This window comes from Zingiber officinale, chromosome 7B, assembly GCF_018446385.1.
Source record: "Zingiber officinale cultivar Zhangliang chromosome 7B, Zo_v1.1, whole genome shotgun sequence".
Lineage (NCBI taxonomy): Eukaryota > Viridiplantae > Streptophyta > Magnoliopsida > Zingiberales > Zingiberaceae > Zingiber > Zingiber officinale.
This window is the reverse complement of record NC_055999.1, coordinates 1626652-1759195: the sequence shown is the minus strand read 5'-3', so window position 1 is coordinate 1759195 and position 132544 is coordinate 1626652. Positions and strand designations below refer to the sequence as shown.

At 40.3% G+C, this 132544-nt stretch overlaps 8 protein-coding genes and 1 pseudogene across 13 annotated transcripts; 3 read left to right on the top strand and 6 right to left on the bottom strand.

Annotated features, from left to right (window-relative positions):
• Nucleotides 1-31427: 31427 nt before the first annotated feature.
• On the bottom strand, nt 31428-35177 carry LOC122004984 (serine/threonine-protein kinase BSK5-like). The gene is made up of 10 exons (XM_042559869.1): nt 34565-35177; nt 34270-34487; nt 34047-34182; nt 33831-33964; nt 33629-33734; nt 33461-33546; nt 33136-33324; nt 32887-33051; nt 31994-32107; nt 31428-31905 (listed from the first exon to the last, which is right to left on the bottom strand). Exons 1-10 carry the CDS (start codon nt 34644-34646, stop codon nt 31660-31662), a joined length of 1476 nt encoding a protein of 491 aa, XP_042415803.1. The 5' UTR covers nt 34647-35177; the 3' UTR covers nt 31428-31659.
• Nucleotides 35178-35773: 596 nt separating this feature from the next.
• On the bottom strand, nt 35774-37108 carry LOC122003467. 2 transcript variants are annotated; one of them, XM_042558573.1, is made up of 5 exons: nt 36972-37108; nt 36725-36904; nt 36560-36638; nt 36404-36464; nt 35774-36031 (listed from the first exon to the last, which is right to left on the bottom strand). In XM_042558573.1, exons 1-4 carry the CDS (start codon nt 37092-37094, stop codon nt 36448-36450), a joined length of 399 nt encoding a protein of 132 aa, XP_042414507.1. In that variant the 5' UTR covers nt 37095-37108; the 3' UTR covers nt 35774-36031; nt 36404-36447. The 2 variants fall into 2 exon arrangements, with proteins under 2 accessions (XP_042414507.1, XP_042414508.1); XM_042558574.1 differs by having other exon boundaries at nt 36560-36629.
• A 3000-nt stretch (nt 37109-40108) lies between these two features.
• Nucleotides 40109-43576, bottom strand: LOC122003465 (26S proteasome non-ATPase regulatory subunit 14 homolog). Its single transcript, XM_042558572.1, has 5 exons — nt 43102-43576; nt 41087-41168; nt 40691-40867; nt 40439-40606; nt 40109-40306 (listed from the first exon to the last, which is right to left on the bottom strand). Exons 1-5 carry the CDS (start codon nt 43260-43262, stop codon nt 40109-40111), a joined length of 786 nt encoding a protein of 261 aa, XP_042414506.1. The 5' UTR covers nt 43263-43576.
• A 213-nt stretch (nt 43577-43789) lies between these two features.
• Nucleotides 43790-47575, top strand: LOC122004982 (PRA1 family protein A3-like). 4 transcript variants are annotated; one of them, XR_006118298.1, is made up of 8 exons: nt 43790-44108; nt 44324-44364; nt 44469-44547; nt 46409-46495; nt 46576-46664; nt 46746-46817; nt 46889-47075; nt 47291-47575. XR_006118298.1 is itself a non-coding variant. In XM_042559868.1 (8 exons), exons 1-7 carry the CDS (start codon nt 43951-43953, stop codon nt 46990-46992), a joined length of 630 nt encoding a protein of 209 aa, XP_042415802.1. In that variant the 5' UTR covers nt 43790-43950; the 3' UTR covers nt 46993-47000; nt 47291-47575. The 4 variants fall into 4 exon arrangements, 2 of the variants coding, with proteins under 2 accessions (XP_042415802.1, XP_042415801.1); XR_006118297.1 differs by having other exon boundaries at nt 46889-47079; XM_042559868.1 differs by having other exon boundaries at nt 46889-47000.
• A 258-nt stretch (nt 47576-47833) lies between these two features.
• LOC122004981 (probable mannose-1-phosphate guanylyltransferase 3) lies at nt 47834-50799 on the bottom strand. Of its 2 annotated transcripts, none has more exons than XM_042559866.1 (5): nt 50675-50799; nt 49595-49724; nt 49146-49208; nt 48811-49050; nt 47834-48745 (listed from the first exon to the last, which is right to left on the bottom strand). In XM_042559866.1, the coding sequence occupies exons 2-5, from the start codon at nt 49703-49705 to the stop codon at nt 48074-48076; spliced, it is 1086 nt and encodes a 361-aa protein (XP_042415800.1). In that variant the 5' UTR covers nt 49706-49724; nt 50675-50799; the 3' UTR covers nt 47834-48073. The 2 variants fall into 2 exon arrangements, with proteins under 2 accessions (XP_042415800.1, XP_042415799.1); XM_042559865.1 differs by having other exon boundaries at nt 50686-50791.
• A 15615-nt stretch (nt 50800-66414) lies between these two features.
• LOC122004979 (probable protein phosphatase 2C 4) lies at nt 66415-68771 on the top strand. The gene is made up of 4 exons (XM_042559863.1): nt 66415-67841; nt 67922-68035; nt 68113-68377; nt 68472-68771. Exons 1-4 carry the CDS (start codon nt 66534-66536, stop codon nt 68585-68587), a joined length of 1803 nt encoding a protein of 600 aa, XP_042415797.1. The 5' UTR covers nt 66415-66533; the 3' UTR covers nt 68588-68771.
• Nucleotides 68772-68929: 158 nt separating this feature from the next.
• Nucleotides 68930-69473, top strand: LOC122004980 (cyclin-dependent protein kinase inhibitor SMR3-like). Its single transcript, XM_042559864.1, has one exon. It carries the CDS (start codon nt 69077-69079, stop codon nt 69446-69448), a length of 372 nt encoding a protein of 123 aa, XP_042415798.1. The 5' UTR covers nt 68930-69076; the 3' UTR covers nt 69449-69473.
• Nucleotides 69474-74161: 4688 nt separating this feature from the next.
• Nucleotides 74162-75884, bottom strand: LOC122004978 (dof zinc finger protein DOF2.4-like). The gene is made up of 2 exons (XM_042559862.1): nt 75573-75884; nt 74162-75414 (listed from the first exon to the last, which is right to left on the bottom strand). The coding sequence occupies exons 1-2, from the start codon at nt 75621-75623 to the stop codon at nt 74365-74367; spliced, it is 1101 nt and encodes a 366-aa protein (XP_042415796.1). The 5' UTR covers nt 75624-75884; the 3' UTR covers nt 74162-74364.
• A 45429-nt stretch (nt 75885-121313) lies between these two features.
• LOC122007390 lies at nt 121314-123029 on the bottom strand (annotated as a pseudogene).
• Nucleotides 123030-132544: the final 9515 nt, after the last annotated feature.

The following is a 132544-nucleotide window of genomic DNA, read 5'->3' as shown; positions in this document are numbered from 1 at the left end:
ATTTTAAGTTTAAAATTTGAAAATAATTTTAAGTTTAAAATTTTGAAAATAATTTTTAAGTTTAAAATTTTGAAAATAATTTTTAAGTTTAAAATTTTGAAAATAATTTTTAAGTTTAAAATTAAAATTTTGAAGATAATTTTTAAGTTTAAAATTAAAATTTTGAAGATAATTTTTAAGTTTAACATTCACCCGATCTATATTATCAATCAGGGAATCCTATGATTTTGCGAGATGAAATTGGTTTGATTACAGACTTTTGGTTTAACTTGTGTTAGATTCAGATTTAGTTTTGGTTTCCACAAATAGGCATTCTTCGGATAAACTTCTAAGCTTGGTGAGTCACAGGGACATCATTAGAAGTAACCAACCCTTCGAAGTTTTCCGAATAGTCCTATCCACGGAGCTTAGTACCAAACCTTGGTCTACCTAGTTAGGATCCGTAAGGGGTAGCTTCGGTCAGTTCCACTTGGCCAAATGCACCAGATCGAAGCCATATCTTTCTAGACATGCGATGCCCAAGCTTCCCTAACGTACTATCATCCAAAATTTCACCAGTACTACGAGTCGAGTTAACCTCGGTCTCTTTTTAACTAATCCTGATTACCCTGTCGGGTTAGTTTGTTTTGGGTTACCCTGTCGGGTATGTTAGTTTTGGAGGTGCCAGCTATTCTGGAGCCTCCCCCTGAATTATTGGCCATTAATTTAGATTTTGGGTTTGTGTCGATTCTTTTTATAGTTATAATCAACTTGGTGATAGTCTAAATTTTGTTGAGTTTTGAATTTTGATTTTAAGTTAAATTTATTTTTAGTTTTTGATCTGATTTATTCAAGTTTATATAATGTATTTTATCTTTAGGTATATAGAATTGATTAAGTCCTACTTGCGTGGTTAAGCACGCTTTCGGAACCCAAGCTTGTTTAGTTGCTTTGTGTTGGGTTAATAATGATTTAAAGGTTTTGTTTGATTTTGACTTATATCCAAGTCCGGTTTTATTATAGCATGCCTTTTGGTTATTTAGAATTAAATCTAAATTTTTAGATCTTGTTGTGAATTTTTCCAACAATTCTTTTAACTTATTAATTTCACTTTTTAATGATATATTCTCCTCCTCAAGTGTTCGGTCTTGAGTTGGATTCGAATTTTTTAATTGTTCCTTGAGGTTTTGGTTTTCCTCAAGAAGCGATTTATTTTCATTTTCCAATTTAACTAATTTTTTATTTAAACACGAGATAATTCTAAAGAATTTATGATTTAAGTTTCGGTATACCTCTTCGGAACCTTCGGAAACGAGTGCGGACTCGTGGCTCGATTCGGGTTCGGACCCGTCTTCCGATTCTCTCCGTTTCAGCTTCGCGAGCCATCAGCGCGAGGTGACTTTGGTGTTTTTGCCTTTCTCCCTCCGATTCGTCTGAGGAGGAATCGTCCCATGTTGCTTTGAGGGCTTTCTTCTTTGTTGACTTTGGTTTGTCAAGTTTCAATCTTGGGCATTCGTTCTTGTAGTGCCCCTTTTTGTTACACCCGAAACATGTGACATTTCTTGAGTCGGCTGGCGAACTGATCTTCTGAAGATCCTGTTTGTTGAAGCTTCTCTTTTTCCTGGTGAACATCTTCCTTACCAGGTTCACCAGGTGTTCTTCGTCCTCAGAGTCTTGATCGGAATCTTCTTCAGATTCGGGCTTGTTCTTCTTTTCTTTAGAGGAACCTGCGAATAAAGCTACACCTTTCTCGACCCCGGTGTTAGTTTGCTCATGAAGTTCTAATTCACAAAAGAGTTCATCCAATTTTAATTTAGATAGATTTTTTGAAATTTTGTAAGCATCTACAATTGATGCCCACAAATTATTTCGCGGAAAAGCATTTAACGCGTACCTTATTAAGTCTCGGTTCTCCATTTGGTGTCCTATCGCGTGGAGACCGTTGAGGATATCTTTGATTCTCGCGTGGAGCTGACTTGCCGTTTCTCCTTCCTGCATTTTTATATTAAAAATTTTATTTAACAGCAAATCTCTTTTTGTTACCTTCGCGTCGCTTGTTCCTTCGTGCAGCTCGATCAGTTTATCCCAGAGCTCCTTAGCGTTTTCATGCGGTCCGACCCGGTTCAGTTCTTCTCGTGTTAGTCCGCAGTGTAGAGTGTTGATGGCTTTGTTCTCCATTGATGCCTTTTTCTTTAAATCATTTGTCCATTCTTCAGGGTCTATTATTTTCCCGGAGTTGTCTACTGGAATTTTATAAGCCTTTGTGACGCTCATCCATTGGTCGTAGTCTGTCTTCATGTAGACCTCCATTCTTCTCTTCCAAGACGAAAAATCATCCCCGTTGAATAGGGGAGGACGAACTGTGCTCAACCTCGAAATTAAAGGAAAATTCAAATTTCGTCAAAGCTTAATTGCGAGGGATTGAAATAGAACTCAAAAGTGAAATCTTCAAAGATACGAAAGATAAGTAATGATAATTTCAATTGATCATATTTCACCTCTCGGTTGGTGTTCTAGACTCAAACCTAGCACGATACTACTGTAAGACCGATAGGTTCGATAGAGGGGGGGGGGGTGAATATCGATTCGAAAATATAGAGTATTAGCGCAGCAGAAAAGTAAAGTAGACACAGCGTTTTTTACTTCGTTCGGAGCCTGTGACGACTCCTACTCGAAGGCCCGTGGTCCTTGACCACTTTCGTTGGGCAATCACTAGCAATTCGAATATAATTACAAAATAATTAATACAAGAATGCTAATAGAGTGGAAGATTAACCAAAAGCTAAGAAGCACTGAAAGTAAAAGCTCCTCTTCCATAAATGGAGTTTCTGCTTTGATATGGTATGCAATGACAGGGGCTTCTTTACTACTTCATTCCAGAGCTGAAACTGTCCGGCAGAATGTGATTGACACATCAACTTTACATGGTTGAAAAATCTGCCAAAGGCATGTTCTTGATATTCTCGGCGCCCGGACCCCTCTTCTCCAGAAAGTCCTTCTCCCGCAAGAAAAGGTTAGTCCGAGGCAAATGTACCCTGCAAGAAAAGAATGTTAGCACAGCTTTATAGATGAGCAAAGTATGACTTAGATTCCGTCTTTCCGAGACCGGAATCTAGTCACGATCTCGACTTAGATATCCGAAATGGATCTAAGTCGGATCGACGCCTAATGTTCCCTACCCGGGAACGCGTCCTCGCAGTCACTCCCCTCCAGTGACTTACCTCACTTACCTGCCAGACGTCCGGTCAGCCCGTCGACCCGTCTGGACTTCTCGCCAGCTATCCGGTCAGCCCGTCGACCTAGCTGGACTTCTCGCCAAGCGTCCGGTCAGCCCGTCGACCCGCTTGGACTTCTCGCCAGCTATCCGGTCAGCCCGTCGACCTAGCTGGACTTTTCCTGCACACTTGATAAAAGTGTCAGACGACAACAAACCTAACTTAACCTGATTTGTCATTCATCAAAACCTGAGTTAGACCGTTAGTGCTAACCGCACCAACAAATACAACTCGAGTCACGTCAACTCGAGTCGGGTCAACCAGGTCAACCTTGACCTAAGGTTGCACCAACAACTAAGACTTCTAAGAAGTCTAAGAAAGTCACAAACAAGGTCACAAGGGAAGCAATCCCTAAGATTGACCTAGAAAAAGTGACCAAGGCTTCTAAGAAGCCAAACAAGGTCACTAGGAAGGTATCTAGGGAAGCTATCCCTAGTGAATACCTAGAGCATCCAAGGAGCACCAATAGGTGTTGGGTTCCTAGGAGCATTTTCTCTACCCCATAGATGGGTTAGAGAGTGTCAACTTTAACCCAACTTTGAAGAAATTGACACTCAAGGAGCATTTTCAAGGTTATTATCAACCTTTGAAAATGAAATAGATTTATCATTCACTCTTTAGAAGAGTAAAGTGTGTCAAAATTGAAAATGATGATTTTAAATTTTATTTGGCACAATTTGGGAAATCATGAGAACTACCAAGTTGGGATTTTGGTATGTTCTTAGGAAATTAAAGGCAAATCTAAGCATTAATTTAAAGTGCTACTCTTGTGGAAAAATGAAATATGCCAACACTTGAGGAATATGCTTAATTTCAATTGGCATAAATTAATCAAGAGAATTAGAAATGTCAATTTAGGTTTTGGCACTTTCTTGAAGCACTTTGGGCAATCTAGGGTTTAAGTTTTAGGATTAGCCAGGATTAAGGATACTTAGATAGATAATCTAGGTATATTTTATTTATGCTAAACCTTGCCATGATTGTTTGCCCATTATATGCCATGACATCATGATTATTGTTGCACTCATGTCTTATTATGAAAACACAAAAATACCATGTCATGACATACATACATCATGTAGTTATAGGAATTTTTTTAAAAACTATTTCATTTTGATGTATGCCATAACATTATCATGCATTATTTTTAATTCCTTAAAATTAAGGACAAATGACATTTATCAACAAGTACCAACAAGTGGTAACAAGTGGTACAAGTGTATCAACAAGTGGCATCCTAGGTGGATGTCCAATATTTACAAAATGCCTAGATAAATATGTATGATCCCTAGATTAGGGCAAAACCAAACTTTACATCTCACAAAGACCTATAAGATGACTTGTATGTGTTTTGTGCACTTTAGATACAAGTGAGATGTTAGGATGATGAACAAAACTCAAGATGTTGATTTAGTGCATTGTTTTGAATTTTGAGTTCATCAAAACACATAGTTATGTGTTTTCCCATCATTGGGAAAGCTAATGTACAAGTCATGTGCATTAAGCCCAAGGAACATGATGGGATATTGGTTTTGAAAAGGTTTTTAAAAATGATTTTGGAAAACCTTGGTGAAGGCTATCTTTTGATAGTAATCGTCATTGAATAGTTAGACACAAACTTGAAGAAAACACTAAAGTTTATGCAAGTTTTCAAGTTTGTGTCAATCTTTGAAAATATGATGTATTTTCATAGAAAACTATTTTTCCATGATAAAGTATACCCTAAATAATGTCTACACAAATTTTCATGATTTTTGGAATTTTGTAGAATTTTCTAGGGGTTTCTGAAATTGGCTGAAATTGAATTTCAGCAATTTCAGGCCTTCAATCGATCAGTGGATCGATTGGAGTGCCTCAATCGATCAGCCGATCGATTGAGAAGGCATTTCTGGCGAGCAGAAGCTCGCTGGATCGATCAGCCGATCGATCCAGGAAGTTTGAATCGATCAGTGGATCGATTCAGCAGGGTTCAATCGATTGGGACCCAACTCCAATCGATCCAAGTTGTTGATTTTAGCTGGGAAGGCCTGATTTCAGCATCTTTGAACATATTTTAGTCTAGGTAACCATTCCAAACCCCTGAAAATACATTTGTATACATAAAAAGGATATTTTCATGTGGAAAACAAGGATGGATTGGTTAAGGAAGGCTAAGTTGAAGTTTAGGTTGAGGTTTGTTTCAAATTTTGAATATTTGAACCTCAAACTTCTAAAATTGGGTTTCCTAAAGTTTTAGGGATTCCAAGTCATTGTTGGTGCAATGACAGAAGTTACCACCATGTCTTTAGGGGGAGGGACTCTTTAAAGACATGAAAATTATTTTTCATGAACCTTGGAAGGTGGTTAACCTTCCGTTAAGAACATGCTCAAGGTTGAGCGTTTGAACTTTAATGGGGAGTGGATATCCTCATTATTCAAGTAGTTTCAAGTGGAAAATGCTCAAGGATGGGCATTTGGCTATATTGGGGGAGAATGTAGGGTTAAGGATAATGAAGGGTATGAGACTTTCATTATCGTGTTGATCACAACGAATGAAGTTGTGAACAACGATGCGCAACTCTTCAGGGGGAGAGTTATCAACAAGTGATTTTTTTTGTGTACCCAAACATGGGGCATGGGTTAATGTGTGCCCAAAGATGGGGTTGATGTGTGCCAATAGGGGGAGAATGAAAGGGAGTAAGTTAGGCTTTCAGTACCTAGAGGGAGTTTGCCCTCTTAGGGGGAGAATGAAGGGCTTAACTTATGTATTCATTACCTAGTGGCATGAAGAAGGTTTAGGCTATGGGATTAGCCTAACTTACATGTGGTATTGTAAGTGATAGTGCTGGTATTGTCAAACATCAAAAAGGGGGAGATTGTTGGTGCAACATCCCTCAGGTCAAGGTTGACCTGGTTGACCAAGCTTGAGTCTTGGTGTGAGTTTCGATGTTTGAAAATACAAGGTTGATTGAAGAAGAGTCAAGTAGGTCAAGGATGACCGGATACTTGACTGGGAAGTCCTAACTGAGATATTAGGCAGAAGGAAAGACCTAGTGAGTGAAGCTAGGCAATGAGGAAAATCCTAGTAAGTGAAGCTAGGTGAAAGTCCTGGTGAGTGAAGCCAGGCAGAAGAAAATCCTGGTGAGTGAAGCCAGGTGAAAGACCTGGTGAGTGAAGCCAGGCAGAAGAGAAGTCCTAGTGAGTGAAGCTAGGCAGATTGAAAGTCCTGGTGAGTGAAGCCAGGCACGGGGAAAATCCAGATGGGTCAAGGTTGGCCAGACATCTGGTGAAAGTTCAAGTAGGTCAAGGGAGTGATCGGATACTTGGCAAAATGAAGAAAAGTCCAAGTGGGTCAAAGGGAGTGACCGGATACTTGGTAAGGGAGTCCTAGCAGGTCAAGGGTGACCGGATGCTAGGCATGATGAACTAACAGGTCAAGGTTGACCGGATGTTGGTTTGGGAGGCTTGGGACTTAGTTTTGGGCAAAAACCAAAAGCCGAATCGATTGGCTGGAGCCCAATCGATCGGTCGATCGATTGGGGTGTCCCTGCGAAAAGCCTTCGTCCCAATCGATCAGTGGATCGATTGGGAGGAAGTCGCGAGCGCACAGAATGCCTCTGAATCGATCAGCCGATCGATCCAGAGGTCCCAATCGATCAGTGGATCGATTGGGAAGGTGATGTATGTCGCGATAAGCCCTGGATCGATCAGCCGATCGATCCAGGCGAATTTCCAGAGCACAGAGGCACTCTGGATCGATCCGTGGATCGATCCAAAGCCTCCCCGATCGATTGGGATCCGACCATTGGCGCAGATAAAGGCCGTTGGCGTGCGTCTTCTTCGGAGAACTTCACCGATTCATCTGAGATCACTTCAGCGCTTCCACAGCTTCTCCACAAAGATCAGATCGCCAGTTCTTGAAGGTTCTTGGAGGCTTTCCAAGTCAAGAGGCGGATCTACAACTGAAGAAGAAAGCTAGGGTTAGGGTTTCTATACTCATTGTAAGCTTTTGCTTGTATTTGTGTATCTTTTCCCTTTCTTCTTGTAGTGTGAACTTGTAGGGCTTCTCCGCCTTCGGTAGTTACCGAAAAGGAGTGTTTATTAGTGGAGGTGTGTGTGTGTGTGCGTGGATCCTTGGACTAGTCACCTCTTGTGAGGTGGATACCAAGTAAAATCCTAAGTGTTAGCGTTGTATGTTTTTGTTTCTTGTATTTCCGCTGCACATCTTCGAAGAAACAAGCAATGCCAACCACGAAGCACGCGACGAGTTATTCACCCCCCCTCTAGCTACTTTTCGGTCCTAACAACTTCATCTTGTACTGTTGGTACTGAAGTAGACGTGCCCTCTCTAAGTTCTTCTAGAACAATTTTACTACTGGGCTTGTGATCCATTATATAGTCTTCTTCTAAACACTGGGCATTGGTGCTAACAATGACCTTCTGGTCTTTAGGACTATAAAATAAACCGTCTTTCGTTCCTCTGGGATACCCCACAAACATACGAACTTCTGTACGAGATTCTAACTTATCAGCATCTTGTTTCAGCACATGTGCTGGACTACCCCAAATCCGAATATGTCTTAGACTGGGCTTCCGCCCATTCCATAATTCTGTGGGAGTAGAAGATACTGATTTAAAAGGTACTAAGTTCAGAATGTGCGCTGCTGTTTCCAGAGCGTATCCCCAAAACGAATTTGGTAATTCTGAATAACTCATCATCGATCTAACCATCTCCATAAGAGTCATATTCCTTCGTTCTGCCACATCATTCTGTTGGGGTGTACCATGTGCGGACAATTGGGATTGAATCCAGGCTTCTGATAAGTAATTCCTAAACTCTCCTAAGAGGTATTCGCCACCACGATCAGACTGTAGTGTCTTGATACTTTTACCTAGACGTTTCTCCACATCAGCCTTGTACTCTTTGAACTTATCAAAGCACTCAGACTTGCGACGCATTAGGTAAATATATCCATATCTTGAATAATCGTCTATAAAAGAGACAAAATATTCAGAGCCACCTCTAGCCTGGATAGACATAGGACCATACAAATCAGAATGAACCAATTCTAACGCTTCTTTGGCTCTATACCCCTTGGCCTTAAAAGGTCTCTTGGTCATCTTACCTTCCAAGCAGGATTCACACGTTGGAAAGTTTTCCAACTCTAATGGACCCAAGAGTCCATCGGCTACAAGCCTTTGAATCCTATTTAAGTTAATATGACCAAGCCTTAGATGTCAAAGATGTGTTTGGTTTATTTCCGAAGGTTCTTTTCTCTTATTAGAGTTAGAAGATGTGTTATTAATTTCCATATTTTACTTTGTGGGAGAAATTGGATTTAAAGTATATAAATTGCCAACCAATGCACCAGAACAGATAATCACTTTATTTCTCTTTATAACCACATTGTTACTAAAGGAAATTGAATATCCATCCAAATACAGTTTAGAAACTAAAATTAAATTCTTTCTAAAATTGGGTACATAAAGACAATTCCTTAAAACCAATTTCCTATTCCTATCAAATGATAAGTAGACGTCTCCTACTGCAACAGCCACCACCTTAGTAGCATTGCCCATGTAAACAGTTATCTCTCTATCAAATAGTCGTCGGGTTTCCTGGAACCCCTGCAAAGAATTGCAGACATGATCAGTGGCTCCCGTATCTACACACCAGGTGCTGGTAGATAACACCGCTAAACATGTTTTAACTACTAAAGTATGAGATATACCTTTATTGTTCTGTTTCCTACGAGGACATTCCGCCTTCCAATGTCCAGTCTGCTTGTAAATAAAGCACTTGCCCTTCGGCTTCTTTATTCCAGCTTTTTGTCCTGCCCCTTGAGGTTTATTCACCTTCTTTGCTGAGTCATTTTGTTTCTTCTTCTTCTTGCCTTTCGGCTTAGAAGTAGAACCATATTCAGCATAGTGAATTTGAGAATGTTGACGAAACAACCCTTCTGCTGCTGCCTGAAGTTCCGCCAATGAATACATCCTTTTATTCATATTATAGTTCGGCGAAATGCTCAAAACTTCAAGGGCGTTTGGAGGATGATGTCGACCTGGGTTTCCCATCAATTTTTCCTCCAAGAACTTGTATTTCGCTTAAGTAAGCCATCATCTTGAGAATATGATCCTCACGGCATGGTGGTGTCATCGCTTTCTCATTGCCTCTTGCCTAGCAGCCCGATTCTGATGTCCGAAGAGTTCCTTGAGATTGTTCATTATATCATAGGTTGTTGGTAAGTCCTGATGCTGATGTTGCAATACATTTGACATCGAAGCCAAGATGTAACACCGCGCCATCTCATCAGCTTTTACCCATTTACTATGATACTGAATCTCCTCTGGGGTAGAATCATTGCTAGGTGTTTCTGGGCATTCCTCTGACAGTACAAACTTATAGCCCTCAGCAGTTAAAACAATGTCCAGGTTTCTTTTCCAATCTATATAGTTGGGACCAGTAAGTCTGTTTTCTTTTAGAATAATGGCCAGTGTGTTGAAAGTCATCCTAAGAATCACAAAATAAATTTTGATCAGAACTCTAAATTTGGAATAATATTGATTCCTCAAACAATACTATTTTAAATTAACCAACACCTTAAAACACCGTGAATTTTGTATGCCACGATAGTGTGGACGTATACAAATTCAACATTTGTAAAAGGAGGGTATATTCCATTAATTTTATTATCTTGTCAACCTAACTTTTTGACAAATAAAATTAATAGTTGGTTTCCTTCGGTCACACAAATAATAGCAGTGACTCCGATGGGGAGGATACTATTAGACGTGTCTAAGTGTATACCATTACTTGACACTAAGTCCATTAATAAGATTGTGCCCCTTCCGATGGGGAAGATCACATGTTCTTAATTAATTTCCTATAGTCATCCGAAATGGAAGTTTAGTCTAGTGATCCGCAAACAAACTCATTCTATATGGAGGAAGGCACTCAGAGCCAATGCGCAAGTTTGTTTGCATCACTTACAAACCAGTAATGGAGACCGTGGAATTCACTAAAACAAATCTCTCTCCCACTTAGTTATTTAAAGTGATGAATTTTGATGATGCTAGCCTACTAAACATGTACACTAACATTCACACACAGCACAATATAAAAGCAATAAATAGAAAAACTAATTTTCAACTATTATGGCTTTTATCTATTGTTGTCCTCCGTGTGTCGTCATCCCTAGCTGCTGCCATCTTTGGCCACTGCCACCGGGTCTAGTTGTTGCATCCATTTTGCTCCTTGTTCCGCTGCGTCTCTGGTCCTTAAAAGGTTCCACGCCTTGCAAGATTCGATCCGCGACATAAATAAAATTTTATATTTTTCGATCCTATATTCCTCGAAGGAATGTACATGTGAACTAGATTGAACATAAAATAAAGATTTACATCCATCGATCCTATATTCCATAAACGGAATGTACATGTAACTAGATCAAAAAATAAAATCCTAATAAAACTAAATACAGCTCTTGCTGTATTTTATAATACAATCATGCACACATAATAAATGCCCTTGACATGTCCAAGGGTCCAATCACACACATAATAACACTACAACAAAATCGCTCATAGACATCGGTTTTCCACCGGTGTCTATTTGATTTTCGACCGATGTCTATGAAGCCGATGTTAAAAGTCTGTCATTTTAGACATCGGGTTAAAACCGGTGTAGTATCACTTAACGACACCGGTTTTCGAATCGGTTATTAACCGGTGTAGTATCACTTAACGACACCGTTTCATACACGGTGTAAAACCGATGTAATATTGTATGTTAATAACACCAGTTTTGGCAGCGGTAAATGACCGATGTAATATTACTTTATAACACTGGTTTTACATCGGTGGAAAACCGATGTAATATGTATTTTTTCTAACAACACAGATTTGATTTTAAAACCGACAATAACAAAAAAAAATACACAAATATTCACAAATTGTACAAATATTCTTCATTCAATAATATCCATAAAATACACAAATATTCACAAATTATATAAATAATCTTCTTACAACAATATCCATAAAATACCCAAACATTCTTTTTACATCAAAAGCTAGCTAATAGATATCAAAATCAAGGTAGAACATTCTTTTAACACATCAAGGTAGAACCGCACTTCAAATGTAATCTAGCATGCATTCAGCCCACTCGAACCGCACTTCGTCAATTTCAACTCTAGAGTACTTGAGATTTGTAAACTGTAAAAACACATAAATCAACCATATGTCAAATAACTAAAACAAATGTGTACATGTATCAAATAAAATAGAATACTGAGTTTTTAAAGGCTGCTGTGGAAGATAACGAATATAACATAGAATCTAAAACTTTCATATATGACACTTAGTATATGCTACTTAGAATATAACATAGATAATTTGCTCCTTCTAATTCAAGTGTACAGATTGATAAGAACCGACAGCATCATACAACAAATTACTAGGCATGATAATGGTTGAACAAAGAAATATGACTACACAACAAATCCAGTGAAGGAAGCATAGAAGAACAAAGCTACCTCTGATGAAGAGATCTACTATTTATTGTACTACCTCTGATGTCATCTTGGTATCCTGAATATCCTGCACTAAGCCCCCTATTTTCTGTGATTTCTGCTACCAACTAGAAGAACTTCATTGTGATTTCTGTGATTTATTGTACTGTGATTTATTGTACTATTTATTGTACTACCTCTGATGCCATCTTGTTCCCTCTATTGACAAGACCATCAGTAGCAGTCTGCGAAGAACTTCATTATAGCAGGCTATCGCTTCTGCATAATTTCCCCGGTGTAATACAAGAGAACTATCAATTTCCAACTAGGGGCAAAGACAACAAAGAAGATGATAGACAAATTATATGACTTTCTTCCATTAAATGAGGCAATATGCAGTAACTCTCAAACTAGCAATTAAAAAGGCAGATATAGTACTCTACCTGTTGCTTGTATATAATAGCCAAGTTGTTGAAGGGCGTAGATATCCCTGTTGTAACTGCTAAAGTTGCCTTATAGAATGACGCAGCAACACTCATCATGTTGCTGCATGAAGAGAAGTTTTATTAAGAAACAAAAATAAAGTATACGTACAGTTGTCATCAAACATTTCTAAAGCTTACCAATCCATGTATATGTTGCCAAGGCTTGACAATGCTTGTGGATGGTTAGGTTGTAAAGCAAAGGATGACTTGGGAAAAATTATTAAAATGAAGTTATTCAACAAGGAAAAAAAACTTAAGAGAATAAAAATATCCAAATTAAAAAGTCACCCTATAGAAGTTGATAGCCTCTTCCACATGTCCAGCGTCTTTGAGAGCATTCCCCTTTTAATGTGCAAGAAAGTCGATCATTAACTAACCTGGCTCACCATCAAGAAGGATACCACATTTTGACATATTAGACCATTATCAACTTACCAGATTATTGTAAGCTTCAATAAAGGTAGAATTACAGTTGATAGCTTGCTTGTAATGCAGAATTGCCATGTCAAGTTGACTTTGTTCATAATAGATGCCAACAAGGTTTCCTGCGTCCAGATATCCCCAATGCATAGTTGACATAATAAGCTCTCTTCAGAGCATATTTTGCAGCAAAATTATCCACAAAATCAAAAAGAGATTAACAGTCCAGTGAAAAAATTAGGGCTTATTGGATCACGTAGCATATTTCAATTAACCTCTATAATTCCACCAGGGGAAGGCATTTATAGAAAGGCTTCATTTGCACAAAAGATAACTGTGACAGCAAAATTGTTGTATGGTCCAGGCAGGCTCAAATTGACAAATGATGAAGTTATGCTAGCTTATAAATTTAACTGCCACTTGGCCATGTTCTAGTTTATAAATTTAACTAGCACCTGGCAGATTAACATTGCCAAGTGCCAATAAGTAAAAGACTCGACACTGTCGAGATCATTTTATTTTTCTGTGCTGCAGTGCTATCGACACTTTTCCTAGAGTACCATGCCAGCACATGTAGTAACTTCTAATTGTTCAGGAACACCTAAGCATTGAGAAACATCCAAGAACACGGAAATGAAGAGTCATAGGAAAAAGGACAACGACAGTACAGAATGGAGGACGAGTGAGGATGGGAAAAGGTCCTCAACCAGAATGTATCAAATAAGGGGGAAGTCATTAATAGCAAACATATCCAGAAGGTATTCTGTGTGACGACCCCTTTCAAAACAACAATCAAGAATATTCTCATGCAGTGTTGGGATAAATGTTTATCGGATAATATTATTACCTTGATAACCACCATGACCTCAACATGAACCACTAAGGCCAGCTTTATCTGGGAAATTAGAAGTGAACTGAACTAGAGATAAAAAATGGTTTAAGTTCTCAGCATAATCACAAACATAACTTTTCCTCCTTGCAAGTGCCTTCACTTATCTAATAGATTAAACATTTTTCCCTCAACCAAAATTCAGTTAAAGAAAATAAGAATGACAGATTGGTAAAAAAATTCTCCAGCATAGGAGAGGGCTTTTACTTTGTCCTTCATAACAAGCAACTGAGATTTGTTTATGATGCCCCTGCCAAAAATACATAAGAAACCAATCTACTTATCCTGTCTGGTCTCCAAGAAACAGTCTATAAATTTTCCACTGCAAATAAACATTCCATAAGCAAATTAAGAATAGCTAGGGAAAGAAATTATCTTATTTCATGTAACTAGAATAGTTTGGACTAACCATATGCCATCGCGTAAGTTGGGCGTGCCTGTATAGCATGCTGATAGCACAAAATAGCATCTTGAGGCATTCTCAATGACTGGAAAAGTAAATAAAAAGACCGTTAATGGCTATCTCCAACACCAGAATATAAGATTGTTTGATCAACTCCCAAGGACTTACCTTGTAAACTTAATCTTCTCATTCCAGACACTTAGAGATCAAAATATTCAAATTAGACATGAAAACAATCTCAATAAGTGCATTGCCAATAGTTCTTAAAATATTACCAAGGAGGAGAAAATAAGAAAAACATTCTTACGAAGTGTTCTTTTGTTTTAGCAAACTAACTTAGCGAAATGCAAGGAACAAAATGTTAAGTAAACAATGAATTGTGAGATAAATTCTTTCCTTAGAACAACATTAACGGCAATACACGAACTATTTTAGAAGACAACACTAGCATAGATAGTTCCACGGCTGCACCACATTGTTAGTAACACAAAATAATCAGATAAAGACAGTATCAGTGGAAGAAATGTTATGTTAATTATCTATTCTGAACCTAATCACAGGATTAAATCAATGTGCCCACATCCGTACCTACACAGAAACTTCAACTGGTCCAAGCTTTTCTAATTAGAAAGAAGACACTTCATCAAAGGGGGAAAAAATCAGCAAGCAGTAGAAGATGAGGATGATTTGGACCTGCGAAGTTCAAAGTGGCGAGGGTCTTCTGGTAGGACTTCGCGCAGTACAAGCAACCATACACCATGGGACCTAAAGCGATAGATGATGATCGTTCTTTGTCAATGAAATACGCAGCGAAATCAAGTGATCATAGTGGGAAAGAAGGGAGGAAATGGGGGATGAAGGAGAAAATAAGTGTACCCAAAATGGCGCCTCTTCCGGCTTCATCAATGTCTATTATGCAGGGCTTCGCAGTCCATCTCAGAAGGGAGGAGCAGGAGAAGACATCCTCCCTTCTCCGCCCAAGTTGTTGCCAATTCCAACACAAGGAACTGAGGAAGGAACTCACGGATCATGAAGACATCCTCAACAATGGTCTTCATGACCACAGCTGCCGCGCGCTCTGAGTAGTGGCCCCTCGCCACAATGCAGTCAAAGAGCTCCTCGCCCTCGCACAGCTCCATGACCAAATGCACGACTCCGTCGTCCTCGCACGGTGACGTTATTAGTAACAAGAAGAATACAGGCAATCAACTATGGTTTCCAAGACACATTCACTCAGTTCCACATCCACAGCTTAATTCCTAATGAACTTTCTGAACTTATTCTGCATGTAGAATTTTACAGGTGACGTTAGTTGCTAAATACAAATCTCCTAAACATATTCAAAAATGGCAATGGTGTAAGGAAGGAAGGACATCAAGTATAATCCCCAGCTGCATCAAGTCACAAGGCTTGCCAAGAGAGTAGTTTGGGACAAACCAGTCCCTTGTAAGAAGCTAATAGTGCTAGACACCGGTGAAAGAAAGCAAAATATCAATATCAAAAGCCATGTAGTGAACTGGGCATCAATAAGCGAGGACAATTCTAACTTTGCACATTCTCATTTTTATCTCATCACTTACCAATAATGTTGGCAAGTCAAGGCTCCAACTAATGAACAGAATATTTAAAGAAAGGCCCCAACTAATGAAGGATATTAAAAACAAGTTGATAGATACAACTAATTGTGTACAGAATTGGAGAGAGATTTTCAAGAAAAAGGTATAAGCTCCCTGAAAGTTAGGCATCACAATTCCAATTGAAGAGCTCATTTTCTTGTAGTTGAAGTTCTCCAAATATCTGATTATTTCATTCAGTTCCTATCGCGCAAATTTATCCTGGTTAAGAAAAACATTTTATTTGTTTCGTCAAAGAAGCATTAGCTTGCACCATATATAGTTGCTGAGCAATTTCCAATTGAATCTGGGATAAGAAACCAAACATGTAAATAGATTACTCTAACCATGTCTTGTCCATGTTGCATCACAGATTCAGGATAATTACATTCTAACTTGCAGGGATTTCCAATTCAATAATAACCCAGATATATAAATAAATTACTCGTCATATTGCCATGTTGCGTATTGCTGAGTGACAAATCAAACATATTGATACTATATTTTCCATATATTGGTTTCACTTCTACTTAAATTTAATAGGGCAATTGATCAATAAGAACATCTAATTAATTATTATAGTTAGTTAGAAAAATGAACCCATTTGGTAAATGAGTAAAATAAAGCAAGCCAAATGATCACTCACCACCTATATCTCACGCAGTATCCATGTAGCGGTGCGGACTCAGACACATCATCATTCGAGATGGAACCATCGGGCCGGCGCAAGAGAACATAAGGCGTGATCTCGCATCCAACGACGGGGATCTCCGACGTAAGATGAACGCGGAGGACAGTCAGCATACTTCCCCACGATCCAATTCCTCCCTCCCAATATCAAACCCTAACAGCAACGCTTCGACAACAATCTCCGAAGTCGATCTTACCGAAGCGGCGCTGTTTCCAGACAGGAACAGGCGCGAACCCGCCATCACCTGATCTTAGCTTCCGCCAGCGTTGACCTCCTGAAACCCAATACCTAGAGATCAGTAGCAGCTGGAGTGCTCCAAATCCAACCAAAAAGAGAGACCGTTCCTTGGACGAAACGTGGAACAAAACGATTTCATACAAATCCCTGTCGTATCAGAAAAAACTACCATACCTTCGAATCGATCGATCCGTCGGTCGTTCGTTGTCGATCGGAAATCCTTCAAAACGGGTGAGGGAGCAGAGGACAGGGAGAGTGGGGCGCAGGTGAGCTCGCGGAGAGGAAGGAGAAGCAAGGGCGTCGATCTAGGAAGGAGAAGAGGCAGATGAGGTTGAGAGAGATGGTCGGAGGTTTAGGTTAGGTTTAGACGAGAGAGATGGTCGCGTGAGGAAGGGGCGCGATATAGATTTAGGTTTGGAGGGAACTTCACAATGTTGCAAATTTTGGCTGTGGGAATATTAAAATATTTTATTTTGGTTCATTAACACCGGATTTTAAAAACCGCAGTTAAAATCGGTGTCTATTAACGAAAAAAAAAGGCGTTCATAGACATCGCCTAAAAAACCGATGTCTATGAGCTAAAATCTGCACTCATAGACACCGGTTTTTGAAAAAACTGGTGTAAAATACTCAAAGACATCGGTTTTTGCTTAAAACTGTTGTTGTTCCACTGATGTCTATGAGGGTTTTTGTTGTAGTGTAACTATAAGCCATAATAGTTGGATCATGCATCCACAAAGTTAGCACATCCTACTATTAACCTGCCTAAATTATGTATGATATGTGCATAATTAAACTAATACCAAATACACAGAGGCAAAACTCTAGCTCTGATACCAATTGTTGGTTGCTACTCGGAAAACCCAATGGCTCCACTGTACAAAAATTTTGTACGTGATCTGAACCTTTCCTAGCTACCATGTGTTCTTTTAAGTTAAACTTGTATCTCCTGCGGAACTCAACACGTTTGATTCCAAGTTTAACTTATATGTTCTTTTAGGTTTAGATTTAGATCTCTTGTGGAACTTAACACGTTTGATCCAAATCACCTAGGTTATAAATTCAATTAAATATTAGTTTCCAAAATTGGCTTCCAGTACTGTATGGCGAGGCACTTGGCCTTCTTGGATATGGGAGCAACCACCACCGACTAGATAAAGCCTTTTAAGGAAAGTTAATATTTAATTTCCTTATATAACTCTAGGTTAACCAAAAGGAACAATCAAATCACAAGAAAAAAAGAAAAAGAACACAGCATCGAAATTAAATTCGAAAAACAAGAATCGAATGTCTCTTGTATTTGGTATTTATACAAAGAAAAATTAACTAGTATGATGCGGAAATTAAATACTAGTTATATCTCTTCCTTGTATGCTAAAAACCTCGAGATCTTCTGTCGTATCCTTCGCCTCCTCTTGGACGTCGTGTGGGCGACGATCCTCCAAGACGAACACCACCCAGAGAGCTTCTCCTCCTTCTCTAGAATTCGGCCACCACCACCACAAAGGAGTAAAAGAGAGCAAAGGGAAGAGAGGGAGAGGGGCCGACCACTTGATGATCTCCAACAACACAATATCAATTGTTATGTTTTTCAAGGCCTCCCCTTCCCCCCCCCCCCCCCTTTTTATATTAGTTTCCCAACGGAAAATTATGGAAAGAGTTTTATAAAAGATTAGACTCATTCCTATTTCCTTTTAATTTTTTTCTTTTTCTTTCCTTTTAATTAATCAATCTTAGATTGATTTATTAATTAAACAACTATTTGTTGATGTTTAATTATTTGACCGGCCCCTTGCTTGGGCACCAAGCAAGGTGGTCGGCCATTTATTAAAAGGGAAAGAAAGAAAAAAAAATTATAAAATTTTAAAAGAAGAAAACTTCTAATAAAATTTTACAAACTCTTTTTTTTTCTAATGTGGATATTAAAATGAAAGTTTTAAAATTTAAAACCAAGTTTTAAAATTTAAAACATCTCTAATAATATTTCTTTTTAAAAGAAAGTTTTATAAATTTTACAACTCTCTTTTAAAACCTTGTGGCCTAATTTAAATTAGGAAAATTTTATAAATTTTTAAAATCTCTCTTTTTACAAATTGTAAATATCTGAGGAAATTTAAAAATTCAAAAACAACCTTCCTAATTTAAATATTGCGGCCGACTCCCTTGCCCAAGGCAAGGGCCAACCACTTCTAGAGAATATGTGGCCGGTCATTGCTTGGTCACCAAGCAATGAACCGGCTCCTTCTTGGACACCAAGATAGGCTTTTCTTTGGATGGACTTGAGGCTTTATTGATGCTACAACAGGGACCTAGAGGAGAAATTGGTTTTGGCCTTCCGATGAGCTTGAGTATCTCGTGCTCGCCCCGAACACACAACTCAAGTTCATCGATAATAACTCATTCCACTAGAGAGTTATTACCGCACTACCGCACCAATCCCAAATTACATTATGGGCTCCTTCTTATCATGAGTGTGTTAGTCTCCCTGTGTTTAAGATTACGAATGTCCACTAATTAAGTGAGTTACTGACAACTCATTTAATTAATATCTAGCTCCAAGAGTAGTACCACTCAACTTTATTGTCATGTTGGACTAGGTCCACTTGCAGGGTTTAACATGGCAATCCTTATGAGCTCCTCTTGGGGACATTCTCAACCTAGATAACTAGGACACAGATTCCTTCTATAATCAACAACACATACTATAAGTAATATCATTTCCCAACTTATCGGGCATATTGATTTATCGAACTAAACCTCACCCTTTGATAAGTCAAAGAAATAAATATTAAATATACATGCTTGTTATTATATTAGGATTAAGAGCACACACTTTCATAATAACTAAGGTCTAGTTCTTTTACTAAGTCAGTACAAAAAGAACTTACCTAAATGATCCTACTCAATACACTTAAAGTGTATCAGTGTAATTTATTAGTCAAGATAAACTAATACTTAATTACACTACGTCTATTCTGATGGTTTGTTCCTTTCCATCTTAGTCGTGAGCAACTGTTTATAATTTATAGAGAACCGACAACATGATCTTCTAAGTGTGACTCCACACTCCATGTTATCTACTATATAAATTAATTGAACAATTACATTTAACAAATAAATGTAAACATTTGACCAATGTGATTCTTTATTTCAAAATAAATGTGTACAAAAGCTAAACTTTTAAGTATACACTCCAACAGCAGGTACCAGTCGAACATGAGAACCAAAATCACGACGAAGAACTGAACCAGAATCGGAAGTCGAACCCGACTCAGACGATGAAGACGATGAATTGACAACCAAACTAGTAAATCTTGTAAAGAAACTCTACAAGAAGAAGAAGGGCTTCAACAAGAGAGACCTAAAGAAAGCAGTACAATCCAAGGAAGGTCAACCCAGCTCAAGAGTCAAGTTCGAGGTGATCTGCTATGGGTGCAACCAGAAAGGGCACATTAAGGCCAACTGCCCAAACCAAAAGGAAGCAAAGAAGCAGAAGAAAAGGAAGGTGCTGAAAGTAACTTGGGAAGAATCCTCAGAAGAAGACACCGACGATGAACTCGATCAGACGAGTCTACTTGCGCTGATGGCCCGGGACCAGATTGAACTGTTCGAGAGCGAGAGCAAGTCAGAAGCCGAGTTCGAACGAAGCCATGGATCCGTATCCGTTTCCTAAGGGCCTGACCCCGCTGTAAGTATTCCTCGACTTAACAATTTAGTTAATTACTTACTACGCAAATTAGCTAAGTCAAACCTAAAGGTCAAGTCACTTCTAAAGGAAGTAGCAGTCCTTAAAGAAGTGACAAACCCCAAGACCTTGCCTGACCCAGTTCAGACTGGAAGTTCAACTTGAGGAAGAAAACTCCAGTCTGAAAACTCAGGTTAAGGATTTAAAAAATACATTAGAACAGTTCTCTTTGGGCTCCAAGAAGCTTGACCTAATTCTTGGGACACAAAGAGTCATTTACAACAAAACTGGGCTAGGTTATAAAACTAAAAGAAAATATAGATCTTACCTATTCTTAGTAAATAGACAAAATAATAAATCAGTCCAAGAATGGGTACCCAAGTCCAACCTGGTTAATCAAGTTGGACTTGGTCAATATTGGGTCCCTAAGGATCAAATACATTACCTCGATAGACCATATCAAGGCTATGATCCAGGGGGAGTTAGAAGAAAAATAATAAAAATAAAACTAAATTAAATAAACTTGAAATAAAACTAAATTAAAAATAAAATTAAATTCAAATTCAAATTAAATAAACTTAAAATTCAAATTAAATTAAATAAACTTAAAATTCAAATTAAATAAACTTAAAATTCAAATTAAAATAAATTAAATTAAATTCAAATTCAAATTAAATAAACTTAAAATTCAAATTAAATTAAATAAACTTAAAATTCAAATTAAATTAAAATTCAAATTAAATAAACTTAAAATTCAAATTAAATTAAATAAACTTAAAATTCAAATTAAATTAAATTAAATTAAAATTCAAATTAAATAAACTTAAAATTTAAATTAAATTAAATAAACTTAAAATTCAAATTAAATTAAAATTCAAATTAAATAAACTTAAAATTCAAATTAAAATCTAAAGGAAGACTCCAGAATAGCTGGCACCTCCGAACTTAATCCACCCGATAAGGGTAACCAAGAGTAGACTACCCGGTAGGGTAATTAAGGTTAGATTAAAATGGGCTAGGTTTAACTTGACCCATGGTACTGATGAATTATTGGATGATAGTATGTTGGGAAAGCTTAGTCATCGCATGTCTAGGAAGATATGACTTCGACCTGGTGCATTTGGCTAAGTGGAACTGACCGAAGCTACCCTTTATGGATCCTAACCAGTTAGACCAAGGTTTTGTACTAAGTTCAATGGGTAGGACTATTTGGAAAACCTTGAAGGCATGGTTACTTAAATGCATGGTTACTTTAATGATGTCCTTGTGACTCACCATAGCCCAGAAGTTTATCCAAAGAATGTCTACTTGTTAAACCCAAAGCTAAACCTGAATCTAACACAAAGTTAAACCAAACCCTAAAATTGAACCTAATTTATCTCATAAAAATTATAGGATTACCTGATTGAAAATTCAGAACGAGTGAGATGACTAAGGAATAGAAATTAAAAGAAAATCAAATTTGAATTGCAAATACAAACTCGAAATTCAAAATTCAAATTAAAATTCGAAATTCGAAATTAAAATTCATAATTAAAATTAAATCCAGAATTCAAAATTCAAAATTCAAATTCAAAATTCGAATTAAAAATTAACTTAAATATTTCTCAGATTAATTAACTTAATTATTTCTCAATTTAATTAACTTAATTTTTTTAAAAAAAAATTATTAATTTAAAACATTTTTCAAAAATTTAATTAACTTAAAACATTTTTCAAAAATTTAATCAACTTAAAACATTTTTCAAAAATTTAAAACTTAAAATATTTTTTTCAAAAATTTAATCAACTTAAAATATTTTTCAAAAATTTAATCAACTTAAAATATTTTTTTCAAAAATTTAATCAACTTAAAACATTTTTTTCAAAAATTTAATCAACTTAAAAAATTTAATCAACTTAAAATATTTTTCAAAAATTGAATCAACTTAAAATATTTTTTTCAAAAATTTAATCAGCTTAAAACATTTTTCAAAAATTTAATCAACTTAAAATATTTTTCAAAAATTTAATCAACTTAAAATATTTTTCAAAAATTTAATCAACTTAAAATAATTTTTTTCAAAAATTAAATCAATTTTAAAACTCAACCATCTCACAATCACTCATAGACATAATTGATTGTTAATATAGAATGAGTAAGATGGAGAATTAGAGAGCTTATTTCAATCAAACTATCTGTTGATCTATCGAAATAAATCCAATTCAAATACCTTATGTATAGGAATTGGATCAATGGATGTTGGATAGTGGATGCTCCAGACATATGACTGGAGATAGATTGAAGTTCACTAAGCTCAAATACAAGAACCTAGGATCAGTTGCATTCGACAACGACGGTAAACTTAAGGTAATCGGAAAAGGTAATATCGAACTTAATTCCGATTTTATTATTCGAAATGTTTTATTAATTGAAAATTTTATCTTTAATTTACTAAGTATAAGTCAATTGTGTGATAGTGGCTACCTAGTTAGTTTTAATAAGTCTAGGTGTTTAGTTAAAAATATTGATAACCCCGAAGTCATACTTAAGGGATTTAGAAAGAATAACATCTACACAATTGATCTACCCAAATCATCAATAAAGTGCCTCTTGACACAACCAGAGGAAACCACCCTGTGGCACAGACGACTGGGTCACACTCATGTCAAACTCATTTCAAAAATGAGTCAACATGACTTAGTTAGAGGGCTACCCAAATTAAGAAACTTAGAAAATACAGTTTGCCAAGCTTGCCAACAAGGTAAGCAAACCAAATCAACCCACAAGTCAACCAACCTAGATAGAACTGATTCCTTACTTGAGCTCATACATTTAGACCTATTTGATTCACATGGAGCCAAATCACTAAGTAAGAACCAGTACTGTTTAATTACTCTACGTTCACTTGGGTAAAATTTCTAAAGACAAAGGATGAAACCTTTGAAACTTTTAATAATTTTTGCAAGTTAATAGAAAATGAAAAAGACACCAAAATTAAAAGAATAAGAAGTGATCATGGAGGTGAATTTGAAAATCAAAGGTTTACCCAATTTTGTAAGACTAATAGATACAAACATGAATTTTCATGCCCTAGAACCCCTGAACAGAACGGTCTAGTGGAACGAAAAAATAGAACCCTACAAGAGGCCGCTAGAACTATGTTAAGCGAGTATAACTTAAATCATCAATTTTGAGCTGAAGCAATAAATACGGCAAACTACATTCAAAATCGAATTCTAATTAACAAACTTCACAATAAAACCCCTTATGAAATATATTATAATAAAATTCCCAACTTAAACTATTTAAAAGTACTTAGATGTAAAGTTCATATCTTAAACACTAAAGATTACTTAGGAAAATTTACACCCAAATCAAACCAAGGAATCTTTTTAGGATACTCCTCAACTAGTAGGGCCTTTAGGATATATAACCAAAATACTTTAAAAGTTGAAGAAACAACTAATGTAATCCTTGATGAAGACAATAACCTACCTAATATAAATGAAAACGTTGACATCAATCCAAAAATTACAGAAGACGATGAAATTCAACCTAACATTAGTAAACCAGAAGAACTAACTCCTAACACAAATATAAGACCAACAAGAATAAGTACTACTCACCCACCTGACCAAATTTTAGGTGACCCAAACCTAGGAGTTAGAACTAGGTCTTTTTATAGAAACTTAAGCCAGATTGCCCTTATTTCTAAAATTGAGCCCAAGACTATAGAGGAAGCCCTACCTGGCCCAGATTGGATCATTGCCATGCAGGAAAAGTTAGCCCAATTTGATAGAAACCAAGTCTGGGAACTTGTACCTAAACCCGTAGATAAGTCCATAATTGACACCAAATGAGTATTTAGGAACAAATTGGATGATCAGGGTGAAATAATTAGAAACAAGGCCAGACTAGTAGCCAAAGGTTTTAGTCAAGTTGAATGTTTAGATTATGACGAAACCTATGCACCAGTAGCTAGACTCGAATCCATTAGGATGTTGCTGGCTAATGCAGCACATAAATGATTTAGATTATACCAAATGAATGTCAAGTCAGCCTTTTTGAATGGATTTATTAAAGAAGAGGTATATGTAGGTCAACCCCCAGCTTTTGAGAACTTAGATAATCCAAACCATGTATTTAGACTAAAAAAGGCCTTATATGGACTAAAACAAGCACCGAGGGCATGGTATGAACGGTTATCTAATTACCTAATATCCAAGGGCTTTAACCAATGTCAAATAGATCAGACCCTATTTGTCAAAACCATAGAAAAAGATATTTTTATTGCCCAAATCTATGTTGACGACATAATTTTTGGCTCAACCAACACTAAACTTTTAAAAGAATTTGTTAATTTAATGGAAAACGAATTTGAGATGAGTTTGGTAGGCGAACTCAATTTTTTCTTAGGCTTACAAATTAAACAAACCAAAGATGGAATCTATATTTATCAAACCAAATATGCTAAAGAACTAATTAAAAAATTCGGCATGGAAAACTCAAAAATTATAAACACTCCAATGGCAACAAATAGCAACATTGATTCTGACCCAGAAGGAAAACCAGTAGACTCAAAGTACTATAGAAGTATAATAGGTAGCCTACTCTACTAACTGCAAGTCAACCCGATATTTTATTTGCAGTAGGTATGTGCGCAAGATACCAATCTTGTGCAAAAGAGTCACACCTAACATATGTTAAAAGAATACTTAGGTACATTAAGGGCACCCTAAATGTGGGACTGTGGTACCCTAGAACTTGCACCCTTGACCTTTTTGGCTATTCTGATTCAGACTATGCCGAGTGCAAATTAGATAGAAAAAGCACAAGTGGTAGCTGTCAAATTCTAGGTCAGTGTCTAGTAAGTTGGTCAAGCAGAAAGCAACACTGTGTTGCTCTATCCACTACTGAAGCTGAATACATAGCCCTAGGAGAATGTGCTTCCTAACTTTTATGGATGATGCATACACTAAAAGACTATCAGCTAGAATACAAAAATACAAAAAATTTAATTGATAATGTGAGTTCAATTAATTTAACCAAAAATCCAATTCACCACTCTAGGACCAAACACATAGAGGTAAAACACCATTTTGTAAGGGATCATGTAGCTAAGGGTGAAATTGTACTCAGCTATGTTGAGTCCAAATCAAACCTAGCTGACATTTTCACAAAACCCTTACCTGAACTTGAGTTCAGTGCACTTAAAAGGCAAATAGGAATGTGTTGGGTAGAATAGTTTTTGATTTTCAAATCAGTTTCCTACCTTCACTTTTAAATGTGTTACTTGTTTTCAAAATAATATTTCTAAATTCTAGGCAAAATTTTGGTTTCAAAATCCCAATTTTGCTAGATTTTCAAAATTTGGACTTAGCCTAGGCTCTACCTTAGAAATCATGCTCCCCTAGAATTCAGCCAGAGCATCTCACAAACACCTAGGTGTATTGTGCCTGAAAAACTTAGAATGATGTGAGATGCATAGGGTACAGCCTGGACTCAAGCATGCTTATGTCTGTGCATCAATATGAGTCTGAGCGTTAAACACCTAACTAATAGTAATCAAGTCAAGTCATCCAGCCCTAGTCAAATCTAACTAGATCTATTGACTTAACTTGACTAACCAAGTGAAAGTTGTTGCCCTCTAGGTAATCAGCAAGTAGCTAAATGGTTAGACATGTGGCCGTGAACCTAAGTGCTTGACTTTTAAATCTTTGAGTCCACTCAGGCTTGAACATTAGGGCTCAGATACCTTACTTAAAAGAAATAAGCTAGTTTACAATCAATCTAACTCAACTCATGCTTGGACATTAAGGCTTTAAGCTCCTCTTTTGCCTTCAAAAAAGTTTTAAATTGACTATTCGCCTAAAAGAAAAATCCCTTCAAATTTAGCTAAGTTTTTGCAAAATTTAGCCTATTACTTTCAAAAATTTCCTTTAAAAATCATTTTATTCTTTTTTAGCCTTAGCCGTTCTTAAAAGTCTTTTTGAAATTAATAATTGTCAACAAAGATTTTTCGAATTTAGCTAAGTCTTTCAAATCTCTCCCTTAATAACTGTTGAAAATTTAGCTAAGTATTTTCTAACAGATTTTCAAATTTAGCTTTAAAACATGTTTTTCAAAGAATTCAACTAGGCTTCAAAATGGCTAAAGTTACATTTCAAAGTCAACTTTTTATTAGCCTTTTAAACTCAGTTGAAAGAAAAATTGATCTTTAGACTTTGGTTTCACTTAGCTAAGACTTTATAATGAATTATAAAAAGCTAAGTGTTCTAAGGAATTTTTGAAACTATAGTTTTTACTATATTACAAAGAAAAATCTTTCTCTAAGTCAAATTAATTGATAAAGTTTTAGAAAACCAACTTCAAGCTCAAACTATCTTACTTAGCGAATTTGATTTACAAGAAATGTGATTTTTAAAACAAAGTAACTTAAAGAATCCTTACTTAGTCTTTTTACCTCTTACCTTTTTCCTAAAATCTTCATAAAAAGTTAAGATTTTTTCAAACGTGTTTATTTTTGATAAATGGCAAAGGGGGATAGTAGGGAAATTCAAAAGAAAAATTTTATAAAGAAAGCTTTAAAGAAAGCCTTTATTAAGGGGGAGTCTGACAAAGTTTAAGGTTTAGCTTAACCATGCTGACATTCAAAACTTATTAAGCTTGCTTACTTAAACTTTATGCATCGATTTTTCTTAGCTTTGAATTTTAGTTGTCATAATCAAAAAGGGGAAGATTTTTTGTGCGGAAAGCATCCGACGATCGACCATTATTTTGATAATGGCAAAGGAATTCAAAGTTAAGTTATTTTGTGATCTAACGTATTTAATTGAGTGTTTCAGGAAAGTCCTAGCTGCGGTTAGGCAAGTGGAAAACCCTAGGGGGTGGTAACCCTAGGTCATAGGGGGTGGCAACCCTATGCGGAAAGTCTTGGCGGGTCGAGAGCTTCAGGCAAAACTCCTAGGGGGTAACTCTAGGTGGAAAATCCTGGTGTCGCGAACCAGGTGAAAGACTGGACTAGCCGGGAAGCGGAAGTCCAGCAGAAAGTCCGGAAGGTTCGAACGCTGAGCAAAAGTCGATCTGGAGGATCGCACTAGCAACAGGTAAATCTCTTAAGTGAAGTAGGTGAGGACGCGTTCCCCGTAGAGGGAACAGTAGGCGTCGGGTCGACCTAGGGTTTCCGGTTGGAAATCCGAAGTCAGACCCGGACAGTCTGATGACTGTCAATTATATCTATCATATTGTTTCGGTGCTAACTTTGTTTTGCAGGGATTGTGTTTGGGACTAACACATTTTGCAGGAACAAAGAAGCACACTTAGCCTCGGATGAACAATGTCCGAGGTGCCTCCATGGGGCTTGGAGGCGTCTCGGGTGCTAGCCGAAGCCAGCTGTCCAGAGAAGCTGGAGGTGCCTTGGACCAGGCGTTGGAGGCACCTTGGAGCAGCTTGGAGGCGCCTTCAATGGGATAAGGTGCGACCAGATCAGAGCTGATCCACACGTGCGACTCGGCAGCCTGGAGGCGCCTCGGACAAGCTTGGAGGTGCCTCCATCACTGTTTATAAGGAGGGTTCGAGCAGCAGCTTTCAACAACAATTCTCAAGCGACCTTTCTCCTGTGTGCTGCTAACCAGACGACCCAGAAGTGCTACGACAAGTTACCGATGACCCGGAGCTGCGATTCTTCAATCTGTTATTGTCGGTATTATATTTCAGTTTATTTTGCTGTAATCCTTATTGTACTTCAGTTGTAATATTTTTCGAGCTTATAGTTGTTGCCCACCGGAAGCGATCAACGATTGCGGGCCTTGGAGTAGGAGTCGCCACAGGCTCCGAACCAAGTAACTCCTCGTGTCCTTGTGTATTGTCTTTGTTCCCTTTTCTTTATTCCGCTGCTTAAACTCGTACGATTTACGAATTGGAAAAGAGTGAAAGCCACGAGCGCTATTCACCCCCCCCCCTCTGGCGCTTTCGATCCAACATCCATCAGTGGTCGAGCGGTGACCTTAAACCTTTGTCTCTATCAACGGTCAAGCGACGACCTTAACCTCTTGTTTCCATCAATGGTTGAGCGGTGACCTTAAACACTTGTGGTCATCATCAACGGTCGAGCGATGACCTTAAATCCTTATGGTCATTAATGATCGAGCGGCGACCTTAAAACCCTCATCTACATCTACAGCTGAGCAGTAGCTATAAACTCGAGGCTGACGAAAAAGCAGGTCGTCCAAGCAAGTAATATGATGCCAATAGAGAAACAAATCAAATAATTTGAAAAGGAGAAGACGAGCGTCGCAGAATGAAGGATCAACATTAAATAAAAAGGTCTGCCGAATGAACAACCATTCATTGATACTTGTATAAACTTTACAAAGCGCTTGAAGGGAAAATGCAAAAATTCGCTCAAGCAAGATCACTCCAGATAATCTAAAGCATCGTCAGGGTAACAACCCAGTTAGCTTTTCTCGACTGATGACCTTACTTATTAGAGCGGTTGGGATGTAGCCGTCTTCCTTTAATTGGTTAAGCGTCCCATTGATACCAAGGTTGAATAGTCGGAGTGCCCGATCGACGACCTTGTCATTAAAAGTATCCGAGCAGATGTAGGCCCGCTTCATGAGCTCGAACCTACTAGATTTGGCTCCCTGATAAGTCTCTAGGGTTGACCGGGAGGCCACCAACTCCACTAACTCCTCATCTTTCGCGACGAGCTCACCATCCTTCGCATCAAGCTAGGTCTTCTCGGCAGTCTGCCCGGCCGCCCGTCCTTCCTGCTCGACCTTCAGTGCGGCCTCAGCCTCCTTCAAATTTTGTGCTAAGCCCCGGACCTTATTGTTCATAAGCTCCAAGTCTTAAATGGTCCAGAGCTTCCTGGCGTTGGCTGAGTTGACCTTGGACTCGAAGGTGCTCGCCTGTTTATTGAGCCGAGAAAATTGTGCAGCCTGCTCAGCTCCTTTGCTCTTCTCTGCTTCCAGCATCTCGGAGCTTGTTGCCAGGTCAACACTTAGTTGAGCCATCTCAGCACTCATCTGCTCCAGCTGTGCCTGGGAAGCAGACGATTGATCGCTCGGTGCACGCAGTTGCTTGACTTCTTGCTCCAAAAATGTGAGCGTTTGACATATGACCAGACTCTCTACCCAATACTGCATGGAACTAGGAAAGTATTAGAGCCAAGCGGAAATAAATCAGAACGTACAAGTAAAATGCTCACCCGAGTAGACATCTGGGTATGACTGTCGACGAGAGCCCCAGAAGGCATGGCTGTCGCGCGAGCCCTAGCGTCGGCTCATATCTGGGCGAGCGGCCCCTGGATAATTATCTGATGCTCAGGGGCTCTGGATTCGGCAATGTCTGCGGCACGCCACTCATCCATAGGTAGATGAATGACTGCCGTTATGTGGCGTCTGTCGCTCGGAGCGGACGGAGCTGAAGTTGCTCTGCCAGCCGACTGAGGCGATGATGTCGATCGAACACGGGACACTCGTGCGCTGGCAATGGGGGTGGCATGAAGGCAACCGGAGGTGCAACTATTAATCCCTCAGGCAGACCGGACAATGACGATGTCTGATCAGAGGATATCGATCCTGGGAGCACAGCGACTCCTTGATCAGGAGCAAGCGCGGAAGTTTCAGCCAGTTCGAAAGGGGGTTGAGAGACGATCGGTGCTAGTGTCTACAAGGTAGAAGTCACAGATTGGGAGGAACCCCCTTCCGCTCAGCGCCTCTTGCATTGGCGCAGGGGTTCATCGGAAGTTGCTGACTCTGAAGCGATCGCTATTGGGACCATGGACGACCATTCAGGTGGAAGGTCTGCTGTTGTAGCCGCTGCATCACTCACGGTTGTCCAGCTTCCTCCAGCGCCGCTCCCCAACACATGAGTTCTCACGACTGTCCAGCTTCGTTGGAATCGACCGACTACAGACCGCGGCTCTCCAGCTCCACCATGGCCACGACCTTGATATCTGCATCTGCAAGCTTACACTTGTTGGCCAGACGCGCTCGCAACATGATTCGAGTTGCACAAAAGGAAGAAAAATCAATTAAATTCAAAGGTTGGGGAAAAGAATAAGCATACCTAGGTTGGACGGAAATCTTGTGAGGATCGGGCTTAGGCCAAACACGTAGTGGATGTTAGGGTCGATTTGTAGCTAGAGGGGGGGTAAATAACTTGTCGCGCTTCAGTGATGTGCTTCTTCGATGATGTGCAGTGGAATAAGGAACAAGAAAACACACTCACAACGCTAATAAGTAGATTTACTTGATATTCACCTCAAGAAGAGGTGACTAATCCAAGGATCCACACACGACGCTCACTCCATTAATAAAAATACTCATTCACGGTAACTACTGGAGGTGGAGAAACCTCGTACAACACTCACACATACAACAACTCAACACAAGAAGAAAAATACAATGAAAACAAATAAAAATCCCTCTCTTCTTGCTTACTTGTCGTTTGTTATTGCCTCTTGAACCTTTGAAGTACACCAGCACTTGTCCCAAGAGCCTTCAAGAACTGGCTGTGAGCAGTGGAGAAATCGCGTGAAGAATCAGGAAGAATCGCGTGTGAAAAGCTCTAAGAAAAACGCTCACAACGGCTATATACTATGCATTGGACTCGTGCACGTCCCAACTCGAGGAGGTTCCAATGCATTGGAGGCGCCTTTGTCAATTTTTTTTACAGTGTTGAGATGCCTAGATCAAATTTAAGCGTCTCAATTCAATTCACTATATTATTTTTTAGCTCTAAGGTTAAGCCAATTATATTTTATTTTGACGAGTTAAGTTATAGTATTCAAACTAAAAAAAATTTAAAAAAAAAAATCAGATGCTCATGGTATATATTTAGAGTGTTTAGTAATATTATTTATTTATTTATTTAGCTCCAGAATTATCTTTAAGGTTTAAGATTTAGGAGTTAGATTAGAGGATTCAAATTTTTAAAAAAAAAATAGTAAACGGTGTATTTAAGAAATATCAATTTTTAAAAATAAAAAAAATTAATATATGTATTTATGATTTAAGATTTTAAAAATATCAATTTTTAAAAAATAAAAATAATTAATACTATCGATTTTTTAAAAAAATAAATAAATAAATTGAGACGTTGGATATAATATATTGAAGGCGTCCGCAGCAGGTTATCAATTCTATATTTAGACCGGACTTTAAAGGTCATGGCAAAATATTCAAACACTTTTAAACAAAATCATTGTGAACAAATACTCTTTTGTTCCAAAATGATTGAGTCAAAATCAGAAATATAAACAAACAAATAAACCAACCAACCAAATCTGATCACTTTGCCTTTGCAGTTATATCTGTTACATATACCTCAGTTCTTTTTGCAGATATTACGAAGATAATGAAACTCACTTCATGTCTGAAAATTCTATCATCGACAAGCGAACAAGGCGATATAAAACCACCTGATTGTGATAAGAAAACGAGCAAGAGATAAGTTGTAGATACAGGGCGAGACAACAGAAACCAGAGGAAAGTTTTGCATCAGTTTCTGTTGCTCCTCTTGCTCTCTAGCCTAGTGCCAGTCTTGATCATGTCGTGGGCATCACTATCCATTCCAAGACTCAGGAGGGCAGTGGCTTGGAGATGGTAAGCAGTAGGCCAATCTGGGAATACTACCTGTGCTTGCATAGCATCTTCCAGAGCCTCCTGCACCATGCCATTCATCAGGTATGATACACAGCGACGCGCCAACACAGTCGGCGAGATCATCGTCCCCATGTCGATAAACTACAAAATTATATGGAAATGAGAAGGGGAAAAAAATTTGAAAAACAGAAACAAGACAACTATTCCAATAAGTCTCATTGACTAGGACCTGTGTGTAGCATTCAATTGCGGTTGCAAAATCTTTAGCTACGAAAGCATTGTCGCCGTGCTTCTTAGAGTTCAAAGTCTCCTGAATTTGGCTGGTCCAGACTTGGAAAGACAACTGCAAGAGGAAAGAAAAGGTGATGATTCAAAGAGTTCTACAATGGAGGAAGTTATAATTTCATTTTCTAGCATCATTACAATCTAAATGACTAGGAAAACGAGTTTGATGAGATTATCATTTGCAACCAACATCATGAGCAGATTAGCCATCTGAATGCCTAAAACATAAGAAACCTATCAACCGGGAGTAAAAGGTATAACTGACAACAACAACAACAACAACCAAGCATTTTCCCACTAGGTGGGGTCGGCTGTATGAATCATTTTACGCCATTGAGCCCTATCTCCTATTATATCATCATCTATATTTAAATAAATTTTATCTTGTTTTATTGTTACTAACCAAGTCTTTTTTGGTCGTCCTCTTCCACGTTTGATATGCATGTTTATCATAATTTCACATCGTCTAACTGGAGCATTTATTGGTCGTCTAAGTACATGTCCGTACCATCTTAAATGTGTCTCTCGGAGTTTGTCCTCAATAGATGCAACTCCGACTTTCTCTCTAATGCTCTCATTCCTTATTTTGTCCATCTTCGTATGTCCACACATCTACCTTAACATCCTCATCTCTGCAACTCTCATCTTATGCTCATGTGCTCGAGTCATATCCCAATATTCAACTCCATATAACATAGCAGGTCTAACGGCGATTTTATAGAACTTATCTTTAAGTTTAAGAGGTACTTTACGGTCACAAGTAAAGGTATAACTGACAATAGAAGAAAATTCATCAAACTGTTAACAATAGCAGGAAAATAAGAATCGACTCCTTACATCATTGGCTAACCCTTCGTCGTCCTTGTATCCGACCTTCTCCAGTATTTCATGTATGGCAGCCAAGTCCATTCTTGCACAAGCTTCACCGAGGAGCGATAACTTAAGTGTTTGCTTAGAATTCGCAGAGCCATTCATAATGCCCATCAGTGTATATGATGGCACCTGTGAAGAATCCCCTTATGCTAATTAGCAAAATTAAAGAAAATGTATATAAAAACAAGGTTGGCATAAGGTAGTAACATCTACCTCTGCATCCTTTTCGATAGATCCCAGAGAAGTCACAAGTGATTTTACGATAGGCCTATCGCGAGGTTCATATTGCAAACAACGAGAAGCTAATCGAACCAACTCAGCTCCATCAGCATTTGAGAAGTGCCCCTCTAAACACGAGTCCATCAGTGTGCGAAAATTCTTACCGCGGATAAGGTCGAGGGCCTGGAAAGATCAATTCAAGTCTTAGAAGTTGTTGAAAGAAGGAATGGCAAGAAATTATTGAGTGATGAGTTACTGTGAACAATTTTTAGGAAGAACATGGCATGAGTCACTGATCTTAACTAACAAAAGAACTTACATGGCTAGGAGGAATATGCTTCCCACTGAGAAGGTCAAGCAGAAGCGTTCCAAAGCTGTACACAACACTTTCCGGAATCACTCGCCCTGCCAAAAGGATCCAAAGAATTAATTAGAATCTAGTGCAGGCCAAAGAAAATGAAATTTCATGGTTCAAAACAAGCTATGCCTGTTCTAAGGTACTCTGGCGGTGTGAAGGCCAAATTAGTGCTGTAGCTCTTTCCATCTCTGCTATTCTTCATCAGACCAAAGCACGACAATCTGGGATTACCATTCTGGCAAATGCAGTGTGTTAGTCATCAAATAACCACAATGTCGAACTAATCGAGGAAGCATTCAGAGCTAAGCTAGTATAGAACAAATGACACCACCTGATCAAAGAGAACTCTGTAAGCATTGAGATCATGGTACAAAGCTCGCCCTCTGGTGCTGCAATACTCGAGTGCCTGGGCAAGGTACAAGGCCACTCTTATCCTCATTGCCCAGCTCAAAGAGTGGGTATCCCCTGCCATTTGGATTCCAAGTTTAGGAATTTGACTAAGATTTTTTGGTCGTCGAAGAATAGAAAAGCGTTAGAACTGCGGTACAGTGGAAGAGGTGCTTGGCGAGAGTCTGGTGGGGCATGAACTCGGACACCAGAAGCCTCTCGTCGCCCTCGCAGCAGCAGCCGATGAGATTCGCCAGCCGCTCGCTCCGGAGCTTCCCCACCGCCTTCGCTTCTTCCTGCGCCAGCGTAACCAGAATCAGGGATCAGCTGAGTAATTAAGAGGCGAAGCGGAAGGGAGAGGAGGCGAGGCGAGGCGGGCGAACGAGGAATTGACGGGCGTCAGGCCAAGCGAACTTGTTGAAGCGCTTGATGGCCACGTCGCGATCGCCGGGGAAGAAGCGGCCAAGGTACACGACGTTGGGCGCCTTCTGGCCGTGCTCCGACACGATGTGGTCCGGCGAAAAACCATCCGTGGCGGCCCGTAGCTCGTCCAACTTGAACTCGGTGAAGCCTACGCCGTCGCCGTCGCGGCTACCCTTCTCTGCGCTCCCAAGTTCAAAGCCATCAAGCAAGCTAACACAAATAATGGCGGCTAATAGGCACCAAAAGCAAGTATACCGATGTCGTCAGGCTCGAGCATAGAGGACTTGAAGTGAGCCGGCCACCAGCACAAGGATAACCTGCAGCATCGAGTTGCCATTCTTAACCCCCACCAATGAAAAGTAACACCTCCGTCCCTCTTCCTCTCTCCTCTCCCCCTTCCAAATGTAGGAGCAGTAGCAGTAGCGCCTGCTGTCGCACTCGCTGCTACTTCCTCGTCAAGAATTGTGGATCTTAGCAAACAAAATCCTCCTTCAATTTTGCTCAGATCCCCAACCCTCCAACCTTTCACTCACTGGACATGACAATATTTTACACACGGCTCCGTTTTCATGTTCCCTTGGCGTAAAAGTATCCTCGTTCCCCTTCGCTGACCAGACTGCTTTCTGCTTCCTCTATAAAAAAAAAAATTGCCTTTTGCTTTCCACAGTGGAGGCTTTGCAGACAACGTGGCTGACACTATGATCGATCGAACGATATGAATGTGGCATTCTTAACGATGCTCAGAGAGCAAATTCCTCGTGAAGTTCATAATGGCAAAGCCACAGCAAACATCCTGTGATCCTCTGTGTGGCATTCAATTGGAGGTTTCTATTGGTCGCTTCCTTTCGCTGTGGCCAACTGCTCAAACTTTCACCATAATTAATAAGAAATGGGAGGCAAGATGAGCTGTGAAGTTCCTCGATGCTAATCACCGTCCAGTCCGTTCCTCTTTCTTTCCAAAAGGCTTCGGACAGGAGGGACCATATCGAGCACCCGCATGGCATCATAATTATTCGAGTGTGCTCTACTACTGTGACTAAATTCATGTATCATACGTTAAATTAAGTGTTCTAAATTCTATCTAAACGCAAAGCTCTTTGCACCTGAGATCTCAGGAAATGGAAACACATGCAAACACACAGCGTGCGCTTTTGGCTGCAGCAGACAAGCATAATAGCAGTTGTTCATTTGTGTTGTTAATGCGCAGGCGGCAGGAGAACATGCTTTGCCATCACAAACTTCAGAAAGTGCGACTGTTTGGTCATATGCTGATGCGTCTCAATCATTTGAAGGTGTCAGGCAAAATATTACCCCTCCTGAGTCCTGACTCAGATCTGCCTACGTGCCAAGCCCAAACAAAACAACCAACCTATTAACTTGCATTTACAGATTTAATAAAATATTTCATAATTTATAACTCTTGTTTTTTAGTCTAATCTTTAACCATGATGAAGAAAAAAGAAGGGAAAAAAAACCTGCTTAGCTTGCTTTCTTATTGCATATATCAAGGATACATTATGAGCGACCTCGCAACCTCACAAGAATAAAAGCTAGAGGCGAAGGCCAGAAACAGAACAGTGCACAGACCTGATCAGAAGACACACCCTAAAGCTAAACTAGACGACATGTTCCCAAAATTAAAAAAAAAAAAAAGGACTTCATGGCTTGATTAAGTTGACACTGGCTGAGTACCATATGAATCAGCAGCAATCACCAACAGACCTGTTATCATGCCACAAGAATGCAAACTGTTAATCTGCAGCATGTTCCAGTATTATATATAACTTCAGTTCTTTTGCTGCCATACTACAAAATATTTACATACAAAGTCGCATGATCTCTGATGATATCGATTTTGCTATGAAATTAAGCATCTGTACTTGTATCAGATTAGCAATAATTAACCTCAATAGAGGAACATTTACACAGTGGAGTAACTTCACAGGTGAATTTTCAAGTGTTGATTTATCTGCAATAGATGATTTTCATAAAAGTACACCAAAACATACATTGATTTTTGACTTGGTTGATAAGTTGCCACCATAACTACTGACCAATTACCATAATCATAACTATTGCCACAGTTCCAAGTACCTTTTCCTATATTGATTGGAGAGCATAGCATGGAGTTGGTGTCTTCAATAGTACAGAGAACCTGACAATATTTTATGTTTTTTAGCAAAAGAAACAACTGAATTGTTGTCTCTTGAATGCAAGAGATTGCTAGTTAATTAACTTCGTCATCAATACCTTGCCACCATTCACCTCTGTTGGCAGCGTTGGGATCATTGGAATTCTCTCCCTTGTCCAAATCTTTAATCTGAAACCACTTGAAAGGTAATATGCCATGCAGAAAAGTGAATTTACCATCCATCTCTTACAATTATATTTTGCAATTTAGAATCTTGAACTTACAGGTTTTGGAGCTCCAGTTGGTTGGTTGGATGCAGAGCTGTCATAGAAATCCCGACCACCATAGTGAACGGACGAGCCGAAGTAGGCCGATTCTTCAGATCGACTGGGCGAGACAGATTTGCCATCCTTTCTCCGCACTGTTTGTGTTTTTGAAGGATTGCCCTGAGATTTGCCCAAAACCTGCAAACGCAGTTTAAGAGGCGGGGAAAAAGAATCTCCTTTTGGCGATTCAAAGTCCTGGACGTACCGAGGACGCCGGAGGGAAGACGCTGCTGAAGTAGCCGGGCGAGGTGGAGGGAGGAGGCGCGTACTTCCCGGTGGGGAAGAGCTCGTCGGCGATCGAGGAAGACGGCTTCTTTCCTCCTTCCATGAACTCCAATCCTGTCCTCACCGCCTCCTTGTTGTGGCCTTGGGATCGCCCGAGGCGAGGTATAAATAGGAGGGGGGAAGGGGAAGGAGAAGGAAGCGCGCGCGGATGAGATCACGAGACAATAAAGCGAGAGGAGGCATGGAAATGGCGGCGGGAAATGGAATTTGATGACGATCGACTCCATGTGGCGCGGCATATATCCCTGCCTCGCTCGCGCGCTCTTGGATTCGCAACAAATCTCTGCAGATCTCCTCCCGTTTCTATTTAAGATACATTTTTTGACACAGATTTTGATACCCAGCTAGATTTGCAGGCGAAAAAAAGAAAGAAAGAAATGGATGTTTTGCCCGGAAATGCCCATTGCTTTCGATTTTTATGGAAGCTCGTTTCTCTGAAATAGATTCGTTGAAACTTTACGTTGTGTTCAAACTCCACCTAAATTGCTTTAAACAATCTAAAATCAGTCAACCAGTTAATTTTAAAACTAAGGCATTGATATATATATAAATTCACATAATAATAAATACGCTAATTTCAGAAATAAATAATATTATATTGATTATCTCGACGTGTGGTCGAGATGGAGAGACAAATCACAACAGTGGTGGAGCCGAGATGAAAGATGAATCTATCCATTGTTTTATTTGTCCAAGGATAAAGGAAAAGAATCAATAGCGAATCATAAAATGACAAAGCAACTTAATCACACGGCGCCATCAGACGGGGGGAGTCGGCTTTCGGCGCCGCTCTTGGCACGCACCCACCGAATGCAGGTGCGACCCTCCCGGAGGAAAAGCCAAAAACTATAAATTTACAGTCGGCTTCATTCACATGAAGTTCGTGTTCTCGCATCAAATTTTAATAGAAAACTGATTGCTCCTGCAGTGCGTGCCCGGATTATACGTTAGACGGTTAGAGTCAACAGAAAGCGGGGCGACGGATCTCTCTAATTTCGTTGGCTTTTCCCATCGCTGTCCCACCGAAATCGGTCTTCGGATAAGCCTCCACTGGGCCATATGGTCCAGTAACGGCCGTCTCTTTTCAACGGGAACACGTCAGAGAGCGAGGTTGCGCCTTAGTTTTCTCCGGGTCATCAACTTGGCCAGGTGGGACGTGATGTGACCTTCGATACGATGCGCTCAAAAGATGGCGATATTTATCCTCGAACTTACTCAGCACGAGACAAAGGCAGAGAAAGCTTCGATCTCAGTCAACAAGCGAATTATGCTTCCCACGATCGAGTGTTCTCCTCTGACCCACCCACCATTTGGACAGCAGCAAGGAGACGAGCATCAATAATTCTACCCTTAGGCCTTATCCTTATCGCCAAGACGAGCAGCTGCATGGGGCATCGCAGTGTGGGATGGCGTGGCGTCGGATGCTTCGTGTCACGGCGAGTTGAGGTGGAGATGCTTCTCATTCCCTCGGTCGGAGGGCTTCATGTGCATGCCGCGGTCAGACTCTTACCAATTTTATTATCTGTTTATTTGTGGTGAAAATAAATAACTGAAATATATATCCGACAAATGATAACATATATTATATGGTAAGTAGGACAAACTTAGTGGACGAGGGCACTGAAGATGTTTTATATATATTTTATTTACGTTAGTATTTGTATATTCATTCATATTAAATTATAGACACGTTTGAAATATCTTTATTTAATATAACTAGATATATTCCTTTAATTCAATTAGATTTAAATGGATAGTGTCCATTTAATTTAATTGGATAGATTATGATACTGTCTAAAGGCAGTGAAGGCGATAAGAGGGAGACATGACTCTATTGTTGATTGGATAAAAAATTTATATTATTCTATAATACAGGGAGTGTTAATGTTGGGTCAGAGAAAAAATTCTTAGTATTGGTCCTCCAACACTCAAGTCATTCGAGAGAAAATAGTGACAGCAAACTATAACAAAGAGTGTATATAAATATGAAGCATCGTATACCTCTGTTTGTAAATGGAGATGTCTTTTATAGTGTTCCTGTTGCGTTGTGCATGCATCTCAAAGTATTAACACATTTTCTAAAGTCTTTCTAAGAAAGAACAAGTCATAGAGCGCTTCTGACACCTTTCCTTAAACGAACGTGTAAATCTTTGTGATTTAACATACTGAAAGCTTCTAAAACACGATTTACTTACGGGATATTTTCTATTTTTTACAACACAAACTTCTAAAAGAGTATGCCATGACAGATATGTAAGTCCCGCTGTAAGCTAACTGGCCGTCACTCGACCGGGAGATCGCTAGCTCAACCTTACAGAATACAGTCAACCACTCATTCTTCACTCTACCCTTCATTTTGCCAAGAAAGCACAATATGTCCGATTGACCCCTAGGTCTGATCGAATGTGACGATGGGCCAGATAAATTAATACTTAGCTTCAAATCTCATATGCAAGTTGCAAAATATAGCTAGTCGGGAAGTTCGATCGGCCTTTTATATCCAACCGATAATGTAAAGCCCACTCAGCTAATCTAGTCTAGTCAACAGTTCCAAGTCTATCAGATCATGTGATTTTGATCGTTTAACTTTGACCTCTACGTCAATTGATCCTCTCTATTTTAACCTGCTTTTTAAGAGCTCTATCATTATTACAGTATCACATTCATTTCCATTGAACTTAAATATCTTTATGGAATTAATTTAACCAAATACCTTCATTTTATCTATAATTTCATACCAAATTAAATTATTTTAATTATAGCACTTTAATATCTGTGCAACTTCAATAAATTTTAAAATACATATCTTCGGTCATATTAATGGCTATGAAAATGATCTTCGAGAAACTATCCCTTGAAACGAATTTTTTTCTAATCAACTTCAGGCCAAGAGCCATGTAACAGGTAGTCGTGTCAACCAAAAAAAATGGTGGGGTCGAAACCCAAAAAGCTAAAGGGAACTAATTCCAAGTACCAGTGGCGTTTGCATTTCTTTACTTGGGCAGTGTAGTTTTGTGAGTGATTTCCACTAAGAACAAGCATCATAATATGCAAGATTCACGAGTCAAACACAACAGTGTTCAACATAGTCCCCAAAATCTGGACTGTGTTTGATGCCATCGAGTTTGAGACATGCTCTTCCAATTTCTTTTTTGCATCCATCCTTCCAATACTGGCAAAAAACAGCTTTTCAAGTGGCAGCTCGTCCTCCTCTCGAACTTCTTTGTTATATTTAATGGTTAAATCCAGCATTTCCTGATCATATAGCACTCGTCACTTACATTTAGGACATCAGATATCAACAAAAGGTAATTTCAAAAGGAAGCAATATGTTTGAAGCAACTACTTCAGAAAATACAAGGAGACGAACAAGGTCTTATAACAAACCTGAACAGTTTGTTCATTAGTTTCAGAATGTATATCAAATGGCCGAAGTATCAGCCCATCAGTCCATTTCTTTTTATGGAAGTTCAGCAACATTTTCTCCTCGAGTTCATTCTTCCGATAGTTTATAACTAAGGAATAATATTGCTTGTTTAAACCATTCATCAGTGCCTGGTAATTGACATCAAGAGTGAATTACACCTGACAAGAAAGCTAATACACACTACATAAAATAGTGCTGCATGAGAACTAAACCTCATTTGAGGGTCTGTTGAGATGCCCAACATTTGATGTCGTTTGGCGAGGTTCCCGACCAAACGTTATTGCTTGAGGGTTGATCAAACGAAAAGCATCAATAACAACCTTACCCTTGACACTCTGGACTGGATCTACAACCACAGCAATTGCCCTAGGATTAAGGGCTTCAAAACTCTGCAGAGAAAGTTTGAATGTGACAGATTACCTAAAAAGGAATGGAAAGCCGTAGATTCATCAGATTAGTTCGTGAAACTAAGATTGAAATGGCACTGAAAACAAGAGCATGTAAAGTCACTGCACTTGCATCTGTAAAAGGCAGCATATGGCAACAGACGAAACATGGTATAATAGACAGGCCACATACAGAAAGGAGTTGGGATACAAATAACTCACCTGCTGCGTTTGTATGTCAACACCAGAAAGATAGCAACCAAATCCAGGATGAGAATGATACCATCCAACCACCATTTCATGCCTGTTTGATTGTTATAATGTAATGTGGGCTATGATTTTGATGAAAAATCCTCAAGTACAAAAGCAGTTAAAATTTTATTAATTCAGGTTTGAAGTTTGCCAACCAAGAGGAAGGCAAGATTGCATAGACGATAGAAACAGATTTGTGAGCTATATTTCACATGACATATTAAGGAATACACGTTTTAAGTGCAACTTTACGGTGTTTCAAAAACCAAGTGAGGTATGTTGATGTTTAGCTACCAAGAGAATTGAGGGAAAAAGTGGGAGCAGTACATTTTATAACATAAATTGCAGCATTGTTATTCAGTTCAAATCAGCAGCAATGAGTTAGTTGAGTATTGTAAAAGATTAATTTACTTTATCCCATCTGTTTTTCCCATCATAACATTTCTAAATTTTTTCCCTCAGTAACAAACAAAAGGACCGCAAAAACTTTTTTTTTCCCTTCTTTGTCCAGTTCATCCAATTTAATCAAGATTTGAAATGACTGGATCAGAATGCTAACCAAGTTCATCTTGACAACTGATTGGATGCCAAGACCAAAGCGTTGGAGTAATACCAGTAACTCTGTAATCAAATGTATTGTTGGCTAATTTAGTATTCATTAGCAAATACGACACAATGCCCTAATACAATTTCAGGAACCACTCAGATATACTACAACAACGACTCATACGATAAGATCATCCATCCGAAGTTATGGAAACTCCAACAAACTGTTAACCATTTTCAACTGCCTTGCAAATTAAGTTGTAAAAAAAAAGTTCCTCATCTTGCAATCTTTTGTTATCACTATTACAAATTTTTTTTTGTATTAGAAACATATCTAAAATCACCTAAGAATTGAAACATAAGTGAAAAAAAATAAGTGAAAATGTGGTATTAATTAACAGTACTAGACTACTACAGCATGTTTCCTCTGGCATAATTCACTCTCCCTTCCAATTAAAATATACATAAAATAGTTTGAATCTAGTAACTCGTTGGGGCTTGCCCCTCACAACAATAAAAGAGAGTTTAAAGATACATATTAGCTCAAGAGTACGACTCATAAAAGATTACCAAAAATAATAGAGTTATGTTCTGAGATCAGTCACTACCCATCCTCAAATGTGGCTCAGCATTCCATCAATCACTGTCCATTCCTGAATCCCAGAGTACGCATCAAACATAAACTTGCTACAATCATGCAGTTCGGTAAAGTAAGATAAAATAAATAAATAAATAATCATGAGGTAGGAATGATAATATGATATGACTACTTCATGTCTAAAGGACACTGTTGTGCTATTGAAAGTAAAACCTTGACTGCCTACTCCTAATGCTCAGGTACCTCTCCCACTATAATTTGTCCTAAAGGCCTATAATTGTTCCAGAAACTGGGAGTTCAGTAAACTAACATAGCTCATGAGGAAAAATATCTAAGATATATGTTATAGGTTTTATGTTTTATGTGAGTTTCTTATGAGCCTAACTGTGGTGTATGAGCAATTTATACTATGTACATATTTTTTCTATAATACAGAATCTCGCTTGCCATTGTGTACAAAAGAAATAAAATATTAATCGACTCAGCTTCACTTTATCAGAAACCACAGTATAAAACGGTAGGATGAACACGCTATCAAAGATCCAAAGATAGAACTTGCATACGCACCGATGGAAGAAAAACAAAGAAATAAAGAATTTACAAAACTAACTCCACTGTAATCATCATTGTCATTCTATCATGTTGAATGCGTCGAAACTTCGAGCTTAAGATAGGCATACAGTTATCCTGGTATAATCAAAAAGCTAGGAAGAGATATTCACAATCATCCAAACGGAACAGATCCAAAGGGATTAAATCTCTCAATATAATACAATAGGCAATCTTCCAAACGTACTTGCAAAATGTAGATCAAGAAAGAGAGGGATGAGCATTCCATTACCTTCCGGTCCGCTTCAACATATCGAGCATGGCGACCTGAAATACGGGGTCGACGGCCTCCACGCTAACGCCGGTCCCGCTCTGCGGCATTGCGAAGACATCGACCACCCGGATTGTGTACTCATCCACGAACTCCCCCAACATCAGCCCCATCACCTCCATAGGTATTTCGGATCTTGCTGTTTCACAGCGTCATCCAAGAAAACCCTAATCTCATCCCCCCGCTCAAAATCTCCAGAGAAAAGCAACGTATAAGTTGGAATGACGATTAGCAATACCGTGCTTGAGCATCTTGATGAGGGCGAGCGAAGAGATGACGACCTGCTCGGAAGTGTCGGGCTTCTCGGAGTCAATCAGTTGGCCAATGCCCGGAAAGATTCGTTCCAACCGCCGCATCTCTCGCGCTCGCATGCTTCCTTCCTCCTCGCTTCCCGTCGCCGTCCGTAACTCTGCCAACGTCTTCTCTGCGTTATTTGAAACTCGGACTCCGAGGCAGTGGAACGAGTCCTATTATTGGACTAGGTCCGTCAACGGACTGGACCGTCCCAGCGGCACAGCGCAACCCGAATCGACCGGTCTGGCTCGGCATCTGGTGCATGACAACCATTTCGAGAACTGCCAGCTGGCAGACCGGGCCGATTCGGGCTTCGCCCATTGGCTTTCCACTAGTTCACGGCAACAAACGTAATACTTCCGTATTAGGCAATCGAAGCTGCGACGCCATCGATCGATTTCTTGGAGTCTCCCTCGACCTCTGAAAACCTTTCTCCCCCAATTTAGTTAGGCTCGCTGCTTTGGATTTCGTTTCTAGGGTTCCGATCCAGGGAGCGAGGCCGCTCGAGAGGGAGGTATGGATTGGGGAAGCGTGACCGCGGAGGATCTGTTCAACGCCCTGCGTGAAGTTGAGTGGTCCTCGCCGCCGCGCTCCATCTCGGAGTTCTTCTCCCGATTCACCGTCCCCAGATCCTACTCTAAATGGAGCAGTCGACTTAAGTGCAATCTTTACTAGTAAGATCGATAACTGATGTAAATGCTCGTCGTTTGTGGTTCGTTCGACGTTTTGGGGATTGCTTGTAAATTTTTTATTTTTCATGTTACGTTTTTTTTTTGTTGCCATTCCTCGCTGATAATCTATGGCGCTCGAAGTTCGCTTTTGGATTCTGCAATATGCCGCAGTTTTGAACGATATTTTCTGAATTTTCTCTTGAAATTTTTTATTGCAGCTACAGAACGAATTACTTCATCCTGATCTTTTTTGTTCTTGGTAAGAAAAACAGCTAGGCCATGTCTGTTTCTGTATTCTTAAACTTCCTTTGTTGTATTAAGTTTGCCTAGTAATGCCCTCCTATTTTAAACTTCTTACTGCAGCTGTGGGATTTCTTCTGAAGCCTCTTGCTGTTGTTGCAGCCTTTCTCACAGGTTTAAGCAACGCATTTTTAAACGATAGGTAAGACTGCCTATTGTCAAGTTGCTTCTGAACTATGAGGAGTTGATTCTCAATGTTTTCATACAGTAGAACAAAAAATTGTTCCTTAAAAAAGTAGGCATCATTAGCACATAATCCTTAGCACTAGTTGATATTTAATGTTTTATCCTGGTTTATTTAGGCGGATCTATTACTATCTTGGTTTGCATACAATTGATTAGTTGCTTCTTTGTCTTGTGAGTTCCAAAGATGAAAATGCATATGGCCTATTTTTATGGTTGGCTTTTCAAAATGAATGCTTTCTTTTCTACCTATGGAACTGAAAGCCTGTCTCCAGCTCTCCATCTTTCACCTTAAGCACATTTGATCTCTTCACCCAATCCATTTCCTTTCTTTTTTATCCCAGTGAAATGCTGGCCAATTTCCCATCAAACTCCTTCCACATTGGTAACTGTTTGGCCACTATCTATAATGAGAGGAAATTCAAAGAAATGATCAACAACATGATATTTTCATCACCTTGCTGATCTAATGTGAATGATGTTTTGACCTTGCTGTTACAATCCATTCAAGTATGCATGTTTCTGGATGCTTGTCAAATAGAACTTCTGTTTGATTAATTGTAACTTATGGACAATTTGCATTGGTCTTCCTTAATCTTGATAGGCTAAAGTTTTGTCCTATTGTTTCCTCTTGGTTGTAACTTGATCCTGCACTATGCCACAAAATAATGGCTACAGAGATTGGTCTTATCACTTATGGCAACATCTCTTTTTTCAGTTTTTTTTTTGGTTCCTAATATCTAAAGCTTCTATTCTCATGAAACAGGGAAATAAAAATTAACTAAACCTTGCATCTGGAGCTTTAGTTGACTTCACTTATAGATAAATCATTCGTGGTTCTACTCTCTCGTTTAGTGTAGCATGTATATCTTAACACGACTCAGTGAGAAAACACTTGTAAATGATGCTTATATAACCTAGTAATATTAGAAGTAAATCTAGGAATTGATCGAACCTATATGTGAAAGGGGTTTGTAGGATTGTACTCTTGCCAATTTAGTGTCTACAGGTTGATAAATCAAGAGTAATTTTTTTATAAAAGAAAAAAAGTTATCCTGATTAGCTAGATTGCTGTACAGGACCTTTCCATTTAATTGGCAAAAAGGGTCTTGTAACATTGTGCTCTTGCCAATGTAGTGAGGGCTCAATAAATCAGGAGTCAGTTTTTTTTAATGATCTCCTGGTTATCCAAATTTCTGTGAAGAACCTTACCATTTCACTGTTTGGCCTCTACTTCGCTAATCATGCAATAAATCCTTCTTAGAGAACTACCTTTCTTTTGAAGCTGTCAGGAAATTGATTTCTGCAGAATTTTTAGTAGTGTAAAAATAATGTTTTAGGTGTTTCAGAGCAATATATGTGATGGTTTGAATAATTGTTTTATAATGGGAAGCTCAGCTATCAAAAATATGTTATGATATTTAACATGGTTTTGCTACTATTTTGTCTTAGAAAACATCTTCCATGTACTTCTTAGGCTCCATCTTAATTTTTTAATACTGAAAATCTTTTCTGGTCAATTGAAAGATATGTATTTTTTTGAGGAAAATGATTTTTTTTAAAAGAATAGAAGTCATTTTCTTTAGAAAATTCAGAAATATTTTCCTAGAATGTATTGTTGTTAGAGTTTCTAATTCTGTTTTTCTTCTGTGCTGGAGTTTCTTTTTTTCCTCTTACAATAGTTCCTTAATTATATGGTGGAAATAAAACCTATCATAACTGTGAACTAAATATCATCTTTTATTTCTTCATGTTAATGTACCGTCTTGTAACTTTAAAAGTAAATGTCCTGTTTCTTTCTAATGGAGTGGTTTTCACAGCTTTGCCGTAACTTTTAATGAGAAAGTAACAAGGGCTGTCAGACAGTTTTCTCCTCATCTAGCTGCAAAGTTGAGACCCCCTATTGCGTAAGCACTAGTTTATGTTCTTTGAACATTATTACAAATTTGTTATGGAGTCAATTATTTTGTGGCATGTGCATTCATAGGCCAGTAATTGGTGGAAGATCATCAACAAAAAGAGCAATCCATATATGTGGCCGGCCTCGCTGGGTATTTGTCCTAATATCCTCAGCTGGTATGTTCAAAAAATCATCTTTATGGTATCTGATGTCAGAACTCTTCAGTGACAGTGGAATGACCAAAACCTTTGTTGCAGCTAGTTGCATCCTCTGGTTGACCTCCTGCAACCTCCTTTCAGTACTTTGGGCATTCACCATTGGGCTGCTTGGTACTTGTTCACATACACTTTATTGTAAGATGAAGAAGTGATGTAATCTCACAATGGATTGGGTTTTGCAGCAACAATACTTCATGCAAGCTTCAGATCACCCAACCTGAAAGCACGCCTCAACACATTCCGAGAGGAGTTTCGAGCAGTGTGGCGCAATTATAGCGAGCTATAATGACTGAGGTGAAGATTATTTTCCTGGAAGTGATTTTTCATTCTCACACCTTCAGCTCAAAAGTGAAGGACGTAACCCCAATAGTCAGTATGACTCCATATCAATAAACTTCTTCACTATATTCGTATTTTGATTCCTCCCCAGTCTATTTTCTTATGAACAATTGTAGGTTCAAATGCGTCGCATTCCATTAAAAAGAAGGGTTCTCAATGCTGACTTGTTTTTGTTTTATGCATGGATGTAAAATGTTTATAATATTTGGGGATAATACATAATGCAACTGAATCTTTGCATGTAGGATTCGGCTTGAAACTTTCTACTTTCTAGTGATGCAAGTTTTCCTCCAAGATGGTCATTTTAGTTGGATGGTACAATCATGTACAGAAGCTGGTACGATACGTGCTGCCTTGCCATCGTCTTATTGTAGTACAAACTGACAAGTGATAACCTAAAATGATTACTTTGTAAGCTCTGATTTTAGAAGGGAACTTTGCCATTGCCTATCTATGGATGCAAATGCTGATGGCTTAGTTGTGGATCATGCTGGCGAATAAAATTACAATGTTCTATAGCTTTGTCACCACACCATGGTGGTCAGTATTACATAATGCGTTAGCCCCGAAACTCAAATTTACAAAATTCCGATTAATACACAAGTATCCGTCTGAATCTACCACCACAAACATAGTAGAAATATATGCTCAATCTATGTTTTTTTGCTAAGCTTTAAAATTGATTATCTTGATGAATCTCAGCTAACAGTGTAATGATATCCAGAAAGGAGGAAGTACAAGGGCTAATAGGTGCCAAAGTCTCTGCTACCAGTAGGGCTGACCAAGAGTAATGAAAAGTGATTCATAGAAATATTCTTTTTTTCGGACGATGAAAGCACAAAACGCTGTAAAAGAGAAACAAATCTAACAAGCTTTATATGTAAATACCCGAGTTTCTTCTGCCCTCGGCATTAACTTATATCTATAGTCATATCACTTGCAAAGGACCACACTCGTAGCCAGGAAACTGAAGGAACTAAGCAGAGGCAACGTCAACAGCTGGGACAACAAGAAGCAGGTTTCACTTCTCACATTACTATTTCAGGCTTCAGGATGCTTGATTTGATTTCTTTATGTGGGAGAACAACCCCTCCATTGCTATATACCTCATCAGAAATATGCACGTCCTCGCCAAGGATGGTCATGTTTTCGATCCGTGCCCATTGACCCACCGTCGAATGCCAGCCAATGATGCTGTTGGAGACGCATGCGTGCTTCTTAATTCGAACACCTCGCATCACCGTGCAGCTTGACAACCGAACACCAGACTCGATCACGCAGCCAGGACCAACGGCAACATCTGGCCCGATCAGGCATCCCTCGCCTATCACAGCATTCTCATGAATCAGGACATTTCCTACAATGTGGGAGCCAGCGGCTAACTTTGTAGATGCTTTCTTCCGCAGCGAGTCGAGGTACAGCCGTAGGCCTGTGATGTAGTCCTTTGGCTGCCCGATGTCCATCCAGAAACCAGGCAGTACCATGGCATAGAGCTGTTTCTCAGCCGCAATATTTGGGAAAACTTCCTTCTCGATGGAGGTTGGTCTCAGCTCAATACGATCCAAGACTGATGGATCGAGCAAGTAAATCCCAGCATTGATCTTGTTTCCAACAAATACTTTTGGCTTCTCCACAAATTTATCCACCCTCCCACTTCCTTCATCCATAACAACAACACCATACTTGGACGGCTCATCAACCTATTAAATAGAAAAAGGACAAGTTATTGGCGTAGAGTGTAATGATGAGCAACAAAGTACCGTACCTTGGTCACCATTATTGTTGCCTTGCCGCCATGTGATTTGTGGAACTGAATTAGTTCGGCAAAAGGGTACTCACTTATGACATCACTGTTGAGGACAAAGAACGGCTCACCAGAGCCATCTATTAGCTTGTCTCTGGCTAACGCTAGGGGACCAGCTGTTCCAAGCGGTTCAGTCTCTTGGGAGCAAGTGATTTTGATTCCAAGCTTGTCCTCAAAGTCCTCCAAAAAGCTAATCATAACCTAAAAGAAACAGACGAAGATGAGGCAAGAATTTACACCCGAGTACGAAAAGAACAGCGTGCAGAGATTGTTGCATGATGCGTCATATCTCGTACCTCTGGTCGGTAATTAATGGCCAAAATGACTTCGGTAACTCCAACATCCTTCAGAGCTTCAATCTGGCAGTGTTGCAACAAGATCAATATGACGTCCAAAAAATACCTAACAAACAATTGGTTCGACTGAAACGGAGAACAGACTTTTCATGGGAGATTCATAGTAATGATGCAAGACTTCACAAAAATGCTACAGAATCTATAAGAAATACAAAGCTCAACCCTTTATCTATAGAAGAATAAATCAAAATGCAAACATTGTTTTCCAAGTAAACCAATAAGGAAATTAAGATGGAGAAATGTTTGCCTATGATAGGACAAAAATTAACTAAACAAGCGAAAAATGGAATCTTATTCTTAGTCATACTCAAAGAGGCTCCATATCATATCATCATCTTGAAATCTTCATTTATGTAAGAAATGAGAAAGAAGCAATTCAAAACATATACCTGATGAAGGATCATTGGTTTGTTAGCGAAATCAACAAGTGGCTTCGGAAAACTGAGTGTCAGAGGCCGAAGGCGGGTACCAAATCCTCCAACAAGGATGAGTGCTTTCATGGTGGTCGATTCTGTTTCCCTATAGATCAGATGCAAGATCCATAGATCAAAATTAAGCCAAATCTACTGGGATATGAAAAGTAAAACATAGAAACACTTGAGATGTAAAAGATAAAGTTGGTGATAAATTGCAGTTCTCTAACTGACTTGGAATCATATATGTCTATACTCATCAACCAGAAGCCAATATATGTTCATAGCATTCATCCAACAATTCGGCAAGTTTTCTAAACAAATAATATTCATCTGCTCCTTCTATGAATGGTAGATTATCAGTGATGACGATTTACTTTCTTCCTTTCAATCACTACTGTACACATTTTAATGAATCTTAACTCTCTTAGAAGAGAAGCTAGATCCAAACTCCCTCAAATTTGACTTCGCATATTCTACTAAAATTGAGATCACACGAAGCGTGCTTGTGACAAGGACTCACTGCTTTCCGAAAATTTTAAAAGAAATTATGTATGGTATCAGAGACAAGACTGAAAAATGGGAGAAACAGAAACATAAACAAATAACTCAAGCAAATCTAGCCAAGCGACAGAGAGATCAAACCTATGATTTTATAATATCCAATCACATACATTTCCAGTTAAGAAATTAACACCAGTAATACAAGACAACCGAAAAAAGTGCACGACCAATTTTGGAGTTCATTTGACTAAGTCCCATACTATTTCACTATCATATAAAAATTGCGAGCACCCTACCAAGCCACAAACCCCTGGCCACCGCAGAAGCACAGAGATCACAACCTAAGTCGCCGGATCTTTGGTAAGAGCAGTAACATCAGCTCTAAAGGTCCATAATTTCGTGATTAACTTCAAGATCCATTCATTAGACATACAAAACGGCACGCCATGGAAAAGATCGACAACTCTCGTAGATCCGAACCAAGAATCAGCAGGAAAAAGAAGGTGAACGAAAAGAGCAAGAAACAATGGAAGATTAGTGTTGGCACCTCACCCAAAGTATACCTTTTCCGTCAAGATTCCGGCTGGAGGACGCGGATCACGGAGAAAGACAACCGATCTCGCCGCTGTCCGCGAGGAAGACGAGGGGAGGAAGGCAAAAGACTTCGACGGCCCCCGTCCACCTTTTATAGTCCCCATTTCGAGAGGTAAATAATTTTTTTAAAAAAAGCAAATATACAAATTATTATTTCGACCAAAAAAAGGAATTATTACGCAATTTTGTCTGACTTGGCACAATCTAAGTGGCTGATTATTAGTAAATAAATAATTTTGAGGATTTTATCACATTAATTTTTCATGAAACACGCTTTTTTTTTTTGAAAAAAAAATATCTTTGGAAAAATAATTCAAGCCGAGTCTTTGGGACCGGACCGGCTCGTGTATGGGCGGCTTTTAATGAAGGATAGAGAAAGCTATTTCGTGAATATACGACAAGGTTGCATAAAAAGTGTCTATATCATCGATATATTATTTTTTGCTAAATTAATTAATTTTAAATAATATTATATATATATTTTAACATGAATTATAACACTTTGATAACTATTACTTACATTTAAAAATTCATAACCTTTTTCATTTCTAAGCGTCAAACTGCGTGCGCCGACATGCGATTTTAATGAAGGCAGTACCTTTCTCATTTTAAAAATAGATTTAAACTTGATTAGATCGGATTTCAACGCCGATCCTATTAGTAAAGATTTTTCTAGATTGATTTTTTTTTTGAAATATAATTTTAATCGGATCGGTGATCGAAAGTCACTGGTGATGAGTTAAGACGATGTGTGAGATATAGAAATAGAAAATTTTAAGGACAGATGATTAAGACGGTAAATGAATCAAATATTTATGAATAAATTTAGTATTTGAATTAATAAAAATTTATTTATATTTATTTATTATATATAAGATTAATTAAATAAATAAATTTGAACAACTCGTTAAATTAAATAAATAAACTTGAATACATATATATTCAGTTATAATGTTCGTGAATCATATTCATTAATAAAAATTTTTTTAATATATTAAATAAAGAATAAAATGAAATAAAATAAAATAAATAAATAAATTTAAATTATCAAACCCAATAACCAATCAAATAATTGAAAGTTTCAAATGATCAAACAAACTTGATTGAGAATTTGATAACATCTAAACATATCAAGCTCGAGCCAAGCTCGAACCAAGTTCAAACCAAACTTGAATTGAGAGCTTGATAACATCTAAACAGAAATGATATGCTGCGGACCAAAACTGTGCGAACCGCTGTGGACTTGCCTTCCTGATCGGTCAACAGATCGATCAGGAAATGATATGCTCCCTGATCGGTCTGGTGACCGATCAGGAAGCATGTCCGCAGCGGTCTGCTCGGCTTTGTCCGCAGCATATCATTTCTGAACATCTAAATAAATCAAACTCAAGCCAAACTTCAAACAAACTCAAGCTCATAAAAAATAAATCAAACCAATATTGACTCATGTTAAATTCGATTCTACTCAACTTGATTATATTATTAAATAAATTTAAACATCTCAGAGTTTAATTCCACTTGACTTATTTACAACCTAGATCCGAACTTTCCGTAATTTATTTTCTTTAACGTAATCTGAGCATAATATAATAATTTACAAATAACAACTAATGGCGACATCGCTGACAGTGTCTCCACCTTATCTTGTTACAAAATAATTGTCAAATTCTGTGGGCATTGCATGTGCACAGTATTTAAAAGTACTATATATATATTTTGTGTGAAAAGAAAATTCAAAATTTCTTTAAAAATTTCTTTATTTTTACTTATTATTTATTGTTTATATGCTTCTTCTTTCCTTTACTTTCGATACATTGCATCATTCTTATAATCCTACAAGGAAACCCAAAACGGCCTCGGAGGTCAGTTTTTACTTGTTTCATCGTGTCATGCCTATCGTCACCTTTTGAGGCTGGTTTGCTAGCCAAATTAAATCGATGTTGACAAGCTCAGAATTTGATTACTTTAAGAAAGAAATATTTTTATTTTTTGAGAATTTCAACTCATTTTCATGTTCTTATTTTTGTATTAGAGGGACTATTTGACTGATTTAGTCGAACCATTTTGACAAATCTAAACATATTAGTGAGTAGATTGTGAGAAAGATTCGAGCACCACATAAAGTTAAGGCCCGTGGGCCTAAAAAAATTTTCGAGATCATGTCTAATATAAATTAGAGAAATATTTAATATTTTACCAATATTTTTAAAATATCATTTTAAAATTAATTACAAAATATTTTTATATTTTGTACTTAATTTTTAAAACACAACTTACAAAAAAAAAAGAAAAAAATAGGTTCGATGGGCCAAATTCGGCTTGGACAAAGTTATAGAATTATCCATTTCACATACCCAATTTTAAAAAAATCCTTGGTCACCATTATTTTAAAAAATCCTTTTAAAAAATATTTAAAAAAAAATTTAAAAATCTTTTAAAAATGGTTTAAAATCCTTTTGAAAAATATTTTAAAATCAGTTTTAAAATCCTTTTATAAATTATGTAAAAATCATTTTTTAAATTATTCTAAAATCAGTTTTAAAAAACTTTTTAAAAATCATGTTAAAAATCCTCTTAAAAAATAGTTAAAAATTATTTTGAAATTCATTTTAAAATTATTTTAAAATCCTTTTAAAAAACACTTTAAAAATTATCTTAAAATCATTTAATAATTATTTAAAAATCATTTTAAAATTATTTTTAAAATAAAAAAAAACATTAGACACATAATTTAAAGCTTAAACCTTATTTAACAAATAATTAAATCAATTAAAATTTAATTAACTTAAACTTTAAACTATATTAAATAATTAATTAAAATTTAATTGGATTAAAAACTCATAATATTAATCTAAACTTAACTTTACTTTAATTAAAACATTAACTTTACTTTAATTCACTTTAAATTTAACTTTATATTAAAAAAGTTAATTAAAACTTAACCTTAATTTTGTTGGACTATGTGGTTATTTTGATGTGATCAATCAAATTATGTTGGGTCATGTTTTGTTTTAATCTCTGTGTCTAAGTGTGCAGGAGCTTACGAATGCAGGAAGTCGAGCGGAAGACGCAGTTGGCGAGAAGGACGACACGGGAAGGAAGCTGACGGGTTCGGTGCGTCCGAGGGACGAAAGAGTTGCGGAAGAGTACACCGGTGGACGAGAAGAACGTATACGACATTCGAGAGACAAGAAATCGAAATGGAAGTCTGCTCGAGAAGAAGGTCGGAAATTGGGTTCGGGCGAGCTCTATTTCGATTGACCGCGATCACCCAAGCGATCGGAGCTTCCGAAAGTCTAAAGGTGCTGGAAAGCCAAGCTGGAGGCGTGTTGGGTTTTTCGGGCCGCGAAAACCGCTTTTCGCGTCGCGGAAACCCCGAATCACCCAAAGCCGTAGATCCGTGCAAGGAAAAACCGAACGAAAATTACGAGTACGAGTTTTTAAATATCTAGATTTACTCCTAGATCTATGTGTTAAAGAATTATACCTTGAAGCGTGCCCTTTCGCGTTCCCGCTCGTCCAAGGAATTGCCGGATCTCTAGACCGTCAAGCGTCAGTCCTCTAGAAGTATCCACACGGACACGTAGGTGGAGAAAACCTTACACAAAGGTGTGCTAGCACCTTGGTGAGATTCGGCCAAGCAAGGAGGAGAGGGAGAGGGAGAGCTTGAGAGGAAGAAGGAAGAAGATGCACACTTGAATGAAAAATGAATTCACATTCAAAATCAAAGTGGCAGGCCACTTCCATGGTGTAACTCCCCATTAAATGCAATTAATGTGAAGTTATTAAGAAAATGGCTTTGTAACTTCCATGAGGTGGCACCCATGATGATGTGGAGTAACATCATTGGTCCACTTCAATGTCAACTCACCAATGAGGTGGCATAAAGTCAAGTCTAACTTGACTTTTAATTTTCCTCTAAAGTCAAGTCAAACTTGACCAAATCTCTTCCATGGTTGATCGAATCCAACCATTTGATTCAAGCCAACTTAATATAATGAATCTAATTCATTTAATTAAATTGATTCAATGAGTCAAAATCTAAATTAGACTCATTGAACACATGAATCAACTTGAATCGAACTCAAGTTAGCCCAATTAGGATTACTCTTAATCCAATTTGATTCATCAAATGAATCTAATCCTCTTGGTTCATCATATGAACCTAATCTCCATCTAATTGTCCTAAGTGTGTGACCTTATAGGTTCTTGTAACGTTGGCAATGCCCTAAACCCATTTAGGAGCATAAGTAATGAGCGGTATCTAGCAACACATCATTACTACCCAAGTTACAAGAATGTCGAGATCCGACATCACCTTGTGACTACTAATTGTGACTCCTCACAAAATATGACAAGTGTCCTTCTATCCTAGACATCTAGATTGATCAATGTGAGGCATAGACCGTGTCATCCTCTAATCAATCTAAATCTTGAAATCCAAGTAGACTCACTCGATTAAATGAGCTCAACATCTCATGTTGACTCATTTGGGCATGGCCATGCACTTCGTGGTCTAACTCTATCAAAAATACCGATGTCGCTCCCGTCATATGGGAGAGATAGATCTCATCTACATCACTCACATCCCTCTGCATAATTCGTTATATACCCAGTAATCGCCTTTATAGTCCACCCAGTTACGGATGACGTTTGAAGAAACCAAAGTACATAACTCCTTATGTAGGGATCTATGGTGACTTCAGGTCTAAGGACTAGTAGTCATACTAATAGCCACATGAGAAAGTATATGACACTCATATAACGATCCATGATACTTTCTCATGGCGGGTCATTCAGTATACATTCTCCAATGTATACCCATGTGTCAACTTGATATCTCTATATCCATGACTGGTGAGATCAAGTCATCGAGTTGACCTACATGCTAGTCTTATTGCATTAACATTGTCCCTGAATGTTAATACTCGACTAGAATGATTTAGAGTAGTGTTCCCTATATCATCTCACTATCGGTTCAACTAACCGATTGATATAGGTAAGAACCATCTACTCAAGGACATTATTATACTTAGTTTATTTGGCACCAATACAAGTAAGTATAATAACCAAAATCTAAATGCCTTTATTAATACACAAGAATATGATACAATGAGTCCATACAATCATCAAATGATTGGCTCTAGGGCTCTAACTAACAAGACGCCCTTAATCAATGTTGAGGGTGCCTCCGCCTTCTTCAGGCGGGAGGGTGCCTTCCATGTCTTGGAGGCACCCTCAATGCCATTGAGGATGCCCTTAAACCAGTCAACTTGACCGTTTGCGAGTGGATAAAAGTTTATCCACTCATCTTGCCGTGGAGGCGCCCTCCATCCCTTGGGAGGCACCCTCAAGCCTTTAGATAGAATTTTCAGGAGTTATAAAAAGCCCCCTGAGCTAGCTAGGAAATAATAAATCAACTTTTGTACTAACTTTCTAACAACTCTTAGAGCTTTCAGTGTGTAAAAGGCTTCTCCACCTTCAAAGAAGGGGATTCTTAGTGAGTTGTTCAATCACATTGGATTAACAACCACCCAGGTTGTAACCAAGTCAACTGCAGTCTTCTTTAGTTCTGTTATTTTATTGTTGTTGCATTTTTAGAGTTGAAAGAACGAGGAGGGTAATTTTTTTTCTATTTCAGGCAATTCACCCCTCCCCTCTTACCAGCCCGCTGCGCCAACAAATTTAACTTAATCAACTTTAATTTCAATCTTAACTTTACTTTAATTAAATCATAATTTATTAAATACTGTCTCAAGTTGAGTCTTAACATTACCTAACTCTTATTAATAACTTTAATAAATTTAACTCAGACTTACAACTTAGTTAAACTTAACTCAACTTTCAAATGTTAGAAAAATTACTTTGGAGAATTTTTTATTACCTTAAAAACCTTCATTAGAAAGTTTTTTCAATTACTTTGCAAATAATTTGCTATAAAAGCATTCATTTTGAGAATCATTCTTAATACAGTTTTAAAAATCACATGTTTTGAAAAATTCTGATATTTTTTCAAATTATATGTTGTGAAAAATTAATTTGAAAATTATTTCAATTTTTAAAAACTACTTTAAACTAACTTTGCAAGATGTTTTTGACCACCTTGGAAAGGTTTCATTCTTGCAGAACTTATTTTAAATTTTCCTAAAAACTTTTCATGTTTAAAGCATCTTAAAAATATTTTCTAAGTTCAAAATTCCTGTCTAAAGTATGTTGAACAGTTAATATATTTTGAAAAATATCTTTGCAAGAGTTAGCTCTCAAAACCTATTATAAAATTCTTACAAAAAATTATCTTTCTAAATTATCCTACTTAGCAAACTCTTTTGAACCTAATATAATATTCTTTAAACTCCCCCGATAATCATGAAATTTCTTTGTTGCCAAAAATTCATTATCTTTTTACTTAGCATTTATTTACTCATGTTTTTTTTTATGAATGTCATAGGGGGAGGGTTAGGGTTTAAGTTAGAAAAAAAAAAAAATAACTTAACTCTAAAAATGATCAAGAGAACAAAACTAATTGTCTCAATTTTTGTTTCTCTTAAAATCATTTATTGTGCTTGCTTTGCATTTTTCCCCCCCTAACTTAACCTAGATTGTCATTGCATCAAAAAAGAGAAGATTGTTGATGCAGTTTGCACTAACGGTCTAACTCTGATTTTGATAAATGGCAAGTAAGTTAGTTAGGTTTTGTTGTGATTTAACAACTTGATTAAGTGTGTAGGAGAAGTCCAGATAGGTCGACGGGCTGACTGGATATCTGGCAGAAAATCCAACTAGGTCAACGGGTCGATCGGATAGCTGGTACAGAGTCAGATAGGTCAACGGGTTGATCGTATATCTGGCGAGAAGACCAACTATGTCAACAGGCCGACCGGATAGATAGCATGTAGTCCAGACAGGTCGACGGACTGACCGGATGTCTGACTAATTGGTAAGTATAGGTAAGTCAAGGGAAGAGAGTGACTAAGTGAGGGTGCATCCCAATTAAGGGGACAGTAGGTGTCGGTCCAGTTTAGGTCCATTTATGATCCCTAAACTGAGACTCTGACTAGTTCCTGGTCCTAGGAGGACAGAAACCAATTACTACTCTTTATTATTGATTGTTAGTATCCTGTTTTGTAGGTTATTTAGACTAACATTGTTTTACAAAAAAAAAAAAGGAACAAATTTACCTTCGGATAAATAGTGTCCAAAGGCGCCTTCAAGCACCGAAGGTTCCTTCAAGTAGTGAAGGCGCCTTCAAGCAGTGAAGGCGCATTCATACTGTTCATAGAAGGCACCTTCCATAGCTATGGAAGACGCCTTCGGCAGGATGAAATTTTGACTTCGTCGTGGATAAGTGTTGGGCTGTTCGGGATCAAATTTGTCGGGTTAAAGGTGCCTTCAACTACTATGGAAGGCGTCTTCCATGCCTTATATAAGTGGGTCTCGAGAAGGCTTCAAAACAGAACACATATACGAGCTACTACACATTCGATTGGGCCTTCGACTGCTCCTGCTCCCTGCTGCTACTCTAGAAAGTCTATCTGTCTTCGAGCTACGCTTCTGGGACGTCTGAATCTTCTCCGGCAAACCGACAACAACACACCTATCTCTCCAATTTGTTAGCAACCTTTTATTAGTGTTGGTAACCTTTTATTGGTCTGAATCTTCTCCAATTTGTTGGTAACCTTTTATTAGTGTTGTACTCTTAATTCTACTGCTTTCAAAGGGAAGTGTAGATTGAAACACTATCCTTATTCTTGTATTCGATTTCCTCTTCCGGAGGTACCGGAAGAGGCTTTTAGTGGATTATCCATCGATAGGTCCGCGGGGCCTGGGTCTTGCAGTAGGAGTCGCAGAAAGCTCCGAATCAAATAAACCAACTGTGTTTTTTTGTGTTCTTTGTTCTCGCTTTCTTATTTCTTTTTCCGCTGCGTACTTTAAATTTTAAAAAGAAAAGATGAGTTTTTGAAAACCACGTTATTCAACCCCCTTCTCAAGTGTCTATCGATCCAACAAGATCCAAGCAGGCCCTGACTCTTCGACTTCGCTCCAGATGGTCCCAACTCTCTGACTCGGGCTCCAAGTGACCCTGACTCCTTGGCTGCCCCAAATGCCCCCGGTTGGACCAAAATGACTTCAATTGCTGGAAATCAAAACAATAAATTGGCACTTGCCGAAGAAAGCAGGAAACGTAGTCATTTATCCCGAAATAAATGGGTAACAACAATTATTTATTTCTCAGAATATGGGTAACGAATGCGAAAATCCGAGGATACGTGGGGAACGTGAGAATCAATCACATCCCTATAAAAGGCAACCCGTTCTGACAAGCATAATTACGCACATATAGACACAAAACCCTAATCTCAATTAATTTTCTATATCTTTTTCCTCTATCTGAGATTTACTTAAGCGTCGAAGTAGCTACGCTGGAGAACTCTTTGGCCATTATTCTAATATGCTTTCCTTGATGCTTCTTTCCTAGGCTTCACTGGAGCGCTCTGCAAGACCACGTGCCTAAGTGACCGACGATTCAGTAAACCTCGACGCCCATTTACCGACGAGTTATTCTTCAACATTATTAGTCAAATCAATAACTAATATATGTATGAGTAACCCTTTGTTTAGATGGAGTAAGTAAATATTCATTAATGGAAAGAGAACAGAAGGAAAGGAGGGTAACTTCCTTACACCCCGATTTAAGGTATAAGGAAATATTATTTGACGGATAAAGAAAAATAAAAGTTCCCCCTCCCTCCTCTCACCTCCTTTCTAAACAAAAATAAATATATCATTTCATTCCCTTTACTTATCCTTTAATTAGTTTAAAAAATTATTTTTAAAAAATCTTTAAAAATCATTTTAAAAAATCTTTTTAAAATTATTTTTAAAAATCCTTTTAAAAATTATTTTTAAAAATCCTTTTGAAAATTATTTTTAAAATCAGTTTAAAAATCCTTTTATAAATTATGTAAAAATCATTTTGAAAATTATTCTAAAATCAGTTTAAAAAATATTTTTAAAAATCATGTTAAAAATTCCTCTTAAAAATTAGTTTAAAATTATTTTTGAAATTATTTTAAAAACATTTTAAAAATCATTTTAAAATCATTTAATAATTATTTAAAAAATATTTTTAAATCATTTTAAAATTATTTTTAAAAAAAAAAAACCTTAGTCACATAATTTAAAGCTTAAACCTTATTTAACAAATAATTAAATAAATTAAAATTTAATTAACTTAAACTTTAAACTATATTAAATAATTAATTAAAATTTAATTGAATTAAAAACTCAAAATATTAATCTAAACTTAACTTTACTTTAATTAAAACATTAACTTTACTCTAATTCACTTTAAATTTAACTTTATATTAAAAAGTTAATTAAAACTTAACCTTAATTTTGTTGGACCCCGTGGTTATTTTGATGTGATCAACTAAGTTAGGTTGGGTCCTGTTTTGTTTTAATCCCTGTCTAAGTGTGCAGGAGCTTACGAATGCAAGAAGTCGAGCAGAAAACGCAACTGGCGAGAAAGACGGCACGGGAAGAGAGTCGATGGGCTCGGTGCGTCAGAGAGACGAAAGAGTTGTGGAAGAGTACATCGGTGGACGAGAAGAACGTACGCGACGTTCGAGGGACGAGAAGCCAGAATGAAAGCATGCTCAAGGAGAAGGTTGGAAATTGGGTTCGGGTGAGCCCTATTTTGATTAGCCGCAATAACCCAAGCAATCGAAACTTTCGAAGGTCTAAAGGAGCTGGAAAAGCAAGCTAGAGGCGCCCTTAATATAGTGTTGAGGGTGTCTCCGCCTTCTTCAGGCGGGAGGGCGCCTTCCATGTCTTGGAGGGACCCTCCATGCCTTGGAGGTATCCTCAATGTCATTGAGGGCACCCTCAAACCAGTCAACTTGACCGTTTGCGAGTGGATAAAAGTTTATCCACTCATCTTGCGTTAAAGGCGCCTTCCACCCCTTGGGAGGCGCCCTCAAGCCTTTAGATAGAATTTCCAGAGTTATAAAAAGACTTCTGGAGCTAGGAAATAATAAATCAACTCTTGTACTAACTTCCTAACAACTCTTAGAGCTTTCAGTGTGTAAAAGATTTCTCCGCCTTCAAAGAAGGAGATTCTTAGTGAGTTGTTCAATCGCCTTGGATTAACAACCACACAGGTTGTAACCAAGTCAACTGCTGAGTCTTCTTTAGTTCTGTTATTTTATTGTTGCTGCATTTTTAAAGTTGAAAAAACGAGGAGGGTATTTTTTTCTATTTCAAGCAATTCACCCCTCCCCTCTTGCCGGCCCGAATTTAACTTAATCAACTTTAATTTCAATCTTAACTTTACTTTAATTAAATCATAATTTGTTAAATATGGACTCAAGTTGAGTCTTAACATTACCTAACTCTGATTAATAACTTTAATAACTTTAACTCAGACTTACAACTTAGTTAAACCTAACTCAACTTTAATCAATAATTTGTTTAAGTTAAACTTAATCAACACTTATAATTAAAACTAATAATTTCACTATAGTTAACTAACTCAATCATTTAATATGAAATATAAGTTGTAAATTATTTTAATCAAATAAGTATTGAATTTTATGAAATGTAAGTTGTAAATTGTTTTAATCAAATAAGTATTGAATTGAGTCGAGCAGAAGATAATCAATAGATCATTAATAATGATTAATTGTTATTGGATTAGTAACAAATTATTTCATTTAACTTGAAACTTAAACTTAATACACCTAAGGTAATTATTTTTATAATAATTAATTAATAATTAATCAAACTTAAGTCAACAATCATAATAAAGTGTAAAATAATATATTTGATGAATATTAGTGTTAGGAACTGTAAATCCTCTAAACACTTAGGTAGAACTTCTTATAGCTAGAAAAGATAATCAAAATGTATTAATTATTCATTTTGTCACATTTGCCTTGAAATTTACCATACCTAAACCCTAGTACGATTTAAGGGGGAGTGTTAACTTAAGGGGGAGGATTTGTTTGGACAACTTAAGAATGTTTTTCAAAAATTATTTTTTTAAAAAATACATAACTTTGAAAGTCTTTGAATAATCAAACTTTTTTTTGAATAGTTAGAAAATTATTTTGAATCGATACTATAAAAACAAACTATATATATATATATATATATACTTTTTGAAAATATTTCTTACCTAAAATCCTTTTAAAAACATTTACTAATCTTTGTTGGAAAATGTACACCTAAAAATTATTATTGGGAAAAAAATTTTCCTTTAAAATTTTTTATTAGAAAAATTTTCCTTAAAAACTATTTTGAAAATCTTACTTAGAAATTTTTTCTTTAAAATTATTTTGACAATCTTTCTTAGAAAAATTCTCTTCAAACTTACTTTGAAAATTTTGAAAAATTTACTTAGAAATCTTTGAACAATTACCTTAAAAAATATTTTGAAAATACACCATCTGAAAAAAGTCTATTTTCAAAACCATATTTCATTTTTTTTTATTTTTTACCTTAAAAACTTGAAAAATATTTTTAGAATATTTTTGAAAAGTTATTCTGTGTAATAGTTACTCTTAAAATGTTAGAAAAATTACATTGAAGAATTTTTTATTACCTTAATTAAAAACCTTCATTAGAAAGTTTTTTCAATTACTTTGCAAATAATTTGCTACAAAAGCATTCATTTTGAGAATCATTCTTAATACAGTTTAAAAAATCACATGTTTTGAAAAATTCTGATATTTTTTCAAATTATATGTTGTGAAAAATTAATTTAAAAAATATTTCAATTTTTAAAAACTACTTTAAACTAACTTTGCAAGATGTTTTTGACTACCTTGGAAAGGTTTTATTCTTGCAGAACTTATTTTAAATATCCTAAAAACTTTTCATGTTTAAAACATCTTAAAAATATTTTCTAAGTTTAAAATTCCTATCTAAAGTATTTTGAACAATTAATATATTTTGAAAAGTATCTTTGTAAGAGTTAACTCTCAAAATCTATTATTAAATTCTTGCAAAAAGTTATCTTTCTTAATTATCGTACTTAGGAAACTCTTTTGAACCTATTATAAGATTCTTTAAACTCCCCCGATAATCATGAAATTTCTTTGTTGCCAAAAATTCATTATCTTTTTACTTAGCATTTATTTACTCATGTTTTTTGATAAATGTCAAAGGGGGAGGATTAGGGTTTAAGTTAGAAAATAAAAAAAAATTAAAATAACTTAACTCTAAAAATGATCAAGAGAATAAAACCAATTGTCTCAATTCTTGCTTCTCTTAAAATCATTTATTGTGCTTGCTTTGCCTTTTTTTTCCTAACTTAACGTAGGTTGTCATTGCATCAAAAAGGGGGAGATTGTTGGTGCAGTTTGCACTAACGGTCTAACTCAGGTTTTGATAAATGACAAGTAAGTTAGTTCGGTTTTGTTGTGATCTAACCACTTGATTAAGTGTGCAGGAGAAGTCCAGATAGGTCGATGGGCTGACCGAATATCTGGCAGAAAATTCAGCTAGGTCAACGGGCGAACCGGATAGCTGATACGAAGTCAGATAGGTCAAGGGGTTGATCGGATATTTGGCGAGAAGACCAGCTATGTCAACAAGCCGACCAGATAGCTAGCATGTAGTCTAGACAGGTCGACGGACTGACTCAGGTTTTGATAAATGACAAGTAAGTTAGTTCGGTTTTGTTGTGATCTAACCACTTGATTAAGTGTGCAGGAGAAGTCCAGATAGGTCGATGGGCTGACCGAATATCTGGCAGAAAATTCAGCTAGGTCAACGGGTCAACCGGATAGCTGATACGAAGTTAGATAGGTCAAGTGGTTGATCGGATATTTGGCGAGAAGACCAGCTATGTCAACAGGCCAACCAGATAGCTAGCATGTAGTCTAGACAGGTCGACGGACTGACCGGATGTCTGACAAAGTGGTAAGTATAGGTAAGTCAAGGGAGGAGAGTAACTAAGTGAGGACGCATCCCGATTGAGGGGACAGTATGTGTCGGTCCAGTTTAGGTCCATTTGTGATCCCTAAACTGAGACCCTGACTAGTTCCTGGTCCTAGGAGGACAAGAACTAATTACTACTCTTTACTATTTATTGCCATTGTCCTGCTTTGTAGGTTATTTGGACTAACATTGTTTTGCAAAAAAAAAAAAAAAAGAGGAGCAAATTTGCCTTTGGATAAACAGTGTCCAAAGGCGCCTTCAAGCACCGAAGGCTCGCCTTTGTACTGTTCATAAAAGGCACCTTCCATGCCTATGGAAGGCGCCTTCAGCAGGATGAAATTTTGACTTCGCCACGGATAAGTGCCAGGCTGTTCGGGATCAAATGTACCGGGTTAAAGGTACCTTCAACTACTATGGAAGACACCTTCCATGCCTTATATAAGTGGGTCTCGAGAAGGCTTCAAAATAGAACACATATACGAGCTACTAGGCATTCGATTGGGCCTCCGACTGCTCTTGCTCCCTGCTGCTACTCTAGAAAGTCTATCTGTCTTCGAGCTACGCTTCTGGGACATCTAAATCTTCTTTGGCAAACCGACAGCAACACACCTATCTCTCCAATTTGTTAGCAACCTTTTATTAGTGTTGTACTTTTAATTCTACTGCTTTAAAAGGGAAGTGTAGGTTGTTACACTATCCTTATTCTTGTATTCGATTCCCTCTTCCGGAGGTACCGAAAGAGGTTTTTAGTGGATTATCCATCGATAGGTCCGCGGGACCTGGGTCTTGGAGTAGGAGTCGTAGAAGGCTCCGAATCAAGTAAACTGACTGTCTTTTCTTGTGTTCTTTGTTCTCACTTTCTTATTTCTTTTTCCGTTGCATACTTTAAATTTTAAAAAGAAAAGATGAGTTTTTGAAAATCACGTGATTCAACTCCCCTCTCACATGCCTATCGATCCAACAAGATCCAAGCAGGCCCTGACTCTTCGACTTCGCTCCAGATGGTCCCAACTCTCTGACTCGGGCTCCAAGCGGCCCTGACTCCTTGGCTGTCCCAAATGCCCCCGGTTGGGCCAAAACGACTCCAATTGCTGGAAATCAAAACAATAAATTGTCACTTGCCGAAGAAAGCGGGAAACATAGTCATTTATCCCGAAATAAATGGGTAACGACAATTATTCATTTCTCAGAATATGGGTAATGAATGCGAAAATCCGATCCGAGGATACGTGGGGAACGTGAGAATCAATCGCATCCCCATAAAAGGCAAGTCGTTCTGTCGAGCATAAGTATGCACACATAGACACAAAACCCTAATCTCAATTCATTTAATCTTCTATGTCTTTCTCCTCTATTTAAGACTTACTTAAGCGTCGAAGTTGCTACGTTGGGAAACTCTTTGGTCGTTATTCTAATCTGCTTTCCTTGGTGCTTCTTTCCTAGGCTTCACCGGAGCGCTCTGCAAGACCACGTGCCTAAGTGACCGACGATTCAGTGAACCTCGATGCCCATTTACCGACGAGTTGTCCTTCAACATTATCAATCAAATCAATAACTAATACATGTACGAGTAACCTTTTGTTTAGATGGAGTAAGAAAATGTTCATTAATGAAAAGAGAATAGAAGGAAAGGAGAGTAACTTCCTTACACTCTGATTTAAGGTGTAAGGAAATAGTTCATTCGACCGGTAAAAAAAATAAAAATTTCCTCTTCCTCCCCTCACCTCCCTTCTAAATAAGGATAAATATTTCATCCCCTTTACTTACTCTTCCCTCTCACCTCCTCCCAAATATACCGTAAGAAATATCCATGATAAAGATATGAGTGTTGACTTCTTCTTCTTTGTATTTTTTGTGTTTTTTTCCCGTCTACTAACCGCCTCTTAGCAAAAACGTCTCCACTGCTCAATTCCGAGTACGCCATGAGGCTTCGTCTGACTTCTATAACCGGTTCTTATTTGTCAACTTACATTGCCTTTTGAAATTGTCAACGATCGAAATTATTGCAAGTTTGTTTTACGAGAACAGGTGAATCATGACCCACGTTGAATTAACACAACTTATACTATTCAAACTTGATCGTTGCAATTTCCATGAATTAACAAAAGCAAAAAATAACTAAATATTTTTTATTTAATTCGCTTTTATATAGGGCCGAATCACCAAACGATCTTTATTTTTATTTTTTTTTATTTTTATTTTTAAATGATTGACCTAAATCAGATTGACCGAATCACCCGATGGCCGGATTTCATCTTTTCGGATCTAAATTACAGGCAAGAAGCGGAAGGATGGCCGGCGTCTTTAAAATCTGCTTCGTATCGAACATACAGACACGAAGTGCCATCGGTTCCATAAATAGAGTTCCACGTGTGAAGAGTTAAGGGAATGGATGACGTGCCGAATTCTGACGCGTGGAAAAATCGTGTTCTTGTCTGGAGATGGAGGGCGGAGCCCGAACTCCAGCAGCCGTCGCCGGCACGCCACCCCGATCTGATCGGCCTCCAGGCTTTGACTTCTAAGGTCGAATGAACGCTAGTGTGGAAGCAGACAATGTGGACCGTGTTATTAGTCTCCTGCTTATTTTCAATCTTAAGCAATTTAATTATTCCAAGAATGAATGCTGCGACTATGGGTTCGAAGTCAACGCATGTATCGAGCTGTTTCCGAGATTTTTCCAAGATTTCAATTCTAAATTTTAATTTTCTTTCAACCACCCCAATCGCGTAAATAAGTCAACTCAGCTCTGAAAAATCTCTCCATTTCCTCCAGTAGGCAGATGCCCTACGACGTTCCTTTAACAATTCTCAATTTCCTCCTCCCCTCTCTGCGCGATTCCTCCTCCTTCCTCTGAGCCTTCGATCTCGATCGCTCCATGGGCAACGGGCTTGGCAGCCTCGCCGTGAGCTGCTTCGTCGGTGCACACCGCCGCGGAGCCGCTACTGTGACTTGGGACCCCTGCGACGAGGGACTCGGCCACTCCTTCCGCTACGTCCGGCCGGATGCCGCCGACGTCGAGGGATCCGCATCCTTCCGATCAATTTCCGGCGTCGCTGTGAGCGCCAACGCCTCCACCGCGCTTTCGACCGCCCTCCTGGACGCCGCCGGATCTACCGCGGCATCCGCCTTCGAGAGCTCCACTTCCTTCTCCTTCGTCGCCCTCCACCCCGTCCCGCGCTTCGCTTCCCCCGCAGATAAAGGGTTCGATTCTGGCCCACTGGAGAGGGGCTTCTTGTCAGGGCCGCTCGACCGCCGGGAATCCCTCTTCTCTGCCCCGATCGAGAAGCCCTCATCCTTTTCCGGCCATCTCTGGCGAACCCATTCGAGGGGTCGGTCGGCGCGCTCGCTCTTCCGCCTGCTCGGCAAGGTCATCCCTACGAGCGAATCGAACGCCACGCCGGTGAAGGGGGTTAAAGATTCCGCTTTGGTCGGCGCCGTTGAGTCGGATTTCCAGAAATCCTCCGACTGCAATCTCCAGTGGGCGCAGGGGAAAGCAGGAGAGGATCGCGTCCACGTGGTCGTCTCAGACGACCATGATTGGCTCTTCGTCGGCATTTACGACGGCTTCAATGGCCCCGACGCCACCGATTACCTCCTCTCCAATCTCTATTCGGCTGTACATCGAGAACTCAAGGTCCTGCTTCCGGAGGACAGAGAAGACTCACTTAGCCACGACCGCATCAACGATCTGCTCTCCCCTGCTCCTGCTGACCGACTCAATCGAGGCCGTCATAGCAGAAGCAAGACGAGAGGCGCGGGGTGGAAGTGGGAGGAGCACCGTCGGCGATCGAGGCGCGAGTTTGAGAGAGAAAGATCCGAGCTCGACGAGAGACTGAAACACGAAAACGGACGATCGAGCACAGCCCACCACTCGCGAGTGCTGAAGGCTCTCTACCGAGCTCTAAGGAGCACGGAGGAGTCCTTCTTGGACATCGCCGACAAGTTGGTGCCGGAGAATCCCGAGCTAGCCCTCATGGGCTCCTGCGTGCTCGTGATGCTGATGAATGGGGACGACGTGTACCTGATGAACGTGGGCGACAGCCGCGCCATTTTAGCAAGGAAGGCTGGACAAGGCAAGGCAGGACAAGATCTCGAAAGCATTAACGAAGAAGCTCTATTTGATCAAATGCCCAGCTTATCAGCTTTGCAGCTTACTTCAGATCATACCACTTCAATTGCAAAGGTACCATTTAAATTGTAATGCTACGTACTAAGAAGAACAAATTTTTTATGTTATACATCTTGGCAATGGCACATATTCAGGAAGTTCAAAGAATTAAGGACGAACATTCCGATGATGCGTCTGCAATCTCCAACCAACGCGTGAAGGGCTCACTGAAGGTCACAAGAGCTTTCGGCGCCGGTTTCCTGAAACAGGTATAACTGCTTCTTGGCGTTGTTGTATTCATGAACTCCTCTTACTTATGCTTTGATACTTGGATCCCTCTTCTCAGCCAAAATGGAACGATGCCCTTCTGGAGATGTTCAGAATCAACTACGTCGGAACGTCGCCATACATCACCTGCATGCCATTTCTGTATCACCACAAGCTCGACCCCAAGGACAAGTTTCTGATTCTGTCTTCTGATGGACTTCACCAGTATTTCACCAATGAAGAGGCGGTTGCTCGAGTCGAGGCCTTCCTCGCAACGACACCTGATGGCGATCCCGCTCAACACCTTGTCGAAGAGGTTCTCTGCCGAGCTGCTAAGGAAGCCGGTAAAGACGCATTACTGACAATTTAATTCAATGCTTTATGTTCACTCACATTAGTTTGCTCAAACCAGTCTCTCTGTTTTTTTTTTTCTTCCAGGTATGGACTTGCATGAGTTGCTTGAAATTCCACAAGGCGATCGACGACGGTATCATGATGATATTTCCATCGTAGTTATCTCCTTGGAAGGACGTATATGGCGATCGTATGTGTGATTGTAAATACAAAATTGAGAGGGGATTCTTGATCCATGTATAGGATATGTTCTTTTGATCTGATTCAATCAGATTCATTCTTTATTCGAGCACTATGACCAATTGGTCCATGTATTCTGGTCACGAATTAGACATGGAATTTATCAGCTATTACTGAAACTTAATCTCGCAAGAATGCTCCACTCATGATTTGTGTCTTGCGTTCCTTAATCGAACAGAAAACTATGCAGAGACTAAATTAAACAATTCTAAAAGCATTCTACTCGCAGCTGCCAGAGATGATGATAGCTTGAGCTGGAAGCATAATGATGATGGAAGGGGGAGGAAGGCATGAGCTGCAATGATGCAACAGAGTCTCCATTGAGCTTTTTTAATCCTAGTTTTTGCCTTCTAAAGCTCCAACCCACTTCATTTCTGATCAAAAGCATGCATGTGAAGCGGCCAAAATCTTAAATCCTATAGCACAGGTTCCAGGAGAAGAGCAAATCGATGGATCCAAGAGGAGAGATCGAAGAGAGTACAAACAAAGAGGAGGTGCTTGGGGAGCTGCTGAATGTAGCAGCGGGGCCAGAGTTAGATCTCGAGGTCAAACAAAAGCAAAGCGTTGCTGCCGGCAACGACGACGAGAAAACTCGGGATGGTTACAGCACGCCGACTTCTCCGAGGCATAGAATTCCGCTGCCCCTTCGGTGTCCTCCGGCGCCAAGGAAGCCTCCATCCTCGCTGCGGTCGAAGAGGAAGAAGAAGAGAAGAAGCCAAGTGGAGGCGAAACAGGAGAATGAGATCTTTGGCGATAATTCAAGTCCGGTGGCCAAGAAGTCTAAGAACATCCAGTGGACGGAAACTCATACTACTTTATGAATGCATATAGATAAATGCAAGAGAAACCAGCGTTTGCGATTTTTTTTTTTAAATATCTTTTTTGTTTGTGAATTCGATTTTGGATTGATAGACTGAAGTTTGTTGCTTAATTGCAAGTGCAATGAGAATTGGTACTTAGGAATAAGGCCCAAAAGACACATTTTTCGGCCAACCCGAGAAAGAGGCCCGACCTGATTTTTGAATCATTTATATTCTTATTTGTACTAAAATTTGACAGTTGTTTTATAATATATGACTCATATTATATTAATATTTTTTATTTTTATTGTCATTTTATTTTATTGAAGAGTTTTTTTTTAACTTTTTATAAAACGCATGTAGTATGTATCAAGTTAAGAGTGCGTTTGGTTTGGTTGAGAATCATTTAAGATTATTAACAAAAATCTTATTTAGTTTAAATAATCGATAATTTTTAAATAATAATTCATGCTCAATACACGAGCAAAAGAGACATATAAGTCAGAATAAATAAATCTTGAAAAAATAAAATTTTTCTTGATTTCGAAATTAACGAAATTTTTTTACTAAAAATATCCCTAAAATTTTTTATAACAAAAAATTCATTTTAAAGTAAAAAAACGTGAATTTTAAAAAATAAATAAATAAATTATTAATATTAATAATAATAATAAGAGAAAAACGTAAATAAAAAACATAATAATAATAAAAGAAAAAAACGTAAACTAAATTAAATTTTAAAAAAAACGTGAAAAAAACGAAAAACGAACTTCAAACAAAAAACAGATGGAAAGACGAACGAAATAAAACAAAAACGTCAATTAAAAGGGAAAAAAAACGAACTCAAAAGCGTAAAAGACAAAAGAAAAAGAAAAACGTAAACTTAAAAAACAAAAAAAAATGTAAAAAAAACGTAAAAAAACAAGAAAAATGTAAAGTAATTATTATTATTATTATTATTTGAAAAGAAAGAAAAATAATATGTATAATTAATTTTGTAATAAAGAATAATATAATAATATATTAAAATCTACAAATAAATAAATTTTCGTTACATTATTTAAGTTAAATTAAATAATTTTAAAAAATATTTAGATTATATTTTATTTTTTATAATTTTAAGTATGTGATTAATTAATTATTTAATAATCGCATAATTAAAATTATATAGGATTATTTTAATCAAACTTACCTTAATGAGTTTTGGTATCACTGGCCATCATGAATTTAAAACAAAAAACAAAAAGTTTTGTATTTTGTGCACATTTAAGTTTCACTTATTCTTAATTTAATTAAATATATCTAGTTTGGGAAACTAGAATTTAACACGTTGTTAACCTTTTGTAAATACCAAATTTAAACTATTTTGAATAGATAAAAGTATATCATTGATTCTGCAAAAGTAAATTAAATACAAAAAAAAAAAGTTACTTTTTAAATTTGAAATGGATTGATAGAAGCAACTATCTCGAATAAAATAATATCACAGGCTCGTACGTAGAAGCCTCTTAAAGAATATTCTAATTCAATAATTCCTTTTGAGTTTAAAATGAATATTTTGGCATGCATACTCCTTTATAGCTTCAGACAAATCATTTTAAAATAAGAGCTTTCTTGCCCTGTGGCAACAGACGCTTATGGTCCTTAACAATTGCAGCTACTTTACTCACTGTCTATCGATATCTATCACTGGAGAAAAAACTAAGAGTAATTGACTGTGATTTATTTCTATATCATCTGATATATTTTATTATTTTATTAAGAATATATCATTTTTAATAATTAATTTTGGTGAAGTTCAACATAAAATCATATTAATATATTTTTTTCATATCCGAAAATAATTTTAAGATTTATTAGTAATTTAAATAAATTTATCAATTAAGGATTTAAAATTCAAAACTTAATTGTAGTGTATTATTGATAATTTTTTTATTAATCAATCAGTGATCTATAGTTCGAGACTTAACTATGGTATATTATTAAGAATTTTTCTCATTAATCAATAAGAGATCTAGAGTTCGAGTTAGACTCAGTTACGATGTATTATTAAGAATTTTTTCTCATTAATCAATCAGAGATCTAGAGTTTGAGACTGCGTATTATTGAAAATTTTCCTCATTAATCAATTAGAAATCTAGAGTTCTCTTTAGTTCCACATCTTAGAATTAATCAGGGATCTAAAGTTTGAAACTCAGTTGCAGCGTATTATTAAGAATTTTTCTAATTAATCAGGGAACTAGAGTTCGAAACTTAGCTGCAGTATTATTAACAATTTTTCTCATAATCAATTAGCAATGGTAACACTGTGAGTAAAAAAACTTCTATAAATATCTTGAGTCGGTACTATTAAAAACATATTTTTTTCTTAATTTTTTTTTGACTAAGATAAGTATGATATTAAATTAATTTTTTTATTAAGGAAAGTCTATTATAGTAGTTGCTGGGATTCTCAATCGTTACCCTAGCATTAAACTATAACTATTACATGGGTCAATGATAGTGGTTGTACAACAAGAATTAATATCCTTCTATCCATTTATTCTTCTTTATTAGAGCCATAAGGAAAATTCCAATCATCCTATGGCTGGAAATCTATAACTAATGACGTTGTTCACTACCCAAATATGCAACTGATGAAAGTCTCTAATCCCAATCGAGACGATAGTAACTAGAAATGAAGTTGGTGTAGAGGAGATCAAAGTCAATCTCGAATATGCAATTTGGGAGCAACAAGACTAACGTCTTCTCAGTTGGCTTCTGTCAACACCGTTAGAGGAAGTCTTGGGTCAAGTTATTGGCCCCCTTGCACCACCTTAAGACGCTTATGGACATCGTTGGAGAAAATGATAACTTTACAATCTGGTGCACGCCTCATGCAACTTCGACTTCAACTACAGATAGTTAAGAAGGGTGGACTATCCATGATCGAATATTTACAAAAGATAAAATCTATCTCGGATGATCTCACAGACACTGGACATCGGGTTCTAGAGACCGATTTGGTGCTTTATATCCTTGGAGGACTTAGATCCAAGTATGTATCTATAGTGGTTGTCATAACAACCAAAAGTGAAGGAGTAAGCATAAAAGAATTACCCGACATGCTACTTACTCATGAGCAAAGCCAAAGTCTCGAGCAGCTACATGTTACCGAGCCATTTCCCATGACGTTACTACAAGAGATCCTCTGTTGGGCGTACGCCCCCCTTCTTTGAACCCTTCGGGGGCCCCCAACTCATATAGCTTTAGTGGGACAGTTGCACCTCAATTTCCCTACTAAAAAAATTATTTTTCACCTGAGATAAGGAGATTAGCTCATGCAACGCGGGTACACGATCGCTAATAATTAATTAAATATGTTCATGTATGATAGTTATATATAACAACTTTGCCTTGTTACTTACATGCTCTGTAGAGTGTTCTCGAGGCTATGGTGTCGCTATAGGACATTCAGGTTGTCATCTAGACACCCGCAATTCGAACCCAGCTATGGTGTATTTGTAAAAAATTTTCCTCCAAATGGGGACGTAACCAAAGGATGCTGAGCTTCTGGATTGATCATTGTGTGTACTTCTCAATTTATCACCAATAAAAAAATTTCGTAGAACCAAATTAATCACCTCAAACATAATCAATAAAACTAATTGGTATTATTATTTTTTACATGCTCTGCAGCATCTTCGAATCCGATACGTTGAGGTGGCAACAGAGATTAAAGGCCTCGAATCTAACCCTCCTGTTAACTTCGCCCGCCGGCCGGAGGCCCCAACATTAAAGATTCTTAGCAGCAGGAGAGACTCCTTTAACCAAAAGTTAAAGCTGCAAGCTTCTTCTCCCTCCCTCAATCAACCTACCAATCCATTTCAGCTTCCATTCTCTATCATTCTGCTAAGGATAACCCAACGAATTAAGACCACTTTTTTGAAAGAGAGAAAAAAAAATCGCTTGCTTTATTCTCTCGATAGCCACTGCCCGCCTTGGACTTGATGAAAGCAGGGCAAAACTAGATTCCCTGAGACGGCGACAGGTAAAGCGAGAAGGTTTCACTCATCATCATATATATTTCCATCCACTTTTCCTTTTATTTGTTTTTGTGTTTTTTTTTTAAACTTGGCCATGGTCTTCGGTTAGGCTAGCTGTTCCAAATTCCTATAGCTCTCTGCATGGGTTTTTGTGAGGAAGTTGCATGGAAGTTACATGGGCAAGTGTGCTACAATAACAGTTTCAGAAGACATATAGATAGAATCAATCATGGAGTTCACTTCATTCGCCGGCGACCAAATCTAACAGCATATGCTCCGAATAAAGTGCTTGTCTCACTGTCTCTCGCTCGCTCAAATCCGTGTTCAGTATGACGATCGACACGTAAAAACGGGAGAAAGAACGTAACTATGTGCCTAATCATATACGTACGTACCTGACACAGAATACTACCGGACTGACCAAAAAAAAAAAAAAATGGAGGGACAAGAGGCCAAAAGAAGATGCTGCTATAACAGTCAGTCAAGATGGATAGGCTCCAAAGTTCTAGAAATCTAAAGGTAACGTAGAGATGCATGATCTCCATGTTCTTAATTTTAACTGCTGCCACTCTTTGCACCCTTTAATTTGATTTCTCTGTACTGCTTCTCAACCTTCAAGATAGGAATACTCATGGAATCATGACATATGTGCATCTCATAGCAAACGACTAAACTTATATAAGCTATATAGTTCATTGCCAAGCTCATATAACACAAACCTTCATGAGGTCATGAACTTAATTAATTGATCTATCACATTGAAACATGATCAATTTAGGAAAAATATACGAAATAAAACAACAAACACAATTAATTCCTATATATATATGGATCCAAGATGAGATAAAAACTGACCTAGCTACCATTAATTGGCTACTCTTCTTGAAGTGAAGGGAAGACATGAGACCATAATTAAACAAGATTCTCGTGACTTGACAAGACGTTGTTACCCGAGGAGGATGAGTTGAAGACGGAGAGATCCGTCATAGCCCAACTGCTACCGCTAGTAGCGCCGCCGTCTTCCCCGCCGGCGCCACTGCCAGTCCAATTATTGTATTGACCGTTTCCTGAGAGGCCTAAATATTGCCTTGGCAAGTTGAGCCCTAACCGGTCGCTGTGATCTTCCATCTTCACCGACGAAAGTTGCGTGATCAGTGAAGAGCCTGAGACAGCCTTTGCGTCGACAACCTGTCTAGCGTCTCCGGAGAAATGATACAGACCGGACATGACCGATTGCACCGGTGGCTCCATTAAGGCTCCTCCCAAGAAGGGGAACTGCTGGATCTGATGCAGCCGCCACTGTTCCAGTCCGATGCCCGAGTTGCCCCCCACCTGATACTCCGCCGCCGCGGGATCCATCGTCAGAATCCCGAAGTTCAAGGCGAGATTATTAGCGGCCCCGTAGTCGGCCAAAGTGGCGGGCATGGAGGCCAGGAAAGGGAACTGGCCGGTTTGGGGTATGCCAGGAGAGATGCCGCCGCCGGCGGTACCACCGCCTGTGGCGGTGGAGGACGAGGACGACGCGCCGACGCCGGCCTGGCGGTCCGCGGTCGACTTGGAGGAGCTCCCACCCGCGGACTTATTGTTCCGCTTGTTGCGGCGGAATCCGCCGCCGACGGGGACGCTGCGGAGGGCGCCGCCGCGGGTCCAGTAGCGGCGGCAGGTCTTGCAGAAGTGGCGCGGCTGCGAAAGCGAGTAGTTGTTGTAGTAGCAGAACTTGGTGTTAGGAGAATCGCAGCGCGGGCACTTGAGCGGCTGCTCCGGTTGCGGGATCTTCGCCAGCCTGGCCCGCTCCGACATGGAGATCGGTCTTCCTGCAGTGCCCGGAGCGGCAGAGGAGGCGGCCATGCCGGCGGCGTCCGGTGGTCTTGTCACCGCGGCTAGCCGGTGGATGAGTGGAGCAACCTCGCCGCTACCGGCTCCTCCGCCTCCGGCTACTGGAATCGGAAAAGATTGTTGCGGCTGAGCACGGAATGAAAAGAGATATCAAGTTAAAGCAATTATAGAAGAAAAGGGAATATTCAAGAGGGATAAGGAAAAAGATGTGAATATTATCATGTTCTCTCTTTTTTTTTGACGAAGAAGCTCAAAAGAAAGAAGAAGTTGCCAATACCACTCACCTGATTCCAGTTGTGTGGATCAAGATACACCGGAACTGAGGGAAAAACCATGTTTGCTTCTTCTTCTTCTTCTTTCTTTCTTTCCAATAAGTTTTTCTTTCCTTTTGAAGACGAAAGATGAAGATGGTGGGAAGCAAGAAATTCCCCCCCGGAGGCCGGAGGTGGAGGGTAGAGAGGGAGAAATTAAGATCGATGATCGTCGCTTTAGTTGCACCTTTTATATTACATATTGTAGGGTTTCTTTCTTAGCCTGTAAGGATCTCAGTGAATATATGCATACCAGGAGAGTTAGTACTGTTAGGAATATTGAAAAAAAAGAAAAGAATGTGGAAGAGCTAATGGAATGATGATTTAGATGAGGAGTTTGATTGATCATGAGTCCATTAATATATATAACCTTGGAGATGATCTGTCTCTTTATATATATTTATTCTGATCCAACATTGCCTTCGTTGTTTATTGTACTCTTGAATATTCAAGTAGATAGATACGTAGATATGGTGGAGGCCTAATTCCTCATATCTAATTAAGCTTTTGAAACGCTCATTTAATTTCAGTTCTGAAGTGTTTTTTTTCTCGGTCGTCTGGTTTGTGATAAAAAACAAAACAAAACAAAAAAAAAAGAAAAAAAAAACAGGAGAGATGTCAATGCATAAAATACTATGTAGTATCAACGCAAGTCCGTGTTGATGAATTTGACATGGAATCATATTCATAATATCAGCAAGCAACATTATCAAGGAAGGGTTGATTAAATTATACAAGTTGTATGATCTCGTCCGAAAGCTGAGTGGATGAAGACGAGCCGAGAAGTCGTTGGTGTTGAAGAAAAGTCGTTGCGAAGCCGGGTCGATCTGGCATCCTCCGGGAGAGCTCACACCAGCGGATGACGGGGGTGGTGACGGAGACGATGAAGCAGGGGCTCTGCGCACACTCAGACGAGCCCACGAGTCGTTATAGACCAGAAACCAGGGAAAAAGTCCCCGGGTCAGGCCCTCCGACGCTTAAATCAGGTACTTTTTCCCCATAAACACATAGAAAGGACTAAAAGTAGAAGACGAGTATGAAATGACTGAGTGCACCTGCGTAAGGACGAAGCCTCCCTTTTTATACTGCTGCGGACGTTTCTGGAGTCTGACGAGTGTCAGGGAATGTCGGATGTCAGTCCTTGTCTGGCGGTGATTGACACGGGGCATCTTCTTATAGGTCGAAGAAGGAATCTGGGGATAACGAGCCCTAGACCGTTAGCATATTCCCTGACACGCTGTGATTATTCTCTGACTGGTGGTTACGATTCCCCGACTTGCTTGTCCTGTAGTGTATGCTTGCCTAGACTTGTTAACCCTGGACTGGGTCTTCATACTGGCCAACCCCGACCTATACGCTTTTGTCCATGTGTCTTGTGCTGGAGGACTGTAAGTCCTGACCTGTTTCCTTGACTGGCACATCCCGACCTGTACGCTTAGATCCGGATATCTTGTGCCGCAGGGCTATAAGTCCTGTCTTTAGTACATGTGTCTGTCTTGTGCTGTAGAACTGTAAGTCCTGACATGTATCCTTGGCTAGCACATTCCTACCTGTACGCTTTTGTCCATGTGTCTTGTGCTGGAGGACTGTAAGTCCTGACCTGTATCCTTGGCTGGCACATCCCGACCTGTACGCTTAGATCCGGATATCTTGTGCCGTAGGGCTATAAGTCCTGACCTGTATCCTGTATCCCGGCCTTCGAATTCCTGCTTGACACGTAGGCCTAGCCCCGGACCCCCACTTGCGTCTGGCCTAGCCCCTCCTGTAACCGGGCCCTTTGATTTACACGTAGGCCGGATTCTTGACCTCCACGTGGCGGTCAGAATTCAAGCTCACGTGGCGGTCAAAAGTTAGGCCTACGTGGTGGTCAAAAGTTAGACCTCCACGTGGGTCAGACTTTTGACCTCCACGTGGAGGTCAAGAATCCGGCCTACATGTAGGCCACTACCCCAAGGGCTTGACTCCCGACCACGTCTGTTGTCCGACCCCACCATCATGCACCATATCAACAATCTTCATGTGATAGCAATCAATTACTTTCTCAGTTTGCTACAAACAACCTGTGCTAAGTTGCCATCACGGTTTCTCCATTTTATTTTGGAAAATAGACATCTGTCGTAACCTCAAAGCACCTTCGAAGGGGACAAATTTATTTAAAGGAAACTACATCAAACACAAGGCTCAACGCTTTCTTTTTCCCGACTGGGCGACTCATTCAGACTCGGCAGTTGGATGACATGAAATTCCTGTTGGTACGGTTAGCACTAACGGTCCAACTCAATTTTGATGAATGACAAAGTAAGTTAAGTTAGTTTCATATTGATCTAACACTTCTACGAAGTGTCCAGAAGAAGCTCAGACAGGTCGACGGGCTAACCTGACGTCTGGCACGAAGTCCAGCTAGGTCGACGGGCCGATCGGATAACTGGCACGAAGTCCAGATGGGTCAACGAGCTGACTAGACGTTTGGCACGAAGTCCAGCTAGGTCAAAGGGTCAACCGGATAGCTGGCACGAACTCCAGATGGGTCGAAGGGCTGACCGAACGTCTGGCAGGTAAGTCACTGGAGGGGAGTGATTGTGAGGACGCGTTCCCGAAAAGGGAACATTAGGTGGCGATCCAACTTAGATCTATTTCCGAAATCTAAGTTGAGATCGTGACTAGATTCCGGTCTCGAGGAGACGGAATCTAACTACTACTTTTATTATTCTTATAACTTAACTGTGCTAACATTTTATTTTGCAGGGTAGTTTTGCATTTTGCCTCGGACTAATGTTTTTTGCAGGTTGCTGAAAAAACAAAGGTCCGAGCGCCCGGAAGGGATCCGGGCGCCCGGGATGCAAAAATTATCCCCATCCACGTCGCCACGTGGAGCTTCATGTGTGGACAGGCTACATCACACTCCAGATGCCCAGAAGGGATCAAGGCACCCGAGCCTCCTATATAAGGAGGGTGAGGCCTGGAGCAAAAAAAAACGAACAACAAGATCTTCCCACGTTTGCTCTACCGTGCTACACTCTTGCGACGCTGTGAAAACTCCTCCGACAACGCGCCTCGTTTTTATTTCTCTTTGTTTCGGTATTATTTCTTTAAAGCAACTGTAATTTCTATTTGTAAAACAATTATTCGAATTACTAGTGGATTGTCCAACGAAAGCACTCAACGAGTGTGGGCCTTGGAGTAGGAGTCGACCAAGGCTCCGAACCAAGTAAAAAGGTTTGTGTTAGCATTGCTTTAATTTTATTTTTTTCGCTGCGTACTTAATATTCTTTTCGATGTTTTAGATCGATATTCACCCCCCCTCTATCGAATTACACGATCCAACAGTTCTGACTCGACAACACTCAACGCCCACTCGACATCATTCAACTTCCCATGGGGAGTACTCAACAGCTCAACATCTCGATTGACTCGGTGACTCAGCCAAGTCGATACTTGGCATTCGGCTGTCCGACGACTTGGCATTCGGTAGTCAGGCGAAACTTGGCTTCTCACTTGGACTTGAGAAGTCCACTTGGTGCTGGGACAACACTCGACTTCATAACTTAGATTCGTCGTTCAATTTTTCACTCGCCCTAGGAAAGCATTCAACTGTCACTCAGCAAAGTTCCACTCAAGCTCTAACAACTTTAGAGCTCGACTTAACTGTCCGGGGATAATTTAAGATTATAAGTTCAAGTCATCTAAAAAAATAAGGTTGAATTTAACTTTTATATAATCTAAATTTAGTAAATTTACCTGGTATAAGTGTTGGGATTGTAAGATTACAAATATAGTCCCACATTGAGAACACATGGGAAAGATTATAAGTTTATAAGAGAAAAGATATCTCCATTGACTTGAGATTTTTTGGATAGAGTCCAACAACAAAATCAGAAGGGCTTAGACTTAAAGTGGATAATATCATAATGAGAGATATTTAAAATTTTTTCGATCCTATAATAAGAACTTCGATAATAATATTCGAAATGGAATATTTTCCAACATTAACAAACAATGTAATGTGATACGAGGACATCTCACGATTAAATAAAACAAAAAAAAAAAACAAACAAGGCCATCCGGCAAGTCAATTGCAGGTCTGCGATATACGGCCAAGCTTACTCTCTTACTGTCTGCATTTTTTTTTTTTGTTAGCTAAAGGCTAAAGCCAAAGGAATGGAATAAAACAAACCTTGAAATTCCATTAGGTTTTGTCCCTGATGTCACTTTAACTTAACAACGTGACCTAAAGACAGAGAGTCTGCACCAGCACCTGTTGCAACTACTTTGAGGTGGCTGGGCTAGCTCATCAAAACTCGCTCCATGCATGATTGCACTTTCATATCTTCACTCTCCTTTCCTCTTTAATTAATTTGTCCTGTAGCGAAATTTGTAGGGAGAGATCACACGGTAATTCGACAAAGACTCGAGTTAAAAGCAATCAAAAAGTGAAAGATCAAGTTTGCAATAATAGTGCCATGAGTTACATTTAAGACAGTGAAAAGCCACCCTTCGGCTTTTTTTGTACGAATTTAATAATATTTCAAATTTTATTCTCATTAACTAACATCGCATAGAAAAGAAGTTTAGATGCACACTAAGATTAAAAAAATATATTTATCAGAGATATTTTATTATTGGAGTTGGATAATTTATAAATTTTGTTAAAAGTTATCCAGAATATATAAATGTTGATAAATTACGATGTCCCTATAATAATAATGTTGATAAATTACGATGTCCCTATAATAATAGTAAATGAAGAAATAAAGATTTTCATATTGAGGATATCGAGAAAGTACATATACGTAGAAGTGATTTTGTTCTAAATTACTACAACTGGTACTATCACAGAGAGTCTTATTTATATGAATCATTGGATTTTCTATTTGTTCGTCATATGACACAATTGTTATTAGGGAATCATTAACTAATGATATTATAATACAATTAATGGTTTGCGATATAATGAATGCAGTTGATTATTCCAAAATAGATGGAATATCAACATTTGAATATCATCAACTATATAAAATATTAAAGACTAATGAAAGAGAAGTGTAAGAAGATATTTCTTCTGGTGATTTCCAACTATCAGTTACTGCAAGGTTATTGAACATGAAAGAAGAATATTATTTTTTATAAAGATGCTATAATGACATGTGTCAATTGATGTCAAAGTTGTTTACTGTTGATAAAATAATGATTGATAGTTTTTACAGTAAAAAAAAATTCGATAGGAGTTTAAGTTTACCAGTCGAGAAGATTAATTGTTGTATAACCAATTGCATGATATTTTGAAATAAAGACTAAACTAATTGAATGTAGAATTTATATTCATACTTGTTATTGTTGGTACCCCAAGGTAGTTTTGATGTAATCAAACAAATTAAGTTAGGTTCTATTGTGTTTAACTTTGTATCTAAGTGTACAAGAACTTAGCAGTACAAGACGTCGAGCAAAAGACTCAACTAGCGAGAAGGACGACACGGGAGAGAGTTGACGAACTCGGTGCGTCTCAGGAACGAGGTGTTGCAGAAGAGTACACAAGCGGATGAGAAGGGAGCGTGCGGTGTTTCAGAGGGGGACAAGAAGTCGGAGCGGAAGATTGCTCGAGGAGTAAAAGACGCAGCTCTCTGAGGGACGAAAAGCTGTGGAAGAGTACGCTGGCGGACAAGAAGGAAGCAAGCAGCTAGGGTTGTAAATGAACCAAGCGTTCGTGAATAAGCTTGGTGTTCGGCTTGATAAGAGCTTGTTTATGTTCGTTCAATATACATTAGATTAATTAAACAAACAAGCTTGAACAGCTCGTTAAGCTAAACAAACAAACTTGAACACATATGTGTTCAGTTCGTTAACGTTCGTGAACAACGTTCGTGAACAATGTTCGTGAATAACGTTCACGAACAATGTTCACGAATTATATTTATTAATAAAATTCTTTTCAATATGCTAAATAAATAATAAAATAAATTTAAATTATCAATCTTAATAACCAATCAAACAATTAAAAATTTCAAACAATCAAACAAGCTTGAATTGAGAGCTTGATAACATCTAAACGAACCAAGCTCAAGCCAAGCTTGAACCAAGCTCAAGCCAAGCTTGAACCAAGCTCAAGCCAAGCTTGAACCAAGCTCAAGCCAAGCTTGAACCAAGCTCAAGCCAAGCTTGAACCAAGCTCAAGTCAAGCTTGAATTGAGAGCTTGATAACATCTAAACAAATCAAGCTCAAGCCAAGCTTCAAACAAGCTCAAGTTCATAAAAATTAAACCAAGCCAAGCTTGAACACTCATTTCAAAAGCTTGGTTCATTTTAAGCTCGGCTCGGCTCGGTTATCTTATTAAACAAGCTTGAACACCTCAAAGCTCGACTCAGTTCGGCTTGTTTACAACCCTACAAGTAGCGATTCCGAGGGTCGAGAAGCCAGAGCGGAAGTTGAGTTTGGGTGAGCCCTATTTCGGATGGCTGAAATCACCCAAGCGAGCGGAGCGGGAGCGGAACACTCGTACCGATGCGAGCGGAACCGAAGAAGGAGGTCAGGACCAAAAATCAGCAAAGGGCTGATTTTTGGCCCTGAGGCGCCCGGACCAGACTGAGGCGCTCGGACTAGTCTGAGGGGCCCGAACTGGGGGCGCCTGGAACCCTTCTGGGCGCCCGGAGCCTGAAACTTAGCCACATTCGATGGGTCACGTACCGTTGCATCGGGGATAAAATATTATCCCATTCCAGGCGCTTGGAATGCTTCCAAGCGCCCCGAGTAGGGCTATATAAGCAGCCCTGCTCCCAAAAGCTAAATACAACAAGAATTACAAAGTAACTGTCAGATCAAAAAAAATTTAGATATCTTCACAATGGTATGATATTGTCCACTTTAGGACTAAGCCATCATGATTTTGTACTTGGGCTCTACCCAAAATGCCTTATACCAATGGAGATATCTTTCTCTTATAAACCAATGATCTTTCGATGTGTTTTCAATGTGGGACTATGTTTGCAACCTTGCAACCCCAACAATCCCCCCTCAAACAAAGGATCACATGCTCCCTAACGTCCAATCCTCGACCCACTAGGACTTCCTGCCCCTCGGTCCACCCGACCTACTAGGACTTCCTTGCCTAGCCGCAACTAGGACTTCCTGCCCCTCGGTCCATCCGACCTATTAGGACTTCCTGCCTAGTGTCTGGTTCTCTTGATCCGAACACGGGAGCCCCACTTCTTCGTTTATGTCAATATTACACCCACATGGTTTGATTGGACCATGACTCTTGTGCACAATCGGTGGTTAGTTCTTCTGGCAGTTTGGGTTCTGATATCAATTGTTAGATCGAAAAAATTTAGATAACTCCACAATGGTATGATATTGTCCACTTTTGGCCTAAGCCCTCATGGTTTTGCTCTTGGGCTTTACCCAAAAGGCCTAATACCAATGGAGATATCTTTCTCTTATAAACCCATGATCTTTCCATGTGTTTTCAATGTGTGACTATGTTTACAACCTTACAACCCCAACAGTAACAATACTTGTGCTTGAATTTGTCTGAGTTTAGCTTTCTAATTCTGTACGTTCATTGCTATAAGAGGTTTCTCCACTTAGAGGAGATTTTTAGTGCGCTTTTTTATCTGCCTTGGATTAGCAACTTCCCCGGTTGTAACCAAGTAAATTTGTTGAGCCTCGTCTTTTAGTTTATTATTATTTCTATGTTTATGCAAGTATCTTAATTAAGTTATAAGTTTGAGAAAGATCTTTTTATTTTATTTTTGTGCAGGGACTATTCACCCCCCACTCTAGCCGGTCGCCAAGGGTCCTAACAGTTATGAGCATCGTAGTCGCATACCAGGAAAGAAGAAGAAAAATATTGCATGGAAAGTTATATATTACTTCTCGTTAACTGTTAGACTTCAACGCTTGTATACATCTACCACAACAGCTTGCCATATGAGGTAGTATCATGAGCATATGCATAAAGGAGATATAATGTGTCATCCTTGTGATTCTCTTGCATGAAAACATCTTGATATTATATTTTTTTCCTTTGCAATAGAACTATGTAATTTGAGATTAAGACTTTATGCGGATGAAGTTCAACTATTTGGTCAATCAGGACAACAATATTAACATCGTACTGTTGGAACCCCAAGGTTGTTTTGGTGTGATCAACAAGTTAAGTTAGGTCCTGTGTGTTTTCTAAACCTTGTGTCTAAGTGTGCGGGAGCTTAGGAGCACAGGTAGTCGAGCGGAAGACGCAGCTAGCGAGAAGGATGACATGCGGTGCGTTCGAGAGATGAGGCGCTGCGGAAGAGTACACCGGTGGACGAGAAGCCGGAGCGGAAGACTACTCGAGGAGCAAGAGGCGTAGCTACCGAGAAGGTCGGCATGGGGTGCGATTGAGGGACGAAGACTGCGGATAAGTACGTTTGCAGACGAGAATGAACCACGCGGCGATTCCGAGGGACGAGAAGCCTGAGCGGAAGCATGCTCGAGAAGACCGGAAGTTGGGTTCGGGTGAGCCCTATTCCGGATGACAGAGATCACCCAAGCGAGTGAAAGACTCAGTCTGAGGCGAACGGAACCGGAGCAGAAGACCCAGGCTGAAAAAAGTCAACAGGGTTAACTTTCCCACCCGGGGTGCCCAGACCGTACTAGGGCGCCCGGAGTTGACTTTTGACCAGATTGAGTTTTGACTCGATCTGAACATTGGGGGATAAAGTTTTATCCCTCCCAGGGCGCTCGGAACCCTCAGGGCGCCCCGACCAAGGCTATAAATATAGTCTTGGTCCAAAAGCTTTTAAACGAACTCATAGCAATTCATTTCCAACGCTTGTACGCTTCAGTTTTAGATTAGCTTCTTTGTTTTGCGCTTTCACTGCTGTAAGAGGCTTCCCCGCCCAAAGAAGATACTAGTGCGACATTCCTTGGATTAACAACCTCCTTGGTTGTAACCAAGTAAATCCTTTTGTCTCTTCCTATCTTTAGTTTCTGCTCAATTTATTTTATGCAAGTGTTTTGTTGAAAGTTCGAGAAGGGTAATTTTATTTTTGTTTTACAGGGCTATTCAACTCCCTTTCTAGCCGGCTTCCAACGGTCCTTCAAGTGGTATCAGAGCCAAGGCGCTTCAGGAGGACTAACCGCCGTCTGAAGCAACAAAACGATGGCCAGAGATAGCATCTATCCACCAGCATTCGAGGGGGAGTTTTCTTTATGGAAGAAACAAATGGAGGTATATCTAAACACTGATTTTGGTATTTGTTTAATAATGAAATCTGGCTTTGAAGCACCAAAGACAACGAATGGAGAAGAACTCGATAAATGCCTCTGGAACGAAAAGCAACGTAACGATTATATGGCAAATGCCCGAGCAGAATTTCACATTATAAGCGTAATACCAAATGAAGATCTCGATAGAGTTGGCGAATATAAAAGCGCAAAAGAACTTTGGGAAAGTTCTTAAAGCTCTACAAAGAACAAGTCAAAGTTGAATTCAACACCGATCCATCGTCAAAAGAGTCCGAAATCGAGGTAAGTGCCGCGATAGCCCCAACAGCCGAATTTCATCCAAAGGACACAGAAAGCTCTTCTTCAATGAGCATCAATGAAGGGGGAGAATCTTCGGAAGAAAGCAATTCAATAGGGGGAGAATCAACGGCCAAGAAGGTAAGTCAGGTATGGACTTCAACTTCTGATCAATTGAGTGATTCAATCAAAATATCATCGAAAGAGTTTTTCGAATTAGAAAATCTACTATCAACAGATTTTTGCAAATTAGAATTTATGACAAAATATTTTTGCGAATTACAAAATATTTTTAAGTTAAAAGAAATAGCTTGTCGATTAAAGAATCTCGACAAACTAATAATAGAAATTAACATGATACAATTTTTTGCATGTTTAATATTGGTCGCTTTAAATATGAAAAAGTGTGATTTGAGAAGTTATAATAAATTAAAATAGAAATTTAAAACTTTCTGATAATAGCATTAGAATTAAAAATAAAAAAAATAAATGTATAGAATTTTTTTTAAAAATGTTCTCAATTTTTTTAAAAAATTTCTTGCATAAAGTTTTCGGATTAGAAAGTTCTTAATTCTTGATAACAAAAACTTTAGCATTTTTTCAAAAGTTATTTTTGACTTAGAAATTTTCCTTGACTTAGAAATATTTCCCAAAAAATCATTGAAATAGATTTTTATAATTTTTCTAATTGTCAACCCTTAGATCTTTCTTGCAACCCTAATTTTTTATGTGATCAATGTTAGTTAGAGCCCTAGAGCCAATCATTTGATGATTGTATGGACTCATGTATATCATATTCATGTATATATATTAAGGCATTTGATTTTTGGTTATTATGCTTATTTGTATTAGTGCCAGATAAAATAAGTATAGTAACGTCCTAGAGTAGAAAGGTTCTTACCTATATCAATCGATTGGTTGAATCGATAGTGAGATGATATAGGGAACACTACTCTAAATCATTCCTAGTCGAGTATTAACATTCAGGGACAATGTTAATACAATAAGACTAGCATGTAGGTCAGCTCGATGACTTGATCTCACAAGTCATGGATATAGAGATATCAAGCTGACACATGGGTATGCATTAGAGAATGTATACTGAATGACCCGCCATGAGAAAGTATCATGGATCGTTATATGAGTGTCATATACTTTCTCATGTGGCTATTAGTATGACTATTAGTCCTTTGACCTGAAGTCACCATGGATCCCTACATAAGGAGTTATGTACTTTGGTTTCGTCAAACGTCACCCGTAACAGGGTGGACTATAAAGGCGATTACTGGGTATGTAATAAATTATGCAGAGGGATGTGAGTGATGTAGATGGGATCTATCCCTCCCATATGACGGGAGCGACATCAATATTCTTGATAGAGTTAAACCACGAAGTGCATGGCCATGCCCAAATGAGTCCACATGAGATGTTGAACTCATTTGATCGAGTGAGTCTACTTGGAGTTCAAGATTTAGATTGATTAGAGGATGAAACGGTCTATGCCTCACATTGATCAATCTAGATGTCAAGGATAGAAGGACATTTGACATATTTTGTGAGGAGTCACAATTGGTAGTCACAAGGTGATGTCGGATCTCGACATTCTTGTAACTTGGGTAGTAATGATTGTTGGTGCAACCTTAGGTCAAGGTTGACCTGATTGACCTGACTCGAGTTGACCTGACTCGAGTTGTATTTTGATGTTTGACTTATGAAGATTATTGGTGCAACCTTAGGTCAAGGTTGACCTAGTTGAGTTGTATTTTGATGTTTGACACTCGTGGAAGAGTTGTATTCTTGATATGGGACAAGAATAGATGTTTGGGAGATTATTGGTGCAACCGTAGGTCAAGGTTGACCTGGTTGACCTGATTCGGGGAAAAGTCCAAGCAGGGAGCTTGGCACGCGAAAAGTCCAAGTATGGAGACTTGGCACGGGAAAAGTCCAAGTATGGAGACTTGACACTGGAAAAGTCCAAGTATGGAGACTTGGCAGGTCCAAGCGAGGAGCTTGGCACGAGGAAAGTCCTAACTGGATGTTAGGCAGTTGGAAAGTCTGGTGAGTGAAGCCAAGAAAGGGAAAACTGGGATGTTAGGCGGTGTGGAAAGTCCCGTGAGTGAAGCCGGGCAGTGGAAAAGTCCAACTGGGATGTTAGGCAATGGGAAAGTCCTAATCGGGATGTTAGGCGGTTGGAAAGTCCCGTGAGTGAAGCCAGCAAGGAGAAAGTCCTAACTGGGATGTTAGGCGGTGTGGAAAGTCCTGGTGAGTGAAGCCGGGCACAGGAAAAATCCAGATGGATCAGGGTGATCGGACATCCGGTGTGGAGAAGTCTAAGTGGGTCAAAAGGATTGACCGGACACTTAGCGGGGAGTGCTAGCGGTCAAGGGAGTGACCAGATGCTAGGGATGATGTACCAACAGGTCAAGGTTGACCAGATGTTGGTGTGGAAGCCTTAGGTTTAGGGTGAGAAGTTTGGATCGGCGGTGACCGATCCGGTGATCTGCGTTTGCTGATCGGTCGTGACCGTCGTAATCGATCGATGGCTCGCGATTTAGTCTGATCGATGCGAGACCGATCAGAGGCAACGCAACTTGCGAAGCCGTGGATCGCCTGGCGACCGATCCACCCATTGATCGATCGCGCCGATCGGCATAGATCGATGGCGTGAGAGCGGCCGATCGGTCTATGGACCGTCGGAGGTTCCGATCGGTCCCGCACCGATCGAGGCTTCGATCAGCGACACCGATCGATGCAGGGACCGATCGGTGACAAAAGCTTCAGCTAGGCCGGTGATCGGTCCGCAAACCGATCGGGTTCTAGCCGTTTGACGCAAGCTAGTTTCTTCATCTTCTTCGCAGGTATAAAGGGGTCGAGAGCTGTAGCTGCATTACTTCTTCCTCTTCTCTTCTTCTACAGAGCTGCTGTTCTGGTGCTTGAGCTTTGTTGAGCTCTTCTTCACAAGCTTCGCGTGAGCTTCTCGACTGGGATATCCTGCTGTTGTAGGTGTTCTGAGGAGCTGCTGCTTCAACGAATCCAGTCGGCGAGGAGGCAAGAAAACCTGTGTTTTTACATTTATTGTTCTTGTCTTCTTGTATTTCTTGTTGTATTCCTTTCTTGCTGTTGCAAGAATATTGTGGCGAGGTTTCTCCACCCACAAGGAGTATATTGTATTAGCCGGTTTTCCGGGGACTCATCCACCGACGGATTGATAGGCTTCGTCCACCTTACGGACACGCCGAGGAGTAGGAGTTTCATCTCCGAACCTCGTTACATCGACGAGTTGAGGTTTGGTTCGTTTTGTTTTCGTTTCCTTTTGTTATTTCCGCTGCTAACCTAATTTGTAGAAAGAAACGAGCAAAGTTTTGGGGTCGGCTATTCACACCCCCCTCTCTAGCCGTACGAAGGATCCTAACAAGTGGTATCAGAGCGAAGGTTCGCTCTTCATCGGATCAACACCCGTGGGAGCAAAGCTAGAGAATGGATCTCTATGGAGAAGACGTCACCATTCCACCCTTCTACGAATGCGGCGACTTCGCGTATTGGAAGGTAAGGATGAAGTATTTTCTTATGACTAACATAATGAATTGGTTTTGTGTACAAGAAGGATTTACTCCTCCGGTGGATAAGGAAGGAAAACCACTTGAGAAGAAGGAGTGGACAAGAGAACAAATTCACAAATCCGAAATCAACGAAGAGGTAACGAAAATAATTGAATTTTCATTGCCTACTAACATCTTGTGTAAGATAGGTTACAACAATGCCAAGGAATTATGGGATAACTTGGCCAAGTACCATGAAGAGAGCTCCACTTCAAGCCATGAAGAGGAGCCTAGTGAGCCAAGTAGCTCACATCATGAAGGGAGCAAATTGGAAGTTGAGGGTTACTCAACATCTAAAGAAGAAGAGGAAGTGAGTTCTTCTTCAAGATCGGAGCACGAAGAAGAAGCTTCTACCTCCGGGAGGGATGAAGAAGAGAGCATCCATTCATCCTCAACCCTAGGTAACTCAAACACTTTAAGTTCAAGTAAATTGCATATAATGTGTTTTGAGTGTAGGGAATTTGGGCACTACAAGAGTAAGTGTCCAAAGAGGGTTAGAAAGACTCCACCGGCGCCAAAGTCAAGGAAGTCCCGACACGCAAGGGCAAGGAGCACGTGGTGTGTTTCCAATGCAAGCGAAGGGGACACTATAGGAGCCAATGTTCGAGGGGGAGGCAATCTCACAAGGACAAGAGACCGAGCACATCGATAGGGGGAGCTAAAGCAAACCCTAAGGTAATCTCTAAGGTTCATTATTGCAATTCTAATAAAACTCATGCTAGTAGTTTTGTTGCAATCGTTAATAATGATAAGCATGTTAACTTTAGGAACCAATACATGTGCTTAGGAGCTAAACATGTTAGCCTAGGTAAGGATAACACTAGAAATACCAACCCTAGGATTAACGCTTCTAAAGTTAAGGAAAACCTAGGTAGAAATCCCAAGAAAACAAGACACATGCCTAGGAATATCTCAAGAGAAAATGACAAATTAAAACTTGAGGTATTAGAGAGGGAAAATCAAGTCTTGAGGTCAAGAATTGATAATTTAGAAAAGGCTCTTAAAAACATGGAGAAGTCATCTCTAGAGTTTAAGAGTCAAAAACCCAAGTCCAAGGACAAGAAAGGTTTGGGTCACAAACCTAAGTCCCAAATGGTCAAGCCCACTTATCATAATGTTCGATTCGATTATGGAACAAAACCTAGGGTTAGGAAGACCATTGCCAAGGTCACAAGGGGAGTCACCCCTAGAGTTGATCTTGATGAGTCCCAAATGGCCAAGGCTTTAAAGCCTAAGAGGGTCATTAGGAGAGTTGCTAGGGAAGTTATCCCTAGTGAATTTTTAGTGAACCCAATGAGCTCAAATAGGTATTGGGTTCCTAGGAGCATCTTCTCTACCCCATAGATGGGTTAGAGAGTGTCAACTCCAATTAGAAGGGTAGTTAATCCAACTTTGAGGAAATTGACACTCAAGGAGCATTTTCAAGGTTTTGAGAACTTTTGAAAATGAAATGGAATTATCATTTACTCCTTGAAGAGTAAATTGTGCCATAATTGGAAAATATCGATTTTAATCTTATTTGGCACAATTTAAGAAAACCTAGAGAAATACCATAATTGGGATTTTGGTTTTCTCTTAGGGATATATGGGCAGTCTAGGGTTAGATTTTAAGTTAGCTAAGGCTAAGGATACCTAGATAGGGAATTTAGGTATTTTATTTGTGCTAACTTGCCATGATTGGTTGCCATATGCCATGCCATGACATCATATTTATTTTATTATCATTTGAAATGTCATGATAATGCTTAGGCTAGTTTTTATGTCATGTTTATTTAAGTTTCAAACTTTATGCCATGACATCATGACATTGGCGCATGTTTTCATTTATGATACCATTTTATGCCATGTCATCATCTCTTGCATTAATAATCAATGAAATTGATTTAAGGATAAAAACACATTTTGATATTGAGATCAAAGTGTAGTTTAGAAAATGCATGAGAACTTAGCCTAAGTTGACCTTAATCCATGTCTCACATCAAATTGACTTGAATGTGGTTTGATACATCTTAGATGTGTGTGAGATATTAGGATCATGAGTTAGGATCAAGGTGCATAGTCCTTGTACCTAGATGACCCTAATTCAAGAAATTAAGGATCATAGGGAAAGCTTGTGTACAAGTCATGTACATCTAGCCCTAAGATTATGGTCCTAAATTCAAATGATTTTAAAAGCATTTTAAAATTGATTTGAAAAACCTTGATGAAGCTTTCCTAGTGATAGCATTCATCATTGAACATTGTGATACAAAGTTGAGTTAAACTTGAACTATTTCAAAGTTTTTGAACTTTGTATCAAGATTGAAAAATGGAAGTTATTTTCATAGAAAACTATTTTTCCATGATAGTATATGTTATGAGGAATGTATCCTCAAAATTTCACAATTTTTCGAATTTTCTGGAATTTTCTAGGAGTTTCTGAATTTTGGGAAGGAAATTTCCTGTCAGAGTCTGGATCGGTCCGGGGACCGATCCAGGGAAGTCCTGATCGGTCTGTGGACCGATCCAGTGAGCATGGATCGGTCTGCAGACCGATCCAGTAAGAACCAGAGAGCTTGGTGCGATCTGGTGAAGGCCTGATCGGTCTGGGGACCGATCAGAGCGTGCCAGTTTCTGATTTTCAGCTGTTGGTCTGAAATTTCAGCTAGAAGTTGGGTTTTGTGGATTTCTAACGATTTGGAACTCACAAAGACATTGTTGGTGCAATGGTCAAGGGGGAGTTAACCTTTAGGAGGAGTTTTACCTAATTGTCAAGGGGGAGTTGACTTTTAGGGGGAGTTTTTACTCCTTAAGACTTTTGAGGATTAGTGATATGGGATTATCACTAAGTTGATTGTTGAGTTTAGTATCAAGGGGGAAATTAAGAGTTTCAATGAAAGGTATGAGACTTTCATTAGGAAGAAACTCTTGACCTTGATACCCTTCTTTTTCTTTTTGATGTGTGTCAAAAAGGGGAGAGTGTTCATTGGAGAATTATTGGAGAACCCAAGTTAGGTTATCGGGTTAACCTAAGCTAGGGAAAGAATGTCAAGGAATGTTCAAGAAAAGAACATTGGAAGTCTTTTTGATGTGTGTCAAAAAGGGGGAGAATTGGAGAACCCAAGTTAGGTTATCGGGTTAACCTAAGGGAGAATGTCCAGAGAATGTTCAAGGAAAGAACATTGGACATTGGAAGATGGTTGAAAACCTAAGTTAGGTTATCGGGTTAACCTAACTTGATTATGAGTTTTGTCAAACATCAAAAGGGGAGATTGTTGGTGCAACCTTAGGTCAAGGTTGACCTGATTGACCGAGTTGACTCGACTCGAGTTGTATTTTGATGTTTGACTTAGGAAGATTATTGGTGCAACCTTAGGTCAAGGTTGACCTAGTTGAGTTGTATTTTGATGTTTGACACTGTGGAAGAGTTGTATTCTTGATATGGGACAAGAATAGATGTTTGGAGATTATTGGTGCAACCGTAGGTCAAGGTTGACTGGTTGACTGATTGAAAAGTCCAAGCAGGAGCTTGGCACGCGAAAAGTCCAAGTATGGAGACTTGGCACGAAAAGTCCAAGTATGGAGACTTGGCATCGAAAAGTCCAAGTATGGAGACTTGGCACGAGAAGAAGCAAGGAGCTTGGCACGAGGGAAAGTCCTAACTGGATGTTAGGCGGTTGGAAAGTCCCGTGAGTGAAGCCAAGCAGAGGAAAGTCCTAACTGGATGTTAGGCGGTGTGGAAAGTCCTGGTGACCAGGCGGTGGAAAAGTCCTAACTGGGATGTTAGGCAATGGGAAAGTCCTAACGGGATGTTAGGCGGTTGGAAAGTCCCGTGAGTGAAGCCAAAGGAGAAAGTCCTAACTGGATGTTAGGCGGTGTGGAAAGTCCTGGTGAGGAAGCCGGCAGGAAAAATCCGGATGGATCAAGGGTGATCGGACATCCGTGTGGAGAAGTCTAAGTGGGTCAAAAGGATTGACCGGACACTTAGGGGAGTGCTAGCAGTCAAGGGAGTGACCAGATGCTAGGGATGATGTACCAACAGTCAAGGTTGACCGGATGTTGGTGTGGAAGCCTTAGGTTTAGGGTCGAGAAGTTTGGATCGGCCGGTGACCGATCCGGATATCTGCGTTTGCCCGATCGGCCGGTGACCGAATCGAATCGATGGCTCATCGATAATGATCGTCCGAGACCGATCGGAGGCAACGCAACTTGCGAGAAGAAGCCATGGATCGGTCTGGCGACCGATCCACCCATGGCTCGATCGATCGGCGCACCGATCGGGCATAGATCGCTGGCGTGAGGAGCGAAGCTCGATCGGCCCTATGGACCGATCAGAGGTTCTGATCGGTCCACGACCGATCGTGGCTTGATCGCGACACCGATCGTGCGGGACCGATCGGTGACAAATGAAGCTTCACGCGCTGGCTGATCGGTCTCGCAAACCGATCGAGTTCTAGCTGTTGCGACGCCAGTTTCTTCATTGCCTTCTTCGCAGTATAAAGGGGTCGAGGTAGCTGCATTACTTCTTCCTCTTCTCTTCTTCTGATTGCCGGTCGTGCTTGAGCTTTGTTGAGCTCTTCTTCACAAGCTTCGCGTGAGCTTCTCGATTGGATATCTCCAGCTGTTGTAGGTGTGAAGCTGCTGCTTCAACGAATCCAATGAGGAGGCAAGAAAACCCTGTGTTTTACATTTATTGTTCTTGTCTTCTTGTATTTTGTTGTATTCCTTTTGCAGTGAAGAATATTGTGCGAGGTTTCTCCACCCACAAGGAGTATATTAGGTTTTCCGGAGACTCATCCACCGACGGATTGATACCACCTTACGGACACGCCGAGGAGTAGGAGTTTCATCTCCGAACCTCGTTACATCGACGAGTTGAGGTTTGGTTCGTTTTGTTTTCGTTTCCTTTTGTTATTTCCGCTGCTAACCTAATTTATAGAAAGAAACGAGCAAAGTTTTGGGGTCGGCTATTCACACCCCCCTCTCTAGCCGTACGAAGGATCCTAACAATGATGTGTTGCTAGATACCGCTCATTACTTATGCTCCTAAATGGGTTTAGGGCATTGCCAACGTTACAAGAACCTATAGGGTCACACACTAAGGACAATTAGATGGAGATTTGGTTCATATGATGAATCAAGAGGATTAGATTCATTTTGATCCTGTCCGAATCGTTGAACTAAAGGACGCTGGGCACGCGGCACGCTCCTAGTCGATAGGGTGAATCTCCGGCTAGTCGAACGAATCTCCGGCGATCCTGCACAAAAGTCTAGCCGGGAAGGGGTTCCCGGCGACGACCCTCCGACGCTCAAGTCAGGTAAGTGGTGGAGAAAGTGGCTGCCAAATTTGTATCATGCGTACCTTTGGCGAAGTAATAGCCTCTTTATATAGGACGGAGAAGGAACTGATGCACGCCCGCCGAGGTGCGTACGTGTCAACAACCCATACCACGGTATGCACTTGTCAGAGAGCTGCCACAGTCAGAGCATGTTCTTTGATGGGACGGCAGACCATTCTGTCGACTAGAAGTATGGCATAGCCATACGACTTGACGGCCGAAGATGTCCCGTCTTTTACCCACCGCTCGACTGTGTCCGGCCCACCAGGTGACGATGAACGCCGTCCGACGGCCTGATTCTTCGCCCGGCGGCACCTCCTTCCGCTCGGTCATTACGCATTGCTTTATTTGAGCGTCGGAACCTGGTCCAGGTGCCTTTTACTATCAAATTTCCCTTTCTTCGAGTCCGGTCGGCTCGCCCTTTTCCGCGAGCCATTGGACCTTGACCTCCCTCGCGTTGACTCCTTATGGGGTTCCGGATTTTTACCGCCGGATCACTTGCCTTCCTCTCGAGTCTAGTCGAAGGAGGCAAAGTTCGACCGACTGGACTGCCGATCTGTCGAACAATCGCTCGGCCAGGCATAAAGATGCTCATCCGTGCGGCGATATCTGTCTGTCCGGCGATACTTTGTCCATGCCTTGTATTTTCTGGGAATCGATGTCCGTTGTTCTCCCACACTACCCATCACGTGCTCTGCGCAAGGTAAGGGGAGCTCATTAAATGCGGCTAGTAACCGGCTGACACGTGGCGACCGTGCATTTGTCAGAGTATGGCGGTTGCGTCACTTCCGATGGGACAGCCGCCGTTTGAAACGGACGATCCGATGACAACCTCGATATCGACGACCTGGATCGGACGGTGGAGATCGTTTCCGGGCGGCGATATAAGATCCTTGACTTCGTTTCCGCCGCATTTCGTCTTCTTCATTTCCAGACTCCTGTCATTCCCCCTCTCGCCGGCGACCTTGTTCTCAGACTTTCCGACGATCACACGGCTTCTTCCGGTCATCTTCCTCGCTTGTAAGAGCCTTTTTCTCGCTTCAGACGCATTCTTCTTTCTGTTAATCATCCTTTTCAGCCGGTTTTCTTCCATTGCTTGAACCATCCTCTTCTATCCCGCGTTCTGGCCTTTCGATCATGACCAGTACCTCGCAGTCAACCGGCGGTGCTCCGGGTCTTTGGTACTCGAACATGGAAAGTCGGTTCGACGAGGAAGACGCCATGCACCTCACTCGAGCATATGACCTACCGACTGACCACGAAATAGTGTTAGCCACGCCTTCCAATCGGCCTAACGATCCTCCGCCCGGCACTGTTGTCTTCTTCCGGGATCAATTCCTGGCCGGACTACGTTTTCCTCCTCACAAGTTTTTCTTAGAAGTTTGCAACTATTTCCACATTCCGCTCGGCCAAGTAGTTCCCAATTCTATTAGGTTGCTGAGCGGAGTGGTAGTTTTGTTCAAACTGAACGGCATTCCCTTAACCCCAAAAATCTTCCACTACTTCTACTATCCCAAGCAAGCCGAGTGGGGCACCTTTGTTTTCCAATCTAGGATAGGCTTCGTCCTTTTCGATAATATGCCGAACAATTGGAAGGAGCATTTTTTCTATATACGCTTTCCCGAGGCCCACTTTCCACACCAAGTGGCGGACGGCTCTACGCAACCGGAGCTCGGCAAGTTTAGAGGTGACGCAGACTATCTCCATGCAGCCGAACAGCTAGTCGGTCAGCGCTATCACATTGACAAGATGCTTCTCCCAGGAGTAATGCATATATTCGGCTTGTCTTCTACACCAGCCGATCTGCCTTGTAGCATGAGTAAGCTTCCTATCTTCCCTTTATTTTGTTCTAACTGATTTATTCTCTGCCTGCAACTGAGGTCATGTGGCGGGCGAGCCACCGAGAAGGTCAAATCAAGGCCGCCGGATTGAGGCGGTGAGCAAGGAGGCCGCAACGGGCCTTGCTCCGGGATCCGCTGGCGAAGGTGAGGGACGCCAACGGTCCCAAAGGACGCCCGCCTGCCCCTCGGTGAGGCCACGGCAATATAGAACCCGCGAGTGAAGTGAAGTGGAGGGCTTCGCCAATGATGTCACAAGACTGGAACGCCGGCGACCGAACCGCACCGCCTACACTTGATGAGCCACAACTGGCGGGGTGCGGTCTTGAAGTCTTGTCGGAGCTTCCTCGAGAGTACCCCACCCCTGATTCTCGAGGGCGGCTTGAAGTGCCGTCCGCCCTTCGAGGACTCGACGACGTCTCAGGCGTTTAGGCGAGCTACCCACCTCTTCTGTGGCGGGCCATCTCGGAGGCGGGCGAGCGCCGAATTTACTTAAACTGCTCGCGCCTTCCTTCGAGGCGTACATGGTCGCCACCGACCCACGTGTTTCTGACGAGATGATCACCACGACGGGCCTCTCGCACAAGCTTGGATAGATGCTCGAGTCGGATAGCTAAGTTGACTCCGGGCTGGACAAGAACCTTCAATCGACCACCGGTATAGCCCTTCCCCCTCTCTCTTATTTGAAGTTTTACCTGCTCGTGTTTGCAACTGGGTGGAGCAGATCGCCATTAGCGATCGGTTGGCCGAGCTGGAGGAGGAATGAAGAAACAAAAAGCCGCAGTCGATGGCCGCTCTGGAGAAGGCCAAGAAATCGCTAGAAGCCGAACGGAAACGAGCCACCGATCGGCGAGCAAGGTCGTTCGGCTTTAAGCAGCGAGACAAGGAGATCCAGACGGCGACCACTCGGAAGCAACAGGCCATCAACGACATGGACCACATGAAGGTGGAGATCCGGGGGCTGGAGCAACGCATCAAGGACCTGGATGCTCTGCTGGCCACCGAAAAAGAGAGCCGCTCGACTGATCTCCAAAGATTCGATGGAGACTTGACGCTGCCCATGCCGCGCTCAAGGAATATCAAGAGGGGAGTCGGCCCGCTCGGACGAAGTGAGGAAGGCGTTCCTCCGCTCGGAAGACTTCGGAGAGAAGTTTACCGATAAGATATCCCTCACGTTCGAGGAGGCAATCAAGGCGGCGGTGGGCTACTCGAAGACCAAAGGTCACCTGTCTGCCGAGGTGACCATCCCCGAGGACCGCGAGCGTGATGGACGCCATTCCCGACGCTCTTTTGATTTTGATGTGTGAGGAGCGTTTCAGTAAACTTTTGAATTCCCGCCGTTCGGCCCCGCTTATCTATGTAATGACTTTTTAGCTTGCATATTAGATAATCTTCGCCTTTTTAATTCCGCTTAACCATCTGTTGCTTCGCGCCCTCAGGGGTTTTTGCTGGATTTTCGCAAGGCCTCCCGCTGACGTTTATAGACGCCTCGTCCCTCGATATTTATCGTCGGAGCTCGACGCGGATATTTATAGCCGGTCGCGCGGCTATTTTAACTACGGGCTCGTCGGTTCGTCCGCCGATTATTTATAGACGCTCGCCCTCGATATTTATCGTCGGAGCTCGACTAGCGGATATTTATAGCCGGCGCGGCTCGATTTTTAACGACGGGCTCGTCGGTTCGTCCGCTCGGATTATTTATAGACGCCGGCTCGTCTCTCGATATTTATCGCCGGAGCTCGACGCCGGATATTTATAGTCGGCGCGGCTCTCGATTTTAACGACGGGCTCGTCGGTTCGTCCGGATTATTTATAGGCGCTCGCCTCGATATTTATCGTCGGAGCTCGACGGCGGATATTTATAGCCGGTCGGCGCCTCTCGATTTTAACGCGAGGCTCGCCGGTTCGTCCGCCGATTATTTATGACGCCTGCTCTCGATATTTATCGTCGGAGCTCGACTGTATTATAGTCGGTCGGCGCGGCTCTCGATTTTTAACGACGGGGCTCGTCGGTCGTCCGCTCGGATTATTTATAGGACGCCTCGCTCTCGATATTTATCGTCGGAGCTCGTGTGCGGATATTTATAGCCGGTCGGTAGCGGCTCTCGATTTTAACGACTGGCTCGTCGGTTCGTCCCGCCGATTATTTATAGGCGCTCGTCTCGATATTTATCGTCGGAGCTCGAGCGGATATTTATAGCCGGTCGGTGCGGCTTTGCGGGGTCGGCTTTCCGCTTGATTATTTATAGACGCCGGCTCGTCTCGATATTTATCGTCGGAGCTCGACGGCGCGGATATTTATAGCGGCTCTCGATTTTTAACGACGGGGCTCGTCGGTTCTCAAGTGAGACTACACACCCGGCCGAACGGCTCGGCCTTCGTCGTCTAGCGCTTGGCTTGGAAAGCCATATACCCGGCCGATCGGCTCGAGCCTTCACATCGAGCGCTTGGCTTGTATATAATCCTCCCCGAGGTAGTCTCGGCTAAAATATACCTGGCCGAGCGGCTCAGGCCTTCGCTCCAGGCAATAACCTCCCTCTATCATCCTGAACAGCGCAGGGTTTTGGTTTCCTTCCTGCCACACTAGTATGCAGCCCGCCGAACAGCTCGGGGTCTTCGATTTCAACGCTGCTTATATTCTATACAGGCCTGGGGTCTTCGGTTCCGACGATAATGCCTTATATTCGCTTTTGACTTTTCATCTCTGCATTTCAAGTATTTAGTCGAAAAATGAAGTACTGGTGATTTACGATGATACACCTTTCACCCCGCCGGTAAGGCTGGAGGTGCTCCACGACTATCTAGTCGCCGTCCGTCCTCATCCTCCAGATAATACGCGCCCGGCCGAGCTTTTCGATGATTTTGAAAGGCCGCCCATGGAGCTTCAAGCTTGCCGACGACGCCGCCGATCGGCCGACTTTCTTCGGACAAGATCGCCGACACGAACGATCCGGAATGACGCTATTGTAGTTTTGCTTCATCCGACGGTATGCCATCAGCCGAACGGACGCCTTTGCCCTCTCTTCTTCTACCAAGTCCAGCTCCGTGTTCGGCGTTGTCATCATCGTAGCTCTGGATCCGGCCGACTCAACGCCGACTTCGATCGGAATGACCTCACCGCCATATACCAAATGGAACGTGACTCGTCCCTTCTTTTGGCCGTCGGATGACCCACAAGACGCTCGGCACTTCATCCGCCAACTCCTCCCAAATGGTCGAGCCGAGCATCTAAGAATTTCCCGGTTGGCGACTTCAGCTTGCTCGAGGATAGGCCACGGACGTGAAATGTTGCTCAATCGTAGCTTTTGCACCAATCCTCTAACATCTTCCCTGTGCCGCCGTTGTCGGACACTAGTCGACGAGGGATGCCGAACCGACAAATGATGTGTTGCGGATGAATTTTTAACCATTTGTTCGGTGATCTTTGCGGCTCGGCCTCCACCCACTTGGAGAAATAGTCTACCGCCACTAGTAAAAATCTCTGCTGCCCCATCGGAAATGGACCCACAATATCCATTCCCCATTGATCGAACGGACATGAGATGGTTGATGCTTCATCCTCTCCGATCGGTGGAGAAGTGATACTTCGGCATGAAAGGCATGTAGATATTGTCCGAGCATCTGTTTGTAAAGTTGGCCAAAAGTATCCCGCCAGAGGATTTTCTTAACCAGCGATCGCCGGATGACCCCGCATGATCCTTGATGTACTTCCGGAGGATGTAAGCTGAGTCCTCCGAGCTTACACTTTCAGCAAAGGGCGCGAGATGTAAAGCTGATCTCCGATTAGTGTAAACCGACCGCTCTTCTTTCGAGGAGCCGGCTGCATATTCATCGGATGGTGTGGTGCCCGAACGGAGGAATTCTATAATAGGTGTCCTCCACTATTTGGAAACACGAGGCTTAGATCCGTCGACATGCGCCACCAGCAGCTTTTTTCAATTGGTTCGAATGGCGACCGCTATTGATGCGAGTTTGGCTAACTCATCGGTCACTTGGTTCTCCGTTCGGGATCTTCTGAATAAGCACCTCTCGGAAAGTAGCTTTGAGTTTTCAAAGGCCTCAGAGAGTTTAAGCCGAACACGCTTGATTTCAAAGGTCTTGAAAGTTCTTTGGCGAGGCCAACCGTGAATCCGAATGAAGTGTACCCCGACTGCCCCACATGCTCCCGTGCTTGCGCCGCAATCCGCTATGAGGGCCTCATACCGCCTTCATTGTTAGTAGCTTTGTAATCTAGCCGGACGGATAGGTGCATCTTTTCTTCCCGAGGTGAGAGCAGCAATATTCCAATCCCACTTCCGAGCCGAGTGGAGGACCCATCCACATATATTCTCCACATAGCTTCCGGCTCTGGCCTTTGCACTTCGGTCACAAAATCAGCCAAGGATTGCGCTTTGATCGCCGAGCGGGGCTGGTATTGGATGTCAAATTCACTTAATTCTGTCGTCCACTTGATGAGCCGTCCGGACGCTTCTGGATTCAACAGTACTCTTCCTAGTGGACTGTTCGTCCGGACAATGATGGTGTGAGCCAAGAAATACGGTCGAAGGCGCCGAGCGGCTAGAACCAAAGCAAAGGCCAACTTCTCGAGCCCGGTGTAACGAGATTCAGCATCTTTTAAAATGTGGCTTAGAAAATACACCGGCTGCTCTTCTCCGCTTGCCCTCACAAGTGCTGAGCCTACAGCATGTTCAGTTGAAGACAGATAAACATAAAGTGACTCACCCCCGATCGGCTTGGCTAGTACAGGCAGGGAATTAAGATACGTCTTCAATTCTTCGAATGCTCGGTCACACTCTTCATCCCACTGGAACTTAGTAGCCTTGCGCAGGATCTTGAAGAATGGCGAGCTCCGGTCGGCGGTTTTGGAGATGAATCTGGACAAAGCAGTTATCCGACCGGTCAACCGTTGCACTTCCCTTGTGTTTCTAGGAGGAAGCATGTCTTGCGAGCTTTCACCTTGCTGGGGTTGGCTTCAATTCCCTTCTCGGTCACTATATATCCCAAGAAACGCCTCCCTTTTGCTCAGGCACTTTCGGGATTTAGCTTGACTCCATATTTGCGGCTCGGAAGGTTTCTTCCATGTCCTTGAAGAGATCCCGCCTCGGACGGATTTAATAAGAATGTCGTCTACATAAACTTCCATTCCGCCCGATCTGCTTCTGAATACCTTGTTCATCAAGCGTTGATAGGTGCCCGGCATTCTTCAATCCGAACAGCATCACATTGTAGCAATAAGTGCACGGCCGTTCTACGGCTTACTTTTCTTGATCTTCCCAAGTGACTTGGTGATATCCCGGTAGGCGCCAAGCATGCAAATTAATTCGCAATCAGAGAGTCCACCAGCTGATCTATCCGGGGCAGGGGATAAAAATCCTCGGGGCATGCTTTGTTTAAGTCCCGAAAGTCGATGCAGACTCTCCACTTGCCGCCCGGCTTGGAGACCAATACTACGTTGGCTAGCCAGCTTGGGAACTGCACCTCGCGTATGTGGCCGGCTTTCAGAAGTTTTTCTACTTCCGCCCGGATGATGGCATTCTGCTCGGCGCTGAAGTCCCTTTTTCTCTGCTTCACTGGCCGAGCGTCCGATCGGACATGCAACTCGTGTTGCGCTAGGCTCGGCGAAATTCCGGGCAACTCCTGTGTCGACCAGACGAAGACGTCATGATTTCGTTGGAGGCATTGGATCAGCTTCTCCTTCTGCTTCTCCTCCGGATCGAGGCGCTAAAAGTCGTGGCCTCCGATCGGGTCGGATGGATCTGAACTTCCTCCTTTTCATCATAAATTAAAGCAGGAGGTTTCTCGGTTATGGCGTGTACCTCGATTCGGGGCGCTTTCCGAGCGGAATAGGCTTCCGCTCGGATCATCTCTATATAGCACCGCCGAGCTGCTAGCTGATCCCCACGCACTTCTCCTACTTTGTCCTCCACGGGGAACTTTATCTTCTGGTGGAAAGTTGAGACAACCGCTCGGAACTCGCCGGTCATCCCAAACGTTGTAGGATGATGGAGAGTCGACCACCAAGTTTATTGTCCGGTCCTCCCGAGCGTCTCCCAGAGGTGGCTACCGGATCTGTCGACCAGTGCTGTCTGCCGTAAACCCGTAGAGCGGGTCACATGGCAAGACTCGGCTCGATCAATTTGCACTGATCGAACGCCTTCTTAAATATGATGTTGACCGAGCTCCCTGTGTCAACAAATATGCGGTGGATGGTGTAATTTGCTATTACCGCTTTAATGAGCAGCGCGTCGTCGTGGGGCACTTCTACTCCTTCTAAGTCCCCGGGTCAGAAAGTGATTTCCGGTCCACTTGCCCGCTCTTGGCTGCAGCCGACCGCGTGGATCTGCAGCTGCCGGACGCCCGCCTTTCGGGCTCGGTTGGAGTCTCCTCCGGTCGGCCCACCAGCAATAACGTTGATCTCGCCCCGGGAAGTATTGCTCCTATTTTCCTCCTCCCGAGTGGACGGTCGAGACCGTTCTCTGGATGCCCGGCGATTTTCCTGTCTTGGGGATCAGTGCCGATCGGGCGTCTGGTGATGTCGCCTCTCGACGCGGGTCCGGTCAGCGTCATGGGTCCTTTGTCTCCTGTCGGTGGGAGACGACCGTCGTTCGGCTTTCCTGGGAATGGGATTAGCCACGAAGGGAAAACTTCGACAGTCCCTCGTGTTGTGCGTATCCGACTGGTGGAAGGAGCAGAACATAGGGGTCCACCTCTTCTTTGGCTTGGGCCGAGCGGCAGCCACTTCTTGTACGTGCGATCTGGCGTGAGGGGATCGAATTGCTTCGGCCCTCGGTCCTCTGGGTGGCTGCTGAGCGGCGTGCTGTTTCCGCTCGGCTGGAGCTTCCTTTTTCCGAGCGGCTTGCGCTTCTTCCACATTTATATATTCGTTGGCCCGATGTAGCATGTGATCATAATCTCGGGGCGGCTTTCGGATGAGCGACCGGAAGAAGTCCCCATCCACAAGGCCTTGCGTGAAGGCATTCATCATTGTCTCCGATGTGGCCGTGGGGATATCCATCGCCACTTGGTTGAATCGCTGAATGTAAGCTCGAAGCGATTCTCTCGGCTCTTGCTTGATGGCGAACAAGCTGACACTTGTCTTTTGATAACGCCGACTACTGGCGAAGTGGTGGAGGAAGGCCGTTCGGAAGTCCTTGAAGCTGGTGACGGATCCGTCCGGCAACCTCCGGAACCACCGTTGAGCCGATCCCGAGAGGGTGGTAAGGAAGACTCTACACTTTACTCCATCTGTGTACTGATGGAGCGTGGCTGTATTATCGAACTTACCCAGATGATCATCCGGGTCTGTTGTTCCATTGTATTCGCCGATCGTCGGAGGCACGTAGTGCTTGGGCAGAGGGTCTCGTAGGATAGCCTCCGAAAATTGGCGATTGATCCGCTCGGGGAGCTTTCCCCTTCCTGTCATCCCGCCTTGGCATTTCATCTGAGGAAGATCCTCTATCTCTTCGGGCTGGTATGGCTTCAGGGGTGCGAAATAAGGCCCGATGGAATGCGACGGTGGCTGGAGGTGCTTCCGCTCGGCCACCAGACGCAGATGTTGCTTGTTGCTTCGCCCGCTCGGCGGATGCTTTTTGTTTTTGCTCCATGAGTTTGGCGGCCCTTATCTCGACCAGAGCGTCGAGTTCTTCCCTTGAAAGCGTCACCGTGTCTTGTCGTCCAGCCTCGTCCATTGTCTCCGATCGGATGCAGGAGCTTTCCCACAGACGGCGCCAATTTGATCCTGTCCGAATCGCTGAACCAAAGGACGCTGGGCACGCGGCACGCTCCTAGTCGATGGGGTGAATCTCCGGCTGGTCGAACGAAGCTCCGGCGATCCTGCACAAAAGTCTAGCCGGGAAGGGGTTCCCGGCGACGACCCTCCGACGCTCAAGTCAGGTAAGTGGTGGAGAAAGTGGCTGCCAAATTTGTATCATGCGTACCTTTGGCGAAGTAATAGCCTCTTTATATAGGACGGAGAAGGAACTGATGCACGCCCGCCGAGGTGCGTACGTGTCAACAACCCATACCACGGTATGCACTTGTCAGAGAGCTTGCCTGACACCATGCTACCACAGTCCGAGCATGTTCTTTGATGGGACGGCAGGACCACCCGTTGTCAGACTAGAAGTATGACATAGCCATACGACTTGACGGCTGTCAGAAGATGTCCCCGTCTTTTACCCACCGTCTGACTGGGGTGTCCGGCCCGCCGGGCGGACGATGAACGTCGTCCGGACGGCCTTGATTCTTTGCGCCGTCCGGGCGGCACCTCCTTCCGCTCGGTCATTACGCACTGCTTTATTTGAGCGTCGGAACCCTGGTCCCTGCCAGGGTGCCTTTTACTATCAAATTTCCCTTTCTTCTGAGTCCGGTCGGCTCGCCCTTTTCCGGCGAGCCACTGGACCCTTTGACCTCCCCTCAGCGTTGACTCCTTCTTATGGGGTTCCGGATTTTTACCGCCGGATCACATTTGATGAATCATATTGGATTAAGAGTAATCCAAATTGGGCTAATTGAGTTGGACTCAAGTTGATTCATGTATTCAATGAGTCTAATTTAGAATATGACTCATTAAATCAACTTAATTTAATGAATTAGATTCATTATATTAAGTTGGCTTGAATCATATGGTTGGATTAGATCAACCATGAGAGAGATTTGATCAAGTTTGACTTGATTTGAGAGGAAGAGAAAAAGTCATGTTTGACTTGACTTTTTGCCACATCACTAGTGAGTTGGCAAGATGTGGACCAATAGGATTGCTCCACATCATCAATGTGTGCCACCTCATGGAGGTTACAAGCCTCCATAGCATTTAATGTGGCCGACCCACATTAAATGAGGAGGTTACACTTGTTGCCATGTCATTTAGTGAGGTGGCAAGATGTAGACCAATAGTGTTGATCCACATCATCCTAGAGTGCCACCTCATGGGGGTTACAACTCTTAATGGTCTCCACATTAATTGGAATTAATGTGGGGGTTACACCTCCTAGAGTGGCCGACCACTTGATGGCTAAGGGGTTTTTTGAATTTCCTTTCATTTTGATTCATTCACTCTTCTTCTCCCTTGGGTGCTCTCTCTTCTCCTTCCCCCATTCCTTGGCCGAACACTCCATTGGTGCTAGCACACCTTGTGTTTTGGTCATCTCCTTCTACTTGTGTCCGTGTGGATACATATAGAGGTTGTCTACTTTGACAACTAGAGATCCGGCGACATCTTGGACAAGCGGGAACGCGAAGGGCTTCGCTACAAGGGTAATGATCTTAACTTTAGTATAGATCTAAAGTTTTTACAAACTCGTACAAGAAAAAGGTTTTTCGATAATTTTGTTTACGAATCTTTGCACGAGATCCATGGCTTTGGGTGACTCGGGGTTTCCGCGACGCGAAAAAGCGGTTTTCGCAACAGTGGTATCAGAGCCACGTGCAAAGACTTGTACGAGTTCGTTTGTATTTTTATGAAAAATATACCTTCTGTGATTTTCTGTAAAAATTGAGTTTTTAGAGTTTTTATGAGTAATTTTTCCGTAGAAGCGAAGCACAAGTGTCTCGGCACTTGTAGGCTTCGGCTACCGGAAAGTTTTCTTTTAAACGGCTTCGTTTTGCCCCAAATCCGTTTGGGACAGCGGGGTCGGGTGCCGTTAGATCGCAAAGGAGCAACTCACGATGGTTAGATCGTGGGTAGGGGCATTGCCCCTAACCCCGCCGGGAAGATTTTTCCGAAACGACAATGTCTTGATCCAAATCCTTTTGGGACAGCGGGTTTAGGTGCTGTTGGATCGCAAAGAAACCCTCGCGATGGTTAGATCGCGGGTAGGGGCGCTGCCCCTGGGCCCCGCAAGGGGATCCGTTCCGTGATTGCGCCCGAAACCGCTAAACGGGACCGCCGGAAAATTTTACTCATAAAAATTGTAAAAATTATTTTAAAAATTACAGAAAAATTATGAAAAATATATAATTTTGAATTATATATTAATTTGTGATAGTCATGGCCCAAAATACCCAATAAGATTGGATTTGTGTTGTAATTCATAATACGGCCTGCGTGCCGTCATATGATTGTGTGTGCTGTATTTTTTTTTTCCCACGGCCTTCGCGTCGTGTCTTTCTCTTATTCTGGTTGTAAATTAGATTTAGACTCGAATGTAACTCGAGTTTCAAATTGTAATGTACAAATTGGAGCGGTGGAGGGTCCACACGAGACGGAGTTCCGAGGCGGGCACGAGCAACACAAGGTGGTCAAAAGGAGGAGCTTGGAGAAGCTGTTGACCCTAGGTTGACCATTCGATCTTCTCATTGGATTGAGAAGATCGTAGTAGGGCCATGACTAAATCACAAATAGATTAATTAATTAATTGTTATGTATCTGATGCATGTTTAATAATTAATTAATTAATTAGTGCCTTAACGATTAGATTAGATCTAAGTCGTGCACATGATGCACCCTTGCGATTAGATTAGATCTAAGTCGTGCACAAGATGCATCCTTCTCGATTAGATTAGATCTAGATCGAACCAACTCTAAATGCCTAACCGTGCCGTGATACCTATCACTACCTCGATCACATGTATTGTTGAATCTGCCAAAGCAGAGCAATACATATTATCTTGGTAGGGTACGGAGGGACAATCTTGGTCTCGCCTATCAACGCATGGGTGAATACAAACTCAATTAGATTGAGTATTCCTAGTTACTCGGTTGGATCGAGTCAACTATATGCATTCTTCTAATAGTTGGAAAGGTAGGACAAAATCACGTTTATATTAACTCTCGGGCGTATTAGCCAAAGCTAACTCGAGTTTTAATATAAATACGGATATTGATTCTATAAACAAGAGTTGCATAGAGATGTAATTGGTAATCGTTACCTACCGATCATACTAAGCCTTGGGCGTATTATCCAAAGCTAACTCAAGGGTTAGTATGATGTGGATCTTGTCCCACAAGAATTATAGAATTCAGTGGGAGCATCATTTAATTAAAGGCCTAATTAAATGATTTTTAAAGAATATGATATTTATTTCTGCAAATTTTCTGTTGTAGATAACCATGACGTCGAATACGAACACTTTCTCTCTGGATATCGTCCTTAAGAAGGACAAGCTCAGCGAGCAAATTTCTGGGGATACGAGAACCACGAGAATAGTTCTCACCAGAACGAACCGTATCGAGGCCCATTCGGGCTCCTCACCGCCATGCTGGTGGCAGGGATGCTTACAAGAAACATCAAGATGACGCATTAGATGTGTCTGTCTAATGCTCGCAACCATGAACTCGAGCTTGGAAGCAACATGAGTTGATGTGTGCTTACGATATGGTTGAACATCTTCGTCAACTATATCAAGGACAAGCAGGGCACTGGAAGAGGAACTTCACAGGATACCTAGAAGATCTTAACAAGAAGAGAAATAAGATTTCTACTTCAGGTATAAATGTTATAGAAATCAACCTCTCTATTTCTTCGTCGTGGGTATTAGATACCGGATGTGCTTCGCACATTTGTGCTAATGTACAAGCACTGAGAAATAGCAGAGCATTGACAAAGGGCGAGATAGACCTACGAGTAGGCAATGGAGCACGGGTTGTTGCTGTTGTTGTAGGGACTTATTTTCTGTCTCTGCCCTCTAGGCTTATACTAGAGTTAGACGATTGTTGTTATGTGTCTGCATTGACTAAGAACATTATATCAGTTTCTTGTTTGGACAAGAAAGGATTCTCGTTTATAATAAAAAACAAATGTTGTTCTGTCTATTTAAACGATATGTTCTATTGTAGTGCACCTCTGATGAACGGACTCTATATTCTAGACCTTAAGAGCTCTATCTATAACGTTAGTACCAAGAGGTTCAAATCGAACGATATGAACGACACCTATCTCTGGCACTGTTGCTTAGGTCATATAAATGACAAGCGCTTATCCCAGCTCCATAAGGATGGTTTGCTGGACTCATTTGATTTAGAATCATATGAGATATGCGAGTCATGCCTACGAGGCAAGATGACCAAGACTCCCTTTAGTGGGCACAGCGAGAGAGCGACTGATCTGTTAGGACTCATACATAGTGATGTATGTGGCCCTTTCAATGTCGTTGCTAGAGGCGGTTATAGGTACTTCATCACATTTACTGATGATTTCAGTAGATACGGTTATGTGTACTTGATGACACATAAGTCGGAATCCTTTGAAAAGTTCAAAGAATTCAAGAATGAAGTACAGAACCAGCTTGGTAAGAGTATTAAGATACTTCGATCAGATCGAGGTGGTGAATACTTAAGCCATGAGTTTCATGACTATTTAGCTGAGTGTGGGATTCTATCCCAACTCACTCCTCCTGGAACACCACAGTGGAATGGTGTATCCGAAAGGAGGAATCGTACCTTATTAGATATGGTACGATCTATGATGAGTCACACAGATCTTCCGACATACCTTTGGGGCTATGCTCTAGACACGGCAACTTTCATTCTCAGCCGAGTTCTATCCAAGGCCGTGATAAAGACACCATATAGGATATGGACTGGGAGAGATGCCCAGGTGTCTTTCATGAGGATTTGGGGCTGTGAGGCTTACGTACGACGTCAAGTCTCAGACAAATTAGGACCCAAATCCGACAAGTGCTATTTCATCGGATATCCCTAGGAAACTAAGGGATATTACTTCTACACTCCCAGTCATCACAAGGTTGTTGTGGTAAAGACTGGAGTCTTTCTAGAAAGGGACTTTTTTTCTAGAAAGACTAGTGGGAGCACATTCGATCTTGAAGAAGTTTAAGATGCGAACAATAGCACGGATGCCTCGATGGAAATTGAACTGGAACCACAAAGTGTTGTGGATGATGTTCCACAAGGAGTTGAGGAACAACAACCAGTTCAAGTAGACATACCTCTTCGCAGGTCTGATAGGGTACGTCGTCAGCCTGAGAGATACTCTTTTCTCTTGTCTGACCATGATGACATTGTGCTTATAGAGGATGAGCCTACCACCTATCAAGAAGTTGTGATGAGACCAGATTCCGAGAAATGGCTAGAAGCCATGAGATCCGAGATGGAATCCATGTACACCAACCAAGTATGGACTTTTGTTGATCCACCTGAAGGGGTAAAACCCATTGGGTGCAAGTGGGTCTTTAAGAGAAAGACTGACATGGATGGACTTATCTATAAGGGTCGCTTGGTAGCTAAAGGTTTCAAGCAGATTTATGGTATTGACTATGATGAAACCTTTTCTCCAGTGGCGATGTTTAAGTCCATTCGGATCATGCTTGCTATTGCAGCCTACCATGACTATGAGATATGGCAGATGGATGTCAAAACCGCATTTCTGAATGGAAACCTACTCGAGGATGTGTACATGACACAACCTGAGGGTTTTGTAGATCCACAGCATACTAGTAGAGTATGCAAGCTGCATAGGTCCATTTATGGACTAAAGCAAGCTACTCGGAGCTGGAATCTTCGATTCGATGATGCGATCAAACAGTTTGGTTTCATCAAGAACGAAGATGAGCCTTGTGTCTACAAGAAGGTTGTAGGGGACATAGTTGTTTTCCTCATATTATATGTGGATAACATACTACTCATTGGGAAGGACATCCCTATGCTTCAGTCTGTCAAGACCTGGCTAGGGAGTTGCTTCTCAATGAAGGACTTAGGTGAGGCATCCTGCATTCTTGGGATACAAATCTATAGAGATAGATCTAAGAGATTGATTGGCCAAGGTCAGAGTACATACATTGACAAGGTACTCCTTCGGTTTGCCATGCAGAATTCCAAGAAGGGATTTCTGCCGATGTCACATGTGTTGGTGCAATCTTAGGTCAAGGTTGACCTGGTTGACCAGACTCGAGTTGACTTGACTCGAGTTGTGTTTTGATGTTTGACGAGTTATGTTTGACGATGTTTGACGAGAAGAGAAGTTCTATTCTTGATATGGGACAAGAATAGATGTTTGGGAGATTATTTGTGCAACCGTAGGTCAAGGTTGACCTGGTTGACCTGATTCGGGAAAAAGTCCAAGCAGGGAGCTTGGCACGCGAAAAGTCCAAGTGTGGAGACTTGGCACGGGAAAAGTCCAAGTATGGAGACTTGGCAACTGGAAAAGTCCAAGTATGGAGACTTGGCACGGAGAAGTCCAAGCAGGGAGCTTGGCACGAGGGAAAGTCCTAACTGGGATGTTAGGCAGTTGGAAAGTCCTGGTGAGTGAAGCCAGGCAGTGGGAAAGTCCTAACCGGATGTTAGGCGGTGTGGAAAGTCCGGTGAGTGAAGCCAGCGTTGGGAAAGTCCTAACCTGGATGTTAGGCGGTGGAAAGTCCGTGAGTGAAGCGAGGCGGTGGGAAAGTCCTACTGGATGTTAGGCATTGGAAAGTTCTGGTGAGTGAAGCCGGGCAATGGGAAAGTCCTAACTGGGATGTTAGGCGGTTGGAAAGTCCCGTGAGTGAAGCAAGGGAAAGTCCTAACAGGATGTTAGGCATGTGGAAATCCGGTAAGTCGGTGAAAACCTAGTGAGTGAAGCTAGGTGAAAGTCCCGTGAGTGAAGCTAGGCAGGGAAAATCCGGATGGATCAAGGGTGATCGGACATCCGGTGTTGGAAAGTCCAAGTAGATCAAGGAGTGATCGGATACTTGGCACGAAGAGGAAAATCCGGATGGATCAGATGATCGGACATCCGGTGTGGAAAAGTCTAAGTGGGTCAAAGGATTGACCGGACACTTAGCGAGGAGTGCTAGCAAGTCAAGGGAATGACCGGATGCTAGGCATGATATACCAACAGTCAAGGTTGACCGGATGTTGGTGTAGAAGCCTTAGGTTTAGGGTTAGAAGTTTGGATCGCCGCAGATCGATCCAATGACATGGCTCATCCGACGGTCCGGTGAACGATCGGACCGATCGATATGCTATCGATGGTTATCGATCGATCGGGAAACCGATCGGAAGGAGATCGATGGCAAACTAGCGTAGAAGAAGCGATCGGTCTACGGACCGATCGAGAGTTCCTCGATCGGTGCGTGGACCGATCAGATGTTTCGATCGGTCCATGGACCGATCGGGGAACGAGCGAGCTTTTCCCGATCGGCCGCATCGATCAGGTTCTAAGCCAGAGCGGCCAGTTTCTTCATTGCTTCTTCTTCGCAGTATAAGGAGACGAGGGCATCTTCTGTGCACCATTCTCTTTTCCTCCTTAGAACTTCTGTTCTGCTGCTGAAGTTTCAGCTTCGACTGAGTTGAGCTCACTCAAGCCCAGCTTCTTTTTACTGAGCTGCTTGTTGGCATTCGTCCGTGAAGTTGTTGCTTCCAGGACTTCAGTCGACGACAAGAAGGCAAGCTTGTATTGTTACATTCATTGTATTTACTTCTTGTATTCCTTGTATTCTATCTTGCTGTTGCGAGTTATTGTGGCGAGGTTTCTCCACCCACAAGGAGTATCTATTAGCCGGGTTTCCGGGGACTCATCCACCGACGGATTGACTGGACTCGTCCACCTTACGGACACGCCGAGGAGTAGGAGCCCTAATCTCCGAACCTCGTTACATCCTTGTGTTAAGGTTTGGTTTTCTTCTCTTTCGTTTCTTTGTATTTTCCGCTGCGCTAACACGTTTTGTAGAAAGAAACGACGAATTGGGGTCGGCTATTCACACCCCCCCTCTCTAGCCGAGTACGAACGATCCTAACAAGTGGTATCAGAGCGAGGCCGCTCTTCGATAGATCAACACCCGGGGGAGCACGGGCTAGAGATGGATCTCTATGGAGAAGATGTCACGATTCCACCCTTCTACGAATGCGGCGACTTCGCGTATTGGAAGGTAAGGATGAAGTACTTTCTTATGACTAACATAATGAATTGGTTTTGTGTACAAGAAGGTTTTATTCCTCCGGTGGATAAGGAAGGAAAACCACTTGAGAAGAAGGAGTGGACAAGAGAACAAATTCACAAATCCGAAATCAACGAAGAGGTAACGAGAATAATTGAATTTTCATTGCCTACTAACATCTTGTGTAAGATAGGTTACAACAATGCCAAGGAATTATGGGATAACTTGGCCAAGTACCATGAGGAGAGCTCCACTTCAAGCCATGAAGAGGAGCCTAGTGAGCCAAGTAGCTCACATCATGGAGGGAGCGAATTGGGAGTTGAGGGCTACTCAACATCCAAGGAAGAAGAGGAGGAGAGTTCCTCTTGTTCAAGATCGGAGCAAGAAGAAGATTCTACCTCCGGAAGGGATGAAGAAGAAAGCTCATCTCCATCCACAAACCTAGGTAACTCAAACACTTTAATTTCGAGCAAATTACATATATTATGCTTTGAGTGTAGGGAGTATGGACATTACAAGAGCAAATGTCCAAAGAGAGTTAGGAAGACTCCACCGGCGCCTAAGGTCAGGGAAGCCGGAGGCCCGATACGCAAAGGCAAGGAGCACGTGGTGTGCTTCCAATGCAAGCGAAGGGGACACTATAGGAGCCAATGTCCGAGGGGGAGGCAACCTCACAAGGACAAGAAACCAAGCACATCAATAGGGGGGGCTAAGGCAAACCCTAAGGTAATCTCTAAGGTTCATTATTGCAATTCTAATAAAACTCATGCTAGTAGTTTTGTTGCAATTGTTAATAATGATAAGCATGTTAACCTTAGGAACCAATACATGTGCTTAGGAGCTAAACATGTTAGCCTAGGTAAGGATAACACTAGAAATACCAACCCTAGGATTAACGCTTCTAAAGTTAAGGAAAACCTAGGTAGAAATCCCAAGAAGACTAGACACATGCCTAGGAATATCTCAAGAGAAAATGACAGATTAACACTTGAGGTATTAGAGAGGGAAAATCAAGTCTTGAGGTCAAGACTTGATAATTTAGAAAAGGCTCTTAAAAACATGGAGAAGTCATCTCTAGGGTTTAAGAGTCAAAAACCCAAGTCCAAGGACAAGAAAGGTTTGGGTCACAAACCTAAGTCCCAAGTGGTCAAGCCCACTTATCATAATGTTTCATTCAATTATGGAACAAAACCTAGGGCTAGGAAGACCATTACCATGGTCACAAGAGGAGTCACCCCTATAGTTGACCTTGATGAGACCCAAATGACCAAGGCTTTAAAGCCTAAGAGGGTCATTAGGAGGGTTGCTAGGGAAGTTATCCCTAGTGAATATTTAGTGAACCCAATGAGCTCTAATAGGTATTGGGTTCCTAGGAGCATCTTCTCTACCCCATAGATGGGTTAGAGAGTGTCAACTCCGATTAGAAGGGTAGTTAACCCAACTTTGAGGAAATTGACACTCAAGGAGCATTTTCAAGGTTTTGAGAACTTTTGAAAATGAAATGGAATTATCATTTACTCCTTTGAAGAGTTAAATGTGCCTAAAAGATTGGAAATTTCATTTTTAATCTCAATTGGCACAATTTGGGAAAATCTAGAGAACTCTCGAGGAAAAATGAAACATGCCAAGTTTTGAGGATAAATTTGATCTTTAAGTGGCATGAATTAATCTAGAGTTCAAGAAGTGTCAAAATTAGGATTTTGGCATATTAGGGCAATCAAGGGTTAAAGCTTAAGTTTTAGCTAAGGCTAAGGATACTTAGATAGGTAATCTAGGTATGTCTTATTCATGCTAAATCTTGCCATGATTGTTTGCCCTCACATGTCATGACATCATGTTTAATTTTATCATTTGATATGTCATGATAATGCTTAGGCTAGTTTTTATGTCATGTTTATTTAAGTTTCAAACTTGATGCCATGACATCATGACATTGGCACATGTTTTCATTTATGATACCATTTTATGCCATGTCATCATCTCTTGCATTAATAATCAATTGAATTGATTTAAGGATGAAAAACACATTTTGATATTGAGATCAAATTTGTGTTTAGAAAATGCATGAGACCTTAGTCTAAGATACCTAAACCCATATCTCACATCAAAATTGCCATGGATGTGTTTGATACACTTTAGATGTGTGTGAGATATTAGGATCATGAATTAGGATCAAGGTGCATAGTTCTTGTACCTAGATGAGCCTAATTCAAGAAATGGAGGATCATAGGGAAAGCTTGTGTACAAGTCATGTACATTTAGCCCTAAGATTATGGTCCTAAATTAAAATGTTTAAAATCATTTTGAAATTGATTTGGAAAACCTTGATGAAGCCATCTTAGTGATTGCATTCATCATTGAACATTGTGATACAAAGTTGAGTTAAACTTAAACTATTTCAAAGTTTCTTGAACTTTGTATCAAGATTGAAAAATGGAAGTTATTTTCATAGAAAACTATTTTTCCATGATAGTATATGTTATGAGGAATGTATCCTCAAAATTTCATAATTTTTCGAATTTTCTGAAATTTTCTAGGAGTTTCTGAATTTCGGGAAGGAAATTTCAGAAATTTCCTGTCAGAGTCTGGGACCGATCCAGAGAAGTCCTGATCGGTCTGCAGACCGATCCAGTAAGAACCAGAGAGCTTGGTGCGATCTGGTGAAGGCCTGATCGGTCCGGGGACCGATCCATGGGGTTTCTGATCGGTCTGGGGACCGATCAGAGCGTCTAGTTCGATTTTCAGCTGTTGGTTTGAAATTTCAGCTGGAAGTTGGGTTTTGTGGATTTCTAAAGGTTTGAAACTCTCCAAGGCATTGTTGGTGCAATGGTCAAGGGGGAGTTGACCTTTAGGGAGAGTTTTACCTAATTGTCAATGGGGAGTTGACTTTTAGGGGGAGTTTTTACTCCTTAAGACTTTTGAGGATTAGTGATATGGGATTATCACTAAGTTGATTGTTGAGTTTAGTATCAAGGGGGAAATTAAGAGTTTCAATGAAAGGTATGGGACTTTCATTAGGAAGAAACTCTTGACCTCGATACCCTCCTTTTTCTTTTGATGTGTGTCAAAAAGGGGGAGAATTATTGGAGAACCCAAGCTAGGTTATCGGGTTAACCTAAGCTAGGGGAAGACTGTCAAGGAATGTTCGAGGAAGAACATTGGAATTCTTTTTGATGTGTGTCAAAAAGGGGGAGAATTATTGGAGAACGCAAGTTAGGTTATCGGGTTAACCTAAGGGGAGAATGTCCAGAGAATGTTCAAGGAAAGAACATTAGACATTAGAAGATGGTTGGAAAACCTAAGTTAGGTTATCGGGTTAACCTAACTTGATTTTGGATTTTGTCAAACATCAAAAAGGGGGAGATTGTTGGTGCAATCTTAGGTCAAGGTTGACCTGGTTGACCAGACTCGAGTTGACTTGACTCGAGTTGTGTTTTGATGTTTGAGGAGTTATGTTTGACGATGTTTGACGAGAAGAGAAGTTCTATTCTTGATATGGGACAAGAATAGATGTTTGAGAGATTATTGGTGCAACCGTAGGTCAAGGTTGACCTGGTTGACCTGATTCGGGAAAAAGTCCAAGCAGGGAGCTTGGCACGCGAAAAGTCCAAGTGTGGAGACTTGGCACGGGAAAAGTCCAAGTATGGAGACTTGGCAACTGGAAAAGTCCAAGTATGGAGACTTGGCACGGAGGAGTCCAAGCAGGGAGCTTGGCACGAGGGAAAGTCCTAACTGGGATGTTAGGCAGTTGGAAAGTCCTGGTGAGTGAAGCCAGGCAGTGGGAAAGTCCTAACTGGGATGTTAGGCAGTGTGGAAAGTCCTGGTGAGTGAAGCCAGGCAGTGGGAAAGTCCTAACTGGGATGTTAGGCAGTTGGAAAGTCCTGGTGAGTGAAGCCAGGCAATGGGAAAGTCCTAACTGGATGTTAGGCGGTTGGAAAGTCCTGGTGAGTGGCCAAATTTGCATAAGAGAGGAGGGCAAATTAATATTAAAACAGTGAACACTGTGAAAAGGATGGGATCATCACTGTCGGTCTCTGTGAAGTTGCCAAAAATCAGTGGGAGTGATCGGATTCTTCTTCCTAAGAGGAAAGATCTTGATGGATCGGAGATGATCGGTTCTATCTGTCGAGCTCGTCCTAAATCTAATTAGTTGCGAGTGCTAGCAGGTCAAGGGAGTGACCAGATGCTAGGCATGATATACCAACAGGTCAAGGTTGACCGGATGTTGGTGTAGAAGCCTTAGGTTTAGGGCTGAGAAGTTTGGATCGGGCTGCAGACCGATCCAATGATACATGGCTCATCTGATCGGTCTGGTGAACGATCAGTGACCGATCAGTATGCTACTGATGGTTATCTGATCGGTCTGGAGACCGATCAGAAGGAGATCAGTGGCAAACTAGCAGAGAAGAGAAGCCTGATCGGTCTACGGACCGATCAGAAGGTTCCCTGATCGGTCTGTGGACCGATCAGGATGTTTCCTGATCGGTCCATGGACCGATCAGGGACGGAACAGAAGCGAAGGCTTCTTCACGATCGGTCCGCAGACCGATCAGGTTCTAGCCGTGCGACGCAACGGCTAGTTTCTTCGCTATTTCTTCGTATAAGGAGACGAGGGTTCTTGCGACCATTCTTGGTTCTTTTTCCTCCTTAGAACTTCTGTTCTTCGGAAGCTGTGCTTGAGTTTTGTTGAGCTCCCAAGCCCGCGTGAGCTTCTTTGAGTTGCTTGTTGGCATTCGTCCGTGAAGTTGTTGCTTCCAGGACTTCAGTCGACGACAAGAAGGCAAGCTTGTATTGTTACATTCATTGTATTTACTTCTTGTATTCCTTGTATTCTATCTTGCTGTTGCGAGTTATTGTGGCGAGGTTTCTCCACCCACAAGGAGTATCTATTAGCCGGGTTTCCGGGGACTCATCCACCGACGGATTGACTGGACTCGTACACCTTACGGACACGCCGAGGAGTAGGAGCCCTAATCTCCGAACCTCGTTACATCCTTGTGTTAAGGTTTGGTTTTCTTCTCTTTCGTTTCTTTGTATTTTCTGCTGCGCTAACACGTTTTGTAGAAAGAAACGACGAATTGGGGTCGGCTATTCACACCCCCCCTCTCTAGCCGAGTACGAACGATCCTAACAACATGGCGTGAGTCTTTCGAAGACTCAAGGTCCCTCTTCTAGAGAGGAGAGAGATCGCATGGATAAGATCCTTTATGCCTCAGCCATAGGATCGATCATGTACGCCATGCTATGTACTCGACCTGATGTCTTGTATGCTTTAAGCATGACGAGCAGATACCAGTCAGATCCAGGTGAAAGTCACTGGATAGCGGTCAAGAATATTCTTAAGTACTTACGAAGGACTAAAGAATATTTCTTGATATATGGAGGCAATGATGAGCTAACTGTAAAGGGTTACAGTGATGCCAGCTTCCAGACCGATCAGGATGATTACCGATCGCAGTCAGGGTTCGTGTTTTGCTTAAATGGTGGTGCTGTGAGCTGGAAGAGTTCGAAGCAGGACACAGTAGCTGATTCTACAACAGAGGCCGAGTATATTGCTGCATCAGAGGCAGCAAAGGAGGTAGTTTGGATCCGCAAGTTCATCACTGAACTTGGGGTGGTTCCTAGCATCGCTGATCCAGTTCATCTCTATTGTGACAACAATGGAGCTATAGCACAGGCGAAGGAACCTCGCTCACACCAGCGGACCAAGCACATACTACGGCGCTTCCATCTCATTCGAGAGATTATCGATAGAGGAGATGTGAAGATTTGCAGAGTACCTACAGACGCTAACATCGCAGATCCCTTGACCAAGGCTTTGGCACAGAGGAAGCATGATGGTCACACTAGGTCATTAGGCCTTAAAGCCTATACTGATTGGCACTAGTGCTAGTGGGAGATTGTTAGTTAGAGCCCTAGAGCCAATCATTTGATGATTGTATGGACTCATGTATATCATATTCATGTATATATATTAAGGCATTTGATTTTTGGTTATTATGCTTATTTGTATTAGTGCCAGATAAAATAAGTATAGTAACGTCCTAGAGTAGAAAGGTTCTTACCTATATCAATCGATTGGTTGAATCGATAGTGAGATGATATAGGGAACACTACTCTAAATCATTCCTAGTCGAGTATTAACATTCAGGGACAATGTTAATACAATAAGACTAGCATGTAGGTCAGCTCGATGACTTGATCTCACAAGTCATGGATATAGAGATATCAAGCTGACACATGGGTATGCATTAGAGAATGTATACTGAATGACCCGCCATGAGAAAGTATCATGGATCGTTATATGAGTGTCATATACTTTCTCATGTGGCTATTAGTATGACTATTAGTCCTTTGACCTGAAGTTACCATGGATCCCTACATAAGGAGTTATGTACTTTGGTTTCGTCAAACGTCACCCGTAACAGGGTGGACTATAAAGGCGATTACTGGGTATGTAATAAATTATGCAGAGGGATGTAAGTGATGTAGATGGGATCTATCCCTCCCATATGACGGGAGCGACATCAATATTCTTGATAGAGTTAGACCACGAAGTGCATGACCATGCCCAAATGAGTCCACATGAGATGTTGAGCTCATTTAATCGAGTGAGTCTACTTGGAGTTCAAGATTTAGATTGATTAGAGGATGAAATGGTCTATGCCTCACATTGATCAATCTAGATGTCAAGGATAGAAGGACATTTGACATATTTTGTGAGGAGTCACAATTGGCAGTCACAAGGTGATGTCGGATCTCGACATTCTTGTAACTTGGGTAGTAATGATGTGTTGCTAGATACCGCTCATTACTTATGCTCCTAAATGGGTTTAGGGCATTGCCAACGTTACAAGAACCTATAGGGTCACACACTAAGGACAATTAGATGGAGATTTGGTTCATATGATGAACCAAGAGGATTAGATTCATTTGATGAATCATATTGGATTAAGAGTAATCCAAATTGGGCTAATTGAGTTGGACTCAAGTTGATTCATGTATTCAATGAGTCTAATTTAGAACATGACTCATTAAATCAACTTAATTTAATGAATTAGATTCATTATATTAAGTTGGCTTGAATCATATGGTTGGATTAGATCAACCATGAGAGAGATTTGATCAAGTTTGACTTGATTTGAGAGGAAGAGAAAAAGTCATGTTTGACTTGACTTTTTGCCACATCACTAGTGAGTTGGCAAGATGTGGACCAATAGGATTGCTCCACATCATCAATGTGTGCCACCTCATGGAGGTTACAAGCCTCCATAGCATTTAATGTGGCCGACCCACATTAAATGAGGAGGTTACACTTGTTGCCATGTCATTTAGTGAGGTGGCAAGATGTGGACCAATAGTGTTGATCCACATCATCCTAGAGTGCCACCTCATGGGGGTTACAACTCTTAATGGTCTCCACATTAATTGGAATTAATGTGGGGGTTACACCTCCTAGAGTGGTCGGCCACTTGATGGCTAAGGGGTTTTTTGAATTTCCTTTCATTTTGATTCATTCACTCTTCTTCTCCCTTGGGTGCTCTCTCTTCTCCTTCCCCCATTCCTTGGCTGAACACTCCATTGGTGCTAGCACACCTTGTGTTTTGGTCATCTCCTTCTACTTGTGTCCGTGTGGATACATATAGAGGTTGTCTACTTTGACAACTAGAGATCCGGCGACATCTTGGACAAGCGGGAACGCGAAGGGCTTCGCTACAAGGGTAATGATCTTAACTTTAGTATAGATCTAAAGTTTTTATAAACTCGTACAAGAAAAAGGTTTTTTGATAATTTTGTTTACGAATCTTTGCACGAGATCCATGGCTTTGGGTGACTCGGGGTTTCCGCGACGCGAAAAAGCGGTTTTCGCGGCCCGAAGAACCCAACAATCAAAGGGGGAGAAGAAAAAGTATAAGTCTAAGGGGAGGTAGAAATTAAAAATTTTTTGGAATTTAATTTTTCTATCTTGTCACACGTTATTGCAATATAAATTGTTTATTTTTATGTCTATTTTAACCCTAGCTTAACTTGGGTTGATCACATCAAAAAGGGACAGATTGTTGGAACTCCAAGGTTGTTTTGGTGTGATCAACGAGTTAAGTTAGGTCCTGTGTGTTTTCTAAACCTTGTGTCTAAGTGTGCAGGAGCTTAGGGGCACAGGTAGTCGAGCGGAAGATGCAGCTAGCGAGAAGCACGGCACGCGGTGCGTCCGAGGGACGAGGCGCTGCGGAAGAGTACACCGGCGGACGAGAAGGAAGAGTGCGGTGGTTCTGAGGGACGAGAAGCCGGAGCGGAAGACTGCTCGAGGAGCAAGAGACGCAGCTAGTGAGAAGGTCAACACAGGGTGCGACTGAGGGACGAAGACTGCGGATGAGTACGCTGGCGGACGAGAAGGAACCATGCGGCGATTCCGAGGGACGAGAAGCCGGAGCGGACGAGAAGGACCAGAAGTTGGGTTCTGGTCCCTCGGAATCGCTCGCTGGCGGACGAGAAGGAACCGTGCGCTGTAATTAAGAGTAATGTTAATCGCACACAATTATCAGCACCATACAATTATAATACCACATGCATGAAGATACCACACACAATTATAATACAATATACACACAATTATAAAATCAAAATTCAAATAATTATAATACCACATACAACCATCAACACCACACTTAAATAAAATAATAATTCACTTAGTAAGAGAAAATGTATATGACTTTACTATAAAAATATATATGACTTTAAATTCACTTAGTAACATGATTTGTTTCCTAAAAAAATATATGTGACTTTAAAATCAATAGAATCTACATGAATTACACAAAGCTATATATTTAGATAACTTAGCGGTTGTGCTTCTTATTATATCCTCAAGAAAAAATATTTCATTATTTGATCGAATTAGGTCCACCTTCACCTCCACGGGCTGAATCAGTTGGAAGGGTGCCTGACGCTTGCAATGGAGGTTCAGGGGTCGAGGGTCGCCAGTTGCACACGGACGTAAAACCTCGGTCTGCTGCGCTTTAAATTTCACTCGACCCCCAGTCACCCCTCCTGCCCAGCTTAACCGTGATTTACCCCCTCTAGATATCTATGGAGCCGGACCCAGGGGGCCGCTAAGGTGACGGTTCCACCTTTTTGCAACAAACATATAAGAAAATTTCAAACATACCTCTTATACATGCCCCTTTTTGCTAAATACCCTCTATTTGAAAATCCAAAGTTAGGACAGCAGAGGCAACCGAAGTTCTAGAATAACTATTACCAGCTCTGCCTACTGCTATCTCCAAGATCATCAACAACTTTTGAAAATATTCTTTGTAGTTTGAAAACATTTCAATATCTGCAAGAGAAAATAACACAGTTATATGTCTAAAATTATGCTAAATCCAGTTACAGCATCTCTAAAAGATTTTAAGAAGTTTAAATCATCAAATAAATACAAAGCAATATTATTCTAGATTCTACTAACACTAACCAACCTCTACTTAAGCAAAAATAACAGTCATATTTTGAAAAAATAAATGTGACAAGGCAAAATGTTAAAAATTTGTGTGCAATGCTATAAGCATGTGTTTGAGTGTTTGGAGAAGTGGTATATCCTCAATGGCTCCATGGTATACGGTTTGAAGAACTAAAGCACCTTGCTGTAAGAAAAATTATCTTTTCTCCAAAGCACCTTCATGCACATCTGATGCTTGCTCTTCAATAAATGGTATTAAAAGATTCTTGTTTTCTTCTTTCCACTGATCAGAATCATTGCTTTTATGTTACACCAATTTAACATCTCCTAGAGCAACTTTTCGAGCTACTTGTTAAGATAAGTTTGCTCCATTCGAAGATACTCCAACCATAGATCTTCTAAATTAGGACAAGTCCTCAGACCATTTTACATGAGAGCACGACCAACTGCAACATTCAAATTTTGATCAAACTTCCATCCTGCAGATAGATCCAAAGTCCAGGAACCTTTGAATGGTGTCTAATTGCCTGTACTAGGACCAACAAATATCCAGAATATTAATATCAAGCAAATTGCCAATTATTATATAAACCTGATGTCTATCGATTCACAATAAGAGAGTATTACTTGGAGGACATGTCTAATAATGAAATATATCATTTTTAGATAAAATAAGACATAGTAGAGTTTTTTCTTCATTTAGTTCAAAACAACAAGTTAGCATATCATTCTAAACTATAAATTAATAAAAAAAAATATAGTTCAGAAAACAAATTACCATAACTCATTAACGTTCCAACAACTTATATCAAAGACATTTTGATGGAGACTAGGAATGCAATTTAAGCATCATTCTCTCATAATCAAACAAATTCAAAGACAAAAAAAACAAAAAAGAGAGACTACAAACTCCAAAAACTTTATCTTTGTACCTGCTTCGTCCGTCCACGTCTTTTGTCTTTACAAAACTTGAGGTATTTGAACCAGAGATCCAAATCACCCCTTACCTTATCGTGACCATCCAATATATATCCAATATCATTAGGACCCTTGCGATGTCAACCAAGGACCTCTTCCATATCTTTGATTTCTTCTTCTTTGTTCTTTTAGAAAATACCTTTGTCGGTTTAGAAAATACCTTTGTCGGTGAGCTTGCCACTTTCGGAGACTATGGAGGGCGTCAAGTTGCTTCTTGTACTCAATATATGCTATAAAATTCTACTTCAAGGAGGAGCGGCGCTTGAGGCGATGCTTAAAGTCCCTACGGTGGCAAACAATCTCTTCACCAGAGAAGATGCCTCGCCGCTTAAGGTCGTCAAGGTCATCAGCCATTCACTCCATCCAATACTGGATTTAATTTTTGAGCTTGAAACCATCGAGGAGGCCAGAAGCGCTCTTCAGAGGCAAGAAATCGAGGCGGAAAGGGAGAAAAATAAAGCTCAGGATTCAAATAAGGAGAGTTTCCTCACATTACCTTACAATGGGAAAGGGGTATCTTAGTTTGATAATCACCATAAATTCTTACCAGTTGAACACCCTTTCAAGCGAAATAAGAAAATTTTCATAAAGCATGTTGTAGTAAGAATTTTTTTGCCAATAATCAAATTAGGTGAAAAAAATCATTAAACAAATAAATAGCTATTAATTTCTACCATTTATATCATGTTAGTTCTAATGAGATAAATATGTTGGTACCCCAAGGTAGTTTTGATGTGATCAAACAAGTTAAGTTAAGTCCTGTTGTGTTTAATCTTGTGTCTAAGTGTGCAGGAGCTTAGGAGCATAAGAAGTCGAGCAAAAAACGCAGCTAATGAGAAGGGCGGCACGGGAGAGAGCTGAAGGGCTCGGTGCGTCTGAGGGACGAGGTGCTGCGGAAGAGTACGTGGGCGGACGAGAAAGAGGCACGCGGCATTTCCGAAGGACGAGAAGCCGGAGCGGAAGGTTGCTCGAGAAGGTCGGAAGTTGAGTTCGGGTGAGCCCTATTCCGGATGGCCGAAATCACCCAAGCGAGTGGAGCCGGAGTGGAAGTCCCAGACCGAGGTGAGCAGAGCCGGAGCAGAGGGCCAGATCGAAAAAGTCAACCATGTTGACTATATGATTTCGGGCGCTCAAAATCCAAATATTATCATAATCGATGTGGATTTTTGACCGACGCGTTGGGGAAAGAATTCTATCCCACTCCAAGCACCTGGAAAGGCCTGGAACTTTTCCAGGCACCTGGAACCCTTCCAGGCGCCCCGACCAAGGCTATAAATACAGCCTTGGTCCAGAAGCTAGAATAAGGCAAGCAATTACTAAAACAACACTTGTGCGCTTTTCTTTCTAGTTTAGCTTCTCATTTTCTGTGCTTACACTGCTGTAAAGAGGCTTCTTCAATTAAAGGAGAATTTAGTGTTACTCTATCCCTTGGATTAACAATCTCTCCGGTTGTAACCAAGTAAATCCTCTTAGCCTATGCTTTTTCAGTTTATTTAATTGTTTTATGCAAGTGTTCTTTTAAAGTCCGAGAAGGGTTTGCTTTGTTTTTGTGCAAAGGCTATTCAACCCCCCTTCTAGCCGGCCAACGGTCCTAACAAATGGTATCAGAGCCAAGACGCTTCAGGAGGACTAACCGTCGATCGAAGCACCGAATCAATAGTCGGACCGAGCATATACCCACCGAAATTCGAGAGGGAGTTAGCTAGCTAGAAAAAGCGAATGTAGGTATTCTTTAAAACTGAATTTGAATTACTTTTAATAATGAAGTTCGGTTTTGTAGCACCCGAGGGTAAGGAAGAATACCAGTAGACGAAGAAAGAGCAGGTCGACTACGTGGCAAACGACAAAGCAGAGTTCCATCTGCTGAGCGCCCTTCCGCCATAAGAAGTCAACCGGATCGGCACCTACAACTCAGCAAAGGAGCTTTGGGAGAAGTTCCTTGAGCTACACGAAGGGATGCCCGAAGCCAAGCTCGCGAGACAGAACTTACTTCGCAACCAGCTCACCAACCTACGATTTGAAGAAAACGAAACGATTGCATACCTTCACTCGAAGATTAAGGAGCTCATCACCGGACTTTCAAATCTCGGAGAAAAGATAAACAATCGAGATTCGCTAAAGTACATTCTTAATGCATTCCCTAGAAATACAAAATGAGCATCACTAGTAGATGTCTTCTATATCTCTAAGGACTTAGAATCTATTATCTTAGAAGAATTATTTTCAACTTTTGAAGTGCATGAATCGAGATGTGCAGGTACGATGGAGTCGAAGCACAACATTGCCTTCAAGGCAATGAGAGACGAACATGAGCCAAAATCCTCTCTCAACGACGATGAAATGGTAATGATGGTAAGGCATTTTAAAAAGTTATTTAAATCAAGAAAAACTAACAATCCATAGGGTAGAAAGAAAAGGACAATCAGATGCTACCACTGCAATGAAGAAGGACACGTTAAGAACAACTGCCCTAAGTTAAGGAACAAGGATAAGGATAAAGGAAAGAAGCTTGTCCAAACGAACAAGTACAAGACTTTAAAGGCGACATTGGATGAAACGTCGTCCGAATCAGAAGTTGAGGCTTTCTCCGGACTTGCATTAATGGCAAGTTATCAAGAAGATGAACACGAAGCAAACTCGTCTGAAATGAGCATCGAGAGCATCGATGAAGGGGGAGCTACATCGGAAGAAAGCAACAGTTCAGGGGGAGCTACGGACAACGAGATCGACAAAGTAAGTCAGGTATGATCTCTTCCTCCCAATAAGTTATTTAAATTTGTTAAATTGTTAACTAAAGATTATTGCAAATTAGAAAAAGAAATCAAAAAATTAAAAGTAATTCTAGCAAAATCTTGTCCATTAGAAGATTTTGATAAATTAAAGCTAGAAAATGACAATTTACAAAAAGAAATAAAAAAAAACTTGAAAAATCATACATGCACATATAGTACAAGTATTAGAAGATATAATTTGAACTGGTATTTTAAATATCACAAGGACAAATTAGGAAAATTTCTCAAAAATACATTTCAAAGAAATTTCTATGTACCCCAGTTGGAAGGAACCTATATTGGGTTTCAAAGACTTGTCTTAATTAAAATTGGACTTAAGACTTTCAGAGAGTACATTAAACATTTAATTTCCTTATGATGTTTTGTCTAGAAAGTGGTTGTTGCTCCAATAACCAAGAAGGTCTAGTGTCTCGCCACAGCTTGGAAGTCAAATATTGAAATAAAATGTTTAATTGATTAACTGATAGAGCATTAAAATTGAAATTAGATAATACCTTAAATAGTTACACAATTTTTTTTTACTTGGAAAATTCTCAAATTTTCTCTGCAAATTTGTTTAACTTAGAAAAATTTCTCATTTTTTTAATCTGTTTAATTTAAAGTTTTTAAGTTATTTTATAAACTTTGCTTTACCAAAATTTATTTTATACGTTGCATAAATTCCTTTTTATCTTTAAACATAGAAAATTTTTCTGCTTGAAATCTTCTTACTTAGAATTTTTTTGCAACACTTAAAGTTTCTAAAATTATTGTAAATTTTTTTTATATCAAAATAATTTTTAGAATTTTTAAAACTTGATAAGTTTTTTCAAAATTATTTGAAAATCAGAATTACCCTTAGATTTTTTTTTAGTACCCTATTTTTTATGTGATTAAAGGGGGAGAAGAAAAAGATTAAGCCTAGAGGAGGTATATTGGTAGATAAAAATCAAAATTTTCACTTTAATTACCTTTATATTTATGTTAGTTTACCCTAACTTAACTTGGGTTGCTCACATCAAAAAGGGAGAGATTGTTGGTACCCCAAAGTAGTTTGATGTGATCAAACAAGTTAAGTTAGATCATGTTGTGTTTAACCTTGTGTCTAAGTGTGCAGGGGCTTAGGAGCACAAGAAGTTGAGCAAAAGACGCAGCTAGTGAGAAAGACGACACGAGAGAGAGCCGATGGGCTTGGTGCGTCTGAGGGACGAGGTGCTGCGGAAGAGTACGCGAGCAGACGAGAAGGAGGCACGCGAAGTTTCTGAGGGACGAGAAGCCGGAGCGGAAGGTTGCTCGAGAAGATCGGAAGTTGGGTTCGGGTGAGCCATATTCCGGCCCAAGCGAGTGAAGTCGGAGCGGAAGTCTCGTAACGAGGCGAGCAGAGCCATAGCAGAAGTCCTGGGCCGAGGCAAGCAGAGCTAACCAGAGGGTCCGGATCGAAAAAGTCAACCATGTTGACTTTGTGAGTCCGAACACCCGGACCTATTCAGGGCACCCGGAACCCTTCCGGGTGCTTAGAACCCAAATATTATCATAATCGACGTGAACTTTGACCGGCACATCGGGGATCTAATTCTATCCCACTCCAGGAGTCTGGAACCCTTCCAGGCACCCCTACCAAGGCTATAAATATAGCCTTGGTCCAGAAGCTAGAATAGAACAAGCAATTACTAAAACAACACTTGTGCGCTTTCCTTTCTAGTTTAGCTTCTCATTTTCTATGCTTACACTGCTGTAAAGAGGTTTCTCTGCCTGAAGAAGAATTTAGTGCTACTCTATTCCTTGGATTAACAATCTCCCCGGTTGTAACCAAGTAAATCCTCTGAGCCCCTGCTTTTTCAGTTTATTTAATTGTTTTATGCAAGTGTTCTTTTAAAGTCCGAGAAGGATTTGTTTTATTTTTTGTATAGGGTTATTCAACCCCCCTTCTAGTCGGCCAATGGTCCTAACAAAATAAATATATTATTAAGATGTGCAAGTGTGGTTAGAAGAAAAGGACTATTTTATGGAGCCGCCATATTGAATTATCTATTCATTCAACATAATTTAGATGTGATATATGTTCAGAAAAAATTCGTTGATAATATTTCAACAGTATGATGAATGTACTTGGAAAAGCTAAAGACATTGATAAACTACATGAAGAATTAAAAGAACTAGTTAGTAGACCAAAGTTATATCAGAATAAAACAACCAATAAATTTCTAAAGGTTTGTTATACATTAGACAAAGATGGTAAACAAGTTTTATATAGTAGGTTGAAATAAATTAAATTCCCAGATGAGTATGCCTCGAATATGGCTCAATGCATGTATATAAATAGGTTAAAGATATTTAGAATGAAGAGTCATGATTGTCACGTGTTCATACAAAGACTTATTTAATAACTTTCTGTGACTTACTTCCTAATAATGTTTGGCAAACATTTATGGAATTGAGTCTATTTTATAGATATTTGACAACAAGGTGTATTATGACAGTCGATATGGTTCAGCTAAAAACAAACATTCCTCTCATACTATATAAACTAGAGCACATATTGCCTCCCAGTTTTTTTTATGTAATGGAATATCTACCAGTATATTTACCTTACGAGACATGAATAGTTGGCCCTATGCAGTGTAGATAGATGTATAAAACGAATGTTTTTTTAGAAAATTAAAGAATAATGTCCATAATATGTAATATTTATCCGGTAGAAGAAGCATCTTTTTATGCTCATATTATTTTACTGAAAATGTGAAAATCAACCATCACAAGTGTTCTAAAAATTTTGATGATACTCAGTCGATTGATCCAGAGATGCTTTTTATTTTCAAGTTTCCTGGTAAAACAGTGTAAGTATATGTTTCTAGATGGTTAACTCAACAAAAATACCATGATACAAGAATATACATATTCTTAAACTGTGATGAAGTCAAATTCTACATAAAGTAAGCTGACTTTTCTAATCAAATATTTATCCCATTTTTTTATTTTCTATCCCAATTATCTTAAAACTATCTTCCATGACAACTTGTATGAATAATAACTACAACTATAAAATCCATCAATGGGTACAAGTGAGATACCTGAAAAGTTAGAGGTCGAATTTGTATTATGATTTTAAATTTATGTAAGTTACATAATTTTTTAAAAAAATTTGTTCATGTGTATTAAGTCCTATCCTAATTTATATCATAATCACTTTTATAGGTAAAAAATCATATAATATCAAATGTACAAGATGAAAGGATAATGAATCTTGTATCAGGACCCATCTATAAAATAATGGTGTACTTTGGTTATTATATTAATGACTTGAAATTTCATGTGGCACAATGAGATTCATGAAGATTAATCTATAATTCTGATATTTGCATTAAAAGATCTATCGACAATAGTAACACTGAGTTTGATTACTATAGTAGACTTGACGAAATTATAGAGGTTGAATATTCTGCATTACCTATAAAAAGGCATGTGTTATTCAAATGTTCATGGTATGATCTGACCACAAAAAGAAGTACCAAAATATATGCAAATTACAATTTAGTTGAGGTTAATGCAAACAAAAGGTTCAACAAGTTTGAATCTTTCATTTTTACGGTACAAACAGTTCAAGTTTTCTATCTTAAACACCCTAAGAAAAAAGATCTTGTGAATGGTTGTCTGTTTGTCGAATGAAGCCTCGCTCGACCATAGAAATGTCGAATACCATCACTGCTCAAAACCATGATGCATTTCAGAATGACGAAGTAGAGATACATTCAGTTGATTCACAATTTCAATCTATGTCTCAATTACTTGTAGATGTTAATGTTACTTATGAGTAGATACACTACAACAAAATCGCTCATAGACATCGGTTTTCCACCGGTGTCTATTTGATTTTCGACCGATGTCTATGAAGCCGATGTTAAAAGTCTGTCATTTTAGACATCGGGTTAAAACCGGTGTAGTATCACTTAACGACACCGGTTTTCGAATCGATTATTAACCGATGTAGTATCACTTAACGACACCGTTTCATACACGGTGTAAAACCGATGTAATATTGTATGTTAATAACACCAGTTTTGGCAGCGGTAAATGACCGATGTAATATTACTTTATAACACCGGTTTTACATCGGTGGAAAACCGATGTAATATGTATTTTTTCTAACAGCACAGATTTGATTTTAAAACCGACAATAACAAAAAAAAATACACAAATATTCACAAATTGTACAAATATTCTTCATTCAATAATATCCATAAAATACACAAATATTCACAAATTATATAAATAATCTTCTTACAACAATATCCATAAAATACCCAAACATTCTTTTTACATCAAAAGCTAGCTAATAAATATCAAAATCAAGGTAGAACATTCTTTTAACACATCAAGATAGAACCGCACTTCAAATGTAATCTAGCATGCATTCAGCCCACTCGAACCGCACTTCATCAATTTCAACTCTGGAGTACTTGAGATTTGTAAACTGTAAAAACACATAAATCCACCATATGTCAAATAACTAAAACAAATGTGTACATGTATCAAATAAAATAGAATACTGAGTTTTTAAAGGCTGCTGTGCAAGATAACGAATATAACATAGAATCTAAAACTTTCATATATGACACTTAGTATATGCTGCTTAGAATATAACATAGATAATTTGCTCCTTCTAATTCAAGTGTACAGATTGATAAGAACCGACAGCATCATACAACTTACTAGGCATGATAATGGTTGAACAAAGAAATATGACTACACAACAAATCTAGTGAAGCATAGAAGAACAAAGCTACCTCTGATGAAGAGATATACTATTTATTGTACTACCTCTGATGCCATCTTGGTATCCTGAATATCCTGCACTAAGCCCCCTATTTTCTGTGATTTCTGCTACCAACCACAGCAGCAAGGAATGCGGCAAGAAGGCAGCTGCCTCCTTAGTTCAGCACCCAAAACAGCAAGTTAGAGCTTCCTTTTGGGTCCATTCAATCCTCTAGTAAGTAGAAATTATTTTCCCTTTGGTTTATGATGGATTTGGAGTGTCTTGACCTAAGATATAATCCTCTTGTAGCCCTCTATATTAAAGGCCAGCATACATGGAAAATTCAGAATATTCTTCTGAAGTCATAACAGGGTAGGTAAACTTTACTTGTAGTTTTTATTCATTTGCTTCATGTAGGAGTAGATTCTAGTAAATTCCCACACATTTAATGTTTAATGATCGGCTAGGGATAAGATTAGGGATCAACATGATCATTTCCTCCCTATAGCCATGTGGTAGAGGTCGAGCTTGTAGCCTAAATAATGTAGTTAGGGGTCTCTATCTGATTAATGAAAAACATGAATATAGGTAAAAACAAAAGAGGTGAGTAAAATAATGAAGAGGGGTTAAATCATAAAAACAAAGAGATTTCACATTCATAGTATTGGTTTAAGTCATATCTAAGTTCATAGTATTATGGGTAATAAGGGTAATAAGGAACTCTGCGATATCATATGAATCAAGACTGCAGGCTGCAGCCTACAAGGGGAACTTGTTATTGCAACTCCACAAATAAGCGTGCAAGAGGATTACAGGAAAAAATTATTCTTAAGTAAACTCTGGCATGCTCTGGTGCTAGGTCAAGGGAACAGAAGTATAATTATCCAATATAAAACAAAATAATTAAAATTGTATGAGATCCAAACATAATACTAAGCAGTAGGCTAAACTTTTAATTATAATAATTTTAAAAGAAAGAAAATGAATCATCAGAAGTAATGCTAACCTTACATCTCACTATGAAAACATTTCTCATGGCTCCTATAGCTTATTCCCTGTATGCATAACCCTTGAAGAAATATTCAGATTCCATGTCTGTTATGCATCTGAACATCTCTTTCAAAACAGCAGAATGGATGAGAATTGCAGCTTCACACAATTTGTCTCGTTTCAGTTCACAATCAAATTAACCAAGAACACTAAATCCACAACATGCGACATTTCGAGACCTTGACACCAATTATAAAATTTGATATCCTTGAGTGTCATTCTTGGCATTGGTATGCATATGATGAACTATCAGTTTCTTTCTTCCTAAACTGCGATACAAAAAAAAAAAAAAAAACTAAATATAAGGACCATGTAGGCTACAAGCTCCGCCTACATTCATAGTATTGGTTCAAGTCATATCTAAGTTCATGTCGATCTCTTCACATTTATAAATTTTTCAAATAATTAATATTAGCTTCTGCAAATGATGTTGCCCCTACAGATAAAAACATTCATTGGACAATAAAGGTTGAGAAAAATAACCACCTCAAAGTTTCCTTTCAGTTCTGATTCGAGCTTTTTGGTGAGACTCTCGTTGTACAATTCCTCGTAAGCCAACTGAATCTGCTTTCTTTGGGTGGCATTTCTATGCGCTAAAATGTTGATCAGTGTCTTCTCATTAGTTCCCCATCCTGACACATGTAGATGTCGCGGTAAGGCTATTTAGCTTATACAAATTTTGCTTCACTATTTCTTCATAAATTTATATATGCTATTCAAAACTAGTGTATCTGAGCAAGGTATCGAAATACACTGTAGAAAATAGATGTCACATTTGTTGATCCTCGATCCTGGGCCATAAACATAAAAATATTAACTTTATTACATTTAACCGTAAAGAGGGCGGTCACAACCTTTATCCATCCAAACCATAAATGACATTTATTATGATATTATCAGTGGGAGGACAAAGAACTCCGCAAGCTAAAGTGGTTTATGATCGTTTAAGGACTCCTAGGGGTTGTCCTAATTCTGCTTCTTCTACCGAGGTGCAGTCGTTAAGATAAAAAAAATCAAGAACTAAGGATCAACTGTTCATAGTGGAGCAAACGATGGCTGCTTGGACTACGAAAGATGCTGCTGCCTAGGTCGAGATGCGACCAGTCATTGCTTAATCGACCCAATCACAACATTGTCTTGAGTCACAAGAGACTCAAGACCAATAGGAATCTGTTGATTAGCTCATTCTGAGGTATGTTTAACTATAACTTAGTTTTTTTCTTTATCACACGTGATCATGCAAATTATATTTATTCGATTTTGATATTATAATTTGGTTATTTCTAATTGTATTACATTTTTAGGAATATTTTGTCTCTATGATTGATATATTCATCATTATATATATATATATCCAAAATATGATCTAGATATTTTTTTTACATGCAAAATTAGTTATACATTTATTGCATTTTTACCGTATGATTCTAATAATAATCTATCATATTGGTGTGGATTTGGATACTTGGTGTGGATTGGTGTGGATTTGGATACTTGGTGTGGATTTGGATACTTTGGATTTTTATCATGGTATTTAATTTTTTTTTATATATATTGGATTTTGGATATTTTATTATGGATATTTGGATAGTATATTTTGGATTATGAATATTGTTTATGGAATTAGTTTGTTTGTATATTGATTGTGAAGGTTTGTATGATTGTTATTGTTTGTATAGATTGTAATTGTCTATTGGATTAATTTGTGTATATATTGTAAATGGATTGTGTTTATATCGTCATCATTTGTGGTAATTTATTTTGATATGGAAAAATGTAAACAAGATAATTTTTAAATTTGAAAAAGTTTTTTTGTAATTTTTTTAAATATTTAGCAATAGAATTATGATTTTATTGGTATTTAACAATGGAAAT

Excerpts from the sequence above, each read along its gene's own strand:
- LOC122004981 (XM_042559866.1), bottom strand. The coding sequence starts at position 49,705 with ATGAAAGCACTCATCCTTGTTGGAGGATTTGGTACCCGCCTTCGGCCT. Across the intron at positions 49,051-49,145 it reads CCATTAATTACCGACCAGAG|GTTATGATTAGCTTTTTGGA; the intron begins GTACGAGATATG and ends TGTTTCTTTTAG. Across the intron at positions 48,746-48,810 it reads CAACAATAATGGTGACCAAG|GTTGATGAGCCGTCCAAGTA; the intron begins GTACGGTACTTT and ends TCTATTTAATAG.
- LOC122004978 (XM_042559862.1), bottom strand. The coding sequence starts at position 75,623 with ATGGTTTTTCCCTCAGTTCCGGTGTATCTTGATCCACACAACTGGAAT. Across the intron at positions 75,415-75,572 it reads ATCCACACAACTGGAATCAG|CCGCAACAATCTTTTCCGAT; the intron begins GTGAGTGGTATT and ends TTCCGTGCTCAG.
- LOC122004984 (XM_042559869.1), bottom strand. The coding sequence starts at position 34,646 with ATGGCAACTCGATGCTGCAGGTTATCCTTGTGCTGGTGGCCGGCTCAC. Across the intron at positions 34,183-34,269 it reads CTGACGCCCGTCAATTCCTC|GAAGAAGCGAAGGCGGTGGG; the intron begins GTTCGCCCGCCT and ends ACGCTGGCGCAG. Across the intron at positions 31,906-31,993 it reads CAATTGAATGCTACACACAG|TTTATCGACATGGGGACGAT; the intron begins GTCCTAGTCAAT and ends ATAATTTTGTAG.
- LOC122003465 (XM_042558572.1), bottom strand. The coding sequence starts at position 43,262 with ATGGAGGTGATGGGGCTGATGTTGGGGGAGTTCGTGGATGAGTACACA. Across the intron at positions 40,868-41,086 it reads TTGACATACAAACGCAGCAG|AGTTTTGAAGCCCTTAATCC; the intron begins GTGAGTTATTTG and ends CTTTCTCTGCAG. Across the intron at positions 40,607-40,690 it reads TCAACAGACCCTCAAATGAG|GCACTGATGAATGGTTTAAA; the intron begins GTTTAGTTCTCA and ends GTCAATTACCAG.
- LOC122004980 (XM_042559864.1), top strand. The coding sequence starts at position 69,077 with ATGGATCCAAGAGGAGAGATCGAAGAGAGTACAAACAAAGAGGAGGTG.
- LOC122003467 (XM_042558573.1), bottom strand. The coding sequence starts at position 37,094 with ATGGAAGGAGGAAAGAAGCCGTCTTCCTCGATCGCCGACGAGCTCTTC. Across the intron at positions 36,905-36,971 it reads TCTTCCCTCCGGCGTCCTCG|GTTTTGGGCAAATCTCAGGG; the intron begins GTACGTCCAGGA and ends CTGCGTTTGCAG. Across the intron at positions 36,639-36,724 it reads CAACTGGAGCTCCAAAACCT|TGGTTTCAGATTAAAGATTT; the intron begins GTAAGTTCAAGA and ends TTACCTTTCAAG.
- LOC122004982 (XM_042559868.1), top strand. The coding sequence starts at position 43,951 with ATGGATTGGGGAAGCGTGACCGCGGAGGATCTGTTCAACGCCCTGCGT. Across the intron at positions 44,365-44,468 it reads CCTGATCTTTTTTGTTCTTG|CTGTGGGATTTCTTCTGAAG; the intron begins GTAAGAAAAACA and ends TTCTTACTGCAG. Across the intron at positions 46,665-46,745 it reads TGTCCTAATATCCTCAGCTG|CTAGTTGCATCCTCTGGTTG; the intron begins GTATGTTCAAAA and ends CCTTTGTTGCAG.
- LOC122004979 (XM_042559863.1), top strand. The coding sequence starts at position 66,534 with ATGGGCAACGGGCTTGGCAGCCTCGCCGTGAGCTGCTTCGTCGGTGCA. Across the intron at positions 68,036-68,112 it reads GCGCCGGTTTCCTGAAACAG|CCAAAATGGAACGATGCCCT; the intron begins GTATAACTGCTT and ends CCCTCTTCTCAG. Across the intron at positions 68,378-68,471 it reads CCGAGCTGCTAAGGAAGCCG|GTATGGACTTGCATGAGTTG; the intron begins GTAAAGACGCAT and ends TTTTTCTTCCAG.